The sequence below is a fragment of the Thermobia domestica genome, chromosome 1, assembly GCF_964235325.1.
Source record: "Thermobia domestica chromosome 1, izTheDome1.hap1.1, whole genome shotgun sequence".
NCBI lineage: Eukaryota > Metazoa > Arthropoda > Insecta > Zygentoma > Lepismatidae > Thermobia > Thermobia domestica.
The window spans coordinates 252,521,990-252,666,168 of record NC_137454.1 but is presented as its reverse complement, the minus strand read 5'-3'; the positions used below and the strand labels follow the sequence as shown (position 1 = coordinate 252,666,168).

Below are 144,179 nucleotides of genomic sequence, written 5' to 3'. Positions count from 1 at the left end.
ATTGTAATTCATCTTTATGTACACACACACACAGACACACATACACATACACACACACACACACAAGCATACATGAACACATTATTAGTTCAGTACGCAGTCCCTTTAGTCGCCGTACCGCGCTATCGACCAAGTGATGACGTCATTCTATCACTGTGTGCGGATTGCTTTTCCTCCCCTTCTGCACTGTTATCCGCGCTAACACCAACCAATTTTCACAGAAATGGTAGGAAAACAAGAGGTTTCCCTATCTACCGAATCAACTTTCGTTCTCTCTGTATGTGTGTGTGTTTCCCCCGTTATACTGAGAAAATAGGATGACCTTTTCTAGAAGGTTTTCTAAAAGGTCATCTAGTCAATTTTTCGCTTCAAAGTTTCATTCCTCACTACTATGTTCAAGGTCTAATAGCCTGGTTATACAGAGAATAATATGAAGCGCTTCAGACTTTAACAAGAATAAATCGTGTTTTAAAAATATTTGTCATTATTCGAAAGAAAGTGTATGAGTGGAAGCTAAATAATTCATTTCAAATGTACAATGCTCAACTAGTTATAAATAAAGATGTTTCTTTCAAAGAAAATGTCACGAATTCAATCAACTTTTAAGTTTAACTGAATTTTTCTTTCTTTTTTATTGTTGGTAAATGATATCAATATGAATCAAAAGGTTTAGTTGTCATCTGTATTTACATAATTTGTCTGCTATACAAAATTCTGAAGATAATGATCCACTTTTCAAAAAAAAAATCAATAAAATGTGGATCCGTATATTAAAAAATCCTGATATTTAAGCATTGCAACGAAATATTGACTGATAAGACAATTCGAAGAAATTTGACATGATTCATTTACCCGAGTTTCTCCCAACCAATGTATGGCAGACGCAACCTCATGGAATATGTCGCAATATTTTAGAATTGAAAAATAAATTGTATGCTACTCAGAGGGCCTATAACTCTGGACTCAAATAACCTTTAATAATAATAATAAGCTAAACTCATTTTTGAGACAAACTGTACGCCTGCAATGGCAGCAATAATTCCCAATTCTAACCTAAAACTAGTGTGTCGTTGTGTTTTGTATGTTGTGAACGTTCAGTAAAGTGTGTCAGTCAAAAAGAGGTTAGGAAGCATTGCGTTAACCTACTCACAGTAAATACAATGCAAACTACATTTTTCTTTATTTAAATTGACAATAATTATGTAAGAATATGAAAGCAAAGTTCCGTTATTGGCACTTAGTTTATTGATCGTATAGATGTATTCTATACAGGGTGAGAAAATAAACAAATAAATAACTGCCGTAATGTTCGAGGTACTTTGTTATTTTCACAACGGAAAGAATGAATGATTCTGGTTTAATGGAAGCGTCAGCAGCGAGGCGAACAGAACGAAAGGTTGATTTCGTGTGTAATGTCATTCTATAATAATAATATACACTGCAGTACGTCACACTATACCAATACCCAGGTAATATATGCGAATGCTTTTCAATTCAATTTTATCAATTTTTCTATCATGATTATTATTTCACTTATATTAAAGTAGAAATTGTACACAGTAAAATCGAAAGAAAATCCTCAGATTATAAAAATGAATAAGATATATTATTGGTTACTCTTTCAGTAAAGTATAGTGACATACATAATAATCAAGAAAGAAAGAAAGAAAGAAAGAAAGAAAGAATTTTAAAAATCAAATGAGATAGTGAATTTATATAATCTTTCAATTTAATACAAAGAACATTATTCATTCCTTAAAACCTCTTCAAATTTTCAACGTCATGTTTCTGACCTTGTAAATATTTTGTTTTGTATGTATATACAGCTTTGAACGATTCGAGGTATACTGGTAATGAAATTTTTTGTTGTTTTCGTTAAACGTACAGAAGTGATGACACAAATTACACTCTTTGTCAAGATTAGCAAACAATTTGATAATTCAATGACGACCATATATACTTGGAACCTTTTGAATTAGTTAAACGAAAAGAATATTTAGTACTTGATAATCTAAAAATAACATTTCAAAACAATTGTAGTATTGTTGTAAATACTTTTAAATGTTGAAATTCACATAAACTGTTAAAGATATCTATCTATATATCCCAATGTTTATCCAAATTTTGTAAGTTTAACGATGTATTTAATTCCCTTGCCTTTTCTTCTTAGTCTTTCTTAATTAAATGTAATTTTCCTGTTACAAAATGTAACATTATGTATTTAAAACATGTATTAGAGTTCCTATATTTATCGCCTATCATCCTACTCGATATCTCTAATTCTATAGCCCATGGCCATTAAAGTTACCTAGCTAGAAGGTACAGCTTATGGCCGGTCGAGCGGCTTTTAGTTGAATTTCACCACATCGGTTCTTAATACCGGCGATTGATTTTACCGAAATTCCTAAATATCTCTATAGTAAACATGAAAAGTTTTATCTTACTCCTGACAACACAAAGATTTCTTTGTATACCACATCAAATTACTTCTCAAAACCTCATCACAATTCAATAATTTCGGAGAAAATTCTTGGTTCAGCACCTTTGTAAATTATACAATAAAAATTTCTGAAAATATTTAAGGAATCGAAAGTTACTACAATAAACGTTTGTGAATGAAATATAGTGGTACATAACCAGGAAACAAGACAAAATGAACAACCATAGTTTGTAATCCAAGTTTTTGAGTAAAGGAAATTTTCGGTCAAAGCTACGAGTATTATGCACAGTCGGTTACAAAAAAGCAGTTAATTGCACACTCAAGCTTAACATATTTATAGACAGAATAAGATTATGAAACATATGCCCTAGTATCATTCTTTCAACAATGCATGAATAACGTTATTATCTTATTCGTATTTTTTTATTACTGATTGTTTACGTTGTTTCAGTTCTTCCGTCTTCTTCCGAAAACCAAATGGTCTTCAGCTATAGGTGAAGTTCCATAAGCTATTGTGAATTCTAAATTTATTACAGAATCACCACACTTTCTGATAAATTCTTCCTTCTTATAGTGTATATTCAGATGGCCTAAAGAAAGCAAAAGTTTCCAAAAAAAAAAAAAAAAAATCGAGAGAAGACATTGGTAATTATGGACCTGCTTCACAACTCTTAGTTTTCTGAAAAATCATAGAATTAGCAGTGAATAGTCAGTTTACACATATCTTCAAAAGTATAACATTATATCTGATTCACAAAATGGTTTTCGGAAATGAAAAACGGTCGATGTAGTTATTTTTAGTTATTTAAAATATATATGCGAAACATTGGATGAAAAGACTGCATGGAATATTCCTTGATCTAACAAAAATTTAGTTTTACATAAGGAACTTCTACAAAAATGGAAAATGATGGTATTAGAGGGCATGTAAATAATTGGTTTAAATCTTGTTTTTAAAATTGCTCACAAGCAGTTGAGATACGACTTACAAGTTCAAATGGAATAGAAAGAACATATATGTCAAAGGTCTTCTGGAATACTACAAAGGTCGACATTAGGACCAGTTCTTTTTTAAATATTTATTAATGATTTACCTCTAGCGCTACCATCAATAAAAACAACTCTTTTCGCTAACGATACAAGCTTGACTATTACCGCCACTAATGAAGAGGAAATTATCATTAAAATTAAAGACTCAACAAATAATTTAACACTTCAACACAATAAACTCAAAGCAAATATAGACAAAACGGTAGCAGTAAACTTTCATCACGTAAGAAAAAAAAATGAAATCTTTGAGTTTTACGTCCCACGGTTATGCCGGTTAGGCTAAAGGAGACGGTGATAATGAGAGATGAGTGAAATGGTGGAATGAAGAAAGTGGGAGGAAACGGGAGTACCCCGAGAAAACCCACGAGCACGGTGTTTGTCCACCACAAAGTTCACTTGGCGGGGGCTGGGATCGAACCCGGGACCCCAAGCACCAGAGGTGAACGCTCTACCACTGAGCCACCGCGCCCCCCACGTAAGAAGAAAGCCTGTAAAGAGATAGGAAATTAAAATTGGACATAGTATTGCTAATTATCTATATAACGTAAAATTTTTAGATTTTGTCAATAAATGAAAATCTACAATGGGACACTAATGTTCAATTACTAGCCAATAAGCTTCGAAGTACTTTGCTATAAACATAATTAAATCTGTAGCAAATGAAAACACTGCACGAATAGTCTACTCAAATCTATTCGAGCCATATATTAGATATGGAATAATATTCTGGAGGAACAGTACAACTAGTAAAGATATATTTGTGTTACGGAATCGTGTAAAGGAGTATTAAAAAAAAAAAAAAAAACTCAATATTCTACCATTACCATGTATTTATATATTTCACATTTTAATTTTTGCCAAAGAAAACTTCAATTGTATTTCAGAGTTAAACGAAAATAAATACTCATGTAACACCAGAAACAAGAAAGGCCGCCAAATGCTTTCTCACAGTACTTCCTTATATTACCAAGGTCCAAGATATGTGACAATTAGAATATATAATTAATAGGGCAACCAACTTTACGCTTAATACATCTGTATATTATGCTTTAATTTTCCTTACATTATGCTTTATTATGCTTTTTCCTAAATAATGTCTTAATATTCTGTTCCTTCAATTATAATTCATTAAAAAGGTATATGAAACTATTAATTTTCCACTAAAATTACATCAATAAATACATCATTTTGTGTGGTTTTCCTTAAGCGATATTTTCAAGAAGAAACATGTAGCTGCACAGTAGACTTCTCATATTTAATGAATTCAGAACAAAGAGTACAAAGTAGATTACTGCCTTGTACTTTGAAATGGTCAGTTGAGAATTCTCTTACTCTCTGAGATTGCATAATTTTTTTATTTTGGCATCTTGGAATAAACACAACCAGTCTTGCCTGCCTTTTAACACAAAGTAAGAAAACAAAAAATTTCTTCTGAGCGGAAAGTGCGATGAGAGGAGGAATTTGAACTTTCCATTGTTAAGCGTAAAGGCAATTGGTAGTTGATTTCCATTGTTTGCAGCATTGATAACAGCCTTTGTTGATAATCTTTTTCTTTGGCACAAAATATATTAACATATTATTCTTTGATGTACATATATACAGGTTCTGGAATAAAAAGCATTAGGCATTATGTTTTATGCTTTATTTCTGTAAATTATGCTTTATTATGCTTATAAGATTAGCAAATTTGGATATGTAAAGTGGTGAAAATCACAGATATGGTACCAACCATAGGTGAAAAATTCCATTATGCTTTTACTGCTTTTTATGCTTTATGGTTGCCCTAATAATTAATTACCCACCAAAATTAAAGCAGTAAAAAGTACGGGAAAATTTAGAAAACTGATTAAAGAATTTCTGCTTTCCCATTGTTTTTATTTGATAACTGAATATCTCAATTAAAGAATGTATATAGTGTGAAAAAGATTATTAATTTGCGTAGTATATGAAAATATTGTTAATCGTTTGTACTTATAGCAATGTTGTAGATATGATCTACTGAATATACTTACTTCTGTCATATGTCTTATGGTACTGTTGTCATGTTTAATTCTTTATATGTAAGTACATAGTGAGTCTATTGTTTGTAAGTAAATAGAAATAGATCTGAATTTGAGCTTAAATATTTCCTTCTCTAAGTTTCCTGTATTTTACATTTTCTTTGTAGGATCTTCACTAAAATGTTATCAGTGCAACTCCGAGTATGATCCAAGATGTGCAGATCCTTTTGATCCTTACACAATTGGTAATGTTGACTGTGAAAAATGGATGCAACTCTATGATATTAACGCAACTACTACCGTCTGTCGGAAAATCATCCAGAAAGGTGAGTTACCTCTGCGAAAGACAAGCTAGTAACACTTACTCACTCCAATATTTGTTTCTGATTTTTCTGTGCAATATTAAAGGAAATATACGATATAGTATATGATATGTAAGGAAGTTATAAAAAATTTCTACGGAAGATACTATGTATATTCCGTAGAAACCGTGTTTTGATTTAATGTGGACAGTACTGGTCATCCTCCCACCCTGAGAACATTCCAAACGAACAAAAGTATTATATTTTACCTTTGTCATAATGCAAAATGTCATAAGAGATCTCTTATTAATGGTACTTATTCTCTGTAGCCTCTTCCTTCAAAAAGCCAATAGACAATATTTGAACCATTCCAAGGGGTGACTGTTGAGGGAACTCACATCAGTAATAAATAAATAAATAAATAAACTTCTGTTGCTTCAAAGTAAGAGAGAAAAACTTTCTTATGTTCAAATTCTTGTATACAATCATTAGGTGTTTTTTTTTTTTTTTTTCTCTCAAGCACTGCCACGTTTCCGACATTTAGAAATCTAGTTGGTTCGTCATGGATGTCTCTGTACGTAAAAATTGAAGGGGACGATTAGATTAAATAGTGCTTCTAGACCCTAATTAAATTAACATAAATATCGTGAAAGAAGTAGGAAGCTACTTGAATTAAGAGCTAGCGGGATCCGGTTTATACCTCTATCAGAACAATTAATAAAATATTGTTATAAGAATAAGAATAATTTATTGTCGTTAAACAACATGATGTTGTAATAGTACCAGTAGATTACCTGCTGCGTGTTTAGAAGTTTCGATATGCTGTGATCCTTAGAGAACTTCGTCTTGTTATACTATTAATACTATCCATCAAATATATATTTGTCTTCCTAACTTTTTTCTCCAACAATCCTATCATCATTTTAATTATTTCATCATTATTTCTAATGCCCGTTATTCGTTTATTGTTTCAATCAGCTGTTTCCATTTTCTTCAACATTTAAATTGCCGAGAACTTACGTATTTTTTTTTTTTTTTTTTGTGTGTGTGTGTGTGTGTGTGTTATCTTTTCGTAATGTTTACATTTCTGCCCTGTATAATGCAAGATTTTACATCTGAGTCATTTTTGTAACATTTCATTTAGTGACTCACATAACTTGTTTCTTATCATTATTACCACAATCATCTTAAATATATTTTACAATTTCTTACATTGCTTTATGTTTATCGTTTAGCACATTTCATATCTTCGTTAATAACACCACGTAAATATTAAAAAAATAGTCACCTTTTCTAGTTTCTTTGTTCATACTTCGATAATCGACACAGCTTGAATCATCTCAGACACCGCGATTTTATAGTTCTCATTATTTTCATCTCAAATTATGTTTAAGCTCTTTTGTATCTTTTCTGATATCATGATAATTTTCTTTTCAGATTCTGAAAAAAAAAAAAAAAATTGAAAGCAAATATGTTAGTACTTTTAGTTCGTATCAAAGCAACCTGTATCCTAACTAAAGTTTTCCTCGCTTCTCTTTTAGATAGCGAAAGGTAAAATTTTTGTCGAACATCTCTTCCATCCTCGCTACCCTATATTACGTTTTGCATTTCTACTTTTAATGGTTTCTTCATGTGTAACTTTCTTCCGAGTCTCATCTTTCATTTCAACCCAAGCATCTTTCAGATTATCTACTTCAAGTTGTTAAATAGCACATAGTATAGGCATGTATTTTCTGTCTTTTTCTTGTAAATGAAAAATGAAATCTTTCAATTTTACATCCCACAGTTATGCTGGCTAGACTAAAGGAGATGGTGCTGATGAGAAATGAGTGAAATCAATAAAGTGGGAAAAAAGGGAGTACCCGAGAAAACCCACACACTCATGGTGCTTGTTCAGCACAAGTCCATTTGGCGCGGGCTGGAATCGAACCAGGGACCCTACGCATCAGAGGTGAACGCTCTACCATTGAGCCACCGTGGCCCTAGTCTTTTTCTTGTGTTTTTATATGAATGTATGGTCTTTTATATTTATTTTCACTATCCTCAGGCATACCCTTTTTGTACTTTTATCTACAGTCTAGTAATCTACTGGAGAAATCAGTTCTCTACGTGTCTCTGTGTTCTATATAAAAAGCATATATACACTATAGATCCACCCAGAGAAGTTCTAAAAAAGTTTTTACAGATTTTAATTAGGTCTCTAGTATCGTAACTTTTATTTTTCGTTTTTGCTGTTATGTACACGCCCAAACCATCACGAACAATAAGCATGCATCATGCGATAGCAGGCTTTTAATGAACATGTGGTGTATTTCGTTAGTCTGTGAAAATTATCATTCAAAAATTTTTATGTACATGGCCATATAATCAAATACATATCCTCTTTACAAACTTACTCAAAGAGAATATTTCAATACTTTTACACACCAAATTGATTTTCTAATTTGAAAGAAAAAGAAAACTGGAAAACGGATAAAATGAAATATTAAAAGAATATAAATGTCTATTTTTCACCTTGAGACTTGTAATAAAATGTTTGAGATAAGATTTAATCGTACTTTGACAGAAATTGACAACATCAGAACGGTCAGTATCAATCTTTCCTTTGTTGTGATAGAGAAACATCAGGAAAATTTTCAAATTGTATTATTAGACACGAAGTTATTAATGAGTGGTATTACGAGGAGATAGGAGACTCTGAACCTCCAAATACAATATAGATACTTTATAGTTAACGCTACACGAGATTGGATTTAAATATCAAAGAATTTCAAAGTTTAAATATTGTTCGTATATATAGTTCTTCGAATCTTAAGTGTCTTCCAAATTCGGAATTGCAGTAAAGAGTGTATCTTGGGTTCTCCTTTCACAGTGCTGCGGTATTTATTTGCAGTGGCATGACAAAGCGGAAAAAGGACTGGATCCAGATCTTGTCAAAGCAGTTTAAAAGGAGAATAATATACAAAAATCAAATTTTAAAAAAACGTTTGTTTGTACAGTTGTTCGAAGTTTAAGCAAAGTTCATCCTTTTATTAAAAAAAAAAAAATCGCAAATACGTATTTGTAACGGTGAGGCATAATTCACGGCTTCAGAGGCCCCGTTTTAAAGTTATATGCTAAGACGCAAACAGAGGCACATACTGAGGAGTCTTTTTACATGAACTGTTAATGAGTATATTTATACTTAAAAAATAAAGAAATAAAGAAGTTGCTCAATCACCGAATATCATGCGGATATTTAGCTCGAAGTATATAAGGTAGTGGGACACGTCATTCGCATGAGAAGTATGTGCTGACGATATAAAGTTCTAGTTGGAAATCTTGGGAGAGAGGACTTAGTATAGCAGACTAAGGAAAAACAGAAGCGATATCATTAGGAGGTTGATAACATAAATCCTGATTGCATCCAATGGCTTTTGAATTTTGTTTCTGTGCTTTTTTTTTAATTTTAATTTTTATTTTTTTTTTAACGTCGTTACTTAATTAACAAATATCTATACTGTTAATGCGTTTAATGCATAGGTTGATTCATGTAAGAATCAGCCTCCCGAACTTGGAAGAATTAACTGAAATAGCATAGTATAAAAAGAAGGCAACGTACGGTGTAAAATACTGTAATACATTATACTACACTAAAACATATATTTGTATGAGAAAACTTTAACTACACAATTAGAGTGAAAGAAGTGAGAAGTGTGACATACAAAGAGGAAAAAAATGGTGCGCACCATTCGGTTGCCATAGAAACACCACTAAAACATGCAAGTCACCTAGTCGCCACTCTTAGCTAGATTGATTCACCATGGTTACCAGCTTCTAGTTATTCAACATGGTTGCCAAAAGTGTGCTTTTAACTTAGGGTTTTCTACCATTTGTCTGAAGAACGAAAGTGTCAAATAACTCCTCCTCAGCTGAAACTAATTAAAAATAGATGTATCTCCGTACCATATTTGTTTAGTTAATGGACAGCTGTAGCGCTGGTTGGACATTACTAACATTAATACCAACAGGAAAATTATAAGAAAGGTAATTTTTTTTATATATATATGGTTAGCAATTTCTAAATTCGTTTTACAGTCCAATATTATGGTTAATTATTTTTTTCTTTGTATTGCAGGTAGAGTTGCAAACAAGGCATGTTTATTTTTTTAAAAAATGTTTTTTTACAAAAGCTTCACAGGTCATGTTTTTTCTAAAATGTTTTTTTTAAACAAATTAAAAAATGCCGGTAAAAACAAATAGAAAATAAAATAATGCTTAGAATGTGCTGAGATTAGCTTTTTATATATAAAAATCTAATTGTTTAAATAGTATTTTCATTTCAGTTATATTAACAATTTGGAATTCTTAAAATTATAATAAAACAATATTGAAAACACAAGCACATTATTATTTCTGCATACTTAAATTTTTATGATGATTCAGAAATTATGTACAGCACTACAGTGAAGAAAACAATAATCCATTTTAGTATCAAGGTACGTTTTTAAAGTTTCTAAAAATTTAATTGAAAAATGAAAACACAATAATTCATAATCATCTCTGGATTGGTTTACTAGAAATTATATAACTGAAATGAAAATATACTGAAATAAAAAAGGAACTTATCGTTCTGGGGACTAGCAAGAAATTGACAATAAATAACGATCAGATGCATGTTGTGAAATATTAAAAAGAAAGAAAAAAAAGGTATCAGGTTATTTGTTTCTTTGTTTGGCTGCTTACTGGTTTACAAACGTTAACAGCTCTTTCCAAATGTACTAGGTCAGGCGCTACTAAGAGGAGTAAGACAATATGGGTGTTTTGAGTATTTCATGAAACTAACGACCTTATCTAGATCTACTGTTATAGGTGGAAGTGGGAAAAGAATAAAGAATGTGACTATCGTTTTGTAGCTAATTACCATGCCGAAGAAACAATTTAAAATATAGTGTGCGAATGACAAACCAATATTCATATTTGTTACATGCGGTGTTGTTCTGTTGTTCTTATATTGTATAAATGATTTAAACACACATACACATAGCCGTAAAATTGACAACAAAGAGATCATGTACACTTCAACGTTTTATAGCATATGGAAATGAAGAACCTCAATAAGCTTTCGAAATGGAAGTTTACAGCTTACTTTTCGGAAATTAACCAACTAGTAACAATACAGGACTTTAGCAGCACTCCCTTTTCTGTCCTGTTGTTTCAAGCTCTGGGGTAGCATTCTTTAGTTACATCTTCTTTTTCATTGAAATGGGAAAGAGAGGTCGTGTTTGATTTAATTTTTCTTAAATATATAAAAAAAAAAAATGATCCCGGCATCATCTGGCTGCAATATGAGTTAGAAAATTAGCATTTGTATGGAACTAGTTTATGACGTTTTATTCTAAAAATATAGCTTCATTTCGTGGGCTAGTAATGACGAATTCCCGTTTCTTAACAGCATTATGGATTCAGCACTTCAAAAAGTTCCATATGGACACATTTAAAACCAGTATATGTTAAGCAATCTATGGAATAACAAAGTTAGTACTTAATAATAATAATAATAATAATAATAATAATAATAATAATAATAATAATAATAATAATAATAATAATAATAATAATAATAATAATAATAATAATAATAATAATAATAATAATAATAATAATAATAATAATAATAAAATACATTCATTACTTTTCCTGTGTTTTCCATTTTATTTTCATACGCGTTTGTTAATACAAAAATTGTTTATAATACTGCAGATCTACGTGAACCTGTAAAATAAATTAATAATTATTTCCATTTACATTTTCTTGGAAACACTATACAAAATTTATAAACTATGATGCAAATTTAAACTTGTTACACAAATTGCTATACAAAAACAAAAAATGTGCATTGTTAACTAATTACTAACTCTATGGTCTATGGAATTCAGAGGTTCAATGTCGTGTTCACAAAAGTTCTCCATTTACTTCTGTCCTTAACCATCTGGATACAATTTCTACTTTGTATTCCTATTTCTGCGAGATCCATCTTAATATTGTCCTCCCATCTGCGCCTAGTGGTCCTAATGGTCGTCGTTTTACGATTGGATTTCTAGTTAAAACTTTGAAAGCCTTCCTACTTTCTTCCACTCTAGCTACATGACCTGCCCACCTCAGCCTCCCACACTTGATGACTCTAACAATGTTAGGTAAACGATACAAATTATCCAGTTCCTCACTAGGAAGTTTTTGCCATTCCCCACGCCCATTCCTCTTGGGTCCGCATATTTGCCTCAGTATTTTAATGTTAACAATGTATATTTTTCATATACAATACTTAAATAAACAAATAATATATACCAGCAGAATGAAAACTTTCAACTGCATCAGATTGACAATAAATTACGTACCTTTTAACGCCACATAAAAATTCGCTTTTCGTGGCATTTTCAAAAACTACGCATAAGAATTTACCATCAAATATTATTTTGTTCAGCTCGATGTGATTTATCGATTAATGTATATCTCATTTTTAACAATATTACAATTAAAGGAGAAAATTATATTTAAAAGTTAATCATTATTTGGGACATACGTTATTAACAATACTATATACTATCATCTTGGTAATGTCACAACAACAAGCTTGATTAGAGATTACTTCAATTCAGTTTTATCTTAATAGTTGGCGCCATAATCATACGGCATCAATTTTTAGGTATAGAAAAAAGTTTGTCTTCTCGGAAACTGCGCATGAAGATTTGTGCTCACCCATGTCATTTTGTTCAGCTGAGTCAGATATATCAATTAGCTATTTGTCTCATTTTTGGACATTTCTTCCCGTTAAACTATTAATATTGTAGTTTTTTTTTTTTTTTTTTTTTTTTTATGTGTTAGGTTTTCAAGACATCACTGAAGAAGACGTCGCTAGAGGAAAAATTCGTACAAGAGCCTGTTGCTCAAACTTTATCAAACTTTCTCCGCCTATGTTATGCATCAAAAATAGTTCAAATTTCAAAAATAAATGAATAAATAAATAAATAAATAAAATAAACAAATAAAAGATAAAAAAACCTGGAACCAAATAATTTCCTATGTTATAAATTTTGATGTCAGAATCGAATTATAAATCTTCCTATAAGAATTTAATAGTATGTCTTTTTCATATACAATATAAGTAAATAAATAATCTACTCCAGGCAAATGAAATGTATCAGTTAAATCACATTGGCAACAAATGACATGCCATCAATAAGGAACTATTGAAATAATTTAATTAATTTTGCGTCAATAATTTAATCTAACGTAAAGAGAAATAAAAGGGATGCGCCACCGAACTAAATTTCCTCACTCTTGATTCCTTAAATGAACTCATGCCATAGAATAAGAGTTTTTATTTATATTGTGTATATTTGTGAAGTACAAATAAAATAATATTGGCGTTTTAGATAATCTTCATCCGAAGGAAACTTATCCTATTAGTACACCACACTTTCTGGGTCGTAGAGAAACAGATGAATTATGCCATATTGTAGGGCTAATTAGGAGACATTTATTCATAACATACCAAGAAACTAGAGATATTTTTAAGACAATTGTCGGAACAAAACACAGCACACTAGTAAGATATTATTTTTGGAATTTATACGAAAAATGAGTTATGCTATAGTTAAGGTTGTTAATGAAATACTTGATTATGAAATATAAGTATAATAGAAGTATTTTTACTGTATATATATATATATATATATATATATAATTACTGTTGTCGAGTTTCATTTTACAGTAAAATATTCCTATATTTGAGTGTACGAGAAAAATTTGAAACATTTTCTTATTGAAATTATAAGTTTTAAAACTTGGTCTTGATACTTTGGAATTTGCATAGGTCCGAGCAGGCAACGAAAAAAAAATATAAAGTTTCTAGGCTCGTAGGATCATAAAATACATAAATCTGTTAAAATCTCGAGCTTATTGATTCATTTATTTTTTCATCATCACAAGACTCTACTATTTTGAGAGCTCGAAAGTAGAAAACTCATCCCATTTGTCAGCTAACCCTTTTGGCTCCTTCCAAGATGAATGGCTTATGTGGTAGTGTGGGATTATTCGTGGAATATTTATTTTTGAAGGTGGACAAAATCGAATTAGTCGTTTTCTTTTACTGAAAATTATCCGAAAAATACTCATGTCTACGAGTAAATACCTCTTGTGAATTTTCCCCAGAGAAATGATTTATTCCATACTGTAGGATTGATTATTTTATGAAATATTTATTTGGGAAATTAAAAACGAAATCAATAGACATTTTTGAGAAAAACGCAATTTCCAATTGTCACTCTTGAGTAAATTACCTTTACTCCTAGAGAAATTCGCGAAATTTTCCTGGAGAATATTTTTAAAATTTGGTCCGGATACATTTGAACGGTGTGACCTATAAGCATATGTATATACACATCGGAAAGAACCGACAGACATCCAAAATTCAGTCCATAAAACACATAAGTCACTGAAATCTAGGATTTAATTTCTCTTACTTGGTTTGAATTTGAGTTTAGCAACCCGTTCAGCAGCAAGGCTATAAAAGATGTGGTTTCCGAACCACATGTGCTCCTTCCAGGAACTCGAACCCGAGCTTCCCACGCCGAAGGCACAGACGCTAACCGCTTAGCCATGAGGAAGTTCATAAATTTTATATAACTGAAACCCTATGTTCTTCAATTCTTTGGAATTGTTACAAACGATATTCGCTGGGTCTCTTCCCGATTTCTCATTTTTTTCAAATACAATATGTGAAAAACCGAAAGAAAAGATTACGGTTTTTCCACTTCACTTCAAAATTGCAAGTGAAATAGTACTAGCTGTAAAATCATTTTCAAGATACCATTGTTCAGTAGTTTATTGCTGACTAAATCTTTTAAGTTAAGGGAGTATTTAGCAACTCTAGTGACAGTGAACTCCTGTTATTTAGAAATGCCTGTGAACTACAAGTATATACTTGAAATTTTATGCTACACAGTGATGATATTTCATTGTGAAATAAATCACTTTTCTACATATTAGAGTGTAGAATGAAAACTCAGTTATACCTTGGATTTAGTTCAATAAATAAATAAGACAGATGACTATCTTAAAGAAACTATAATTTCACAAATTTTGTATGAAAGTTGGAAGAAAGACAAAAAGATTACAAAAGGACCTTAAGTTAATGTCAATCCTTCTGTTAACTGATAGTCGTTGGATCCAGTTAATAGAATAAACTACAACATTTCATATAACAGAACGTTAACTTTTATATATGTATATATATATTAAATAATGAATAATATTCGTAATTACATTTCTCTGTATTTCCTTTGCAGTGAACGGTGTTATGAGATACATACGCAGATGTGGATACATTGAAGGAGCGCCCGCGTGTTACGCCAGATCAGGAACCTACGAAGTCCACGTTTCTGTCTGCTCATGTTCAGAGGATAATTGTAATACAGCTCCTAAACCACAGCAAATCAGTGATTTACTTTTGTTTCTTGTAACCATGATATCCTTGAAAAAACTAACAACAGCCATTTTATAACAACAGTTGGTAGAGTAAGCTAAAATATTTAATATAACGGGATTTGTTTTCCCATAATCACAGATGAAAAACAAAAAAAAAAAAATAAAATGGTTGATAGGAAAATTTTAAAACAAGCAGTAACTTGTAGCTGTTTTGCGTAGAAGGATTTTTTAAAAAAAATGTTTCAACACCAGAATAGAACATGCAAATTAAATGGTGTCAGATTTCGAGAAAGAAAATTTATTTGCTGCCTCAATGTGTTACCACTGCAATGCTGTTCCAAATGAATTAGACGATGTATACCTTGAATTATTTTCCTTCATTATTGTCATTAATGTCATTATTGACATTAATCAAAAATATATTCAGTTTCGCAGCGATAGTGAAAAACAACATGCATTTCTAAAATAAAAAGCGTTGGAAATGTGTTGGAAAGGAACGAGAATTTATGCATAAAAATATTTTGTTTAAATTTAACTTAAATAAAAAGAAAGAAGTTGAATAATATATTTTGGTTAACCTTAAAGAATATTGAATATGTTGATAATTTGTTAATTTAGAAAAAAAAATTCTTGAATCAGATGTGTGTATTCGCATTGTAAAAAAAAAAAAATTAAAAAAAAACTATCTGTGATTTTTCTGTACACCACTGATTCCGAAATGGCATGCAGGAGAAAAGAATCTGTAAATACAGAATATCTTTTAAAAATTAAGAAAGGAAATCCCATGTAAATAAATATGCAGGTATTATCTTATTAACTGATTACAAATTCTAAAAGAAATGGATGAGAAAAATAAATATTGACAGTAAAGAAAAAAATGCTTTCGGCCATTGCAGCGTTGTAGTGTGTGTACAATGCAGTTGCACAGCATTTGACAAAAGAAGAAAAAACATACATTACGTATTAACATAAAAGGAAAATATTATGTATTTATAGAGTTTTAAATCAAGTCCATAATTCTTGTAGACAGAACTTGTTACTGAATGTCAGTGTGTTTGAGTATCAAATGCTTTTTCTAAGGATAGCTGTTCATAATTGTTGCATTCGTTTTTTAGATTGTTCGGCTAGATAAATGTACAGTATCCCTCCTCCTCCCCCACTTTGCAGCTCCATCTCTGGAAATTAAGCGTTATATACATATACATATATATATTGATAGGTTAGATCTTCAATTTCTCCTTGTTCCTAAGCTGTATTTGGTTAGAACGCATTGTTGGTTTAGATGTTTACTGCATCATAGTTGACAATGAAGAAAATGTTCCCCTCTTTTGCCTTTCTTATATTCTAAGTCACATGATAGATTAAAAACATATTTTTAAATTAGTATTCTTAAACTTGGTAGGACAAACTGATCTCACTAATAGAGTTTTTAAAAGATATTTTTATTATTTTTTGTTGGAATCTACGATAAATTATTAAAACATTTTAATAGTCATCATTATTGACTATTATATGATGGTTACATTTATGTTATATTTACTTATTGATTATGATAGTAAGTGATTCATAAAAATATAAACAGGAACAAATATCAATGTTTAAATATGACAGCTTTTAAAGCAATAAAAGATATGTTCAAGGACAACAAATCTATGTCGTTCCTCCCTCAAAATGAACATATACAATGAAAAGAAAATGTTTTAAGGATATTATAAATGTAATTTTTTTCTTTTCAAATTTATGTATAATGTTAACTATTGAGTTGCTCATTTTGTAATGTATGAATAAAATAATCGGCAAGCAGAAATACAAGATTAAATTCTAACTTAAGTTTATTAAGTATCCATGACTTATCACATATGCTGCGATATATGCGTGGGTATTGTTGAATAACTTATTAAATTTTATCTTTTCTTCCTATAAATATGAAAATCTCTCATAATTTCAGAACAGAGGGAGAAATATCGTACAGTAAAAGTTGTCTTTTATCTTTCTAATGGTGTAAACCATGTATTAAGTAATGATCTTATACTACGGCCATCAACACTGTCATGAAATATACATTGAATCATATTTATCATTATTATAAACATTATAGATAATAATCAAGGTATTACTGCAAATAATTTTTATTTATATATATTAAGAATACCTATGGTTCACTGCAGACATAATTTGAACTCAATTATAAGAAAGAAAATAAAAAGGAAAAACTCAAAGAATGTTTCACAAAATAACGTAAATTATTATTGTATATGAATTGATACGTAAAATTGTGCATGTTGTTGTTGTTACTATTAATATAACTTGTTTTCACGTAAATTTTTCATACAAGCTTTTAAGAGATAAGTTAATTATACCTTTTCCTTTCTAATGTCTGATACCGACATGAGTATCGGATTACGTATATATATATACATAAGTAAGTGTAGTCTTCATTTTCGAAGACAATGTATTTGTGTTGGCATTTAAAAATGCAGTTTTTTTCTTGTGTGTAATTTTTAACTGTATATCCAATCGGTAGTATTTCTGTGCATTTCTAAAAGGAAAGAAATCCTAACAATATTCCACTAATTAGTTTTGTATCATTATAAATATAATGATATTCTGTTTGTTAAAATAATTACTTTCGCTTTTGTTTTTGGGATACTTGCTATAAAAAAAATCATGAGAAAAAGAACAGGACCAGAATTTTAAAGTTTTACTTGTAACCAATAGAAATGATCGAATGAAACGTATAGGAAGTTTGATTCATGTAAAATAATGTTTAAGTCAGAAGCCGTTATATAGATAAGCAAAACATGCATTTTAGTTGTAGCTTTAGAACATTTGTGCTTTGCAAAATACAATTAAGGCCTAATTTTTAAAGCAGGATTTTTTTTTCGTCTATTTTAATTTTTGAAGGAGAAAATATGATGGATTGTACTTGAGGCCTAGATTAAAATGTAACCGCCAGTTTTCAACAGATTACTGCCATTGGTTAATTAACTACTAAAGCAAGCACCGTGTGTATGCTAATGATTTAAAATATGTATAAACCCAGAAACATCTCAACAATGACGGTTAGATATAAATAGTAATATATATATGTTGAGTAAATAAAAAAATACGATCATGGAGAAGTTATATTTAAAATTACTTCCCTAAAAAGCATCAAGATTGTCCGAAGTCTAAAAAGCGATGTTAATTTCTTTCCTTGTAGCTCGCTTTTGTAGCTCTACGTGAAAAAAATGACTTTAAAATTATATGCATCCGTATAGAGAAAAAGTTACTTTTTCTTTTTCTTAAGTATATATTTCGCTAGTTCGACCTTGGACAACTTTTGAGGTATAATATAAGAAAGAAATACATAAATTTATTAAATGAGATCAAAATTATTAGCACTATATAACAACACATTTTCATCAAGACGCGCCCAAGTAAAAAAGGAATATATATGAAAGTTCAGAAAGCGGAAATAATAAAGGTCTCTTGCTAAAGTGTGTCTGAGGAAAGAATCTACCCAAAGTATAGAGTATATATTGTATATAAAGGAGATGGATTTTTGTCTCCTTTGTAAATATTATTGTTGAGCATAAGATAGTTCAGTTAATAGTACTAATCCTATTCGAGAACAGACAAAGAAGTAAAATAATATATTAATAGAATATAATAAACCAATTTCAAGTACACGATGTACAGTTACACACATATACATATATATGTAAGAGCTGTATTTTACTTAATAATCTTGTATCTTTGTTACTGTTAAAATATGAAAACAACATTTTTTTTTGCATATTTCTCTCATTTCACTCATATCATGCGATACGAATAGTGAAGTGGATATTTAAAATGAAAAATACTTCCTCAACCTAATTGGTGTTTTACCTTTTTTTCTCACTAGGATAAAATCCATGGAAAACATATTTCTCTCCTCCTTTCCTTTTCTTTCAAAAAGAGGGAATTGAGAAAAAATGACCAAAAAATCAATCTTGATTTTTTTTAAAAAAGTGTAAAATCAGAGGAAAAAATATTTTAAAGTTTGGGACCTTCGTGCCCAAGATTAAAAATGAAGGAAATGAAAAAGAAAAAAAGAAAATAAATAAAAGAATAAACACGTTTTGATTAAGAATAATTAGGATTATGTTTTAAAAGGAAGAACTATTTTGCTGGCTATTTTATGCAGTTGGCATTTTAGATACATAATCAAGTAAATTCTGACAGTCAAAGGGACATTATACCTCTTTTGACACTAAGTTGCAGTGCCTTTTTGATCAAAATAGCAGAACAAAATAAAGACTACACCAGCTGACCATTGTTTCAAGCAATATTATTTAAGCGTTAAGGAAAATACAAATATATTAAAATAAGTTTCAAAGAATAAGGTTTTGTTGACAATGTAACGCATAATTATATTGCAATAATGCTGATAATATGTATACCAATTCTGTGTTTTGTTTTCCTGAGTTTGTATTAGAATATTTGTTTTATAAACTTACTGCAAATTATTTTGTATCTGTATTTTGTGATTGCATGTTGGAAGATATTTTACAACCAGTGTTCTTTATTTTAATACATTATTTGTAATTCGAATTCTCTTTTGACTCATCAGTCTTATAACCAGGCTCAATTATGAAACCAAAGAACTACTAGATAGATATACAAATATAAAACTCAATGTGTCAGCGTCAATAAATATTTCTTTACTGCCATTAATGAATCTTCTGCTAGAAGGTCCCAACAATTGGGGTGCCATGTTGTTGTTATTGTTGTTGTTTTGGGTTGTATCTCACGCAGGCACGTGCGTCCTCTCATCATGTGTCTAGTCTAATGTACAGAAGAAATTTCTAGAAAATAAAGGTTGTGAACACAACAAAATATAACTTATTAAGTTATGGTGAACCTCTTCTTTTGTGTGTGTGTGTGTGTGTTTCTATATTCCATGCTAAGTTTAGTTATCATTTTGAAGCAAATATATTGTGTTATTTATAAGAGAACTTTTGCCAATGCTACGTTATTATTTAGAAGCTTGTTGTACAGTGAGTTCTCACTGAATTGCTACCCAGTAGCGTACGCAGTAATTTATTTCGAGAGGGGTCCAAACTCTATATGAGGGTATTTTATTAAAATTCCTAAAATTAGGCTAAATTTACACAAAAGTCGAAATTTCGTGGGAGTCCGGATCCCCCAGGACTCATCCCCTGTGTACGTCTCTGTTGCGACCACCCCTCCACAGAAGAACTAATAACAAGACCACTCCGACTGGGGGTATTGCAAAGAAAGAACACACTCGAGACTACATGCTGGCAGGCAACACACTATTACAATGGGAGGTGGGCAGGATTTATCCGCATTCCAAAAGGGTATGATGGTGGGTGCACGAGCAATAGGAGCGTCTATACTCCAGATAGCAATTTGTTGAATGCACCCATTCGAATAAAGTGAAAGTGTACAAGGAGTGGCAAGAAAATGGGGTAACAGCCTCCAAGAAACGGAACTGCAGTTGCGTACTGAAGGTCACACCGCGGGGCGAGCATCGCGTCAAACGGCTTGTGACAGCCAAGCGAACCATCAGTTTCCGGGAACCACGTTAAATAGTGGATGCACAACACTCATATACCATGCAACTATATGGTGTACACTAGCACGCATGAAGTTCCACAGCAGACAACCCACGCGTCGTCCACTTCTCACGACTAGTTACCGCCAACTTCGTCGCGCTAATTGGATCGTGGATGATTGGAAAAGGGTTTGTTTGTCCGATGAATCACGGTTCGTTGTACACCACTCGGATGGGCGCGTGCGTGTGTGGTGCCAATAGCACGAAGGGGATCCCTCGTGCATGGTGCGTACTGTACAGGCAGGTGGGGGTGGCTGTATGGTTTGGAGATGCTTTTGTTGGCATGGACTGGGATCATTGGTGTGCATGGAACACAGCGTAACTTCCGTAGTGTATCTGCAGATGTCAGAGGATCACGTACACCCTACAATGCAACACTTCTACCTACGCGGAGATGGCATTTTCCTGACAACGCACGGTGTCATTGAGTCAGAACTGTACTTGTTTAGCTTGAGGAACATTCCACAGAGCTGCAGCATGTGGATTGCTTCCAAACTGGGATGTTGTGGAATGAGCTCCTCGCGTCGCACCGACATCTTTGGGTTCATTGTAGGATGCCATCAGAGATATATGGTTTCAGATTCTCGTGGAAGCACATCAGCAACTTGCAGACTTCATGCCACGCCATGTCTAGCCGTCCAAGCAAAAGGCGAATCAACAAAGTATTAAATAGGTGCTCGCAATTCTGTGAGTATTTAGTGTATAATCATAATCATTGTGAACATTCTGCCATCACTGCTGCAAATTAAGAAATTTCATGTACTCCGATGTACCGTTAGTTCCTCTATCATGACACTAGAATTAGCCTCATTAGTATTGTTCATTGAATTGTATTCTTTTCTCTCCTGTCTCTTATTTCTTCCGAACGTCCTCTACCACGTTATACAAATCAGTGATGTGCCGTAAACTATAATTTTACGTCTATGCGATTGTCTACTGCAATCTATACATTATCTACATTACACCTTTTCCCGTGTAGACTATGTAGACAACCACTATCAAATGTAAGGAACAATTTCGTTGCTCGTTTGTTCATATTTCCTCATTCAGTTGTTTCGCTTCGGTGCAGCGAGCATTTTTGCCGATCCCAAACGTTTCAGCATTCTTGCCAATTTGATGTCGAGAACAGAACCCAAACAACCCCTGCGGGGCTTCTAACCCGTTCCTACTACTACTACAACTACTACTACATTAGCTGTGGATCTATATAGTACAAGGGCAACGTACTACTACTACATTTGCTGTGGATCTATATAGTACAAGGGCAAACTTATTTTAATGAAAGAAGTTTAATGAAAATTTTTAAAAAATGATCGTTAAATCACTTTTTGAATATTATTTTTGATCTTATCTTAACGAAAGAAGTGTTATAAAATTTTTTAAAAGTAGTAACAAAAACTGTCCGTAGGCAGGATTTGAACCCACGCCAAAAACATTTTCTCCATTAACATGTTGCGCTAGCCCACTCGGCTACCAGAGCCGACACAATTTACTGTTTACTTTGTGTTATATGTAGATCATGTCTTGTGATATCGTATCTGTATCGACCAATCAGATCAGAGGATATCTGAAACGTTTGGGATCCGCAAATATGCGTGCAGCGAAAGATTAGGGAAACGAGTAACATATAAGAAGTAGAGGGAATTATCTAATCTGTATGTTTACTCTGCTCTGCACATACCACTGCCTTAGATTTTCCACTTCGAGCACTGCTTTTATAATGAAATTTACAAAACTAATTCTCATCTGTGAGCTTTCAGTCTTGAATATGCTATATTTGCCAATTTTTTCTTGCATATTTTACAAAATGCATAATATTTTTCATTTTCTTTCATCAAGACGAAACTAAGTATTCGAAAGTTATATTCGCTAGTCTAGGCATTTTATTTTGTACACAATTTCGCAAGGTAACGACAAAATAAAGCTCCTTTACTGTCCACGATGCCATATTAAATTACGTGTTTTGACATATTCTACATAGTCTACGTTGTTTACATTGTCTACGCATAGTTGACACGTAAACGTAAACTATCGTTTTTTACGCGTAGACGCACATCTCTGATACAAATACAGCTTATTTCTCACACAATGTTCTAAGCAGCTTATTTTCCTCTTCCCAATCACTTTCAATTTTGTTCTTTTTGGCTTTCACTTGGTTCTCTCCTCAAAAGGACACTATGTATTGTAGAGTTCAACTGGACTCATCCTATCTGCTTCAAACCTGATATGGTGGTAGATCTTGATCTGCTATTCGAGCTTCTGAAATATGGCGTGCAGAAATTTGGTTTCTAAGTTATTCACAGTTAAAATTCTAACTCGAAAATTCGGTGAAGATCCAACTGATGTCCAGACTTATTGTGTAGAAGTTAACTTTCAGTTCCTTATGAATTCAACTTCACAATTCTATTGCAGGTGAATGGTTTACTTTCTTGCCAATGAAATCATGTACAGTCAAGGAATTTATGATAACCGAAAAATACAAATTAAATAAAGAACATACTTTTATGACTATGCGTAATTTACTTGTCTTCCTCACTATTAAAAGAACTTACTTTGTTTTTCGTTCGATCCAACTGATTTTCTCCATTCTTTTTCACACCCAAATCTGAAAAGTTGAAACGTACCACTCACCATCCTTCCAGTTGTAGAAAAATGGCGTTTCATGTTCTCTAGATTGATTATTTTCAGGTTCGGGTACTGACATAGATACTCCTACAGTTAAAACATTACCTTCCATCAGATGTACATAAACTTAACCAGTACCGACGGCGTGATGCAATCAATTATTCAAGAACATATGCATATTCATATAATACTTTAATTCAGAAATATTCAATATCTTCTTAACAGCCTTTTGTTTCCAATTACATATTATAACTATCGTATATCCATCATATATCATCATCTTATTTACTTATATTTATCTTCAATTATACTATTTCTTTATATCAATATTATCATTATAATGTATAATTCGTCGAGGCTGCTACATTAAACTCCAAATTAACTTTTAAATATATATATACAAATACCTTCCATAAAATTGCACATTGCTATATCTGACTACTGGTTTTATATTAAGATCACAAAACAAAATATAAATATTAATACAACTGGTTTAGCTTCGACGTTCGACCCGGGGTTTATATATTTTACAGATTCATATTATGTATTTGTACTTTACCAAATTAAATTACAACACTATCTTCATTGTATGTGGTTAACATTCCATTTTGATTTTCTAATCTATAGTTTGTTTATTGATTTCGATTCGAAAGTTCGCACATTTTACAATTTAGATCTTACGGTGTGGACCAAAATCCATATTACATATAGTGCAATGCGCTATAGTACAGGTCTATAATAGCGGCGCATTACAAAGTATCGTTTTACATTGCTTTTCTGTAATGTGCAAGTGTCTTCCATGTAGGTAACACTACTCAATAAGAAACATTCGGTGAGTCTTTTTTCGAAGACAAAGCATACTTATCTTCTTTCTAAATAATTCTTTCGCCATTCCCATACTTAGCTTTTGTCCTCCTTTCATATTTCAGACTTCACTCATAACTAGACATCGGATTTTTAGGTAAAAACCTATTTTTTCCTTAGCTCAGAATGAAAAATAAAGTCGTATATGAAGGTTCTATGACAAATTAAAGCACTATCACAAAGTTTTATTTTGCCTAAAGATGCCTAATTGAACGTTAGATCCTATTTTTGCCTATTTTGCGCAAACTAAACGTGAAAATTTTCGAAAGGTTAAACACGAGAAAACTGTTCTGTTCCCAGATGTCGCGTCACCACAGAGTGGCAAAGATGCGGAGATATTTTTAGACCAGGTCAAATGAATGATTCTTCTATCCCTACTGATTTGACATAAATTCGATTTCTTGTTCGGGCACTACACATTTCTTGTTCGGGTTATGGCAGAATTAGAGGGCTCGGAAATACCTTTCTAAGAATATTGAGCTTATTCAGGAAGTGAAGCAAAAAATCGTGGAAGTGCCCGGAAAGTGAAGGTGAAAGTTAAAAGTGTATTGGGAAAAGAACTTGGGACTCAAGAGTTTGTGCGCAGTAGCAGATATTTTGGCTGAGAAACAAACTGAATACAAATGCGAAATACCAATCGAACATGTACCCAACTTGAATTTTGCCTCCATCACGTCAGTTGATGTGAAACGTTCATTTTCTGAATACAAGCTCATCTTCACCAACAAACGGCACCGTTTCACCATTAAAAAAAAAAAAAAAAAAAAAAAAAAACTGGAAAAAGTGCTTGTTATTTACTGTTAGGCCAATACCAGCTTATGTGGTACAGAAATGTGAAGGTGTGCTTTGTACTGAAGATTTACCTACAAATATCTAGTTTTATTTCAAATTCTTAATTTAAGCAATACAAGTATTTCAATATTGAGCAGGTTAAAATGTAACATGACGTGTGTGCGTGCATTTCTGTATCTTAAAGTTTGTACTCAGATTGTAATGCATCATTCCATTCAAAAATGAGTATATTTTATAAGAACCTATTTTTTCATTTTTATTGCCTAATTTAGACACCTGAAACATACTTTTTTAGAACCTAAAAATCCGATGTTATGAGTCATGCTCTCTCTTGCTCTACTTTCTCCCACTCACCTCTACAGTGTCATAGTCTTCTTCGTTCCCACTGTCATTCCTTTCGACATTCCAGTATTTTTTATCCAATTTTCTTGAGAGTTTCCTCTCAAATTTTATAACTTCATAATTCATTATGTCGTTAATGATAGCTAGTTCCCACCAGAGCCATACGTAAACCCAGGTCTGTATTTATCCCGTAAACAGGGCCGTATGTAACATTTTAGCACTCCGGGCCATGATAATAATGCCACTCCCTGAAAATCAATAAATACCAATGTTGAAATTTGAGACATTGAAGCGCATGATCAATATTTAAGTGGAAGTGGAAGAAAGTATATACAATAAATAAAATCATACATAACTTTGAATTTCAAGTTAATGAAATTATGTTTAATTTCATTCCTCGCTAATATATTTTTCAAATCCTTCTGTGCACGATGCTCAACTTCGCTCATTGGTATAGCAACTGGAAGCGGTTGGAGAAGTAGTAGTTTTGAATGTTCCTCACTTCCCTCGCCACGGTCATCTTGATGGCTTCCACATCCGTAAACATGTTGCCCTTGAGGTGGAGTTTCAACTTCAGGACAGGAAGTAATGTGCTGGAACCCAATTTGGTAAGTACGGTGTATGGTTGATGGTAGTAGCCTTTTTGCCCGGTGAAAAACCGCCAAATAATGTTACAAATGTGTGAAAAGGCATTGTCATGGAGAATACTCCAATTGCGGAGCTGACTAATTATAGTCTGACGGGTTATTCGCTTGATGAACTCTGCAGAGAAGCTGTCATTCATTTTCTTACTTTCTGGAATAACTTCATGTTGAATGAAATCCTTGGAATCAAAAAAGAAGCAATAAAGAAACTTGGCTCATGAGTTTTACATGTGAATCTTGGTTCCATCTCCTGAGGACTACGACAGAACAGGACGTTCAAGCACTTGAAGATACAACAAAACGTGAACTCTGTGAAGAACCTTGCGGACGACCATCTCTGAACCCTGGAATATCAGCAGTATCCTCGGCATCCATCCATGAATATTTTGGGCAAAAGGAAGCTCTGCGCTCGTTTTATACTACATACTCAGAATGTGGACAGAAAAGGCAACGAGTGTCAAGCTACAAAGACTTAATGACAGTGGATAATTCACCACAATATTTCTTAAACTATTGTCACCGGATATGAAATATGGTATTTCCAGTACGATCCTTTTACCAAAAGACAGTCGTTAGTGTGGCTCGGCCCACTCTCTGCTTTTGCATTTGTATCACTTCAGTGTAATTGTTCTAGATAATGTTTCGTGTCCGTGTATTCTGTTAACAAGACACGGGTTTCTGCGGCTGATTTTCCTTTTACGCAAAACTTGGTTGCCAATGCTGAAAGAAAACAATAAAAAATAAAAAATAGTAATAAACGAAGAAAAGCACAATGTAGAGGAGTCGCTAAAAATTAACTTTCTTTGAACGAGAACGATTTACGAAACATCATCTACTAATCGAAATCATGATTATTCTTCAATAAAGTAAATTTCAATAACCTTTCTTGTTATTGTTAATTATTCCATATCGGACTCCAGAAAAAAACTCATCGAAACAACTTATTGACCGTGCAAATAGCGACTACTCTGTCATGACTCCGTTTTCTTTCATTCAGAAATAGGAAAGAAAGAGAAGAAAGTAGAAGGGTAAAAGAAGGAGGTAGGAAAAGAAGAAAGAAAAGAAATAGGGTATTTTAATGAGAAACAGATTACTGGATAATTCCGGAAATATAGTAAGAGGTCGGGAAAGTCGTTGAAAGATGAATCATTCTAAATGTTATTAATGACTACTCAATTTTGGAATGCTTCGGAATAGACACATGTTCCCTCATACCACCCAGACCTAGCTCCAGGCACCACGATCATGGGGTTGCCCAGACCTAGACCTGGAAATGAGAAAAGTGAAATTTAATTCTTTGTACTGTTATTCCAACCGGTGATTGATAACCATCCAGCATCTGAACTCTGTTCTCTAGGATCGACCACACATATGAATTAGCCAAGAGAAAAAAAAATCAAACTTATAAACTCAATATAAATTTACGTATCGTATCAATAAGAATTTCAACTTCCTGGAAGAAAGATGTCGTATTTAGGCTCATCCTGCTATTTTTGCTTCACTCCTCGAGCCGATTTAAACCGTTAGTGACGGTCCTTCATGACCTAAGTTATTTACCTTAACACATATGTTAAAACATGACACATATATTATAGATGTTAATACAACAGATGATATCACTAAAATTACTTATATTAAATCTATCATGCATTCACTCGCTCACTCACTCAGGACAGTGTATATATGTTTAAAGGAAACCAACTAACTACAAAGGTACAAGTAGTTTATTACATTCATAGTGGAAAAAAAAGGACAAAACAAATAATTATAAGAAAATATTAAAAGCACAAGTTCTTGGTTATATATTAATAGAGTACATGAAGTTATACTTTAGTAAATCTTTATATATTCAATCATATTGACAAATGGAAAGGAAAAAAATTATTTACATGTATCATATCTTAGGCATGCTAAAGCAAATTATGATTTGCGACATACGCAAAGAAGACACTTATTTCACAAAAAAAAAAAAAAAAAAAAAAATGGACAAAGAGGAAAGAAAAGAAAAAAAAACTTTTAAGTGTATCAGAACTTATATGAGTCTGTACCTCACATTGGGTAATAAAATATTAATGATTTTGAGCGTTCAAATCACAAATCACGCACTACTCGTAGTGTCCAGAACATTTCGCTCCATTTAACTTCGTTCGTGTTTATATATATCTCTCTCTCTATATATATATCTATTGGTTTACAAAACCATTCGTCGTCTATACTTGGTTTATAACTTTTAACAGTTTATATCTGCAATCGTACACTGCGACGATTTATACCCATCCAGGGATTTCGAAAAATCACTATCGCTAGAGGATGTTTCTCCTCTTAGACGGTCCATTTCCAAACTTATTAATTGAATAGTTTTAAGTTATTTATGCAACACTGGGACACGTCATGAGGCATTTCCTTAGGATCACTTTCGTATATATTTATACATGGTTCGGATTTAAAATGATCTTCCACAGGTGTACGGAGTATGAAGGTTTAAATTGAGGATAAAAAAAAACTGGTCAAGTCACAGGATACATATGAAGGTGAGAAGGATTCAAGGTGCACTTTCCACAATGGTTTTTGGTTAGTAGTTCAGGGATAATATTCGTTATGATGTGAGTTACGTTTAGACCTGCCGTTACTTTCCAATACATGCTATTACATAATTACAAAGGTTATCATTTACATTGATTCAGAAGAAAAGGAAAATTACTTAAGTGCACGGCGGTATTCTTGACAAAATCTACATTCTTATATTCGTCGGAGGACTCACTGGTAAACTATAGCAACCAACACACGTTTAGGGGGACAGACACGAGCGCTCTTACATATATTCGTATAATACTTTTAATATCATACTTTTACTATAAAATCATATTCGTATACTAAGTACATATACATTTCAACGTATTCATTTCTCTCTATATATATATATATTTATATTCAATAAATGCACACACATTTAAATTAATCACCCCAATAATAAAATTTTTTACAAGGTTGCAAACATTGTCCAAAAACAAATGACTTCCGACATTACATATGAAAAAGAAAATCGCTTTTCTACCTGATACCGCGCATCTATAAATTTTTCACTTTTATATAATCAATTCGTGTTTAAATCATGAAGAAAAAAAACTTTGTGAGGCAGGCACGTAACACAGAGCATTTCTAAAGATATAACTAGATAAACCAAAGTACAATTTTTGGGCCCAAGTTAACTACAAAGTAATCGAAAACCAACACAGAAAAGAAAGTGACCAATGGATAAAAAAAAACTTAAAGGGACGACGGTGAAAGAACGCAATCGAAGTGTCGTCAAATATGAAGTCGTTATTCATTTCGGCGATAGGTCAAAATGTGATGGAGGACCCAATCATTATCTACTCCATTCATGAATCGTGTCTTGCAACGTCTCAGCTGGTAATTTCAGATCAGAGTTGTACGTTAAATAAATCGTAAGCAACAAGTTCAAAATCTTGGGGGGGGGGGAAGGTTGAAAAATTTAAAAAAAAATCTCGAAGTAAGAAGGAAGAGACAAGAGAGAGAAAGCGGCGCCAACGAAAGGAGAAAGATTAAAGTACTACTCACTACACAGAAGAGTGATCGAATTTAAATATATAACAACTCATAGCCAAAATATTCACATATGCCGAAAGAGGGTGGTTTACTTAAATACGTAGACTCAAGGGGCGCCCTGCTGCCAAGGATGCAAGTTCTGTGTCCATCAGATCCCAATCCCACAAGAATTTGCTTGTAAGATTGAAATCCGATCCCCGTATCCGGCCCAGACCAGCAGGATAAAAGGAGAGGGGGAAGGGACCAGGTAACTGCGTCCCCAATTTTGAAATCTCTAAGTAAAAAAAAATATACTCGACCCCTCAGAAGAACTAAGAAGGTTCTAGGACAGTAATGAAACTAGAGTAAAAGTATTAGCTAAGATATCCCTAACTAATGATTTGCCAAAATAAAAAAAAAATTAAATAAACTGGATTTTGGATCGGTGATTTCTATTGCCAAACTTCACCGATAGCTCCCCTTCGCAGAATGCGCTAAATTCTGAAGCATCGATTAATTTCCATCACTATCTAGATTAAAAACTAATAAAAGAAAACGAAAATATTCAACGGGGAGGTGTCGATGCCCGGGTACGGTATAATAAATTTCAATAATTAATTGTTTTGCTTCTGTACCCCTGTCCGAACCGTCGCCTCCATGAACATTATAAGCTAGCATGAGTAGGTAACGTGAAGAAAAAAAAATATCACGGAGTGGTACATTCTATTTTTAAAACCGACCAGAAGATATGATTCACTACAGCCCTGTTGTATAACTACTATTGTCCTTTCATAATTTATCATTCAATATGTCTAGTCTGCGATTATATGATGCTACCCATTCTATCAGATGGTATTACTATGGTTGATTATTATTATAACACATTAAACTACAAAGTATTACCATAGTCCGACTATATATCGCCCTCCGGTCCGCGTGATATCATGGTGCAGGGGTCAGAACTTGAGATGTTTGTAGCTACACGTATCTATTCAATATCTATATATCAACACGCGGCGAAATATTCACTGGGCTACTATATATATTTAACTATATGGGTGTCCTATATTCTATATTCATTTATTACAATATTCATATACTTTATATTTATATTCACATTAATATTCATATTATATTCATATCATCATTCTTTTCATTTGCTACGACGCTATATTTTACAAACACCCTGTTTCCTCTATTTACGCCCAGCCTATATACACATTTCATCATAACACTTTAAACTCTATAATCACTACAAACATTTCCCATTCCGATCACCGCACGACAACCTCACTCGAACTCAAGACTCTTTCACCACACACACAATACTACGTAATACCTGGTAGCTTTATTAAGAACGAAAGAAAAAAAAATCCTACGTATGTTCACTGAAAATAGAATTATCTGCGATAATGTTTAATGTTTATGAAATTCTGCAGCAACAATGAACTTCTGCAGCCACGAAGAAAAAATGAACATGTAATATAATTTCAAAGCGAAGAACTAGCATCATATCGCCCGACTTCTGTTAAAAATTTACGTATTGTTTATTTATTTAAATATTTAGATTTCTAGACTAGGCAGAATGTTGAAATTTTCAGAATATATTAATTTTGGGTCACTTGACCTAACTGTACATTCATATGGGCTGTGAATTATACCTTCTAGGTTTTATTTCGGAAAGAAAGGTCAATTTCATGAAAACTAAATCACTAAGCATCTCGACAGAAGAATGGCGGTTAGTACTGACTTTTGACACTAGGGCTAGCGACGATATAATCAACCCTTGAACAACTGAATGTGACCTTGTACACGGAATTATTATACTATATTACGTTCACTTTTAAATATTGTGTATGAGTTCACTTAATGACGGAATAATAAAAAATTTATCGTATAGTAAATACTACACTGTCCATATTTAATTATATCACACACTCTTTCATTACTTAACTACCACAATTACTACTACTAGAAAATGTTTACTACATTACGAACACATACATGCCACATTCATACTACACACTACATTAATACATGTTATACTAATAAATATACACAGAAAACATTCATATTTTACCATGTTAAATCGGCTCTATGAAAAGTAACGAAAGGAAAGAAATGAACAGGGCCAACTGGCCCTTATATTTACTAAATCACATTCTTTACTTAACCTGTTTAATCAATGCCCTGAGGGGACATATCGGAGTATTAGCTAACAATAGGACCCCTGCCCTGAAGGGGCAGGAACCCGGAAACAAACTAAATGTTCAACTCATCCCGCTGGAAGCCGTACTCCCAATTTGGGAGTCAGATAGGAGCCCTTACTGTAAATTTACACGTGCATTATTCTACCTATCTTAACTACAAAGAAATTAAATACCGCCATGTTACTAATGAATAAATACAAAAAGAAATCACATCCACTATATACACGAACACAAACGGTAGTGGGGCAGGTCTTACGTAACTAGAAAAGGAATGATTTTGAGGATAAAGTATTTTAAGGGGAAAACACCACTTTCCGAAACTATTTGTGGATCCCTAAGAATAACTCGCGAACTGATGCACTTCACAAACCTGTCCACTATTAACTATAGCTGCTCAACATGGCGTTACTAAATTATGCTTCCTAATTTTGCTTTTTAGTCCAGTTTTTTACTCTGAAATTTAGTAGTTTATGGCTCCCAAGACTTCCAGTGATTTTTAGATGTTAATAATGTCACAATATTACCTTTATTTGTAGTTTCTCTCACCCCTTTCGACTTTTTAAGCTAGACGATCAAAATCCAGTGTCTTCAGTAACACTTCCCGGCGTGGAATGGAATAATTGCGCCCTAATATCATAGCGTGGGTTTATCAGCCAATCAAAACTAAGCATTTTGGCGGTGGGGCTTTAAAACGAATAAAATTTGGTAAAATCTGGATCAAACTAGATTTTAGAAGGACCTAGGTATCTAAAAGAGAGGTGAAGGGTGGTCCTGAAAATTCTGTCGAATTTTAGATTGGTTATTTGATCTGGAAAGTTCCGTCCAATAGTGGACCTATGTTTTCAGATAGCACTGACACCGTAAGAATTGTAATAATCCATTTACACATCCATATACAAGAATTATAACTAATTTAATATATAAATAAAGATATTGATTCCCAAAACTATAATTCCTAATAAATTTTTTACAGTTTTCCATGTTAATTTGAAATAGAGTAACAAATAAAATTACGAATTATATGAACAGCCAGAAATTTTTTGTTAAACGTCAAGTACAGTCGGTGCAAAAAATTTCGGGCACCCTCCTATTAAGAACATAATATCATTTGACTGTAATGGCATATTACAGTTCCCCGGCGTTGTTAAAAAAAATTTTGTTTGAATAACAAAATTTTGTTGAATAGAATTAACATGTATTAATACTAATAAACTAACTACTCACTCATACTCTCATACACTCAAATGAGACAGTGTAACATTCACTTTGGGTATTGAGATAGAAGTTCCCGTTTTTTGTCCTCAGTACAGTTGAAAAGCTTAAGATTCTGGAAATTGTGAGTTCACCTTTTAGGTAGCAGGAAAACACGAGGTAACCAGTTAGCAATGTTCCCATCAAAAGTGGGAAAATGTTCAATATCCCGGAGGGAAACTTTAGAGTTCATACTAACATAAGTAGGGGAATTGTTAGTGGGAATTAACATATTATCCTGCACAATCGGAGTCGTCACCGGATTTACCACCGACGACGTCGTAGCGGTGTTATAATTACCCATGTAAGTGAAAGGGATTCTATTGGTCGTATTGAATATGTTGGGCTCCATCCCCGGACCAATCGCACCCGTGAACAACGACTCAGAATGGTACCCATCTCCTCTTCCCGGCAACACGCTATGTGATTGTATACCTCCATGTAAGGAGGGAGCACTCACGCTAGTGACCGTAGTCGTCACAACACTCGACTGATTCGGCACACTATTGGAATTGAACCACGACTTTGGTTCTGACCGATGCATGGGGTAGTGCGTCGCAATATCCCGTGCATCAACTGACGTTAAATTTTCTTTTCCTGCGCCACGGGTAGTTGTTATAGCGGGTAATATTTCTGAGGAATCGCTACCGGGGAAAGGATAGGTTACCTCTGATTTTTCGCGACTAGATTTCGTCATTTCTTTTTGAATATTTACTATCTCGTTTTGAATTTTCGAAATTTTCTGGTCAGTTACTTCCAGTTTGGTTTCCAATGATAAGTCTGACAAGGTTGACTTTAAACTATCAATTTCGGCCTGCTGTGTTTCTAATTTATTGTTGATTTTATACAATTTGGTATCCATTTGTTCAATTTCAGAATTTACATGATCTAATTTACCCTCAGTCTCCTGCTGAAATTGCTTTAGGGACTGCCGAGCCTCGCATCTGACCAAATCAATTTCAGTAGACGTTTGCTCCCTCAATGTGGTTATTGAGGAAGCAAAGTCCGAACATATGTTGTCAATTTTCTGGGTTAATGCCTCGAATCGAGATTCGGTTTCTCGTTTCGAGGTGTCAAATTTTTCATTTATTTCACGTCTTATCTCCCGGCTATTTTCATTCATTTCGCGTCTCATTTCCAGGCTATTCTCATTCATTTTTTTGTAGCATTTGTTGCAATGAAAGGAGGAGAGCGTCATTATTAGATGACCCAGTCTTCCTTTGCTTTTCTTTGGGTTTATCACCAATTGGATCCCCATCTCTTTCATCATCATCGAGGTCAGATATCTCCACTGGAGATATTTGGCCTCGGTTCTTCGGGGTACTATACCCTCGCTCACCGTCCGAATCGGGATGTTCAGTTTCTCTCTCAGAGGATAAACTCATGGGTTCACGCGACTGGTGGAGCTTCCCCTCACATTCTTTGCAGTATTTAACTATCTCACCAGCCCGGACCTTTTCTGCATTTTCAGCAGTATCCTCTAAATTAATACAACTGAAATGAATCCATTTCAGCCCACATTCGTGACACCTCACTAGCCTACGAGAGACGCGAGCTCTTTTCTCACTACTTTCTAAAGTACATTGTGTACATGAGACTTCCGCGTTCTCATGTGACACTACTTCCCTATTGGTTGCCATAGTTTCCATATAAAAAGACACAATATAAACACATGCAATTATATACTTATAGACTAACAATACTTATTAATCAGGTACTATTCATAAATTAAGGACTCCCATCTAATTCCCTCCTTGGGTCAACTTCCAGCATTTTCAAATTTTAGAAGTCACTTTAGCAAATTCCTTCATTTCCCCTTTTCTACAGAGAGAGACAAAGATAGCAGAATAGCCAATGACTATGATTATTTAATCTCACTGTAACTTTTTAATTATGCACCTTTTGTGGCCAAGTCAATATGTGCTCGATCCTAAACAGTGTTTAATAAATAATTTCAGATCCGTTACCAGGGAAAACAATTGTTTCCATGGTAACTGTCCTGTGTCAACGGTGCCAAAATTGAAAGAAAACAATAAAAAATAAAAAATAGTAATAAACGAAGAAAAGCACAATGTAGAGGAGTCGCTAAAAATTAACTTTCTTTGAACGAGAACGATTTACGAAACATCATCTACTAATCGAAATCATGATTATTCTTCAATAAAGTAAATTTCAATAACCTTTCTTGTTATTGTTAATTATTCCATATCGGACTCCCGAAGAAAACTCATCGAAACAACTTATTGACCGTGCAAATAGCGACTACTCTGTCATGACTCCGTTTTCTTTCATTCAGAAATAGGAAAGAAAGAGAAGAAAGTAGAAGGGTAAAAGAAGGAGGTAGGAAAAGAAGAAAGAAAAGAAATAGGGTATTTTAATGAGAAACAGATTACTGGATAATTCCGGAAATATAGTAAGAGGTCGGGAAAGTCGTTGAAAGATGAATCATTCTAAATGTTATTAATGACTACTCAATTTTGGAATGCTTCGGAATAGACACATGTTCCCTCATACCACCCAGACCTAGCTCCAGGCACCACGATCATGGGGTTGCCCAGACCTAGACCTGGAAATGAGAAAAGTGAAATTTAATTCTTTGTACTGTTATTCCAACCGGTGATTGATAACCATCCAGCATCTGAACTCTGTTCTCTAGGATCGACCACACATATGAATTAGCCAAGAGAAAAAAAATCAAACTTATAAACTCAATATAAATTTACGTATCGTATCAATAAGAATTTCAACTTCCTGGAAGAAAGATGTCGTATTTAGGCTCATCCTGCTATTTTTGCTTCACTCCTCGAGCCGATTTAAACCGTTAGTGACGGTCCTTCATGACCTAAGTTATTTACCTTAACACATATGTTAAAACATGACACATATATTATAGATGTTAATACAACAGATGATATCACTAAAATTACTTATATTAAATCTATCATGCATTCACTCGCTCACTCACTCAGGACAGTGTATATATGTTTAAAGGAAACCAACCAACTACAAAGGTACAAGTAATTTATTACATTCATAGTGGAAAAAAAAGGACAAAACAAATAATTATAAGAAAATATTAAAAGCACAAGTTCTTGGTTATATATTAATAGAGTACATGAAGTTATACTTTAGTAAATCTTTATATATTCAATCATATTGACAAATGGAAAGGAAAAAAATTATTTACATGTATCATATCTTAGGCATGCTAAAGCAAATTATGATTTGCGACATACGCAAAGAAGACACTTATTTCACAAAAAAAAAATGGACAAAGAGGAAAGAAAAGAAAAAAAAACTTTTAAGTGTATCAGAACTTATATGAGTCTGTACCTCACATTGGGTAATAAAATATTAATGATTTTGAGCGTTCAAATCACAAATCACGCACTACTCGTAGTGTCCAGAACATTTCGCTCCATTTAACTTCGTTCGTGTTTATATATCTCTCTCTCTATATATATATCTATTGGTTTACAAAACTATTCGTCGTCTATACTTGCTTTTTAACTTTTAACAGTTTATATCTGCAATCGCACACTGCGACGCTTTATACCCATCCAGGGATTTCGAAAAATCACTATCGCTAGAGGATGTTTCTCCTCTTAGACGGTCCATTTCCAAACTTATTAATTGAATAGTTTTAAGTTATTTATGCAACACTGGGACACGTCATGAGGCATTTCCTTAGGATCACTTTCGTATATATTTATACATGGTTCGGATTTAAAATGATCTTCCACAGGTGTACGGAGTATGAAGGTTTAAATTGAGGATAAAAAAAAACTGGTCAAGTCACAGGATACATATGAAGGTGAGAAGGATTCAAGGTGCACTTTCCACAATGGTTTTTGGTTAGTAGTTCAGGGATAATATTCGTTATGATGTGAGTTACGTTTAGACCTGCCGTTACTTTCCAATACATGCCATTACATAATTACAAAGGTTATCATTTACATTAATTCAGAAGAAAAGGAAAATTACTTAAGTGCACGGCGGTATTCTTGACAAAATCTACATTCTTATATTCGTCGGAGGACTCACTGGTAAACTATAGCAACCAACACACGTTTAGGGGGACAGACACGAGCGCTCTTACATATATTCGTATAATACTTTTAATATCATACTTTTACTATAAAATCATATTCGTATACTAAGTACATATACATTTCGACGTATTCATTTCTCTCTCTATATATATATATATTTATATTCAATAAATGCACACACATTTAAATTAATCACCCCAATAATAAAATTTTTTACAAGGTTGCAAACATTGTCCAAAAACAAATGACTTCCGACATTACATATGAAAAAGAAAATCGCTTTTCTACCTGATACCGCGCATCTATAAATTTTTCACTTTTATATAATCAATTCGTGTTTAAATCATGAAGAAAAAAAACTTTGTGAGGCAGGCACGTAACACAGAGCATTTCTAAAGATATAACTAGATAAACCAAAGTACAATTTTTGGGCCCAAGTTAACTACAAAGTAATCGAAAACCAACACAGAAAAGAAAGTGACCAATGGATAAAAAAAAAACTTAAAGGGACGACGGTGAAAGAACGCAATCGAAGTGTCGTCAAATATGAAGTCGTTATTCATTTCGGCGATAGGTCAAAATGTGATGGAGGACCCAATCATTATCTACTCCATTCATGAATCGTGTCTTGCAACGTCTCAGCTGGTAATTTCAGATCAGAGTTGTACGTTAAATAAATCGTAAGCAACAAGTTCAAAATCTTGGGGGGGGGGGGAAGGTTGAAAAATTTAAAAAAAAATCTCGAAGTAAGAAGGAAGAGACAAGAGAGAGAAAGCGGCGCCAACGAAAGGAGAAAGATTAAAGTACTACTCACTACACAGAAGAGTGATCGAATTTAAATATATAACAACTCATAGCCAAAATATTCACATATGCCGAAAGAGGGTGGTTTACTTAAATACGTAGACTCAAGGGGCGCCCTGCTGCCAAGGATGCAAGTTCTGTGTCCATCAGATCCCAATCCCACAAGAATTTGCTTGTAAGATTGAAATCCGATCCCCGTATCCGGCCCAGACCAGCAGGATAAAAGGAGAGGGGGAAGGGACCAGGTAACTGCGTCCCCAATTTTGAAATCTCTAAGTAAAAAAAAATATACTCGACCCCTCAGAAGAACTAAGAAGGTTCTAGGACAGTAATGAAACTAGAGTAAAAGTATTAGCTAAGATATCCCTAACTAATGATTTGCCAAAATAAAAAAAATTAAATAAACTGGATTTTGGATCGGTGATTTCTATTGCCAAACTTCACCGATAGCTCCCCTTCGCAGAATGCGCTAAATTCTGAGGCATCGATTAATTTCCATCACTATCTAGTTTAAAAACTAATTATAGAAAACGAAAATATTCAACGGGAAGGTGTCGATGCCCGGGTACGGTATAATAAATTTCAATAATTAATTGTTTTGCTTCTGTACCCCTGTCCGAACCGTCGCCTCCATGAACATTATAAGCTAGCATGAGTAGGTAACGTGAAGAAAAAAAACTCACGGAGTGGTACATTCTGTTTTTAAAACCGACCAGAAGATATGATTCACTACAGCCCTGTTGTATAACTACTATTGTCCTTTCATAATTTATCATTCAATATGTCTAGTCTGCGATTATATGATGCTACCCATTCTATCAGATGGTATTACTATGGTTGATTATTATTATAACACATTAAACTACAAAGTATTACCATAGTCCGACTATATATCGCCCTCCGGTCCGCGTGATATCATGGTGCAGGGGTCAGAACTTGAGATGTTTGTAGCTACACGTATCTATTCAATATCTATATATCAACACGCGGCGAAATATTCACTGGGCTACTATATATATTTAACTATACGGGTGTCCTATATTCTATATTCATTTATTACAATATTCATATACTTTATATTCATATTCACATTAATATTCATATTATATTCATATCATCATTCTTTTCATTTGCTACGACGCTATATTTTACAAACACCCTGTTTCCTCTATTTACGCCCAGCCTATATACACATTTCATCATAACACTTTAAACTCTATAATCACTACAAACATTTCCCATTCCGATCACCGCACGACAACCTCACTCGAACTCAAGACTCTTTCACCACACACACAATACTACGTAATACCTGGTAGCTTTATTAAGAACGAAAGAAAAAAAATCCTACGTATGTTCACTGAAAATAGAATTATCTGCGATAATGTTTAATGTTTATGAAATTCTGCAGCAACAATGAACTTCTGCAGCCACGAAGAAAAAATGAACATGTAATATAATTTCAAAGCGAAGAACTAGCATCATATCGCCCGACTTCTGTTAAAAATTTACGTATTGTTTATTTATTTAAATATTTAGATTTCTAGACTAGGCAGAATGTTGAAATTTTCAGAATATATTAATTTTGGGTCACTTGACCTAACTGTACATTCATATGGGCTGTGAATTATACCTTCTAGGTTTTATTTCGGAAAGAAAGGTCAATTTCATGAAAACTAAATCACTAAGCATCTCGACAGAAGAATGGCGGTTAGTACTGACTTTTGACACTAGGGCTAGCGACGATATAATCAACCCTTGAACAACTGAATGTGACCTTGTACACGGAATTATTATACTATATTACGTTCACTTTTAAATATTGTGTATGAGTTCACTTAATGACGGAATAATAAAAAATTTATCGTATAGTAAATACTACACTGTCCATATTTAATTATATCACACACTCTTTCATCACTTAACTACCACAATTACTACTACTAGAAAATGTTTACTACATTACGAACACATACATGCCACATTCATACTACACACTACATTAATACATGTTATACTAATAAATATACACAGAAAACATTCATATTTTACCATGTTAAATCGGCTCTATGAAAAGTAACGAAAGGAAAGAAATGAACAGGGCCAACTGGCCCTTATATTTACTAAATCACATTCTTTACTTAACCTGTTTAATCAATGCCCTGAGGGGACATATCGGAGTATTAGCTAACAATAGGACCCCTGCCCTGAAGGGGCAGGAACCCGGAAACAAACTAAATGTTCAACTCATCCCGCTGGAAGCCGTACTCCCAATTTGGGAGTCAGATAGGAGCCCTTACTGTAAATTTACACGTGCATTATTCTACCTATCTTAACTACAAAGAAATTAAATACCGCCATGTTACTAATGAATAAATACAAAAAGAAATCACATCCACTATATACACGAACACAAACGGTAGTGGGGCAGGTCTTACGTAACTAGAAAAGGAATGATTTTGAGGATAAATATTTTAAGGGGAAAACACCACTTTCTGAAACTATTTGTGGATCCCTAAGAATAACTCGCGAACTGATGCACTTCACAAACCTGTCCACTATTAACTATAGCTGCTCAACATGGCGTTACTAAATTATGCTTCCTAATTTTGCTTTTTAGTCCAGTTTTTTACTCTGAAATTTAGTAGTTTATGGCTCCCAAGACTTCCAGTGATTTTTAGATGTTAATAACGTCACAATATTACCTTTATTTGTAGTTTCTCTCACTCCTTTCGACTTTTTAAGCTAGACGATCAAAATCCAGTGTCTTCAGTAACACTTCCCGGCGTGGAATGGAATAATTGCGCCCTAATATCATAGCGTGGGTTTATCAGCCAATCAAAACTAAACATTTTGGCGGTGGGGCTTTAAAACGAATAAAATTTGGTAAAATCTGGATCAAACTAGATTTTAGAAGGACCTAGGTATCTAAAAGAGAGGTGAAGGGTGGTCCTGAAAATTCTGTCGAATTTTAGATTGGTTATTTGATCTGGAAAGTTCCGTCCAATAGTGGACCTATGTTTTCAGATAGCACTGACACCGTAAGAATTGTAATAATCCATTTACACATCCATATACAAGAATTATAACTAATTTAATATATAAATAAAGATATTGATTCCCAAAACTATAATTCCTAATAAATTTTTTACAGTTTTCCATGTTAATTTGAAATAGAGTAACAAATAAAATTACGAATTATATGAACAGCCAGAAATTTTTTGTTAAACGTCAAGTACAGTCGGTGCAAAAAATTTCGGGCACCCTCCTATTAACCCTCGGATGCATGTGTGGGGTCATTTTGACCCCAACATGCTTTTATTTCCTAGTATTACAAGGAAATCTCACTGAAAAATCCTGATGTTCTGTGACATCTAAGCAGGATGCTTCAACTACAAAAGAATGTAAACACATTTGTTTTGCAAGTTATTATTATTTATTTTTTTTACCATTTTTTATCATTACCCATCTATTACATATGTGGGGTCAATTTGACCCCAGTTTCAAAATAGTTTAGAAACGTTCAAAATAAAAAGTTTGGCCTGGATATAATGTTCAGCTATACCCAAAGTAGAGAAAATCTTTTAAAATCAGTATTCCCCGGTGGATAAGTGGTTACTCTCACCGCCTTGTAATCAAGGGGTCCCGGGTTCGATTCCCGGTGGGGACACATGTGATTCGGATCCCACGTTAAACTGTAGGTCCCGTCCTTAGGACGTCATCATCATCCCATGGAAGGCAATGAAAAACCACCATGGGCTCATCTTGCCCAGGGACCTTCGGGTCAAAGACCTGCCTTAGGGCAGAACAACAATCATCATCATTCGAATTATCGAGGGATGATGATGAATCTTTTTGTAAAACTGGATATTTTTTATAAGTTTTGATTTCGAGATCTTATTTTCTCTGGGAATAAACTTATGCTCTTGTAAAATTTCCATAAATTCGCATATTGCTGCAAGTATAGTAAAAATTTGTCGCGAATAAAAGGTTGTTTTATCTTATTTGAAAATATTTTTTTCCACTGTAACCTGACAACACTGCAATCAGTTGTTGTTGACAGACCGCGTGTATAGTCGGACGACATTTCTACAGTGCTCCGCTCTCATGTTTGTTTGTGTTGCAGAAACAATTGCACACCGTGTGTGAAAGAACGCCGCATTTTAGGTTTGAACAAGTGCATGCTTATTGCTTTTACGTGATTTTATAAAATCCTGTTTATTAGACTGAAAGTGCCATAGACAGTAATGACAAAAAGAGGATTGTCTCTAAATGAAATAAACGAACTGCTTACGGAGGAGGATGATAATGGTGTTGCCAGCAACTTGGACAGTTTTGACGAAGATGATGGAGTTTCAGAGGAGGAAAACATTCCGAGGGAAGACAGTGATTTTGAAATGGATAATGGTGGTGATGATGATGAAGAAGAAGAAGAAGATGCAAGGGATGAGCAAGCGTCTTTCGGTATGATTTCGAAGAATGGAATTGAGTGGAAAAGCAAACCACCCGGTGTTCACCAGACTGCTAGGCACAACATCGTAAGGAATGTACAAGGTCTCCCGCGGGGCTTTGTCTTGACGTCACCCAAAGATGCCTTTGATTTGTTCATTTCCCGTAACATTTTGGAGGAAATTGTGCAGTGCACGAATTTAGAAGGAAGAAGAGTGGCAGTGAAATCAGTGAAAAAGTGGACTGACCTAACATTAGAAGAGCTTCAGGCTTTTATTGGCATCCTTCTTATCGCAGGTACTGAGAGAAGTTGGGATGTTCCTATTCGCGAACTTTTTCTCAGCAAATTCGCTAATCCGAAATACAAAGCAACTTTTGGCGTGAATCGTTTCGAAGATATCAGAAGACTGCTCCGGTTCGATGACAAGCGAACCCGCGCTTTGCGTCTGGAAACTGATCACATGGCTGCATTTCGATATATCTGGACACTTTTCATAGAAAATTGTCGAAAAGTTATGGTTCCCGGAGTTTTCCTCACGATTGATGAACAGTTAGTGCCTTTCCGTGGGAGATGCAAGTTTGTGCAGTATATGCCAAGTAAACCAGGTAAATACGGCATTAAGATCTTCTGGTTGTGTGATGCTGAGAACTTTTACGCAAAAGACGGTTTAGTGTACTTGGGACGACAGCCAGGGGAACCAGTTCAAACTAACCTCGCCAGCAACGTCGTGAAGACATTGTGCTACACGCTGCGGAACTCCGGCAGTAATATCACAACTGATCAGTTTTTCACAAGTTATGATTTAGCTAAGGAACTGTTGGTACAAAATGTAACTATTGTTGGTACAATAAAGAAAAACAGACGTGAAATTCCACCTGCGCTGGTCAATGTTAAGTCAAGACAGCCTAGCACATCACAATTCGTCTTCAATAAAGATGTTACCCTAGTAAGCTACGTACCGAAAAAGAATAAGAACGTCATTCTACTCAGCACCATGCATCATGACACAGGCGTGGATGAGGAAGATTCCAAGAAGAAGCCAGAAATCATAAAATTTTACAACCAAACAAAGAGTGGAGTTGACGCCATGGACAAATTGGTTCAAACATACACCTGTAGGAGACAGACGCGTCGCTGGCCAATGGCCCTCTTTTATAATGTAATCAACGTAGGCGCTCTCAATGCATACACATGCTACTTATCACAACATCCGGATTATCATTCAGGGATCAGTCACAAGCGCCGTGTCTTTCTAGCTGAGTTGGCGAACGAACTGATTCTTCCTCACATCAGGCTGAGGTGCCACAGTTTGAACCTAAAGAAACCAGTGATTGATGCGATGAAACTCTGCGGTGTAGAGAGGGAAACAAAGGCATTGGCTCCTACATCTTCGAACAAGAGAGTAAGATGTCAGATCTGTACAAGGGAAGAGGACAGGAAGACATCACAGCGTTGCAGCAGATGTGAGAAGTATGTGTGCAAATTTCACAGTAGTGTGTTAGTAGTGTGTTCTGAATGTCAGTGATGTGTATTGATGTGACAAAGCCAAAACATGGGTACTTTCTTCATATTTAGTGTTGTTTTCCTTGCTCAAGAAATCTTTTGTTTCAAGTAAGATTATGGTGCTGAATTGCAGCTCGGATAAGTGTAAGTGAACTGTTACTCATATTAATATGAAGAAGAGTGAACTATTTTTAACTATTCGGAAAGCGAGGAAGAGGAAAACAGTTAAAATATCTGAACAATATTTGTAATTGGTTTATTCCTTATATTAATGAATAAAACGCGATAACCTGAACTATATACCTTGCCTAATGTAACCTAATCTAAACAAACTTAACATACCTCCGCATTACCTAACTTAACCAAACCTAACGTAATCTAATTAACCTAACATGCATACTATGTTATATTATTATCAACCAAATATTGCGTGGGGTCAAATTGACCCCACATATGTAAAAGTGTAGAAAAAAAGCGACATGCATCCGAGGGTTAAGAACATAATATCATTAGACTGTAATGGCATATTACAATGCTAAAAGCACGACCGAGTTACTGCGTAGCGTGTAGCATTATTTTAAATTCCATTATTAACTGCTGGCCGGAGGGTATTGAATTTTGTTCCAGTTACTGTAATGGGCCGCTTCCTCTGGTTGCAAAAAAAATCAATCCGGCATATTTATTGTCGCACTGTATAGGCCTACACCTAACTTTTCTACTTCCTATCGAAATACATATTTCTAGTCAAACATTCTTGTGATATTTATTCGTAATAAATACTAGATAATGTTCATAAAACACTCTTGTTGAAAAACCTTCCAACTACACTTTCTTCTGCAATATCTCCTATCAAATATTCTAATATTTGTATGGTTCGTATACTAATTTTTTATGAGCCTGATTCATTTCATTCCAAATTTTACAATTCCATAAAAATCCCCTAGTTCAATTAGCGAATAGTAACATAATACGTACATCTTTTATTTTCCCCTCAAGTTATCCCATCCCTCCCACGGCAGAACAGTAATATATATTTAAATTACAGACTGGTTTTAATGTTTCTAATTCAATTATGTACTTTGGATTATGACTTCCTCTTGTAGGTACTCTTGCTTACCCTAATGACCTTTCATTGATTATTCAAAGTATCCTTTCTCTTTCTACACCAAAAATTGTTTCTCTTCAACTTCTTAACATGTTGGGCATACAAAGTTCTGTCCAGTATTCACAAAATTTTTTTTCATGCAATATGATATTAATGGATCTATAATCCTCATATCTTTTTGCATTCGATTAGCCACGGGAACCATTATTGTATCGCAATGAATTGTTTTGCTTAGTCTTCCATTTCATACATGTGATTACAGGTGCGGAATATTTCTTCCTTTTCTGTCTATTGTCATAAATTAATTTAGATTGAATGTGTGTTATCTATCCAAATTTCCTTTCCATTTTTCGTTTCGCTAGAAGTTATCTTGAACTCATTCTTCGCCATGTTCGCTTACTTCGTTTCCCTCTTCAATACCTAGACTATGCTATTGATGTTTACTCTCATTCAACTTCTCAATCAAAAATTGCATATCTTATTTTTTCATCTTTAGATTTTGTCATAATGTTTTTTTTTTCTTTTTCTTTCTTCTTATTTTAGTCTCACCTTCTTGTCACATTCTTCTGCTCTTTGTAATTTCTCTTAAATCATTTCTGGCGTTGAAGTTTTTCTTTTCAATTCGCCGTCACAAAATTCAGCTTTGATTTTACTTTTTCCTTCTCAGTATTTATTCTGCAATCCATGGCATTTTAGTCGTATTCTCTTTGGTACCATACTATACTCTCCGCAACTTAAAGCATGCGAACTTTTAAGTGTTCCTATCTACAGTTTCTGTGTCTATTTCTCTCAAACTTTAGTACTTTTGTTCGATGTTTTAGACAAATCTATTAGTTTTCATTTCTCTATTCAACTTTTAAGTATCCATTTTGTTTTGTACCTTTTCCCGCTTACATTTCGAAGTTGGATGTCCCCCACATAGCGTAAGATTGTGATCTGAAAAAATATCAGCCATAAAAAGAACCTTCGCATTCTTTAATCGATTTTGAAACTTACTCTTCAATGTATTATATAATCTATTTGGTATCTACTCATCAGAGACTTCCAGATGTTCTTCTGTTATACCAGTTCAACTACGTATCTCCTATCACAAGCTAATTCTATCGGAAAAAGTCGATTGACCTCTTTTCTTTCTCTTAAACCACATCCACCATCTATTATGTTACTTTCGTGACCTTTTCCAACAACTGCATTTAGAACACCTTACAACTGCGCATGCTCCTGCTCCCTCTTCTATTTTTTCATAATCTTCTTTGACTTATATCGTAGGCACAGTTGGTGTGTACATCTATATAGATACCAGATACTTCTTCATCCTCATTAGTCTCAAATAGTATTAGCTTATCGCCTACAATTTCTACTTTCATTGCCTCCTTTTTTTAAAAAAAAAATAATAATAATAACTTGTTTCGAGTAATTCACTACGTCTGCTTTTCTTCTATTGCCAGCATAAAACATTCCAAAAGAATAACGTATCTGATACACCTTGAAATGCAAGTCTCGTAAACACTAACTCAACTAAAGTATTTTCAACCATTCTTTTGTAGACATCTTCGATATTAAGAAGTTATTTTAGGGGCCGCTATCGCCAAATCCCTGGTCACAGCAGTAAATGCGAAGAGGTGTATCCAGTGGTGCAAGGATCACAAGGCGTGGACTCATGAACAGTGGAAACACGTAATGTGGTCCGATGAATCAACCTTCACCTTGTTTCCAACAACCAGTCGTGTTTACGTATGAAGAATACCGTCGCAGGCCTATGATACAGACTGTCTGTTCCCAACTGTAAAGCATGGGGGGTGGTTCTGTTACAGTATGGGCAGTGATATCATGGATTGGACAAAAAATCTAAAATCTATATATACAAGGGCTGGACAAAAAATCTAAAACATTTGCAAAAGTGTGAAAATCATACCTAGTATGGTGTGGTGCCTCCTTTTGCGTCCAAAACAACTTGTATCCGACGTGGAATAGACGTATACAACTCCTGAATCATGGTGTGTGGAACTTTGTGCCATTGTACCTCCAAAACATGCTCCACGTCCTTAAAGGGATTCTAGTGGAGGGTAATGAGACCGAACACGCCTTTCTAGCTCAGACCACAATGGCTCAATGATGTTCAGATCTGGTAATTGTGGGACCCAGGGGAGTTGCGATAGCTCCTGGTCATGCTCCTCAAACCACGATTTCACCGTTTTGCAGCGTGACAGGGTGCCAAAACATCTTGGTAAATGTCTTCACCATCATGGAACAATATTTGGACCATGGGTAGAACCTGGTCCCCCAAAATGGCCTCATATGCCTTAGCATTCATAATTCCATGCAGGTCTATGATGGGACCTGCAGAAAACCACGATATCACTGCCCATACTGTAACAGAACCACCTCATGCTTTACAGTTGGGAGCAGACAGTCTGTATCATAGGCCTGCGATGGTGTTCTCCATACGTAAACAAGACCGGTTGTTGGAAACAAGGTGAAGGTCGATTCATCGGACCACATTATGTGTTTCCACTGCTCATGAGTCCACGCCTTGTGGTTCTTGCACCACTGGATACGCCTCTTCGCATTTACTGCTGTGACCAGGGGTTTGGCGATAGCGGCCCTGCCATGAATTTTCATTTTATGAAGTTTCCGTCGCACTGTTTTCGATGAAACCGGGTTCTGTAGGCCGGAATTGAGTTCAGACGTAATTTTCATTTCAGTGGTCTTCTTTTTAGCTGCTACAATCCATTTTAATGCCCTCCGGTCCCTATCTGACAGGATTGTCTTTCGACCACTGTTGTGCTTTGCAGACGTCGTTTGTCCATGAATTGTGTATGCCCTCATGACATTGGACACAGTGTCTTTCGATACCCCCACAATGTTCGCCACTCTTGCCACTGAAGCTCCAAAAAGACGGGCACCAACGATCATGCCTCTTTGGAAGTCTGTCAGGTCGCCCATTTTACCGCACCACTTTCACATCACTTTCGCACCACTTTCACTCACAGGTGAACTGGTTACTGCTGACGGAAGAGGGAGGTCCACATGACACATTGAAAACAAAACAAACAAACAAAAAAAATTGAATGTATCTAGGTATAGCTTCTGCCAATTTGATGGCTATCATCATAACAGTCATTGTTTAGCATACAGCAAGCGTTCCTAAATTGATCATCGGATCACTCCTTTTAGCTAATGAAAGTATCGAGACTAATACCACAATGCTCCCTTGTAATTCAGTTTATCTCTTGATATCTTCCTAGAGTGCGACTACATCGTTACATTGTGGTTTTCAGGACTATAGTAACTATTTTAGCAAGTGATTATTCTTAGTTAATTTAGAAGTTCATATCAATAGTATCACCCTCTTTGATCGGGACAATTTTAATTTGGGACTCCTGTGCCCGTAGAAAACAGAATTGTTAGGAAGTAAACTATATCATATTCGAGTAATCAAGAAAAGCGATTTTAAGAATCTGAGAAAAATTTTACATTGTCATAATCAGTATTTTATCCAGGCAGTTAAAGAAACCTTCCGCCCAAATTCTTGAAGATACAGGTCTAGCATATAGTTGATAAATACGATACCTCCACTAGAGCTTCAGATTCTTACCAAAGTGAGAAGTCTAAATAAAACCCTGATCATAAGCGTGAGTAAAACTTAATGGGGAAGGAAAATGAATAATAAATAAATAAATAAATATGAAAATTAAAAGTGATATTCGTGCAATGAAGTGATTGATAGGCTATATATTTATATCCTTTTTCAGTAGGAAAATTACTAGGACGAGACTACACCCTAAAGTGGGATCTCACTACTATTCTACTGGGACCTCGGGTACCAAAGCTACGTGTGCTAGCCACTAGAAGAGTTTCTTCTTAAAACAAATAAACGTAATATGTCATACTTACTAAACACGAGTACCTAATAACGTAGCACTACCGTCTAAAGCAGAAGATGATGCGCTTGTTGATGCTGATAACTTCACGTTCTTGAAAGCACTCAGCTGTTGCCACATCGCGCCAACAAACAGAAGTCGTACAGCTGGAGAAGTTCAGAGGTGTCCGCTAAATTGCAACATAGCATTAACTCCACGTGCTTTCAGGTCAGCGCAGATAAACGAGTGGGTTGGGCCAAGTGGGGAGTAACAGCAACGGAAGTGTAAGTTATGCTGTATCAATTAATACCTGCGAAGTTGGGATACTCCTGGAAGATTTGAAGGTAACAGGATTTTTTAAAGTAGTAATATCACTTGTTACATTCCACACACTCGTAGTCAATTAAAAAGATTCTGTTCAGAAACTTTAAAATTCCAAGTATGAGTCTCAATGTTTAAAAGCCCCTTTATATATATATATGAGAATCCCTCATAGTGACGTATCTTGAATTTTTCTTACCGAAATAATAATAATAAAAAATCACATACACGAAGAAGTACGTTCTATCAGGTTTTAGGTCAACAAGTGACTGAAAGTTACTGTGGATTTTATCTTTAAACTCATTTTAGTATGATTATTATTTCTTTCATGAAGTCCCGAGATCGTAATACAATTCTTGTTTCGTCTCTTATAAAGATAGAGAATATGCTCTGAGTATTAAAACCAATCAATTTAAACCACTCTATTACACGAAACGCATTTTTCCCTGTTCCTTGCCCACTAAAGTTCTACTCAACTTATGACAATGTAAAATTATATTACAGTGAAATCTGTCTATGTTGGCCACCATCGGTTTCATTGAAAAGTGGCCAACTTACAGAAAAAAGTCATATTTTTAGAATAGGATTTCTAGTATTACTTGATTGTGAAATTTTAATAAGCAATTGCACAAGTTACTTTTAAATAAAGTATATAGAGTAATCATAACAATATATAGTACTAGAAAAAATTACTCAGATTGAAAACACAATAACACAAACAACCATAAAATACAAACCATGTACACAGTTCATTGAAATGAGCTACAAGTGACTCTCGGAGCAAAAGATGTTTTGAGAAAACTTTAAAGGAATTCATATCTCAAAACCTCTGCTACCTTTCGACAAGCTGTCAGATGTCAATAGTTGACAAGTGAGATGGTTAGCTTTAACCTTGAGGGTTTTCCGGAATTACTGCAGCTCCCCCCTGATGAAAGGAGCCGATATAGCTAATGGTTTTACCAAAACAAACAGGGTAAACAAATACGTATAGCCATTTTCTGGATTCCTGTACGTGCTTTTTCTTATTCACAACTTCCTTCACCACCCCTTTATCAGGATAGTGTTCTGCCCATTAACCTCCAAGAACAAATCGTGGGATTCTGTGCTTCTTTGTCTCCAGTCACAAATACAGAACAACTCCCTCTCATATAGGAATACGAACGAGTTAAGAAAAATAATAAAACGGTGTTTTCAGTGGCTAAGATATCGCCCCCGGAAAGCAGAAAGGTGCTAAGCGCGATTCATTCTCCTTAATTTCCAACTAAATGCATATCCTGACTTCCCGTTTCATATTTAATGTTGGCAGAAATTAGACAAGTGGCAGAAAACAATATGAAAAGTCTGCAGTGAAAACTGAATTCTATAGAAGAATGAAAGAATCGGTGGAATTAATTAGTATTTTATTCGTTTTTATGCTCTTCTGAGAAATTTGCAGTTTGGCGCTTAGCACCTTTCTGCTTTCTGGTGACGATATGTAGGTAAATTTATAATTACCATCATCGGGTAAACATTGCTTGAATGCGGCCAACTTCAAAGATAGACAGGTGGCCAATTTACAAAGTAATAAATAACGAATGTCTTACGGAAAAATGCAGGTTCAAGATGAATCAGGCCAAGATGAGTAGGTGGCCAAGTTGACAGGTTTTACAGTATTATTAATAATAACAATGTTACTCATTTTGGTTTTATCTTTATAGGAGTCTTCTCAACGAACAGTGACACTCATTGCTGGAATTTCAAAGCTTCTGAGCCAGTGGCGTAACTAAAGGTTTGGGGGCCTCCCCGCAGGCAACGTCCAACTTTACGATTTAGGGGGCCCTGATAGCTTGAGGCCCCTCCGCAATGCGGGGTCTGCGGGGCCCTTATTTACGCCCCTGTTCTGAGCAGAGTTTTATATGTGTAATTTGGATACAATTCGAACTATCTCTTGGATGATATTGTTTTCTTCAAATCTTCCATGAATATCCCCAACGAGAATGAAATCTTAAGGAAAGAAGTGCAACCTGGAAAAGTGTTACTAAGGAGAGTTACAGTAAGAACCGAAATTTTATCATTAGCCTCTATATCCATATAGCCTCTATATCTATATCCATATATATATAGGGTGTATCAAAAGTCTCCTGACATAGGGTAACTGTTATTACCAGAGTTACAACAAAATGTAGGAGGGGAAAAGTATCCAAATATAGTGTTTTCAAACTAAAGTGAAAAAAAATTTAATCGAATGAGCCGTTTGGGCTGTACATTCTTTATGCGATCAATGTTAAATGAAAATGCAACGTTGCCATTTAGCTGGACCCACAACATAAGTGAATGAAGTTACTATCTTTTACACTAACGTGTCGATGGCCAGCCTCCATTTCAAACAGTAACTTCATTCCCTTACGTTGTGGGTCCAGGTAAATGGCAACGTTGCATTTTCATTTAACATTGGGCGAATAAAGAGTGTACAGCCCAAACAGATCATGCGATTAATTTTCTTTTCCACTTTAGATTGAAAGCATCATATTTGGAGACGGTTTCCCCTCTTACATTTTGTTGTAACTCTGATGATAACAAAGTTACCCTATGTCAGGGGACTTTTGAGACACCCTGTATATATATACGTATAGAATACTACATTTTTATTTGGATATAGAAACAAGTGATACTATTTATCTTGAAAATTGAGTTTATTTTTCAACTGACATTAATAAAGTAGGTCCAACGCTATTCTAAGCATTTATGTCATCACAGAAAATACATTTCTCTAGGCTGGAAGATACTCTTTCACTGATGCTTAAAACTCATCGTCTCAAAAAAAAAAAAAAAAAAAAAAAAAAAAAAAAATACCAAGGCATTTTTCAACTTTGGGAAGAGTTGAAACTGATGGGGCCAAATCTGGTAAATAAGGAAGACTTGCGAGCAAATCATACCCTAACATCTTGATTTTGGCTATTGCAACGACACCCGTACTGGAGGTGAGGATTAACGTGTTGCGTTTTTGATAAACCCATTTTTTCTTCTTTCTTCATTATTCTACCTGCAGTTGGTCCAAAAAGCTTTCCTTAGTATTCAGTATTCTCGGTGGTCTTTTACCAGTTGGAAGATAATCAATGAGAAGCATAACTTTTGCATCCCAGAACACTGAAACCATCTTTCTGGGAGACTCCATACATTTCTCCTTTGGAGGTGAAGAATCAAGATATTTCCATAATTTTGACTGCTGTCTCGTTTCTGAAGTGTAGTAGCATAACCAATGTTCCATCGATGGTTACGATTCGACTCACAAAATCAGTTTCGTTTTTCCCAAATCTTTATTTCTTCTTAGAATATTGTACTCTGATTCTTTTTTGGTTACCAGCAGTTGACGCACATATCGCGAAGACAATTTCTTTATGGGCCATTCCACGCGAAAGTGAGCCTGAACCCAAATTTTCGAAAACTGTCAAAACCAATGCATTTTTACATATATATGAAGTAAATAGAACGAAATTTACTTTTTCACAAATAAAAACTTATTTATACTTAGAATTCATGTAAAATTTTAAATCTAAATTGTGAATTTGTAACATGACAGCTGCGAGGAAATTTTTATTCTTGTTATCGGCAAGATTTTACGGAAATTTGTGCATGTTTGGCTGAAGTAACTTCTAGCTATTCAAGATGCTTCTTTTTGCTACAAGCTGCAGTTGAAAAGGTGTTTACAGGATAAAAATTGTTTATAATATCATTAAAGATATAAACGTCAACTTGCGTGTCCTGCCCGTGACAGAAAACTACCAAAAGTTATTGTACTGAATTATTAAATTTGAGAATGTGGTTCGTACTTAGTAGAAGTAACAATTTGCATGCGTACTTCACATTTACCAAATTTTGGACTAATGCTAATAATATATTTCGATTTATTTCAATTTGAAAACTTGTCCTGCCCGTGACAGTGGGCATGCCATTGGTGGGAAAGTTTGTGTACATTGGTTATTCACGATAGGAATTGATTCCATGTGTACTAAAATAAAGTTTTCTAAGCATGAACATTATTTACTTAAATAGAGGATTACCTATTACTGTCAGTATGATGTTTTAACTTAAAATAAGTGCCATATAAATATTATCATTAGCGTCACCTTTCTGTTCGTTTCAAGGGAGCAGTAGTTGGGATTGGAGTACGTACAAAACGGCCAGTATGGAACTTTGTGAAACAAAAGAAAGTAATTTTAGAATGTGCTGCTGATTTCGTAGCAGTTCTAAGCTCTTCGTTTCAAAATATATCTGTTTTACTACTATCATCAGCAGAAATTGAAAAAAAAAAAAAGACGCTTTGAATAAAAGACGGGAAAATGCTCTTGTCAATTGAATGTCCCCAATCAAAACAGTTTTTCCTGCAATTTGACAGCGAAAATTTGGTAGTTCGTCGAACTTTTAAATCAGAGCTTCATCCCGTGTAAAATCTTTAACTCCTAACAGACTTTTATTCAGATTCTGAAAATGATGATTCCGAAAGACATGATGCTATCCTGAGCGACGACTTAGGTTTGCATGTTAACAAGGCTTGTGTTAGGCCAGCTGTTGAAGATATAACACAAGGAACATTTTTGTTGATGGAATTTTTCTCTAGTGGACAGAAAAAGAAAGCATAGACATGCAACCAAAGATGTTATAAAATATTAGATATATTTTATAAGATCTTTGCATGCAACTATCTCACATAGCCCAGTGGAAGAGGACGAAGAAGTCAAGGAAATTCGTATGAAGACCGTAAGCGATTGCGGTAAAATTTTCAAGACTGTTGAAGTGTCTTACATGCATTTCAATCAAACCTATGATACCAGCAGTGCCGTGGCGTTGGGGGGAAGGGACGAGCGGGGCGACGGCCCTGGGCGTCAAAGTATGGGGGCGCAAAATTCAGGAGGAAAAAATAAAAGATATATAAAAAATGGAAGGAAAAAGTATTAAATAGTGCTCAAAATCAACGAAAAGCAGGGTTTACTTTTGAAAATTTTCTTAGGCATGGCGCCAACCATCGTGACGCTTTGCGGCTGGTCTGTCGACCTCACTCATATTTACGGGGGCGCCGTCGTATACTCTCGCCCCGGGCGCTGATTTTCCACGGCACGGGCACTGGATACAGCACTTATTTTATATACTGTTAGATAGCGTGTTGTACGAAGTTCCCTACAAGGTGCGTGTAAATGGGCAAATAAAACAATTTCCTAAAGTGTAGGTGGTGAGAAATAAGTGTACTACATATTTTTATATTATGTGATAAAAGCGAGTCCCAAGTAAAGTAAATAGAACTATTTGAATACAATGATATAACAGAACAGCAGAAATTGACCTATTTTCGATTTTATTTCAGTTTTCAAATCATTCTTATTGAGATTTTGTGTGTTGATTCACACGGTGTCCTGCCCGTGACAACCATGTGTCCCGCCCGTGACACAGTAAAGTTGAGTTTTTTCATTAATATAAATATTTGGCAAATTTCTCTTAAGTAAAGTTTGGTAAAAAATTTCATCATTTATACTTTTCCGTTTAAATAAAAACATTTTGAGCTAAGAATTCACAGAGTTTTGTAACATTCACTTGGTGTGTCGAAAGCCACTTCTCTTTTTTGTCCCCACCCGTGACAGACGTTTAGGAATTAATATTTTCTACTCTAAACAGAAAAAAATACTGAAAACATCAGCTACATATACTCCTAAATCTGTACTGCTCATGTATCATACAATTAGCAGGATTTGTGTTGTATTTTTAGAAATATACAACATTAAAGCATCAAAAATGTAGTGTAAATGTCCTGCCCGTGACGATGGAATGGCCCTTATGTACAATTTTTCGATCAAACTGTGAAATATTCATTCACCTGAAATGTCTAAAGCTTCTGCAATACGTACCACTAGTGATGTGAGGTGGAAAATTTTCAGTTTGAAACAAAAATACACGATCAACAACTAATTCCACATAAAGCTATAGGAAAAATTGAACGCACGCATATATATATGCAACATACAGCATATATATATATATATATATATATATATATATATATATATATATAGGGTGGCCCAAAATTAGGTATACATTCCTGCATTGATCAAGTATAACATTCTGGTTTATGGGTTTATTTGCTTCGGCTGTTCGGGGCTTAATGTATAAGTAAAAAGGCTTTAAGAACAAATAATAAAGAAACTAAGTGTAGCTGATGGATAAGAATAAGAAATGATAGAAAATATAGTGAACTGATCAGTACGGGATTGTATACCTATTTTTGGTCCATTCTGTGTATATATAATGCAATGCATATAGTGCAACAAATTACGATTTTCCACTACCTTTTCATAATTTAAAAAAAAAAAAATCATTATTTCGTACTTGGCAATGAAAAATTTACAAATAAAAATTAGTGTTTCTGAGTATCTGAAGTACCGGGATAAATGTAGGAACTAGTCTTTATTTAATGAAAAAAAAATGACAAAACTTTTCTTATAAAGATTATTTAATATATGAATATACAAACAGGGGCTCGTAACAAAGGTCTGGATTCTTCCGGAACATAGTAGTTCCCTTCTTTCTTTACCCCTCTCTCTCACTCATATTATATATACACCGTAAGACGGGGTTACTTTGCACAAAATATGAAAAGAGTTTCACAGTCCTCTGTCGGTAAATCTACGAACTGTAAAGAGAAAGTTTCAATTGCCACCGTAAAATAGAACATCTAACTGTATTTTGGCTATAATTTTGGCGGTTAACATTAATTCTAATTACCCTGAGGGTTTGTTGTTGTAGAGGTAGGGAAAACAGACACTGTAAAGGCTGCCAAAATTTGAAAGATATCACGTACAAGAATTTCCGTCAAAGTTAAGTAAGTTTCATAGAATACTACTGTGTATAATAGGACTTTGACGCAATAGTTGAAATTGAATTGTAAAACGTTTTAAAGTCATGAAAGAAAAGTAAAACCGGGAGAAGGCGGTTTCAGCCTCTACTCGGGGTTATTTTGCACCGGTCGAAAATAAGGCTCACAAGGGAACATCTTATATTGATAGTAGCATTGCCCAATCAAACAATGTGCAATCGATAGAGGAGTAAAGAAAATTGAGAAATCCAGTGTTTTACGGACCGACACACAGAAACACAGGAGATACAGAGGAAAGAATTTAGAATCATGTGAAGATAGCAATGCAAAAGATACACTGACACAGAAAGAACTTCAAAATGATTAAAGTAATCAAAATGGTATTTACACAACAGTATAGTAAACAAACATTGTACCCACAGACATGCTCAATAACATATGTAATGCAGTGTTGCCAACTGAGAACAAAATGAAGTTTTGTTAAATGGCACGGAACACAAATTATAGCATGTAGAAAATCTAATTATGATTAGAACTATACCTGTGAAGTCATGATGTACCGTGTTGACTACATTTGAAGATAGACCTATATGAATTCCTACATGAATTTCGGATGTAGAAGAGTGTATACATTACCAATACACTGCGAAGCGCTTTATCAACAACAACACTGAAAAAATGACTACCAATAATGTGTGAGATGATACAATATTAAGTGCATCAGAAATGTGAGCCTGCTAATCAATTGTCAATCCCAGAGCATGCATCATTTCAGTTTTGTGTGTTGTGTTTGATACTATTCTGATTTTCCACTTGGGCAAACCTGCTTCGACACTGTGCTTTGTCCCTTATTTTCGTTCTTCAGTGATTATATTATTGTTTGTGGTCTCATATTTGGTTTTAACTAGTTAGAATCGTGTACTGTATGTTCTCTTCTACATCCGATATTCATATAGAAAGTCATATAGGCCTATCTTCAAACGTTGGCAACACTGTACATCACCACTTCACAGGTATGGTTCTACCCCTAATTAGATTTTCTAGATGTTATAATTTGTGTTCCGTGCCATTTAACAAAACTTCATTTTGTGCTCAGTTGGCAACATTGCATTATATATGATGTTATTGAGCATGTCTGTGAATACAATGTTTGTTTACTACACTCTTGTGTAAATATCATTTTATTACTTTAATCATTTTGAAGTTCCGGGTCAGTGTATCTTTTGCACTGCTATCTTCACATGATTCTAGATTAGGGTGACCAACCGTCCCGTAAGAACGGGATTGTCCCGTTTTTTCACTCCCATTCCTGGTGTCCCGAAAAAATCTCCCGGGACGCAACAATGTCCCGTATTTACATTGGGTACAAAGACACTTTCCAATCGCTAAAATTTCCTAATTTATATTATTTTCTAAGCTGTGTGATTATATTGGAACATATCTAATTACTGAGCAACATCACTACATTTGTGATGGTAAATGGGGTGGCTGCACTGGCTCCCCTCCCAGGTCTCCTCACTCCAAGACTTCCATTCCGCAGATGACAGTGCAAAGGACTGAAAGCCTTATGAACAACAAATGTAACCTGTTTTTGCTCTCGAGCTCTCGTGATTAAACTGTTAGCGTACGCGCCTTTGGCGTGGGAGACCCGGATTCTATTCCTGGCTGGAGCTAATGTGGTTCGGATTCCACGTTAGGTAGTAAGTCTCGTCTCATATAGCCTCGCTGCTGAAAGGGACGTTAAACTCAATAACAACTCAACTCAACTCATTTTCTCTCTATTTTGGGCCGTGGAAAATTGAGGCGCTGTCATCAGTACAGTACAGTGTCTCCGTGATTTGACTAGACAATAGTCCTTTAAGTGAAGCATAAATACAGTTTATCTATAACCAGCTTAGTATCTTCCACCACGGAATTAAGAAAATTGAAAGGAAGTACAAAAACAAATGTTATGGATGTCGGTAATGGAAATCATGCTTAAAGCTATGTGTAAAAGAAAAGAGAAATAGTTTTTATCATTTAATGTAAAATCCCTTCTCAAAAGGAATGAAAATACGCAACAAAACAAAATCAACTTAAAAAATGAAGTTAATGAGTTTTATGAAACTTCCATTGAATATCTAAGGAAATGGAGTGTATTGTTCCCTACTTTTTCAATATTCAAATGGATGCTGTTGAACATCCTCAGTTGGGTGCAGGTTGAAAATAGTGTTGCTTATTTAAAGAGAAAAGTATTGAAATAAATGATTCTTTCCTTTTCTATCACGTGGCTTTGTTGAAGGATTTTGTTAATAATACGAGATAAAGAAGTGAAGAAAGGAAAATTAAAAAAAAAAAATCCTCCAGTGCCACGAGAAGTGGGTTTGTTTTTTAAAACCCATACTAGGTCTGAACAGCACTCTGAAACTTTAAAGATATACCAGAATGTGTTTGCGATCCCTGCTTATAATGGCAATATTGAAAGAATATTTTCGCTCATGAACATCAAATGGACAAACGAAAGAAACAGGATGGTAGTGGAGACCCTTTCTGCAATTCTTCAAATGCTATATAATTTCAAAATCGATTGTTGTGACTTTTATAACTTTGTAAACTTGTTACGCTAGGTATTCTCAACTTATGAAATGAACTCATGTTTTGCATTACATTATTGTGATGAACATACCCCATGTTTTTTTTTTTTTAAATTTTAATAATTGATAAAATGTTTCATATATTTTTAGTAATGTTTTCAAATGTTTCATTATTTTATATTTTCATTTTTTGTTAGCTGCTGATAGTTACTTGTTATTTAACTGGTTCTGCAACCTTTTCAATAGGTTTTAAAAGGAAAAAGTGTAAATTTGCCCCTTTTATGAGAGATACAAAAAGAGAGAGAACGGAGAGGCTAAAAAATATATTTAGGGGGGCAACCTATCCAAAAATAGAAGGTGTTCCGTTTTTTCTAGTTGACAATTTGGTCACCCTATTCTAGATTCTTCTTTCCTCTGTATCTCCTGTGTTTCTGCGCGTCGGCCCGTAAAACTTTGGATTTCTCAATTTTCCTTACTCCTCTATCGATTCCACATTGTTTGATTTGGTAACGCTATCTGAATGTGGTTCCTGTGCCGGGATACTATAGCACAGGGAATTTTTACCCCTAGAAACTTTTACCCCCTGGAAAGTTTTACCCCCTCGAAATCTTTACCCCCCTAGTTGGTTTCTGGTAACTGCAAAGGAAAAGTCAGAAGTCACACTAAAAATTCATATCATTGAATGTGATCTCTCAGGATATACACTCATTTTGGGCAAAATGGATTTAAATCCGAAGATTTGGTACGGAGGTAATAACTCCTAGAAAATTATTAACCCCTGTTGGGTATTGGTTACTTCAAAGAAAATGTCAAATGTTACATTATAAATCGATACCACTCCGTAGTATCTCTTAACAAACACAGTCACTTTGGGGAAGATGGCTTTAAATCCGAAGATTTGGTAAGGGGGTAATAATTTTCTAGGAAATTTTTACCCCTGTCAGTTATTGGTTACTGCGAAAACAAATGTTACATTATACATTTATAAAACTCCGTAATATCCCTTAACAGACACAGTCACTTTGGCCAACATAGCTATAAATCCGAAGATTTGATAGGGGTAGTAATTTGCTATGAAATTTTTACTCCCTGTCAGTTACTGGTTACTGCAAAAGCATGACTGAATAGTTCAACAACGTCAAACTGTGTTATAGCCTGTCCTGCATTGGTCACCACGATGTTCTTGCATCCTTTGTAGTATGCATTTTTAAGAAGGGCAAATAAACAATGTCAAGTCCAATGGTTGCAATTTGTGAGAAGTATGCGAAGGAATTGATAGCAAAGTAATATGATTTTGTCGACAGAATTCCCACACCTCTATGCTGATATGACTCTCATGATTATCTAACAATAAAGGTGCAGGTGTTTCCTTTGAGGGTTTAGCAAATTTTGTGAAGTGTTGCAACCAGTATAAAGTTTATAGTGTAGATCTAATTACATGGAGTCGTGAAGTCGCAACACTGAACTTTGCTACAACTGCTTCGAAGAAAGAATAACGAACAAAATGTACTAAAATAATTGTACAACAATAGTCTAAAGCAAACAATACAACTTTTAGCTGCAATATGCTCTTGTGAACTAGGAGTGATTGAGAATTGTCTTTCTTCCCGTCATAATTCTCCCCCTTTCCCGCTGCAAACCGACAGCCCTCTGTTTACAAAAAATTAGACCTCTAACTGACTCTCAACATCCCAGCTTAAGTTATTGCGTAATTTTATTTTTGAAATACGAACTCAATATCGATATTTTGAAGTGGAGGAAATCCGAACTGCTTGCAAGCCTTCTGTTCGCCTTTACCCAACTCTGTACTTGAGTGGAATATTCCACTTCCCGCCTAAACAAAGCAGAGTAATATGATGTGATGCTTAACATTAATAACTCTATCTTCAGCAATGACAATCATAAAATATTGCCAACACCTTAATGATATTTGTGTTATATGGTTACAACTATTTAACACGAAGGTGTCAAATTGTTTTTTATGAATTTTTCTTACACATAAATAGCGTTCTTACACGTAACCATTTCTCGTACAAATCTGTCACGTGAAGACACAAATGAGCACTTCAGTCCACTTCACAGTGTTGTCAGTTCCTGCAAATTGCAGTGATAGAAATTACCCGCCGTTTGGTTTTACCCCTCGCTCCCTTATAACGTCTTATGTATTAACAGACGCAGGGAAGGGTGATTATATATTCGAAAAGTTCATAGGGAGATCATATTTTTAAAAATGCTAAAACTTACCTTTATTTTAAATGAGATGTTGAAATACTAAATTTGATGACTCGAATTTAATAGATTCCAAAAATGTACACATTTTTATAAGACAATTTTCACCCGTATTCTTCACTTCCACGTCTAAATTCCAAAAACTGTTTCTTTGTGGTATCTTACGTGGCAAATCCTATATACTGACTAAGCTTTAAGTTTCCAACTTAAGCGATTGTGCATACACCTTGAGAATCTTCTTTTTAGAAACCTTGCACGTTGTTGTAGTGGCTAGCTAGCTAAACCATTTTCAATAGTATTCACAACTTTATCAATGTTTATTATATCTCTGGAACGGTTTGAGATATCGAAGTGCTGTAAACGGTAAAATAATTTGTACGTTCATTCCAAATCATACATGTAACTAGATATGATATTTACCTAAGATTTTTTCAAAATTAAAACTTAAAAATTCAAAATTTTCAATCCCTGTAACTTCGTTCCTATTCATTCGAAAAACATCAACATGACCGTGGTATCTAAGCTAAAGTACTTTCGATGTGCATTATCCTCTGCATCTCTGTTGTGCTGTGTCTGTGTTAGAGGCTTCCAAACTTCGGATGTTTGTGATAACACAACATCCTTAGCTTGTAACACTGAATAATAGAAGGGGTATTTTAAGTTTACATTTGACATGTTCGTTTGAAATATGTAATAACCTGACGTAGTGCCATTTGAAAAAAAAAATATATATATATATATAAACTTATATTGGGCTGGCAACACTGTTTGTTGTGAATTTCGGCCTAAACCCGTTATAGCGGATGATCATGATAAATTGTCCACTATGTGCATATAGGGAGAGAGAGAGAGAGAGAGAGAGAGAGAGATAAATTGCAATAAAGTTGTTTTTAATTGAAAGATGTTTTATGTTTTCAATCTTTTTGTTATAAACTGTGTAATAAGAGTTATCAAGATTATAAGGCAACTAATATCTAATATTTTACACTATAAACTAGGTAATATTTTAGAATGAAATTCTGCTTTCTCAGTTGCAAACAAGAAAATTTAAAGATATATTTACTTACCTTTGTTTCAAAAGGTTGTTCATTCTCAATACAATTTCCTTCTCACGGATTCCATATTGTCAAAAGAGTCAAGTCGAGTTTCAAAATTAATATTTTCCTTTCGACGGTACTGAATCCTTAAATCTCGTGTACTGGTAGAACAAATCAAGAACTGCGATCACGAACGAAACTATGAAATATTTTTTAACAGTGCAGTGTTTCGGAGGAAAGTTTCTTCCTCCTTTTTATGCCAGGCTGCTAAGATGTAAGATTTGAATAGTTCTTCTTGAAGAGTAACTTATAAAAAAATTTTTCGATATAATAAGAAAATAATTAACAGAAAATACACTCTTTGATACTGCAACAATCTTAAGACACACTCGTCAAACAGCAAATCACGTACAAAACTGGAAGAGCAATTATTTCCTAGGGAAATATTAAGTCCCTATCAAATTTACGAATATAAAGTCATCTTGGCCAGAGTAAGTGGGTCTGTTAAGAAATAATACGGAGTAGCATCAATTTATAATATAACGTTTGATGTTGTCTTTGAAGAAACCAAAAACCGACAGGGGGATACTACAAAATCTTCGGATTTAAAGCCATCTTGCCCAAAGTGACCGTGTTCGTTAAGAGATACTACAGATTAGTATTAATTTAAAATGTAACATTTGACATTGTCTTTGAAGTAACCAATAACCGACAAGGGGGGTAATAATTTCCTAGGGGGATAATAATTACCCAGAGTGACTGTCTGTTAAGAGATACTAGGAAGTTTTATCAGTTTATAATGTCACATTTGAATTTGTTTCTGAAGCAGCCAATAACCGACAGAGGGTTAAAATTTCCTAGGAAATTATTACCGCCTACCAAATCTTCGCATTTATAGCTATGTTGGTCAAAGCGACTGTCTCTCTTAAGGGATACTACGGAGTTTTATCAATTTATAATGTAACATTTAAGTTTGTTTTTGCAGTAACCAATAACAGACAAGGGGGGAGGGGGTAATAATTGCCCAAACTGACTCTGTCTGTTAAGAGATATTAGGAAGTTTTATCAATTTATAATGTAATATTTGAGTTTGTTTTTGAAGCAGTCAATAACCCACAGGGGGGTAAAAATTTCTAGGAAATTATTACCCCCTACCAAATCTTCGAATTTAAAGCCATCTTGCCCAAAGTGACTGTTTGTTAAGAGATACTACGGAGTGGTATCAATTAAAAATGTAACATTTGACATTGTCTTTGAAGTAACCAATAACCGACACAGGGGTAATAATTTAATAGGAAATTATTACATCCCCCCTACCAAATCTTCGGATTTATAGCTATGTTGGCCAAAGTGACTGTGTCTCTTAAGGGATGCTACGGAGTTTTATCAATTTATAATGTAACACTTAAGTTTGTTTTTGCAGTAACCAATAACAGATAAGGGAGGGCGTAATAATTGCCCAAACTGACTCTGTTAAGAGATATTAGGAAGTTTTATCAATTTATAATGTAATATTTGAGTTTCTTTTTGAAGCAGTCAATAACCCATAGGGGTAAAAATTCCTAGGAAATTATTACCCCCTACCAAATCTTCGGATTTAAAACCATCTTGCCCAAAGTGACTGTGTTTGTTAAGAGATACTACGGACTGGTATCCATTTAAAATTTAACATTTGACATTGTCTTTGAACTAACCAATAACCGACAAGGGGGTGATAATTGCCCAGAGTGACTGTGTCTGTTAAGATACTAGGAAGTTTTATCAATTTATAATGTAACATTGAGATTGTTTCTGAAGCAGCTAATAACCGACAGGGAGGTAAAGATTTCCTAGTGTCACGTGCCCACCAGGAAGGACAAACGATTTTTTTTAAATCTTTAAGTGTTAAAAAAATTTAAGATAGGAAATGACTGAAAACGATGGAAACCAGTATGCAACTGAATAAAACCTGACCCCGCATGCTAACATCCAACCTTTAGATAAATGACTATGAAAGTGGGTTTTAATAACTAAAGAAAAGGAAAATAACAAATATAAACTTCCAAATAAAAAAGCTGGGTGGGAGCAGCGGGGTCATCACTCTCTCTCTCTCATCGCCGCTCTTCTCATCTGGTCACTCCACTGCGAAGCAATCGAGGATCAGACCTTTTTCTGGAGCATGGAACAGGAGACAATAGTGTAAATCATTCTCCCTTTTCTGCGTTCTATGAGCTGTGGATTTGGTAGCGAAATCGGTATCTCGTGAGGGGATAATACATTCACTGGTATCCACTATACTACTTGTTCCTTTTGTAACTGCAACCGCCAATAAATCATACATATTTTGTTCAAATTGAATTAACTTTTCAATAGCCAAAGTTAACTATTAAGTTGTAAAAATTGTTTCTTTAAAGGATCGAAAGCGATATTTTAAAAGACCAAAATATAGTTTCCCGGCGTAAAGTAGACCCTAATTCACAGCTCAAGCTCACCATAGCAATATTATAATTTTTTTCTATCTATCTATCTATCTATATATATATATAAAGAGTTTGTTTTCATGTTTCTTTTTACGTTGTACTATGCCTAACCATCGCCGTTCAATCTTAACTAACCGTTTAAATCTCACCCTTCCAGCACCTGCTGGCTCTACTCAACCCTCACCACCAATCTGTCCCCACTCCCATTACTTCCTACATTTACTCATCAAACGCTACACCCAAAACTCAAACCCTTTCATGATGCAATCCGTTCCACTTGATCTGCAGCTCCCCATGAAAAAGTAGGCCTGTTCTTAACTAATTTTGAACGCCTAGCTGTCATTAATAATTGGTCTGCTCAGAAGAAAGCCCCAATCTTTGTTCTCTGTTTAGCAGGCCCACCGTTGTACTGGTACGAAACAAACTCAACTTCTCTCTCTTTCCCGTCATGGTCTGACCTCAAAAAACAATTTCTTCAACAATTCAGACTTCAGAGAGTACCTCTTTCTGCTATTGAGAAGGCATCAGGCATTGTAAGAGTTACGTTTGGCAACATCGCACGGAAACAAATGAATGCTGAATTGCATTCTAACCCGTTCCTACTACTACTACTTTTGCTATGGATCTGTATAGTACAAGGGCAAACTTATTTTAATGAAAGTTTAATGAAAATTAAAAAAAAATAATCGTTAAATCACCTTTTGAATATTATTTTTAATCTTATTATAACGAAAGAAGTGTTATACAAATTTTAAAAATAATAAAAATAACTCCCTAGGCAGGGTTTGAACCCAAGCCAAAACCAATTTTCCTTACTAGCATGTTGCGCTAGCTCACTCGGCTACGAGAGACGACATCATCTGGCGTTTACTTTGTGCTATATTTAGGTCATGACTCGTGATGTCACCAACAGGATCACGATATAGACATCATTATTTGTCCAAATTGCAGAGCCCCCGAGATTTGATCATTGTCTACTCGGACTGAAATTGTAATTTGGAACCAACACTTTAATATGAAGCCAAAAATTCCTTTAACCAGTGGCGGCGAATGTTAGTGCTGCAGCGTTGCGCAACGATCAAAGTATTTCAATTAAAAAAATATCATCATCAATAGTAGTAAAGAACAGAAAAAATACTTCTTAATACTCGCATATATACACTTTCAATAACATATTTTTTACTTCTGTAACTGTCCGTTCCGGTCATCCGTTTTAAAAAGCGAAAAATAATCCGTCACAGAGTCTCTAATTTATATTGTGTTGCAGCGAGCATACAACGACCAGATTCCTTCAGCGCGGCAATTGGAGCGAAAGTTAAGTCTCTTTTCCCTTATCTCAGAAGTTAAAGGGACTGGTCGTTGCAGTGCTTCTGCAACACAGCACGGTTTCCATTGAACGAGAAGGTTTTTCGCGCTAAATAAGATTTCTGAATTTTATTTCACTAGCAATTAACAAATGGAATTTGTTTTTATGCATTCATATTTTTAAATTACAGGACCATACTGAAGGAAATCAATATAATGACAATTTAAAAAAGTGATTGCAGAATTACAAAATAAGAAAGAAAATATCTAGTAGAGCAGAAAACAAATGAAAGTAGACCCGCATTTACAAGTTAATTCTTAGCTTATATTGATAGTGAAGGCTTCTTCCACAGTAATTTGTGATTCAAACATTAATAAGTCAGTATGTAGAATCACCCCCTCTCCTCTGTGGATTGATAATTTTAACATAGAATTGCATGATGGAGAACGCCACATTGAATTTGGGACTAGTTGGCAATGCTCAGGGGCGTATCCACGAGGGGGTCCACCGGTTCCGGTCCTCCCAAAAATTTCGAAACTTGATTAACATTTGTAGACTTTTCCTAACGAACTATACTTGTTTAACAGAGAAACGATTGATGCAGGTTAAATATTTTATTTTACGCCTCATTATGTACTCTCTCTTTTCTTAAAAAATAATAGCTTTTTTTTTTTTTTTTTGGCTAATAATATAGGTGACAGTAATTAAGAATTACTTATCGTCTTTTCGGATGCGGAATAAGAAAGGTATATATTGCATAGACGTATCGAACCCCTCCCAACACATTTCTGGGTGTAGAACTGGCAGTGCTGTTTGTTTTGATGTTCTTAGACTTTTACCTTCTGTTAGGTATACATGCTGATCCTACATCTGGCGGGTTTTGAGGTTTCCTTTCCAGAACATTGATAAGCATTGTTTCGACTCATGTGGAAGTATATTGTGTTATCGTGCATTGCGTAACAACCAAGACGGATGATTTGGAATGTAGTTTTTTCTTTTACGCACATGTGTATTGATGTATGAATATGTGACATTCGGAATTCATATACCAGTACCTCTTTTGGTTTTTAATTATTAGATTTGATTTTATTGTGTGTGCTTTAATTCTGTAAATAACCTACAAATTCTGAATGAATTGTATAACGTGACTTCTGTAAATAACTTACAAAAAACATTGACCAGCTTTCAACTGAGGAAAAACTTGCAATTAAGGCTTAGACAAAACAAGCAAAGGACAATTCAGGAGTGTGTTTGAAAAAAAATCCAGTTTAAATTTACAGGATGATTTATGGCAGTAATGTTGTTTGCACTAGATACATTTTCTCAATTTACTTTAAATTTTCCTGGATAAACTGTGAATAAAGCGTGTTCAATGTGCATTTTTTATAACACTAATCTCTGTTACGAACTCTCTTCAGTCAACGCTGAAGAGGAATTCGGATCACTGTCAGGGACTGAGTTTGCTAGAATGAATCGTTCGCAATAATCTAGAAAAAATATTTAATGAATCTACAAAGCTTCTGAAATTAATATTAACTGTATCTATGGCGTCAGCAAAAGACGAAAAGTATTTTTCTACATGAAAAAGAATTGACACTTTCAAGGAATTGAATGTCCCAAGAAAGGTTATCACCATTGGTTATGCTTTCAATCGAAAAAGACCTGACAATAAGAATACCAGAGTTCATCCAGCGTGTATTAGACAGATTTGCTCCAATCAAAGAGAGGAGAATGAACTTACTAATTAATTAGTGATTAATCGGATAAAATGTTCTGCATTTTTTTATTTTTTTAAAAACAGAATTTTATTTAATTTCACATGTCACATAGCATTTGCATCTAAAGTTATGCTGATTAGTCAATGAGTCCACTTTATATCTTCTGTCTCTTATCGTTCGTACTGCAACACCTGAAACCACAATCCACCATCCGCCACTGCCTTTAACCCTTGTATGCATATGCAGGGCCTCTCCGGCCCTGTTTTTTTTGTTGAAAGCTATTACGGATCTATTCAATCAATAAGTTTTATTATTTGTGTATTCTTTTAAAATTCTTTTATGGATTCATCAATAACTTTAGAATATTTTTTGCGTTATCTATAAGTCTGTAAAATTTGATTTAATTTAGTAACCCCTTAAATGCATATGCAGGGCTTGGGAGGCCCTAATGAAATAATAATGGTGTGTTAATTATGTGACTCATTTTTCTAAAATAAAATTGATTCTAAAAGATGATGTTATTTAGTTGTACTGTTTCTTATTATTTTGCTTTATGCCCTGTAGATGGCGATGCAATACATATGCAAGCTCTTATCAATCGCTTTGTAAATACTACAAGATGTTATATAATCTATCAACAAATTATTTAGCTTTTTTCTGCTGACTGACTTCCTTTGTTCGAACAATTAAATCAACAGTTGTCACAATAAAGTTCTAATATATATATATATATATATATATATATATATACAGGCGCAGATCCAAGGGAGGCTATAGGAGCTATAGTCCGACCCCCCTGACGTTCAGGTATACAAAATGGGCTTCAATCCTACTTTACACTGGATAAAGCGGCAAATTATGGTTTAGTCCCTCCCTTGATCATACCCTGCAACCGCCACACTGATATATATCCCTGCTGTTTTGGTGTGCAATTTGTGTTAGCTCTCAATCCCAGCCCAGATCTACCTGTAGTGGAAGATCAACTACGAAGAGTGTTAGTGAAGAACATTATGCCCGCTTTGTAAATGAGTGTTTTGGTGATAGTGTGCTGTCGAACAGTAGTAGTGAGGAATCTGATGATGATGAATTCAATTATACAGTTCAGCTAGGAAGTGTAAGTTACGAGTATTTCGACGCGCCTCAGGCTCTGAGAGAATCAGAGAAAATGAAGCTATCAAGATTCATCTATTAGTGATTCCGATACACTTATTAGTCCAAATGGCACAATTTGGAGCAAAAAAGCTCCTCCTCTACCACTGTTTCCAGCACATAATAAATCGAAGGATTCTTCAGGTGTTTTAAAGGGAGTGAAAACAACACATTCAAATATGCGTTTGGCTGTTTCATTTCAAACGAAATCATGGATGAAATTTTACACTGTACAAACCGCGAGAGAAGGCTAGCCACGTTGAAACGAAAAGAATCGGAAAATGTTTGTCTGGACGAAATGAATACTTTTCTTGGGATTTTGTTACTAGCAGGAGTAGAAGAAAACTAGGATGTGCTAATCAGGGAACTAGTCCTGTCTATGAAGTCAAACCCAATGTTCAAAGTAACTATGTCAACAGGTTTGAAGACATAAAGAAAGTCTTACGATTCGATGACATACGTACAATTCAAACAAGAAAGACAATCGTCGATTATACTTAAAGAAACTGGTAGAAAATTTAATGAAGCCCTAGATGATTCTAAGATCATACATACTCAACTTGCCACTAGCAACAATTAGTGCTTTGAAAATATGCGGAATTGACAGGACAAGTGGCAAAAAGATGTGAAATTTTTCCATACAGTATTCAAAGAAATAGTACATTGGTATGCTTCAAATGTTACAAAAGCATTTGCAAAGAACACAGTAAAATGATTTGCAACTCATTCGTTTTGTACATACAAAAAGTCGTTCTGAAATTACTAATCAATGATGTCATTTACATACAACAATATCAGTAATTGTATAAATATTGCTCTTTTGATTATTGTAGTTCCATTTCACAGAGATGTGTTTAGAATTTCAAAATAAAGTGCGAAATTTAAAGTATATGAGTAAACTTAAAAATAGTATATTTGAAGAAAATATTTTATTGCAGTTTTTTTTTTTTTTTTTTTTTGTATTTTCTACTAATTGTAATAAATATAAAATACTTCTAACCGTTGTTTTAAAATTTATAACCTTATGAAAATGTCCATTGTTATTCTATTGTGTAATAAATTAAGCCATGACAGGGCTGCAAGAAATAATTTGCATAAAATTCCCAACCATTTAAATAACATATAGGGCCTCAGAGGCTCTGCATATGCATTAGCGTATATTTTCTGAACCATGCAGACAAAGGTTCAGAAAATAGACGAAAACTTTGAAAGTTCTAAGAATTTTAATAGTTTTGCCTTTTCCCATACAAGGCTCATAGCCTCTACACCGAAGAGCTCCCCGAAATTTGATCATCGACCACTCGGACTGAAATTCTCACTTATTAACATAAGGTAGAATCCACTAGCGAACTTTAGTCTACGTCATTAACGTTAGGGTTCTACAGTCATCCAGTCATTAATTAGTAATTTCGGACACAAAGTACATATCAAAATCTGGAAGACTTAGCAATCTAATTTTAAAGGAACTGAAATAATAAAGAAATTTCTCTTACTTCATAAACTTTTATTTTTAAAGATCACAGATTCATAGCACTATGGCATATCTTTTGCCATTATAATACAAGGTTTTCTCAAACCACAACTTTTTTTTTTTTTTCAAAAAAAGTGACAACTTGTCACCAGTACTTCTCTATTTGAAAAGTCAATTTGGTTCTTCGTTACCCTGATAAGAGTATGCACAAACTACTACGTTTATTCGTACACATAATGAAATAATACAAAACTTTGTTTTCTCTATGATTGATGAATCTTACAATACTAATGATAAACGTATGAAAAATGATGAGCTAAAATGAGGGGTCATAATGGAAAATAAAGATGTGCATGTAACAACATGCTACAAGTTCATTAATGAATGAAGAAATGCATGCAATATAGCCAACCAAACTGTTGCTATATACAACCTGGATACAGAACTCGAGGAACAATTGATATCACCAATTAAAAACAACTAGAAATCAAACGTCTGCACCAAATATTACTATCACTTTTTTCCAACTTTGGTCTGATTCTTCTTAGGCGGAGTCCATCTCAACGCAGAAGTGTCGACTGTCAGTCGTGGCCTCTTGAACTGAGACGATTTGATGTGTTCTTCAACTAATTTTGGAGTCACACAAATTACATGTTGACCTTTCCAATACTTCACCATATTCATGGACTGAAGAGTGGAAATTATGTCAGTTTGCGTAATACTGGTCATTTGACTGAAACAGAAAAAAAAAAAACACAAAAAGTGATCACTTTTTTCTAATAGTAAATTTTATACATACATATATATATATATATATATATATATATATATGCACTTCCAGTTTTGTTTTATTATAAAAAGTAATACATAAATGACATAAATGAAATTAAAGTTTTGCAAAAATCTAAGATTGAAAAAAAAAGTAATAATAGTAATTAAATTAATATTACTAAAATACAGGGTGGCCCAAAAGTAGGTGGTATACAGTCCCGTACTGATTGAATCATGGCATTTTATATTATTTACTTATTTTTATCCATACAGTTTAACTTAGTTTCTTCATTATTTGTTCTTAATTTATTTTTACTTATACCTTAAGCTCAGAAAAAATCGAAGCAAATAAATCCATTAACTTAATCAATTAAAATGTCATACTTGATCGATGCAGGTCTGTATATCTACTTTTGGGCCACTCTGTATGTGACTAACTTTGGACAAAAGTAAGAACATAGTTCTGGATATGGTCTATTTTGAAGGTGTGAAGGCAATGTAGTTCGTACCTCACACGGCGGTACACGGAGGACAGAAACACCACAATAAGTGGATTGTTATTAGTATTTTTAACTACTGGGGGCAGGGTGTGTTTTTTTTTAACCCTATTATTTCATTTTTTCATTTATTCTTTTCACCAATTGTCACTTATTCTTCACCAATTGAAGGGGTCCAAAGCGTTTCGAAACATCGTAAATGGTAGGTTTCAGTATAATAATCAAAACTAAGCTTGAGCAGGTTCGCAGCTCATTGTGCTCATTTACACGCATACCTGTTGAGAAAACTACAAGGAAGCTCTGGGGACTGTTTGACTACATGCAAGTATGAAACAAGGAAGAAGTTTTTACTATCACCGAGACTAAAAACGCAAGAACGTTCGGAAATTAACTCAGCAGCGAAGAACATCAGAAACTGACCCTACATTTCTTCATTCAAAAAATAAATAAATAAATAAATACATAAATAAATAAAAGGGTTAAGAACCCAAGAGGTCACCTACGATTTTATGAAAACATGTCGAAAATTGAGAAATTGTATTTGAACTTACAATTAATATATGTATAGGAAACTGTTGTTTTTTTGTTGAAGTTTAGCGTCCATTTTCAGCACGGAGGACATATGAAATGTGGATCTACAGTTTAAGTGGATCCAAGTTAAAATGCGTTCAAATATCAATGCTTTCTCACTGGGAATCGAACCCGGGACCCCTTGTGCGTTTAACCACTACACAGCGGGAAAGGCTATATCCACAGGAAATGGTTTTGGAAATACGATATTTTATGTCCGTATAAGAGCATTATCACATAGTCCTTAACCTTTTTATTATAAACAATGTTGCATTAGAATACAGGTTTACGGATATTTGTGGCTTCAATATGTGGTATTACTCACTCCATATTGGTTTTTATATCGGAAATATGTTTTGTATTCTTATTGTTAAAGTACAGAATTATATAAGCAAGTGAAAGATGAATAACCTAAATTGTGGTTAAAACATTACGATGGCTCATTACAGAATCGCCGTACACTTGCCGAATCATGTCAAGGGTCTCTGTTTCGAATTTGCCCAATTGCACACAGAATTTAACGTTCGCGTTCTAACTTGCTGTCCATGAAATCGCAGATGCAGTAACGCATATGGCCGGTCAGAATAGCATGAGCTGCACAGCTCCTGATGTATACAGGAAGATGTGTCTTTTGGCACTGATTTATGAAGGTCGGTGCTCCCTGCGTCTGTACATACAGCCTTGCGCTGCCATCTGTTGATGTGTTACAGAACTAGTCTCCAAACTTTTTAATACCACCTTGTATAATCCTCCAGTAGTTGATGAGGAATTGATTTTTATTTATGTAATACATCTTCCTATTTTTAACTCTCTTTAATTTTCTCATTTTCAGATTTTATTTGTGTTTTATTAATTTCATTTTTCAACCCTTTTTCCCTATATGGCGCCCACATGGACGCTTCTTTGTTCCGTAATTTTTCTTTTCTCTCTACTTTTTCCATTTATTTTCAGATTTTGTTTTAATAATTTAATTTTTCAACCCTTTTTCCCTATATGGCGCCCACACGGACGCTTCTTCTTTGTTCCTTAATTTTTCTCTTTTCTCTACTTTTTCCATTCCCTGTTTGATGAATTTCAGCAAAAGAAATCATAGTGTACCTTTATAATACTGATTATGATTTCACTATTGTCTGGGGAGGAATTAACTTTTCATTTCAATTTCGAGGTTCCTTTGTTCTAACCCATACCTTTTCATTTTAATTTTTGTTGCCTTCATATCCACTACTATACTCTATTGGTCTGACCATACGATAGTGCCATATTTTTAGTACAGAAAAGTTTCGTGAAAAACATACTTATATAATAGTAATAATAATCGACTCACTCCCGCGAATGTGCTGGGCTGCTGCGTGATTCGTTAAGCTCAAACGTATATATATATATATATATATATATATATATAAAGATAGATAATGAGTCACGTTACGGGCCGATTAGATTGGCACCTAAATTTTACTATTAATATATTTTCATTACGCTTCAACGGGTATCCGAATCAATCTGAGTATACTTTCCGTATTCAATACGATCCGCGTTTCCACGTAATTTTCAATTAGGTTTGAGGTGGTGAGATTCATCATTTGGTTACCTTAGTTTTACGTTCGCGAATTGTATAAACAGGGTTATGAATTTCTATATTTTTGTCGCGTTAATGAACAAATTAATGTGATACATACATTTAAAATAAATATTAAAACAATATTAAAAATTTTAGAATAAGATAAAGCAGAAAAATGATCACATGGCGACAGTCTTGAAAAACCACATTTTTAAAGAACAATGCAAACTCAATTTGATCCCACTTTCTAGCAGGATCGTAACTGATTCAATGCTCATTGAATACTGAACGTAGTTTCAAACTACATGTAATATTTCATGCTGTCCGTTATAACCACTCTCACCAATACGTGAAATAAACGAAGTTGAATAGTAGATTTTAATACCATACAAAGAGATTATAAACCAAACTCAAACGCATTCATCAGTTTTCCAACTTAAAAAGTCTAGGCGCTTCAAATCCCCCCTTTCAGACTTCCAAACATGCTACGCATAAGTGTAGAAAGTCTTATAGTCCGTCCGTTTCTCTATTAACAGGAATCAGAGCAAAAAAGATGAGAGATATCGAGATGTGTGTTTTTTTTTTTTTTTTTTTTTTCAATCGATTCCGTATGCCAAGAATAGGCTCGATCTTCTCCGTTCACCCTTTATTTAAACCGAAAGTGGTTCTCCGGTTTCCACATATATCGCCATAGAACGAAAACTGTTAAGAGACAGCAACAAACGGTTTTCTGCATCGATTCAACGTTCCAAAAGAATATATAATTACAACCCGCAACACTCTACCGGAAGTGACTGAAATTTACTACTAATTCCAGTCTCAATATTGATTTCCAGAGAAGAAAAATTTCTACAATCGATTTAACATCCCAAGAATATGTTATAAATACTCCATTAACTCTCTATGGAAAACGGAAGTGGTTCAAATTACTATTTCCGGTTTAAACATTTATCGCCATAGAACAAAAATAGTAATAGATAGTGCCAAGCGGTTTTCTGCAACCAATTCAGGTTATTAAGAGAACATGTCACAACAACTCGCAACATTTCCCCCAAACCAGAAGTGGTTGAAATTTACTACAAGTTTCAATACTGACTTCCATAGAGCAAAAATGGTAAGATATCACGATGTGGGTTGTACCATCACTTGCATTAACCTTTTTTCAAAACGGAAGTGGTTCAAATTAACGATTTTCGGTTTCAACATTTATCGCCATAGAACAAAAATGCTAACATATAGCGGCAATCGGTTTTCTGCAATCGTTGCAGCCCCTCAAGAGAATTATTATCTCAACCCGCGAACTCTACCAAAACCAGAAGTGGTTAAAATTCGGTCGTACTTCTAGTTTCAATACTGACTGCCATAAAGCAAACTCTAAGAGATATCGAAATGCAATTTTTGTAACCGACTCAGTTTTCCGAGAATAAGTTTCATTCCTCCGTTAACCCTTTATAGAAACAATAATAGATAGCGACAAATGCTTCTCTGCAATCGATACAGTGTATTAAAAATGCGTACGATCGTAACCTGCAACACTCTATTGAAACCGAAAATGAATGAAAGTTACTATTACTTCTGGTTTCAAATCTAATTTTCATAGAGTAAATATTGTAAGAGAAATTGAAAAGCGCTTTTTTTTTTTTTTTTTTTTTTTTTTTTTTTTTTTTTTTTTTTTAAACGATTCAGCGCCGCAAGAATAGGTTCTATCGCCTCCCTTAATTCCTTATTCAAGCCACAGATGGTTCAAATTAACGATTTCCAGTTTCAACCTTTTATCATCATACAACAGTTAAGAAATAGCGAACAGGCCTAATGATTTTCTAATATGGATTCAGCATCCGAGGAACAGGTACCATGTGATCTTACTACTCTGTTGCAACATGTAGTGATAGATGAACTACTTCAAGTTTGAGTACTGAATTCGTATAGTTCGGAAGTTTATCGTAGTTTCAACACAGAAACGAAAGTCACTTGTTTTATAAAAATGATTTTGTAAAAATGCCGAAAACCTAACGTACAGCACGCAACTCAAGAGGTGGAAAATATTTGGCCTGGTTCGTCTTGAACCTGCATTCTCCCATAAGAGATTCGTTACTTATTACTCTATAAGTTGGCCACCTATCTATCTTGGAAGTTGGCCGCATGAAGCAATGTTATCCTATGATGATAATGATAAATTTACCTACAAATCTTGGCCTCGCAAAATACCGTTTTGTTATTTTTCTTAACTTTTTCGTACTTACATATGAGAGGCAGATGTTCTGTATTTGTGACTAGTGACAAGAAGCATAGATTCCCACAATTTTTTCTTGGAGGTCAATGGCCAGAACACTACTCCGATAAGGGGGTGATGAAGAAAGATGTGAATAAGAAAAATCACGTACAGGAATTCAGGAATTGGTTGTACCTATTTGTTTACCCTGTCTGTTTTGGTAAAACCATTAGCTATATCGACTCCTTTCAGCAGTGGGCAGCTTTAGTGATTCCGGAAAATTCTCAAGGTTAAAGCTAACCATCTCAATTGTTAACTTTTGGCACTTGACGGCTTGTCGAAAGGTAGCGGAGGTTCTGAATTCCCTTCAGATTTTCTCAAAACATCTTTTGTTCCGAGGGAAACACTTGCAGCTCATTAACAAGAGGTAGACGATACTATACAAGAATTACAAAATTAGAATATGCATATGTGCCAAAAAAAAGAATAAAGGAAATGCGTCTAGAATGAACCACCATAAAATGTTTGTCACTGTTTCATTAGTTCCGACGAAAGTTTCTTATCCTACAAATAGCAAGAAAGAAAGAGAAAAAAAGCGATTTTCGATTTCGGTATGTGTGTGTTCAGTGGAAGGGGGTGTGCTGAGTTCATGAAATCATAATGGATTCAAAACGTAGAAAGTTGAATGAACTGTGCGTAAAGAAGAAAAAGGAAGTGTTAGATCTGATAGATAAAGATGTGAGTCAACGCTCAATATCTGTACAATTTGGGGTATCAAAATCTGCGGTAAGGAACGTTAATAAAAACAGGGACTCAATTAATAAAGCATGGAAAGAAAACTGCAATAATGATAAGAAAAGACAATTACGAAAAACAGATCACGAAGTAGTGAACTCGTTAACCCTTGAATTTTTTCAGAAGTGTCGAGCGACGGATATTTCTGTTACAGGGCCGATGCTGCAGGAAAAGCCAAAGGAAATTTCCCGAAGATTTCAAATTGAAAACTTTTATGCTAGTAATGGATGGTTAGAATCGTTTCGATTCCGTCATAACAGTAATTTTCGTTTCCTTTCCGGTGAATCTGCAGGAATAGACACAAAAGTAGTCGAAGACTGGAAGTCAAAATTGCATGAAGTTATCAGTGGTTACCCATTAGAAAACCTATTTAATGCCGATGAAACGGGATTATTTTACCGCCAACGCCCAAGGAAAAGTTGGGCGCAGAAAGGCGGGAAAAGCAAAAGAGGGAAGCTTACTAAAGAAAGTTCTTTTGTGTTCTAGTGCTACTGGTGAAAAGCTGAAGCCGTTAGTGATCGGTAGTGACGCACGTCCCAGGGTATTCAAAGAAAAGCGAATCGACGTTAAGAAGTTGTACTCGAACTAAAAGGCATGGATGACGTTAGACATTTTTGAAAACTGGCTCGAAAATTTCAACAGTTCAATGAAAAAGCAAAATTGCAAAATTCTGTTGATTATTGACAATGCAACCAGTCACCGCAAAACAAATAACTTTAGCACTATCCAAGTGAAATTTCTCCCTCCAAATGTAACAGCAAAAGTTCAGCCTCTTGACCAGGAAATAATTCAGAACATGAAATCTCGGTATCGTTAGCACATGCTACAATATGTTGTAACTGCAGCTGCAAGTAGCAATAAGGCAGACTGTAAAGTCAGTAACAGTGTTGGACGCTATTCATTGGTTAGTCAGTGCCTGGGATCAAGTTTCAAAGGAAACAATAAAGAAGTGTTTTAGTCGTGCAGGATTTTACAGCGGAGTGCAAACTACCGAATCTGTTGATGCTAAGGTTGTTGAAAGACTAAATGAAGTCATCAGTTCCCTTTAAACACTCAAGCAGATTTAGTGCCAGTGAATTAAATTAATCGTATCTACGATGATTTAGCTGTTCACGAAGAAATCCCAACTACACCAGAAGACATATTAGACACTATAGTAAAGGAAGGGCAGCTTAAGTGTCAGTGTCTGAAGATAGTAAAGATGACGAGAAATTACAAGAGATAAAAGAACAGGTTCCACTAATGAGTTATGCAGAAGCTTTGGAAAGTGCGGCTCAAATTCTTGCGTACACATCCACTTATGAACCTCAGTTTACAGATATGTTTCGTCTGTACAACAGAATTGAATCACACTCATTTTTCTCAAAAATGAAAAGAAAGTAGACAAAAATAGGGGACTATTTTGCAATAAACACGAACAGAAACAACGGAAAAAAGTCGTATAAACTGCATATAAGTTGTTCAGTTTATAAATTTATTTCTGTTGTTTTCAGTCTGAACAACTCAGCGTGCAACAATATTAATTTCAATGAACTGCGTACATGTGTTTCTATTTTATGCTTGTTTGTGTTTTATATTTTCAATCCGAATAATTCAGTGTACCAGACTAGTTTTCAGGAAGGAAAAGGTATATACATATATTAAACATATTATGGTAATTTTTTCTAGTACTGTATATTATTATGATTACTTTATATACACTATTTAGAAGTAGCTGTCGTGCCATTGCTTATTAGAATTTTACAATCAAGTAATACTAGAAATCCTATTCTATAAAATACACCAATCACACTTATTTTCTGTAAGTTGGCCACTTTTCAATGGAATCGATGGTGGCCAACCTACACAGGTTTCACTGTAGGTTGGGATATATATGACCATCCCAATACTGTTATCACTGTTAAGTAAGTATAATCAGACAAAAATGAAGGATTCAAAACTTTTACAAAAAAATCAAACACGTTATGAACAGCTCAGCTGCGATGCAGTTTTCATTGAGAACTATGAATCCCAATGATTAGTGTTGTTCCGGCTGTTTAAAAATGTAATAATTGGATACATTAGCAGTGATTCTGAATTTTTGTAAAGCACATTGAATGATTTTGGTTAGGTTGCCATATAATTTTCTGTGTTAGCCACTAACGTCACCCGTTCATAATCTTTCTTGTACCGACATATATTAGTATACCTAGGTAGTTTGTTCTGTACTTGGTAAATTGAGAAGAGCCCGATAATGAGTTTCTAACGTTCTATGTATATTAAAAACTCATCGAGGTCCGGAATTTGACGTTTACTATATTTTATAGCGATAACAACATTTCCTAGAACTGAATTAAATCAGGATAAACAGGGTGTCTACTAAAATTCCAAACTGAAATTTCGTGACCTTTTCTTTACTAAATCATAAAATTTCCTAACATTTTCAAGAGCAAATTTGGGTGCAAATTAGGCCGAATTTTCATCCATGCGATACAAACGTACTTTGCTTGCGATTTTGTAGCGTCTAAGCCGACCATAGACATTTTTGGTATTGAATTCTGATGTTTCATAGAACAAAATTTTCCAATCTGTACTTACATTTGCACAGTTAAAAAATTCGTGACCCAAAAGCTAAATTTCGTGACTTTCACGACCATTTTCTGATTTCGTGACTTTTTCGTAACATTCGTGACCGATAGACACCCTGATAATGAATATGTTCGAAATCAGGTGAAAAAATGGAAGACCTTTTCATCAAAGTTAAATTCGAATTTCACTATAGCTTATGGCATTAGGGAATGTGAACTTAAAATTTTCTCTCTTGATATTATTACTATGAGCCAACTTTAGCTGTATTTTGTGTATGTCTTACCCTAATCCCCAACGGCAGTTATTATTTCCGAGTTGAATCAGCATTGTTAAGTAAATCTCTCTATAAGCAATACAAAGGATGTGATATCTGAAACTATAAATAAAATAAACACCTTACCTGAGATCCTTAATGGACAGTGTACCACGGAAATCCCTTAATATTTCCAGCAATACCCAAGACCAATACGAACGATAACTAAGCTTTCCTAGATCTGAAAGAGGTTTCTCTGGACTGCCCACAAGATTTTCCAACTTCGAAAGCTCGTAACTAAAAGCAATTAAGAGTTTGCCGTAGCCTTGTCTTTGATATGGCGGTAATGTTAAAATACAGGCTACATTGTTTCCATCTGGAGACTCTTTCTCCTGAAATTGTAAGAAAATTAACAATAAAGTAGCTGATAGTCTACAACATTTTACAGTTTTCTAATACAGAATTACTCTAAAAACAATGCTTTAGATAGGCCAGTAAGGAAGGACAAGGTTATTTTTGGTATATTACGCTATGTCACCCTTGGAAATATTTTGAATAAAACTGTACACCTTTCAGCGAATTCACTGACTAAACAAAGACACAGACTGCAAACAAACATTACTTGATGCTATATATCTGTTTTCTACATCAAAATAAATGCATGCAATTAAGCATTGACAAAGAAAAGTTAAATGAAAACAATGTTTGCTTTGGTCAGATTTTATTTTTATTTAGATTAAAAGTGGTTTAAGACCAGAACAAACAGCATTCCTGACAGAAAAATTTATTTAAAAACTGAACACGCTACTGATCTAGTGTTTTGTCTCTTATATAGGGATATGTTCACTTTGATTGAACTTCTTACTTCGTACATGGTTTCTCAAGATAAAAACAACATATAAAACTGCTACAACGACCAAACGTGTAAGATCATTAAAAAAAGAAAACCAACAACCAGAGCATTGTCTATGAATATGTACACTATGCACTGATTGTCGAATTCGCGTATTTCTCCTTGTTTACTTTAACCTCGGCCTTCATTGTTTGTAGTGTTGCAGTACAACACTAATTTTAAACTGCAACATTTTCACAAAGATGTAGCTTTATTTAAGAACCAACTGACCTCTAAATTGATAGAACTGATTACTAGATACTAGACTTCAGACAAGTATATGAAGTCACTCGAATCTTATACTCCACCGAATCTTATACTGGAGAGCTAGGTATGCATACATTCCAAATCATTCGGCTCCAATTCTTCCTTCTTTATACGTACTAAGAGGGTGAACTTTTCATATGTTGCAAGGATGATTTATTGTCCGCGAAAATTGGGTACATAATAAATAAATAAATAAATAATAATAATAGAATGCTGTAGCTATGTTCAAAAGTTTGACTCCACCGTTCTACACTCGAAAACTTCGAAAAGAAACCTACTTCAAGCGAAGCTACACAAGACATAGACTTACAGCTTAACGTGGAATCTGATCCACATGAGCTCTGGCCGAGAATCCAACCCGCGTCCAAACGCGCGTACGCTAACTACTTAGCCTCGAGGGTGAATAAGCTGAAATTATCGGGTAGATGTGCGGTCATGGGAATGACAATAATGGTAAGATCACATAAAGGAGACCATGAACAGGAGTGGTAATGTAAGACATTACGCTACTCACAGTTACAGCAAACAAGGTCCATTCAAAACACTACTCTGAGGGAACACAATTTACTTGAAGGAAGAGATCAGAAAGCGTAACGTCAACTTGTACTCTCCCTAACATATCGGGTACCTAAAAAATGTTTTAAAGACAAGCCCATATGACCACGCAGTCCCCAAGGATGAATCTATTGCAGGATTCCGGGGCACTATCGTGTTCGAGATCGAAAAAGTAGCTACTAAATGTTTTACATGACGAAAAGCATTGTGAATGACAGTGTCAAGATGAACATGATGATCAGTAGTTTGGAAGTTCGAGAGTAAGGAATCCCGTTCCAAAAACCAAACCAACCGAAGATTAACCAGGTTTTCAAAAACCTTGCAGACGCAGCTAGTAAGAGCAATAGGTCTACAGCTGAAACTATAATTTGAGATCTTACCAGGTTTTAAAGAAAGGAAGAACATGAGCTTCTCGCCAAACTACCGGGAAGTGGCCGTCAAGCCAGTTATGATTAAATAAGGTCGATAGAAAGGCTTTACCATAAGAGCGTAGATGATGTAACATAGCATAATGGATGAAATCAGGACCTGGAGCAATATCCTTAGTGGTTGAGAGGACGCAGTTTAGTTTCTTTAGCAGTAAAAGAGCGATTGGCGATTATAGGGTTCTACAATACTAGAGTTGAAGAATAAATGCGTGCGTTCTACTTACAGTTTATAGCGAAACAAGTCCGGGGAATAACGGGTAGAGCTAGAGATGGTGGCAAAATAGTTACCCAATTAATTTTCTATTTGCTTCTGATCAGTGATTAAAAAATCATTAACGAGGAGAGCTGGGACACACGGCGGTCCATCAGAGCCTTGCAAAAGGCGGATTTTGGACCAAACAGCAGTCATCAAATTAGAGATAGTTAACGTGGAGACATTCATGTCAATACAGACGTTTAGCCTGCTTAATCAGGTCTAGCTCGTGACCGAAACTGACGAAACTGTGCCAAATTACCATCAGTTGGAAAACGTGTGAATCGGTGAAGGGCACGACGCCGGGGAAAAACAGCATGATGAATTTCAAGTGACTACCAAGGAACTCGGTGATGATGTAGTCCGCGAGAAGGAATAGAAGAATCAGCAGCTGCTAGCAAACTTTGCCGAAATAATGCAGTACGCTCTCGACAGAGGTGGGGAACATTCAAAAATAAAAATCTGGGAGAAATGAGGCCAATCCACATGATCAAACTTGTACGTTTTGTAAGTAGACTGGCGAGGCTTAGGTACACCAGGTACATCATGAATTATGGGGAAATGGTCACTATTAACCATAACGTCAATAGTGAATGTTCGTGAACGTCAAATAAACAGGGCCAAGCGTAAATCTCTATATTATTTTAACACTACGAGGACTTTTACATGATAAAAAACTTGGAAGAGGAAACTCTTTCAAATACAGTAGTGACGTTCTTTTAATGTTTTTAACTTAGAACTCACAAAGGTAAACTTTACTACTACTGTGTTAATAATAAATATATAAAACAAGAGGTTCCACCAAAATGGTCCCATACCATAGAAAACAAGTCGTTTAGTATCATAATTGTTTGTGAAAGAATGAAACTTTTAAACTAATATAAACACTTTATAAGGTAAATGGTTTGAATTTTCAAGAAAAAGAACATGATGGACTCCTTTTCTATTTAAAACAAAATAATATCTTAAGTCTTTCACGCATCCTATTTAAACTTCAGCATAGTAAGAGAGTAGATTGCAGGTCGTTTTCCACTGCAAAGTAAAACTAGGCTACACTACGTGAAATTAAAACGCACATTATATACTTACTTTTGAAAAGTATCCTACTAGGTGAGCTCCGTGTTTGTCTACTTCACACAATATATAAAACAAAAATGGTTCTACGTCGAAGTACAGTGTCTTATGGTCTAAGAAAAGTTTCGCTAATAAACAAAGATTTTGACAATATATTTTGTGGTCTTTTCCATCAACTTCCCAGATAGATAAGGTACCCTTCCTGTAGATTTCTTTGCCAGGTGGTTGTCTCCATGTGCATTCACTCTGCAATATAAAGTGAAGAGGTTCTATATAATATACGGATCATGTTCATTATTGACTTTGTTGTGCTACAAAACCTCATACTCTTCTAGCACATTCAATTTAAAGGCATGAAGCATCTTTTTTGTTTACAAATAGTGCATCACTGATTAACTGAAATGATACAATTTAACTTTTGTGTATCTGAGCGTAAACCATGGGGCGCGGTTCGCTGAATCAAGCTTGGAAGAACTTGGTCAAAAAGGAAATTTGTTTCGTCAATATATATAATAATTTGACAAACAGTTCCATTTACCGTAAACTATCTATGTCTTATAGAATAGGGATGAGAAATCAATTTTAATAATTTGAAAACAGTCTTATACCGCAGTCGTAATGAGGATAATAGTATTTCCACTAATGAGACCCAAAAAACCCTCTTATCATGTACTATATTTTAGATTAATTAAATGTATTCGGATGTATGATGTACGTATGGGTTGTTCACACTCAGATGACATACAAAACATACAATGAGTTGTTAGTGTTAGATTACAACTTTGATGGAATTAAGTCTGAAGATATTTCGTTTTGAAAAAAAAGGAAACTTCGTCAAATAACTCAGCTTGTTAAAATAAATATAAACGCAACATGTATTCTGGATGAATAAAATTTATGTCAAGAATTGACATGACAGTTCGGCACGCATGTGAAACTATGTTTAAATTAACTGTATCGAACAATAACGATTACAATGTAATGAAGAAAATCTATATTAATGTCAACCAGCTCTCAATGATTCAATTCACGGCGACCATTAGTCACGACACACAATCCGTTTTACTCATTTTATTTAAAGGTGATTGTTCTGAAGAACAGGATAATTTTTACTTTTGAATCTTGAACATATAGATGGTGATAAGAAAAATGGAAACACCTGAACGAAATTGCAACTTACCAGATTAATATGGTGTCGGGCCACCTTTCGCCTTCAGAACAGCCTTGATGCGACGTGGGATGGAGGCATAGAGGTCGTGAATGGTAGCAAGTGGAATTTTACACCATTCCTCGTGCAGGGCATTGGCCAGTTCTGTGAGAGAGGATGGAGGTGGAAATCGTCGCCGGAGTCGTGTTTCCAAGACGGACCACAGATGTTCAATTATGTTGAGATCTGGGGATTGGGCGGGCCAGGGGAGGTGTTGAACTTCATCCCGATGGTCCTCAAACCACGCTGCAACAACGCCAGTTGTGTGAATGGGTGCATTATCATCCTGGAAGATGGCGTCATTGTCCGGGAACAACATCCGGACCATAGGATGCAAGTGGTCTCCTAAAATTGCGACATAATCGTTGGCAGTGATTCGTCTGCTAAGTGTGACCACAGTACCCAATGAAAACCATGATATGGCGGCCCACAGCATCACCGAGCCGCCGCCATGTTTCACAGTTGGGCGGAGACACTGCAGATCATAAGCTTCTTTGGGCGTTCTCCACACATAAACACGGCCCGTGGTTGGGAATAGGGTGAAGGATGACTCATCCGACCATTATCACACGTTTCCAGTCCTCAACGGTCCAAGTTGCATGGTCGCGGCACCATTTGCGGCGTGCGAAAGCGTTATGGTCCCTGATGAGCGGTTTGGCCCGTGCAACACGACCCCGTAAGTTCATGTCATGTAATTCGCGGCGGACTGTGATTGTCGAAACAGGGTGGGGGAGGTGCTGATCGAATTCCTCCGTCACTTGCTCCGCAGTGACACGACGGTTCTGCGTGACAATGCGCTTTAATACCCGGCGTGACCTGTCACTCATGATTTTCTTCCGCCCACTGTTCCGCTTCCCCGATGTGGTTTTCCCATGTGTTGTATAGGCCGTCATCACCTTCGACACTGTCCCACGCGACACACCTAACACAGTAGCCACTGCCGCCACACTCACTCCACATAACCGCGCACCAACAATTAGCCCTCTTTGAAAATCTGAGAGGTCTCCCATTTTACACTACCTCCGTCTGCTGCAGCCACTGGACACTGCTGTTCCACTGCGCCTGACACCACTGCCAACTCATACATCTGACGTGTTGCCAACTACAGGTGTTTCCATTTTTCTGATCACCATCTGTACTTTATTTGATTCCACTTTTCTTTTACGAAGGACTAAAATCAGCCCAGGTTGTTCAGGTGGGATTTCTGGGAGGCTAACTGAGAAGCTGGCTTGCTGAAATCATTCCCGAACGGGAATCCAATAATGCGTGAGAGTCCACTTCTGTTGGGAAATAAAATCTGCCGAAAATGAAAACACAGTGAAATTTCTAGCTTTACGTCTTATGAAAGAATTAGCAGAATGAGAATCTGGAAGGAAACTGGATAACTCCCCCAAAACTTCTCTGTACAGTTCAGGGCTGAGGTAGTGGAACATTTCCGAGATAGGTTTCTCTCTCATAAACGATCCGAAGAAATACGGCCGAATGATAATATCACTAGTTATACTAGTATATATTTAACAAATAATGGAAAAACAGAAGCGTATTCTGAGTAACGTAGCTTAACTGTAGTATTGGGGTTGACTGACACCTGATTGCGTAACACAGAGGAATTACTACTAAGTAGGTACAGGAACCAACATTCCTCGGAACCTATGAAAACTTTTTAGGTGAATTTCACAAGCGAAAAATAAAGTTATTTCACTGCAAATAATATACCGATCGTACTTTTGGCTCAATTTGTACAGAAACGTTTCTCAACTGAATTGAACGAAAATAATTTGTTTCTGTGAAAAGATCTGTATTTTCTGCTACTGAACGAATTCCAAAATCTGTTCTACTACCCTTATCAAAAAGTTACGTATAGGATAAGAATCCGCTGCAATCCTTGGACGTAGTTTTAGGAATTTAACGGCTATAAACGGATTGCATAAGCCAGAGAGAACCGAACTGATTCAATTTTGAGAACATGTATTTACAACAACATATGGGAGCTCACACAATAACTTAAATACTTACCATGTGATACCTGTATGTCTTCTCTAATCGCATATACTTGAGACAATATTCACATATCCATAACTTCGGCTGTTTTCCATATTCCTCTGGGTATGGACTAAAATACCATGTGTCGATTTCGTACCGACCAATCTGAATCCTATCAATATATTTGACCTTTGTAATAGCTTCGTGTTCCTTCTCCAGTGCTGCAGTCGTTGGGTCCATTTCAGCGTATGTCTACATAATACGTAAGAATATAAGAATACAGTTATTATTAAAAACCTTCTCGAAACTGGATGCGAGTTAGTCAAGAGTATCTGTGTCCCTAACCAATACATCAACAATATCATTTGCTAACATCATAGCAATAATAATAATAATAATAATAATAATAATAATAATAATAATAAAACCATTAACATGGGAAACGTTACGAAGAATGCAGACGTGATACACTAGAGGGTATATTTTAAGATTCTTTTTTTTTTTCAAAATAAGGCGATAAGGAAGAAGATTAAGTAGTACTCACAAAATTACACAACACTTTTTTAGATGTATTATTATTATTATTATTATTATTAATAAAACCATTAATATGGGAAACATTGCGAAGAACGCATATGCGATACATTAGAGGATATTTTTTTAAGAAAATTTTTTTTTTCAAAAATAAGGCGATAAGGAAGAAGATTAAGTAGTACTCACAAAATTACACAACACTTTTTTCAGATGTATTTCGAAAAACATTTAACGTTCTATTTCATATCCTTCATCGTTAATGAAGCATTGAACATACAGTCCTGTCAAATACTAATAAAGAAAGAGGAAAACAGGATGCTGGTGGATGGTAACATCGATGTCTACACATAAAAGAAAATTGAAAAACAATATTTGAGACCACTGTCAATATAGCAGATTAGATTACTTAAAGGTACAAAGGATTAATAAGTCTAACGCTCCTTTCCAGCACCACGATTATGCGAGAGAACATAACTAATAATTCGGATATAAAGCCATCTGATGATTTATCTCCGTAAAACCAGAACCTTTCCCCACAAAATTAACTTCGAGTAATTAATCGACTGACAAGATTAACATTACATAATGATATAACATCAATACAAACAAATTTATACAACAAATACTAGAATTTCTTCACATCTTGGTTAGTCTTTCTTTTCTCCGTTACTAAGACATCATTGTAAAGATTTAATTTAATTAATGTTTGTTGGTTCGCTTCCGCACCGCGGATTTTATTTTGTAACTTTCTCTTTTTAATTTTTAACAATACTAGACACCGCTGCTGAGTCTTGTCAGAGTGTTCTGCCCGAAGGCATACTCTCGAGTTATATAATAAAGAGGAGGGACTATTGGCTATTAACGTGCATCGTTGGGTTACAATTAATTTCCCCTGTGCTTCTAAAGAGTATGGAATATTAGAATTTAAGAGCCAGGGTGAAAACACTGACAATTAGAATTAGGAATGCAGTATTTTTTATTTTTATTTTATTTATCTTTTCTTCTTTATTTAATTACAAATCAATAAAATGAACTAGAATTACAAAAATAGGACATGAATGTATAATAGACTCTTGACTATTCGGTGGCGGAAGAGCAGGCCACATAGGACAGAATTCTATAATTACTCACTTCCTGCCCTACCTATATTATTATTATAGTCCGAGTCACTCGAATTGGCGTATGGCGTCAATCAATAAGCTTGCAGTGCGCTGTTGCCAAACCTTCAGGGAAGTATCTACTCATTCGTAAATGACCATATATATATATATATATATATATATATATGGACAAAATCAATTACGAAAGATTAAATTCCTCACTGAAGGTTTGGAATCAGCAACTGCGAACTTATTGGCTGATGCCATGCGCCAATTTAGGTGACGCGGACTATAGTACATAAGCACACCAGCCCTCGTACTTTGTATGAGGGGGTACCAAAAAACTGAAAGCGTGCGGCCGTTCCTAGGCGTAGTAGAGAGTTTTCCCGATAGGTAGGTCTAGTAGAAACCTCAGATCAGTTGCCCAGGCGGCGTCTGCGTAAGAAGTTGATATTAGATTGCAGCGTTGTTTATCTCAACTGTTCTTGTTTGTCGTCTGCGAAATCGTTATGAGAGAATTAAGGGAACAAAAACTATGTTAGAAAATATGCTGCTTGCTTGCAACGGAAGCTTACCAAATGTTTTAACAGGCTTTCAAGAAGGAAGCTATGAGTGCACACAAGTTTTCGAATGGTTTCAGCGGTTTAAACATGAGATCGATGTTGAAGATCATGCACGTTCTGGGCGCTCTTCATTACTCAAAACGATGAAAACATTGAAAAAACCTACCAAAAAATCAACAAGGATCGTTGTTTGACGATCGACGAAATTTCAGAACAGACAGGAATAAGTTGGAGTTCGTGCCAGCGGATTTGAAAAAGAGACGTTACCGCTTAGTTTGCTCCTCGGCCCCTCACAGTCACGAGTAGGCTATTGTTCTCTATCCTCCATATTTGCCAGGCTTAGCCCCGTGCGACTTTATTTGTATTCCCGAGAATGAAAAAAATCTAAAAGGGAAGCGTTTTGATGATGTGGGGGGTGTAAAAAGAGCTTAGCAGAGGGCACTGGACGATATCAAAGTTGAATTGCAGAAATGCTTCAAACAGTGAGAAAGATGACTGGATAATTATATCGCATCTAATGGAGATTACTTTGAAGGAGACTGAAAGTATTTTGTAAAAAACTTAATAAATTAGTTTTTTTAAGAACCAAAGTCTTTTTTTTTTGGGGGGGGGTCCTTTGTAAATCCTTGCTATGTACTGTACGTTTTAAAAAATTATTAGAGGAAAAAGTAAGTCCAAGAATAAAAATATTGCATGCATTTTAAGAAAAATTTTATAATGTCAAACTTAACTGCAGGAAACATAAAACGATGTATAGTGTACAAACGAAATATTAAAGTAAAACTTACAATATTGAGCCATTTTGAAATCATCCATTGAATTAGTATTATTTTCTAAAGGAAAAGGTATGATGTTCGAAAGCAGATTTCTTCTAATTTTCTTTTGCAATAAGCTCAGAATGGATGATGTTAAGACAATCTCATCCTGCTTTAACTGACCAGTTCATCAGGAATTGTTGATATCGGTAAAGGAAGATTGCCAGAGAGAAATCAATACTAAATACTGTACAGCAGTCAGAAAAAAAAAAGTTAAATACCTCTCACCAATAGAATTGGAATAAAATGATGACTTAAATAGCGTCATATTGGTACCGTATGAATTATCGATTTCACAGTTCCAATGTTATTGACAAACAAAGTAAAGAGCAAGAGGCTTTTCAGATAATAATCTTCTGACTTGCACTTAGATCCACGTTGATTCGCTACACAAAATGGCAAAATTCAGAATATCTGTCGTTGTGGTACAATCCATGTAGTCTAAACATTGAATACCGACTTCGAAGGTAAGAATGTATCCCCGGTCTTAAGATATGGTTAGATACTTCGAAACGATTACGATGAAAAAATAAGTTCAATCCCCTTATCCCATCAAGATTATATACTTTGAATTTCAAGGGGATAACCGAATACATTAGAATAATTGTAAATAAATAAGAACAGATTAAAAAAAAGTAATAGTACAATGAAAACAATGCCTAAAATACCCAATCTTTTCCTTTCGATTTGAACCTGAAGTTACCTCAAGCCGTTGTTAAGGGAAAATTTTCTCTAATTTCGAAATAAGTCTACCATAAATTAACGAATTTTCGGTAGAATTTTGTTCATGGAACTACCTTATCTCCTGTTTTTAGTATAGTAAAACCATTACCTTCTGAATGTGGTTGATTTCATCATGTCTCCGCTTCTGGTTCCGTGTAATCTTCCTTTCGGACTGATCTGACAACAAATCCCCTGGAGTACTTCTTTCGCCATTCTTCCACTGTTGGTCCGACATGTCAAATTGTGAACTCATGATCCTGAAATTTTTAGTGTTAATTCAATATACTCGACACAAGTTAAGCAAGCCTCAGGTGTTGAAAGCAATTTTTTGAATTGCTAAACAACTGCGACTACATTTATGATACAATTTTTGTAAACTGTTTTCCCTGAAAACGGTTTACCTCTTTCCCTGACAAAAGTCTGTTTAGTTTTTATCACGGTTTCGTAACCCGCTTTAGTTAGACACCTAAACTTAAGGTAGGACATTAACTTTCCATAAAATGGGTCAGCCTATGAAGCATGCTTAACCAAGTATATATATATATATATATTAAATCAGCGTACGGGATATGGTATTAAGAGTATCAGCTGTTGAGGAAATTCACGGTCCAATTCCACAAAGCATCATTAGATCCTGACAAAATTTATATGTCAAATTATGCTTGAACGTACATTACATAAACGGTTCGAACTGAATTTTTTTTTTCTTTAAGTCGGTTAAAAGGATGTGTTTATCTCAGTTTAGAAGGTAGACGAGACACTATCTACATTAAAGAATTCAAGATGCTGTAACTGAACTGATTTCAGAGTTAAGAACACTACTTTCAATAATTTCCCTGAAGAAAAAAGAAAAAAAAAAAAAAAAACTTGATTCTCCAAGTCTGCGGGAACCCAGAACAAAATGAGGCCCTTTAATGTGGAAAAAGATACGACTTCAAAGAAATTTAAGGTCAAACGTGATCAATCACCGAAATTTACATCACTTTTATTATCCAGAGGGTATTGTCATTACTAATTCATGCATCTACTCCAGTCTTGGAAATATATTTTTCACGTACTGAAAATACCCAAACCCATTAAGAACTGGCAAAAAAGTTTTGTAGCAAAAACACATCTAAGGAACCTTTACATAATATTTACCTAATTTCATTTCGAAACTAAACTTTAAGGAAATGAATTTTTGTAATTTTAAAGTAATTCCTATTTCGTTTCCTCTACAGTTTTGTGTTTCAATGCATTAACATAGTTTAGGGTGCAAAATCAATGGGAACTATATCTATTCCTGCTTATTTCTTTCGAATTTAAAATATCCCAATTTGCTTATATGAATACTTGCCCTCTCCTTATAATTTTAAAAATGCTTATTTCACGTTTAATATTATTCAACCAGTCTAATAATAATAAATTTTAACGGATTAAAATATTACACTGTAGCCTCATAATTCACATTGATTAAATATTTTTTGTTGTGTTTTTTGCATTAACAGAGTAAATATATATTGTAGCCTAAACATCTTGTACGCTGATCTCTTGGCCTTACACTAAGAATACGAAGTTCAGAAAACCTTTTCCTTGCTTGGATGGGCTAACTTTAGAGAACTTGTCTCAAGGTTCCCGATTCAAAGCTCCACTATGACACGAATATTATATTAATTGCTATCTTGCGAAAGGTTGATAGTATAGACATGTAAAACACTATACATACAATAGCTCATGGAAATTACTAGGACAGGAGAATTTCTGTGCATTTCTCTCACTAAAAATCATTGAGTCAGACTTCCTGTATCTGGAATACAATAAAACACAAGTACCAAACAATAATTATACAGAACGATATCTTTAACATCTCGCATTCTGAATAATTTTATAAAGAAGTAAACACATATTATAATTTGGCTTGTTTCTTTGATTACCTAAAACCAACGAACCTAACTTATTTTTCTTCTGTAGCATTTGAACTATAGATTTGTTTCTCATCTTTCAAAGCTTGAAGATAAGACACTTTTCGGCGCTCCTTAAGCTTCTTTATTCCTGATTATTTAGAAGTCATCTTTCTGAATGTGTCTTGATTCTTTGAGATGTCTTTCGGTATCTTCTGTGGGCAGCTTAAAAAATTTCTCTGCCTCTTCTGTGAAATATACCAGACTTCCCTGACTTTCAAGATCATTGTGAACACTCGAATTTCCTTAAGGTGAGAGAGAGGTTAAAAATTTACACCAAAAATAGAGTATCTTACAAGCCCCTTAAGTTAGATTCATAAAACTAGCTATCTTACTAAAAATAATTTTGACATGTTCTCGAAAAATTCCATTTGGAAAGGGGCAATATATATATATATATATTTTTTTTTTCATTCATCTCATTCAAATTAACGTTGTTTATCACAGGAAAATGGCTGAACAGATTCGAATGATTATTACTTGACTGGAGCCAATTTTTACCACGCAACTTGCATTAAAAAGCGTATCAAAAGTGGGAGCAAAATTTAGCCAAAAATATACACCCAACTGGTGTCACCACTGGATTCTCACCGTTACATTTTGACTGAAATGCGTACTACAATGGGGAAAGGGTGTTTTAATTTTTCACAAAGAATAACGCCCGCATAGTTCGAAATAAATTTTGGTCACAACACTTGGGTAAAGCTAGGCTTTTCGTTTAGTTTCGATTTAAATATGCACTCTAAGGAGTTCAAATACGCCATTCTTCCAATAAAACAGGCTTCCTAAGTATTCAAAATAAAACGTCTCCATTATCCTACAAAAAAAAATAATAATAATAATAATAATAATAATAATAATAATAATAATAATAATAATAATAATAATAATAATAATTACTGAACATGTCTACAATATGGATAAAAAGGAAACGAAAAAAAGAAGAAATTTGCATATTATTTACGTAGCCAACCCATTTTTTTTCTCTCAAACTACATTTAGCCAAATCTAATTAATTTATATCATATAGTATTCTGGAATCTTACTAGGTACCTACTCCTTTTTGGCATTTATCAGTTCTCTATTACACTTACGCCCTCAAATTATAGCCTTATAAAATCTAAAAGTAATTTGTACAACTATGAAGAATATGTAAGATCACACGTCGTTTATTTACATTATTCTATTCTCTATCCTTTTCCTTTCTTTCCACTTTAACCTCAGAACGATCAAAAGAGCCACGTAAGTTATCTCACACTTTTATTAGATAGAAGAACAAAATTTCCTTCCATTACCTGTCTCGTGGAACCCATTCATCCAGCCGCCTGTTGTAGCCTTCGTAGTGAACGTAGTATTCATAATGACTTTCCTGTTCATTGTAGCGTGTCTGAATAATCTCAGCAGGGTCTGTAAGATTAACAAAATTATATAAGATTTCTAATATCTAACGGCTACATATTATTGTGCAACAATAAATATAAAATTGGAAAAAATGAAATGAAATCTTTGAGTTTTACGTCCCACGCTTATGCCGGTTAGGCTAAAGGAGACGGTGATGATGAGTAATGAATGAATTGGTGGAATGAAGAAAGTGGGAGGAAACGGGAGAACCCCGAGAAAACCCACGCACACGGTGTTTGTCCACCACAAAGTTCACTTGGCGGGGGCTGGGATCGAACCCGGGACCCCAAGCACCAGAGGTGAACGCTCTACCACTGAGCCAATATAAAATTGGAAGCTATATAGAAACTACCGTATATTCATCATGACACCAGGAAAGCTTAGTCCCTATATGGGAATCATTCGTTCATAAAAACGGTGATCCGGTATTGACATATAAAAAATTTTGTGATCTATGTCTCGAAAACGGAAATTAAGTTTATATAAAGAAACATTATTTGAAATCTACCTATTATTCTGACATATGGTGAATGCGTACATAAATCATCTTAAGCGTGTTTCCTACATACTCTTTACAACACTTGAAAACTCAGCAACCAATTAAAAATATGAGTGCAACGATTTTGACAGCAAGAAACATTGCAATCAAGCGTATATATTTTTCCATGAAATGCTACTTTCAATGATTTGCTCTGTTATGAGAAACTTTAACTAAAAATACAATAAAATCCCGGTGTCCTAACCTTTTCTAATATTTGCCTTCCATTGCTCTCTCAGACATAATGATCTCTACCGAATCATGAAGTAAATGCCCTCTTACATGCACACTTAATAAGAAGAGAAAGTCACTAGTAAAACTAACGATTTATTTTACATCATAAGGTCTAAAATACACGTTTATACTAACTACATGAGGGTGGCTTTCCTAAAGAACCTATACATATTGTTGACGTTTGACGTAACTGACTGAAACCACTTTCCTACTCACTAAACAGATGTACTATAGGTTTTGTCTTTTAAAATCTCTTTTATCAGTGCAAGTATTATGAAGCTGACCGGATTATTATTTTATTTTCACTGTACATCAGTCATTCTCTTTCGCAACAAGGAATTTGGATGGTAACGCAGTTCACATTATACCTGAAAATATTAGAATAAAAACCGTGAGATCCTACTGATGCCATTCTGTTGTATTCTGTATATAGAAACCTTATGTAAAGTGGAGACCACGGTTATTCCTGGTTCAATTTCAGCTGTTGATATATATATATCAACATTCACAACTTATCTTGTACAACTGTTCTGTTCTCCTTCTTCAGTTTATTTTTTCTCGATATTTTGACTATCGCTGCAGCCATCGACAACACCCGCTTTGAATGCAAACTGAATATTAAATAGTATATACAGTAATGAAAAAAATAATAGCAACTCCATTTTATTTTATGCATTTACAAGGTTTGATAAGAAGTTTCTACACACAAAACTGACAAACCAATCGCGTATTTCACACCACTGATAAAACTAGTAACTCCGAAACTAATAAATTCTCAGTGCTGGAATTTTAACAACTTGTTACTACACAAATATCGTCTATTTTGTGCAAATCTGGGATTTTTCATGTATACCTTCTGATATATTTGATGCTGATAATATCCGATTTTCGAATAATTGGAATGTTTACAAACCGACAAAAAATCAAGGACACAGTCTCAGATCTTAAATTATTGTGGGAAGTTGTATACCATATAACCTCTATCAAAACAAAACATTGATGGTGAGTCCAGTAATTTCATCAAAAAATTTTAATTTAAAAATAAAGATATTTAGGTCTCAAACCTCAGCAACCTTTTAAAATGAAATTGACGTATTTGATATAGATGGACCCTTCTGTCATACACATTCAAAATACTCCATACATATAACATACAGAATGCCATGATTACAACAGTGTTACACTATGAAAACAATATTTCTGCTGGCAAATTCCAACAGGAAGGAAGCCAAGAGGTGTTGACAGAATATTATCTTACAATTCTTCGATGTTGTTCAAAATAAGAATTGTAATTCGAAGAGTGGGAAGGTTCGGCTCATAGCCCTCGTGATCGGAAGAACACTATTTTATTGTGCCCTCCGAATGTAAACGTGCACTGACTAATCACTAATGCAACCTGGCTGTGAAATAGTTTATTGAAATTATTAAGAATAAAACAGTATGCTTCCAAGACACAAGACGAATGTCCGTTTTACATGCTGTACCTATTAAACAAATATGCACATGAAAGACTGTATCAAGTTGCAAAGGAGCTCTGTACACAATCTATTTAATAACTGTCAGTTCCAAAATATCAAATTTCAGCAAACTTCCAAGACAAATGGTTAGAGATTTGACTTTTGGTACTTTATATCAGGGTTCCCAGGCAATCTTTTCTTCAACTGTTAAAAATGTTTGCTCTTCCACGATACTGAAGGCCTACAATTAATCAGTCGAAAAAAATTTTAAGACAGCAAAGTAATGGAGAATCAAATACTATAGTATAAACAACGTATGTTCACGTCTCATATAGCCTTGAAGCTGCAAAGGGACACTGAAGTTTAACAAACAATGAAACTGGTAAATCCATTAACAATCAATAACAATAACGGCAATAGGAAAGAGAACAGAAGGGAGTTCCAAGACGTTACCTAAGACATCATCCTGGCATTTGACTGGTTTCATGAGAGAAAGCTCACTCAAGATGGCCACAAGACCTGTACTCAGCATATTTGGACTGAGACTCATGAACGCTAACTAAAAGTTCACTTCCGATAGTTTGTGCGTTAAATTAGGGGAATTTCCCGAGCACTTGTTGCAAGATGGTTTTTCCCGAAAATTAATTTAAAACATTTTTAAAAAAATCATATTTTATAAAGTAAATGTTTCAAAATGTCTATCTTCCAGCGTAAAATAAATACTTTTATTGTTGAAGTATTCACTTTCGATGCTTTGTGCGTTCAATTATGGGAATTTCCCGAGCACTTCTTCCACGACGGGTTTTTCTCGAAAACGCAGCTTTCTTTACTGTACATCGAACCTTCCATTAGTACGGAAGTTTGAATTTTGACTTCAGCGCTTGAAATAGTAAGCGTTATGTAGTCTTCGGAACTCCAAGCATTAAGCTTCTTAAATTTAACAAGAATTTTTACGCTATTGCTGGTGTTGATTCTACAGAATGCTTATTTGAAGAGTAGCAACAAATGACTGAACAAAATTGTTGTTGTTGGAAAACCAAATTTTACTGACGAATACTTGTGTTACCATCAAAAGTACGAAATAATACTAATAGTTTTACTAATGTATTTACATTTACTGGTAGTACCGGCATCAATGGCCTTAAACCCGTCAACATATGAGGGATAATGTCCGTCGGCGTCGCTGAGTCGGGGAGCACTATTCACGGAAAGTATTTTCTAAAATATAAAATTACATATTTTACTTCAAATAGGCTATAAGCATAATCCATACTTAATTTGTTCTATAAATATCTCAAGCTGAAGTACGTTTCTTTTATTCATTGAGTGCATTCAGAACTTTATAAAAGTCTTACGTTGAATGGTTTTTTATACCTTAACGTGAAAGCATCTAATTCGCCCAAGGAAAGTCCACAATCTGATAAAAATGTAATTTTATCTTGTAGGGATGGTATCGAGACTCGTAAGCGGACCCTGAGGGAGAGCGAAGGGTCGTTTGCCACCTCCAACAGCAAAGGTATAAGCACCAGAAAAAGTATAAAAAATGTTATCATCTTACAGCCTTTTGCGCCGATTTCCTTATAACTTTGGGGAAGCCCATCGCAATGTGCTAATTGACGAGGGGATGCCAGGGATTTCCCCCTCTAGGAAATCTTTATCCCCCTGCAGGAAAAAGATTTCATCCCAGACGGGGATAACTTTTTCCCTCTCTTACATGATGATGCCTGGGGAAAATATTCAATTCGCACAATGGACTGTGCAGTCATCCATTTTTTTTATAACGTAGTGAAGTTATATATATTGCGAAATAAAGTACTGGAAAATCTACTTATACAGTCGTCAACAGCCCCGAAACTAGGGTGGGGGGCTAGGTGGCCTGGCCCTCACATAAAAATTTTTGGTCCCTAAAACCACAATGCATCCGTATGGTATTGATGCAAAGATCTTGATGATATTGTTACAATTGCCTCCCTGGCATATTTATGCCCCCCCCCCCCAAACTTCAGTGGCTGGTTGCGGTCCAGGTCAACAAGGTTTTTACAGGTATTACATAATTTAAACAAATCTGTATAACATAAAATAAATTTACTACTAAATCATGCTCAATTTTAATAAAAGCCATCACCATTTAGTTACAAGAACATAAAATGTTGCGTGAGCCGTTACCCAGGTTTACCAAACATGGTTCTCTTCTGTTCGAACTCTCAATGGAAGTTTGCACAAGATCTTTTACATGAATTTGATCGAGTATGTACTTATGCACATGATACAATCCCACAGTGTTCAGAATTAGGAAATACTAGTATGAACATTACATGGGTCTATATTTTTTCCTTCTGTGCTTCCAGGAAAAGAAGGATGCAGACATTACCCGTGAGTGTACGGTAAGTTATAAAACATTGTATTGTCATCGGACATATGTTGATGCAAAATTAAAAAGTTCTAGATCTAAATAGTGTAGAAGCGGCCATGTGACAGACAACAAAGAACGAAAGTGATTTTAAAAATGCAGGGCTCAGGAATTTTGTCCACATGCCATTTCACTTGATCATATTTTCCTCAAAAATTATTCATCTAAGTATTTTTTTTTTTTAAATTATTTATAAAGAGAGTGTTTTGACCTCGCTTTCAAAGGGTAATTTTGTTCTAGAAGGATTCTAACAATATTTTTTGTATAATCTTTCTCAAAGATCATAAGCTGACATCTGCACTGCTATTTTGCGGAAATGGTAAGCTGACAAGTGACAACTTCTCTTTAAGGAATTCGAAGAATGAAAAGAAAGAAAAAAGAGAGAGGGGGAGAAAAGAAAAGGTTTTAGTTGTACCGCTGTTTATGAGTCACCTGATCGGAATAACTTGAGCGAGACAGAGAACTAAACTTGTTGCTCGACTCGGGCGGGAAGGAAAAACTATACCGTCGGAGGGAATTCAGGTCTTAACTGTTGTCATGTTTTCAAAGTTACAGTCGGACGCTTGCTTACTATGTTTTTTTCAAAATCTAAGAGAGGCAGGGCATATAACAGTAACTCCTCTAGGTTTGTTCAAATTTTATGTTTGTAACTTTAATAATACAGAAAATAATGAAAAACTTTGCTACGCTCTTTAAATTGGCTAACTTTCGAGGTTGCTAGGGGTACCAGATCACCTTAAATCAAATTCCGAAATAAATTAATTTAAAGAGAAAATAAGTAAAATTCCGTTTCTGTTCTGTTATTTCGATTATGAGAGATAATAATCATAATACAATGACACTCAAATGTATGTACAGAGCTCCTTTGTGGCTAATAGCGGTTCGATTTCCAGCGGGGGTTCATGTGGTTCAGATTCCACGTTAATCAGTAGGTCCCGCCTCATGTAGCCTTGCTGTTGAAAGGGACGTTAAACTCGATGCAATTCAACTCAAATGTATGTACAGCATAGTATGAAAACGAGCGTCCTGCAGAGGATGATTAGGGAAAATCCCATTTTGAACGGGTAACGGAGGAATGCTGTTTTCTTCTTTTCGTAACATAGGGTTTGTAAATCACTAGCTATTCCACTGGGGAAATCACCATTCGACATTTAAGACGAAAATTCTTTTGTGTGTGCGTCTGTTTGTTTGTTCCCAGATAACAGTGGCGTATTTAGAGGGGTCCGATCCCCTCTCCAAAACTTAAAAATTCTTTAGATTTTATAACTTCAGGCGAAATTTATGTATTTCGTGCCGCAAGCTAATTCCGATTTCCTAAAAACCCCTGCCAAATATAAGTAACTTTTGTGAAAAAAGTCATGTTAATAAACGTTGCTGTACTTTTCCCTTAATTATTAAGAAACATTGTTTGGGATTGAAATAGTTTAACGATTAGGGATTAATTCAAAATTCAACCCCAATACTTTCACTTAAGGTTATTGTAAACGGACAAGTTTTGCCTATAGATGTAACTAGTCTTCGTATATCTCGTATTTTTTACCTTTTACGAAAATTTCAATTTCTCATACAGACTTCAAATTTTTAGAGAAGGAGCTTCATAACCTATGGAAGACAACAGTCCGTGCCGATTTTTTATTTGGAATTTTCTTCACTGTTGAAAAAGTTCCATTTTTAAAGGTTTGGATATTCATTTGAATAATCAAGCCACTTCAACAATGAAGAAAACTTTAAATAAAAAATCGGCACGGATTGTTACTTTCGATAGGTTATGAAGTTCCTCTCTAAAGATCTGAATTCGCTCGGTTGAAATTTGTAAGAGAAATTGTAGATTTTCTTCAAAGGTAAAAGATACATGAGAGATATACGAAGATTGTAGTGACATCTATCGGCAAAACTGTCCCTTTAAACCAACCTTAAATGGCATAATTAACATTTAATTCACGACTTGTATTATACGAGGACAGAGATGCGATTTAAATTTTAAAAAATCGATTTGACATTTTTTTTTAATCATGATGATTTAACACCCTGACAATTTGATTACTTCTGCCGATAACGGCTCTAGATGATACCAATATGAACTTGTTTACAACGTTATATTACTAATTAATTGAAGTTGTTAATTTCTCCAGTAATTATACCTTTTTTGTTAGTATCACGCTGACATTTCCTCTTATTTTCTTGATTTTTCCGAAAATTCTGATGCGTATTTCGGGGCCGCCATCTGCGGCACTTAACCCAATATTTTATTCATTCAGTAAAATTCCATTATTAATCTTACCATAGTCCAATAGCTATAAAAATCAAAGTTCTTAGTATGTATAGAAGTTGACAGATCCAACAGCATTGATTTCGCCCTTCCTAGCACGTAGGCCTACTCACCCACTTCGCGAACATAACTTTCCTTTACAGAATGATAAATGTGACTATTGGCAGCCGGCAGAATTGCCGCCACCTATGTGTACATGCTCGTGATAGGTAGTTCCAGAACGATTAGTTTTGAAAGAACGAATCCTTCAGTAAAATGAAAGTATCGAATCTCTGAAAGGAAATGGATTGACTTTGGATGAATTAAAAGGATTTGCTCAGCGAAAGAAGATGGATTCACTCAGTCTATTTGACGGATTGAGACAGTGAATTCGGTTGATGGCACCAGAGGATGGAACCAGACAACAGAAGAGTGAATCCAGTTGATAGATTGACATGGATAGAATCGGACGAAAGCAATACTTCAAAATAGATGGACAATGCATGGCAAAGAAGAAAATAACGCACCTATTGCTCATATCTAGAAACAACCAAACCTTCTTTTATGATTTTTGTGCCCCTTCTTTGCAATATTCTGATCGCGGTAATTACTCTACCAACGAAAGTAGGGAGGGTAGCTTCAATAGCTACAATTTCAAAAACTGATGATCGTTATTTTTGTATAATTCGATAAAACAAACACAATATTACAACCTTGACAAATACGCGTCATTTCCACACTGCAGTCCCTCTCGCCTCCACATACAGTGCCATTACATCAAAAATAACCACCTTTTAACTTCAACTATTCCCCTCGCCTGACTTTCTCTTCCTCACAAACAAAACTAAATTTCCCTCTCCCATAGACCCAGTAAATTTCCTAATATTGGTATGGCGATACAGCAAGTTAACTCCCCAAAGCATCACTACAATGGGTTAGGTCAACGTGTGGACTAATAGTCACTGGTACATATAAAACAAGACAAAAAATAACACATTTAGTTTACAAATAAAATTTTGCTATGAAATTTCAGCATCACTGAACATGATGAGTACAGTTAAGGAGTCGGGACTGTACATCGTACGAAAAGAGCAAATTACCGTATTTTCACGTTCAAGGCCATAAATCTAGCAAGCATATAACAAGCAACAGCCAGAATTCAGGAAAAACTGGAACTTTCCGTGCATGTTCCAAAACGGCAATCTCTCCCCGTACAGTTTGACTAGTTTCGCTAGCTAAAAAGAGGGATCACATTGGAAAGTCCTATGGGAACAAGAAATTATTCGATTCACCGGGACGAAAGAATTTGATCCTTCCTCTGGGCCGAATCCTTATTAAGAAGAATAATTAGACTGTAAGCGAAGAGACTCAGAATCATATAACTTCCCGGAACCAAAGGACTGAAGCCAGTGGAGCAAATCCTTGTTTGGAATGGATTGAAAGGGATCGATTCTGGAAAAAGAACCACACTGTCTATCACTAGTGCATGCACATATTCAAAAAACATTGACATGAACTTGCAGGCGGTAGAAAATTGACTGGTGGTTTAACCCGTAGATACACTTATGAAAAATTTATCAATATTACACTTCCAGGGTCATTTTGACCCACATATATTTAATAAGGAAACAGACTGGAAGTAACTATTTTCTATGTTTTTTGTAGTGGTGCTGTACAGTGTAGTAGTCTTGCAATTGATTAGTGCTTATGCATGTTACCATAATCAGTGTTAGGGTCGGTTACGGTAGGTTGCACGTCATCAAGGGTTCAAAATTAGAGTTTCAGTCGGACAAAGTGGTTCGGATGGCACGTAAAGCTAGGTGTCTTATAAATTATTAATCAAATTGAACAAAGCTAATGAAGTAAATATTGCATGAAATATGATGCAAGCAACGTTTAGTTTACCTTTTTAAGAAAAATAACAAACAATTTACATATTATACTAAAGTGAGAATTTTATTGCTTTGAATTTAAACATAAAATTTTGTATATAACAATTGTGCTGGCTAATGCTGTCCATATCTCAATTAGAAATATGTACTAAATTTTGTTCTTTCTTTGATACGTTACACACAGTCTTCACACAAAGAAATGGTATGTGCTGAGCAAATGTACTTGTGGCAATCATAGCAACATGATGTTTTTCTCTCCTTAGATTATGAGCAAACGGGAAATCTTTTTCTCTTTGGCTCTCCAACAGTCGTTCGCTGTTGTTTTTGATACATACTGATCCCACATTTTATGAAAGCATCTGCTACAGTTCTTCTCAAATTCGGAATACAGGCTCGAATTTCCGTAAGAGGATTTATCATTTCCTCTGTAAGTTCTTTCAGAAACAGTCCGCGACGATCCGTGAGATTCGCTTTTAAATCTGGACATGTCGATGTGTCCAAAATGTAAGCATTTACTTGGCTGTGTACGTTCTCATTAGCTCGTCCAGTATAAGTTAACACCACCTTTTGTATCGTTATAAAATGTAATAATTTCAGGTTTTCCCTTGTTGCTTTTCTGGTCTATACTAGCCTCGTGGTGCTGAGTTGACTGAGTTTTACGTCCCGTTCAGCAGCGAGGCTATATGAGACGTGAACCTACTGATTAACGTGGAATCCGAACCACGAGCTCCTGCCGAGAATCGAACCCGGGTCTCCCACGCCAAAGGCGCGTACACTAAGCGCTTAGCCACGAAGGAGCTCTTAACCTCGTAGTGCATTGAAGAAACAAGAACACTTTTTTTATTCTTTGGAACAAAGCTCACCATTGTCACTTCAGGGAGAAACACAAATGTAGACAAATGTTTAGCATAAACTTGTCAGCAATCATATTGGGAGGCATTTCCCTTCCCTGTTTACGTATCGTTCCAACTAATGAAATATTTTTATCCAACAATTGTTTAGCGAGAAGTAAACTTGTAAAATAATTATCGGTTGTTGTATTTCGACTAGGGTGTCCATTCAGAGTAGCACTTAATTCCATGACAATACTTGCGAACAGATTAGTGTTCGTAGGCCCCCCAGGTGCCTTACCAATATACACAATGTCCTTGTACGCATAACCAGATTTTGAGTCACAAATCCAAAATACTTTTATCCCATATTTCTTTGGTTTTTGCTGCATATATTGAATAAAACCACACTACTTTTGCAAGGTATTAATTGTTCATCGACGGTAACAAATAAGCTCGACACCATAGCTTTTGTACAGTCCGCAGCAAAAAACCCTGCAACATGAGCATGTAAGTTTATTGTGAAACGACGAAGTCTTTTGCTCCGAAATAAATGTGCAGGGAAGGACACCGAGGTTTCTCCTAGCGTGATTCGTGCCACTTAGACGTTATGTTGATTCCCTGCGCTGTTAGGTGTAGATTCACATTAAACTTACATGCTAATGTTGCAGGTTTTTTGCTGCGGACTGTACAGTTCTGTACAAATATATTCCATACATAACTAATAGGTGCAAGGCAATCAGTCTTCTCACAACCCTTGTACGTTTGTCATCAAATCGAACCCTACGAAGAATGTTTAGGAAACGGTTTATAGTCATAGTGGCTCTAAAACTGGGGCTTGATCGAGAATCTAAAAATAGTTCTTTCACAGATACATCCCAACTCTTTTGAACGCCAGCAAGTAATAGTACACCTAAGAAAGCGGTCAGTTCGATGGTATAGACTTCCTTCCAAGGCAATGCACTTTTCTTGTGCAACCTATTTACCTTCCAAACTAGTACAAAGGCGAATTTCTTCCAGAAGGTTAGGGCTAAGGAAATATTGAAATGCACTTTTCGGTGTAGTCAGTAACACGATAGCAGGACTGGAATTGTTTCTTACAGCATTCTAAAGCCTGTGACAAACATCTTGGCATTTCAGCTAAACGAATAAAACGCAAGCTCTGACGCAATGTTGCCGAGTGCTAAGGGGTGTGGCTATAGCTAAGAAGACAAACTACAGCGCGATCAGGTGACAGGGGATAGACGTGGATGTGTGCAAAATAAACGGGGCAATACCGCTGGCCTCTCATTTGCTAGTAGCTTTTAAAGGGAACTTGGAGCGCCGCCTTCAAATGCCAAGATGTTTGTAACGCCGTTTAGGCTCGAGTCTTGGAACATTTAGGGGGATACTTGGTCCAAACAGTACCGTCCTTAGAAATATAATGTCCGGTTGAGATGGCTTACGGCAACCGAAGTGGCAAAGGGAATGTCTTCTTTGTTTTCACGTCCGCTATGATATTCACATTCGAGTCTGCCGTCAAAGAATCCGAAGGAGAGACTGTCATGGTTTCAAGATCAGATTCATCATCTCCACTTTCTTCTACAAGTAGCTCATCCAATATTTTTTCTTCTGTCAAAGCACTCATTTTGGATGTATTTATGAAATTCGACCAGTGAACACTTGAAACCAGGGTTGGCAAAAACCATGTTAAAAAACAAAACAAACAAAAAAAAGTTTTTTTTTTTTTGGGGGGGGTTTAAAAAATTTACTCTATGTATTTATATTAAGTATGGACAGAAATTACTTTCTTTCGCCTTGGTGTAATTATGCAACAACGAAGTTATGCTGGAAGGGGTCACATAAGCTTAAAGCGGAATCCAAACCGCTTCTTGGCTTACATCCAAGAGAAATTGTCCATTTGGACATGAAACCGGGACTGATTGGTCACAAATGCGATTGCCGACTCACTCACGAAGGACTTCTGATAAAAATACGTTGTACTGATCTTTACATACACCTACTTGTTAATATAATTGTCAAGAGTCATTTCAGAAGGACAAAAAGATAAATAGTTACACAAGTAAACACATTATACAGAATTATATATGAATCGGAAAACTCCCGCCTTAGCCGTTGGGAAAATCCTGTTACTACTTTAAATGTATTTGTATGTAAAATTTTATGGTCAACATATCATAATCACTACGCTAAAACTGAGGTATTAAATTACAAATTTGGTATGTAGATTATGTAGATATCATTCAATAAAATTAAAACCAAGTCAAATCCAAGCTAATATTGGAAGCTACGTAGGCAGTTGATACATTTTGCCAATTTCTATCAATATATTTAAGCAACCTTGGCTTCTTTATAAAACAACAGGCATTCATTCAAGTAGAAATACATAATTTGGTTTCATTACGTATGTTTAGGCATAACATCTTTATGAAATACCAAGGTTATCACGGAGAAGACTTTCGCTTAGAGGGACACCTCGAATCGCTACTTGGTTTACACTTGAAAGATGGGTTGTGGTTCGACCGAGAATTGAACACGGAACCCCTTGATTAAAAGGTGAAAAGTAGATAAACGTAATGCGGATGGTTTGATATGTGGAAACGTCACCATGAAGTTCACACGATTTAAAACATTTTTCGTTTTTTTGTTAACCAGTTGTTTTTTTTTTTTTTTTTTTTTTTAAACCCAGCTGGTTTAAACCAGCCAACCCTGCTTGAAATATGGAAGAAATCTAACAAGCAATTTAATTTTCTTCTTCTTTCTCTTTTATAAACATTCAATTACTCATTATCACTTCACTGCAACCATGATAAACAATTTCCATGTATAAATGACGTTTTTTGTTTTCCAGAGTAAGGAGAAAGATTTAAAAAGTATAAGGGTTAATCTGACCCACAAAGTGTAAAAATTGGCTGTTCGTTCAATATCACGTACCGTAACATAGAAACATTTGTACACAAAATTATTATTTCACATCAGCAAGCAGGGTTGGCTGGTTTAAACCAGCTGTTAAAAAAACTGGTTTAAACCAAAAAACGAAATATGTTCGTAAAAGTGTGTTTGTAAAATATTGATGAACACACATTTTTGGTTTATCACGTTTCACTCCCGTAAATTATTCGTATTATATTCAGGCCTAAATTCCCCATTCATTACTGAAAAAGATTATACTACAAAAGCAACTTTTTTTATATAAGTTTATAAATATTTGTTTTGTGATTTTTTTGTAGTTGTTATTATTGTTGTGTAATTGCAATCACAGAAAAATTCTAAATATTGTTTCGTTTCAATGTTTACTATTGATAAAATACATCGAAATGCCGTACTTTGTGTGTGTGGGGGTCATAGAGACCCCACGAGAGGCATTTAGTGAAATGAGAAGTATCTTTGGTATCTATTTATGTATAAATGAGTCTGAGCCAAAGTGGACTCAAATAATTCGTATCTTTATTCACTTTTCTTACTGATATGCAAATTAAGTCGTTGTATTTCTTTAATTTGGACCAATAAAAGTCGCTGTTAACTAACTTGAACTAAATTAGTTCTTCTGTACTCTGTAGTACTTTGGAATTGTCCATATGTAATTCTGTATAATGGTTTCACTTGTGCAACTGTTTATTTTTTTTTTGTCCTTCTGAAATGACTCTTGACAGTTATATTAAGAAGCATGTAAAGATCAGTACAACGTATTTTTATCAGGATTCCTTCGTGAGTGAGTCGGCAGACCTATCGCATTTGTGGCCAATTAGTCCTGGTTCCGACTTCAAATGAAGGACAATTTCTCTCGGATGTAACTCGAGAAGCAATTTTTATTCCGCTTTAAGATCATGTGACCCCTTCCAGCATAACCCGGCTGTTCCATAATAATATCAAGGCGAAACAAACTTATTTCTGTCCATATATGATATGAATATATAGAGCAAATTATTTAAACCAAATAAACCTGGTTTAAACCAAAAAAAAAAAAACGTTTTTTTTGTTTTTTTTCAATAAAAACCATGGTTTTTGCCAACCCTGTCAGTAAGTATAAGCACAAATAATGATGTGAGAAATCAGAAAAGAACAGCCGTAGAAAAGGTTTAAAATGCATAGAAAAATTAAATTGATATACTCGTAGGGTCAATTTGACCCTGGAAGTGTTTCTAAGGGTTAAGTGAATAGCTTCAATAAATGGAGGAAACAACCGATTTTTAACACACCAATCCTCTAGAAGTGTGGAAGTCAATGAACTGTGGGCAAGAGTACACTTTGCGCAGAACATACTTTGTCACAGGATGTGCCATTACATGAACAGAATCGGTAATTGTTTAATAATGGGGGGAGGGGGGCAACACTAACGAAGACAGAAAACAACGTGCCCTACGGGACTTTTAACCCGTCTTCACTCGCTCACGCTCACTCGGCAATACTGTCTGAATTAAATCTTATACGACCCGCTCGGGAGAGTAACTCCCGGAAGTACGTTTTTATCCCGCGCTACTCTAGCCAGCTGTTTTACGCGCTATCCTAGTCAGTTGTTTTTAAGTTGGTCACAAAGTATATATCATTTAGTACAAGGGGAACAAAACGAGCCTTATATCATGGAGTACAAGGGCAACAAAACGATCCCTGCGGGGCTTCTGACCCGTTCCTACTACTACTACTACTTATCTGCACAAAAGTAAGTATATCACATTTTTGAGTATTATTTTCGTATTTTTTAATTTAAAAAGTGTTATAAAATGTAAAAAAAAACTTTCCTCGGGCCGGGTTTGAACTCACGCCAAAAGAGATTTTCGTTGCTAGCATATAGCGCTAGTCCACTCGGTCACGAGGACCGACAACAACAATCGTCTGAATTCTGCTATTTGAATGCAACGTGGCAAAACATAGATAACGCCAACCAATCAGAACTGTGTTTTTCGTTCCTACTTCCGGGAGCATTACTCTCCTGAGCTAGTCCTAATCTTATGGGTTAACTGCCGCAGACGGCGGCCCCGAAACACAAAATTTACGGAGAAATGAACAGAATCAGACGAAATGTGATAATGAGATTAACAACCCATTAACGTTAGAAAGGTAATCGCTGTAGAATGGTTAATAAGGAATAAAACGTAAGTTAAATTGTGCATTATGTATGTTCGCGGTTTGATGCGATATGAGGTGAGGAGGCAGCAGAGCATTATCTGACAGTGTTTCAAACCCACTGCGTTATTAACTAATGGTCGTTTTGAAGTATGATTAGAGTCGTACTAGATGCCTGACTACTGCAGGAAACATGTTAGTCGTACTCTTTAGTATGGCATTAATCACGCTTCAGAACGACTCTGTACAAGGCCGTATATGTAATTTTTGAAGTAACACATCGATATATTCAATTTTTCATAAAGTAATTTTGGGAAACAAGAGGAAAATTTTGCGTTTCACTGCGATTGGAAAGTTGGGAAAACACGATATTTAATCGGCTCTATTATTTTAGTCATTAATGAGTAGTGTGGTTTGCAGCACTTAACAGTACCAAGGTAATAATTTTGCGCAATAATACTATATTGATGAACATGGATGTTGGAAAGGGGAAAAGTAGGAATATTTGTGATTAGTAGTTAATAGTGAAGGCCAGAAATGAAACAGGGGTAATTGTAGTTAAGTATGTTAAAGCAAGAACATGTAAGTCGAAATACAACGTTGAAAACAAGTTTATTTGGGTCTTATTTGGGGCGCCATTTGTGGCAGTTTAGCCAATCTTATTAACCGAACGTGAATATCGAAAAAAAAAAAAAAAAAGGATGTTAAAAACCTGGCCCCCAAAGCTAAACAATAACCATCTAAACTTAACCCATAGAATCAATCATTTGTACGTAATAGGTTAAGTATAAGTTCCTATGAATAATCTGCTTAAAGTGCCCTTTTGCCGAATTGTGTATCATCAAATATTAATCAATCATATATTCTTAATTACGGTACTGAATATTCAATTAATGGCGAATACCAAACTTTCTAAAATAAGGTTGCCAACTTTTACTTACCTCCTTTCACTCAACGTTTCTTCAGAAATTTGATTTACAGTTCTTGAAATTTAATCAAGGTGTTTCGAGATTTAAATCGCCTATTACAGTATTAGGTGTTTCGAGATCTAAATCGCCTATTACAGTATTAACTGTCTTGCCTATGACTTCACTAACGCGAGCTTTTGTTTAATAACCTAAAGAAAAGTCGATCATATATACAGAACAAAAATACAATAAAAACAACTTTAGACGCTTAGAAAACGCGGGAAATAACGTTGCTATGGCAACAGGACAATTTGTCTATTTATTTTGTGCATTATTGGACTTTCAATATAGACACACTTATGATATTTGATATTTATGTAATAATAAGCTGTATTTACTGCGGAAGAAATACATAGATCCAAAAATCTGAAACACCTACAAAACTGTAAATCAATACTATCCCGCATCAGGTTCTAGCATGCTCTGACATAGTACGACCCACCCTGAGATACTTACGCCAAGAATCATCCGATCTTCGCACTAGATAGTGCTCTCCTATGTCCAATGGTTGCTCTTCTATAGATTCAGAATCCTCATTGTCTTTCGCTGAGCCTCCACCGTGCAAGGTATCCTTTTTATCATGTTTTTCTTGCTTTTCTGAATTTTGTTCTTCTGCCTTTGTCCCTGGATCAGCCATGTTCCTTTCGCTTGCGTTCGTTCACTTCACTTCCTTACCTTGACCAATTTGCCGCAATCTTGTATAACTGCGCATGCATACACGTCACTCGTATAGGGATGTATTTCTTTTAGCAAGTAGGTATGTAAGTAGACAACTGAAAACGTACAATTTGATTAGCTTCATTATATGAACCATCATTTTCTGAGGTCTAGACGTTCAATCGCTAGTTGTTAAGAGTATAATTGTTTAGCATTTTTCGACTAGAATTGCAACTGTGTTTCTTTATATTAAATAAATGTGTATATAATAGTGTAATAAAGAATAATTTGTGTAATAAGTTCTGTTGAACGTTTTATTTTTAATTTCGTTCATTATATACTAAACAATACTAGTAAGCAGCTGTGTAAGCAGATCAATCCTGATACTCTGAACATCGTAATCCTGAAAATGGCTTCTAAGGAAAAGGAGAGTTACGACAAGAAAGTGCTAAATGTACTGAAGAATTTGGGACTAAAACCAATAACAAAAGATAATTTATTATATTACTATGCTCCCATGAAGGGTGCTGCAAGTTATGCTGCATTGTCAGTAAATATTTTAAATCCAAATCTAGTCAACAGGTAAGCGTTGTGTATGTATAATAATGTAATGAATGTGCATTTGATTTCGAGCAATTAATACAAATATACGTGCTCGGTCGAAAGTATATTGTATTGTTATTATATGACATAGTGTATATTTAGGAGGCAAGTGAGCCGGTATCATGGTGTCTTGAAGGAGATACTAGACCTGGAAAGTGCAGTGCGATTTCTCAGTCAATTTCGTTCAACAATTTCCGAATGCGTTTATTCATGAAGTACAAGGTAAAATTCCCATCAAAGTGCATAACTAGTATGAATCGTTAGAATCACTATGATTCGTTAAAAATCACTGGGGGGGTTAAGTTTAGAGTTACCCCTCCGCTTTTTATAAAAATCAGGAAAATTTACAAGAGAAATGAGGTAAGAAATTATAATTTGAAGTTTTCATTTGACGTTTAGGAATGTAAGTTCGGCAGGATAGTTATGTTTAATACGAGAAAAGATATGTGGAAGGTAGTACTATTTGCTGGATGCTTAAGCATTCGCGGAAGGTTTCAGCACCATGGTGCTTGTAAAATATGACGAATGTGGCGAACAGGTGTAACGGTTGCGCAAGAAAAATGAAGAAAACCTTTTATTTTTTTTGTGAAGCCCACGGAGTACTGAAGTCAAGTGAAATGTAAAATTATTAATACTTTAAGCACTGTTTTTTGTATGTTGCAAAGTCCAAAGGCACCTTCAGCCTGGAGGGGCAACTCTAAACTTAAGCCCACTGGGGGGAGCAGGCTATACTCAATCCTAGTTATTTTGCTTTATTCATGTATATCAGAGTGTTAACCAAAATTCAGCACTCATCTTTGAGATATGCTATTTTGTTCCAGTAGATGATCACCTTTGGAATTTGGCTCCATGGTGTTAAAAAAAAATGGTGCCTTCTGATGGGTAACGCATGTGGTCCCAGGTTAGATTCCTATCGAAGTACTTGCCTCGGATAGGAACATATGCATGGTTCAATACTACTATAAATATTTTGCCGGCTAATTTTCTGCAGATGGTGGCCCCTAATTAGACCTACATGAACCTGTTTTTAAGGTTATATTACCATTTATTTGTTATTTTAATACACCTTACCTATAATTACTCCTCTTTCATTTCCGTCGTTCACTCTTAACTGTTAATCACAAATATTTCTTATTTTCATGCTCTCTTTGCTCTTCATTATGTACATATTCATCTGAATTGTATTATTGCGCAAAATTAGTACTACCCGTTTCAGATAGGATTGCCGTTGTTTACGAGCAACTCGGTGGCAAAACACAGAACTAAGATGTAAACAAAACGCAGCTAAGCCGTGACAGCCCACTCGTGATTCAGTAATCTGTAGTGTTGAAAACTCAGTACGTTTTTGCAGAAAACATGGTACGTTCTTTGTGGAAACAAGTGATTTAAGTTAGCGTAGGAAACGGAAAATTTTTCGGAAAATCGGAAGAAAGGAAACGAAAGACTGAAAAATTTTCCGGAAATGGCCATCCCTAATATACGGGGTTCGTGGGTCCCGGGTAAGGTACGAACTCACGAGAGAGTTGGAGGAATTTCGCCAGGGTTTGAAAAAACCCGTTTTTTTTTTTTTTTTTTTTTTTTGAAAAAGCCCAACCCACCTGGGGCCATGTGGGTTTTTTCGGGTTTAATTGGGTTTTTTCGAAATATTTCAATGTTTTGGGGGTAAAAGTGTTAAAATGTTATATATATTTCAAGATTATCATTGTCTTAACTTGTCACAATTGTCACAACAATTTTCTATTCACTGCAATTTTGAATAAACGGCCGCCATTTTAAAATTTTACGTTGGATCGCTGCCAAAGTATATACAGCTAATTTAGAGTGTCTCGTGCTTCTACTCTGATCATGTCGATTAAAAGACCAAAAATTGCACTTTGTAGCGTGGATATCCGCTATTTTGAAAAAATAATGGCCGCCATTTTGAAATTTTACGTTGGTATGCCGCCAAAATCTATACAGGAAATTTAGTGTGGCTCGTGCTTATACCCTGAAAATGTAAGCTTAAAAGACCGAAAGTGATACCTTGTAGTATGTGTTGTACATGCAGACGAACGAACAAATGTAGATCGAATCATCCCAGGAGCCTCAGTGACGTTCGCCAAATATGAACACCAAATATATTAATTTAAAACAAAGATATATAATTCGTGTTTTATAAAATAAATGTTTCAAAATGTCTTATACGACATAAATATTTTCCAGCGTAAAATAAATAGCTTTATTGTCGGAGTCATGGGTGGCGATTAGGGGGGGAGTAGAAGTCCCCTCCTATAGACGGCCGAGTCAGCAAAAAATTATCTTGTTTTCCTAGAATTCGGTGTCATTTCCTGGAATTGGGAGGCAAGTTTCGACAAGCCTTTGGTTGCTATGTTCATAGCCTTTTATGGGTAGTACAGAAGCGCGTGGGAAAATTTTGGTTTATCTGAACGTGTATGAGAACAGTTTGTTGTTATGGTGATAGTCTTGGATGGCTTCATCGTCTTGGATGGTCATACTCTTGGAGGGATCATAGTCCTATCAGTTATCATGATTGAAGTTTCATGATTGATTGATTGATTTTTGCTTTTCGTTATGTATTGAATAGCTAGATGCTCTTGGCCTTCATAGTCTTGGATGCTCATACTGATGGACGGATCAGAGTCCTATCAGTTATCATGATCGAAGCTTCCCAATGGATTGATTGATTTTTGCTTTTCGTTATGTATTGAATAGCTAAATGCTCTTGGAGGGATGAGAGTTCTATTAGTTATCATGATCAAAGCTTCCGAATTGATTGATTGATTTTTGTCTTTTCATTATGGATTTGAATCTCCCAAACCCCACCACATCACTCCCTCCTGCGAAGAACGTAAGCGAACGTTGTTGCTATGCTTATACTCTTGGCCGGCTATCGAATCTTGATGAGAGTTCTTCCAGTTATCACGTTCGAAGCTTCCCAATTGATAGAATATCAAGTTCGAAGTTTCCCAATTGATTGATTGATTTTCGTCTTTTCGTTATGTATTGAATAGCGAAGAGCATACTTAATGTCTTAAAATATTCAATGCTTTCTCATCGAGAATCGAACCTGTACACTAAACGCAAGATCGGTGCTTCACGATTTAGAGTTGAATTAATTCTTGCATGAAAAAAAAAAAGAATTTCATGTATTGGTTTTAGCGTAGCATATGATATGTACATTGTTCGAAGCTCTTCATTTCGAAGCACTATAACACTTTCAAGTGTTCAATGCCCCCTTTCTCTCTCTTTTTATCATCGAGAATCGAACCCGGACCAAAGTGGTATTAAAACATAAATAACAACCATAAAAATTAATTTAAAAAATAGAGCATCATATTATTATTATTATTATTTTGGGAGTGAAAGTGAAGCAGACAACTAAACTTGATTGTAGCTTCGCTAACTTATGAAATAAAGACTTTACACAAAATTCTACTTTGGTAGGGAGCTGGGATCGAATTTGGTACTTCATGATTTTAAAGTTGAACTAGTCCTTGCATGAAAAAAAAAAGAATTTCACTTCGTTTTCACGACAGAAAGGATAGAATTAATTTCATGTGTTAAAATGTGTAATGTTTTCTCATCGAGGATCGAACCAGCAGGACACGGGAATCAAACGCAAGACCTGAGAATCAAACGCAAGACCTGTACTTCACGACCAATGAGTTGAATTAATCCTTGCATGAAAAAAAAAAAGAATTTCACGTATATAGCACATCGTTTCACGACAGAAAGGAACGAAATAGAAATATTTAATGCTCTTTCACTAAGAATCGATCTAGAGTAAAATAATATATTTGTCTTTATTTTTTAGTCTTTGTCTTTAAAAAAAGAATAAAGTTATAAAGTGTATTTATTCATAGTTGTTTCGTGTGTGATAAAGAAACCAGATTCTACAAACAGACACAGACAGTCATACATATATATATATATATATATATATACAGCAGCGTCAAAGAAATGTGTTTTCCCAGTATCTTTTTTTTTTCTTTGTCTGTTGCTTCGTATTCAAGAGAAGAGAAGATTAGCTTATCGAAAAGCAAAACACAAACCTACCTACCTACCGCTTTATTAATCAAGCGATGATAAGAAAACGTTGCATTGAAGTGACAAAATGTCAGTGAACACCGGCTGACGTTTGTCTGTTTGTCTGTAGCATATGCTAGGAAGATGAATAGACCAATGAGTCATTGTGTCCCCCTAAATTTAGGAAAGGGAGCCGCCATAAGACTGGTAATTAGGATATATGTATATCACTAGTAACGGAACTTCTTGGTTTATTTTTAATAATAATAATAATAATAATAATAATAATAATAATAATAATAATAATAATAATAATAACTTCCAATTTTAAGTTTCATGGATATATTGACTAGTTTGAAGAAGAAGACGGTGATGATGAGAAATGAATGAAATGATAGAATAAAGAAAGTGGGAGGAAACGAAAGTACACCGAAAAAAAACCACGCACGTGTTGTTTGTCCAACACAGAAAGTTCACTTGACGGAGGGAGCTGTGGGGTTTGAAACCAGGGCCCCCTCAAACACCGGAGGTGAACGCTGTACCATCAATCAACGTACACTCAAAAAGTGGAAGGAAACGGAAGAACTCCGAAGGAAATCCACGCATACGGTGTTTGTCTATCATAAAATTCATTTGTTGAAAGCAAAAGTTGAACACGGGGAAGGAGGGCTTCATTTTCAACTCGGAGACCTATGCACAAAAGATGAACGCTCTTGTTCACCAGAAATTTCACTTGTTGTTAGCTAGGATCGAATTAGGGATCCCAATGCACCAGAAATATTCGTTCGAGTCGAATCATAGTTTTACGTCCAATTTTTAATTATGTCTGTTAAACTAGTAATTTTGTCTACCAGAAAGTTCACTTGTCTGGGGCTGGATTACAACCTGGATACACCATACATCAAAGATGAGCACTGTACCATTGATTCACTAGGGCCCCCAACCTGCGATGAGAGAGAGAGAGGCCAAATCATAGTTTGACAAGAGAGTCAAAGAGAAAAGTCTTAGATACAATGTTGTCTAACACCCAAAGTGAGTTTTACGTTCCACGATTATGACTGTTAAACTAATGATTTTGAAAGACGGAACTTTATGATGTGAATGATGTAATAATAATCATAGCTTGTGTGTCTTAAAATTTTGATAATATGTCTACTTGTTTCTCCGTTTGTCTATGTATCTGTAGTACGTGGAGTCCAGACGAAGCGAAGATATGTGTGTTTTAGCAAATGAAAATAGTATAATCTGTGTGGGTGGAACAAGTGAAAAGTGAGTTTTACGTCCTACGGTTACGTCTACTAGGCTAATGAAGGAGAGGTGATAATGAAAAAATGAATGAAATGATGTAATGAAGAAAGTGGAAGGAAACTGGTGAACTCCGAAGGGAAATCGACGCATACGATGTTTGTCCACCACAAAGTTCATAGGGTACGAACTGGGATCGAACGAGGGACCCCCAAGCACTTAAGGTGAACGCTCTATCATTGAGCCACCGTTCCCCATGGAACGAAAAAAATGAAATGAAATCTTTGAGTTTAACGTCCCACGATTATGCCGGTTAGGCTAAGTGTACTATGCTAATGGAAGACGAACGAGGGACCCCCAAGCACTTAAGGTGAACGCTCTACCACTGAGCCACCCTGCCCTCTGGAACGAAAAAATGAAATGAAATCTTTGAGTTTAACGTCCCACGATTATGCCGGTTAGGCTGAGTGTACTATACTAATAGACGGCGATGGGACAAGTGAAAAGTGAGTTTTACGTCCTGCGGTTACGTCTACTAGGCTAATGAAGGAGAGGTGATAATGAAAAAAATGAATGAAATGATGTAATGAAGAAAGTGGAAGGAAACTGATGAACTCCGAAGGGAAATCGACGCATACGATGTTTGTCCACCACAAAGTTCATAGGGCACGAACTGGGATCGAATCAGGGACCCAAGCACTTGAGGTGAACGCTCTACCACTGAGCCACTGTGCCATCTGGAACGTAAAAATGAAATGATAAGGACGGTTTTCCGGGGTCAGTCAATAGCATCTTTTCGTTAAGTTGTAAATGAAGCAGGGAATTTGTGGTCGCTAAAATTAATGACAAGTATATAGAAAAAAAAGACGTGATTTGAACACGGGACCTCATGCACCAGAGGTGAACACTCTACCACTGAGGCACTGAAGTTAATTTCATAATTTTCTAATGTTAATAAGAGTGAAATCTAACGTTAAATACACATACACAAGTCAACGAACTGAGAGAGAGTTTCTGTATCTGCAATGTCTACTTGCAAAGAGCAGAAAAATAAGATAACAGAACATGTTTTGTATTTCAATGTTGTTCTCCAGCTGTCGCGTCAACATTATCTTAGGTCATGGTTTCAGACAACACGAAGCGAAGATATGTATGTGTGTGTGTGTGTTTTAGGTAATATTAAAACAGTGTTTGAGATCTAAAACTTTACAAAACTAGTGTTGCTTATTCATCTCGGATGTCATTACCTATGTCATATGATGTTGATTGATTTTTGAGTTTAACGTTCCGTTCAGCAGCGAGGCTATATGCACCACAAAGTTCACACGGCGAGAGTTAGGATCGAACCAGGGACCCCAATCACCGGAGGTGAACGCTTTACCACTGATCCACAGCACCCCCACGATTTCAACATGGGGCACAAATCTTCAAGTTAAAACAATTGTCTATTCTCAAATAAGAGAACATTTCTCCATTTCTTTAAGTTGATCTAGGAAGTTGAACTTTATACAGTTTTCTCCATATTATAGTCTAAGCTGTATGTGATATTACTTTAAAAGGACGAAAGTAGTTAAAATATTCCCTATTATTATCATCAATTTCTTTTAAAATGCTCAGAATCCCGTCATAGAATTCGTATACTAGCTATGTACACAGGCGTGCATCAAGATTTTTTTTTGTTGGGGAGATGTCCAAGCTTTGGGCGACGGGGCTCAAACACTACAAGCCTCTGTGTAGTATTGAACGCGTATTATTCTGCACTCGAAAAGACAATAAGTACTATCTAAGTGTATATCTTTCTGTTTGTCTATCTGTATGATGAGCGTAATCGTGGTACGTTAAACTGAAATATTTTCTTACGTTTCGAACGTAAGAAATATGTGAAAGTTTGTGTATGTGGTTCAGTGATAAAGCAACGACGTATTCTTTCAGATGAATACTTAGTATAGTAGAGTATTGTTCCGTAACCCCAGTGCATGCGGTCCCTAGTTCGATCTCCGATCAAGTAAGCTTATAATTTTTTATTACTAATTGCCGCCCACTGTGGTCGACTTCCGAACATAGTGTCCGTGAGTTTTCATGGTCTACTTATATATTTTTATTTTACTAAGTATTCATTCATTCATTCATTTGTCTTAATCATTCGTCTTCCTCAACATGATGAGCATAATCGTAGTACGTTAAACTGAAATATCTTCTTACGTTTCGAACGTAAGAAATATGTGAAAGTTTGTGTGTGGTTCAGTGATAAAGCAATGACTTATTCTTTCAGATGAATACTTAGTATAGTAGAGCATTGTTCCGTAACCCAGTGCATGCGGTCCCTAGTTCGATCTCCGATCAAGTAAGCTTATAATTTTTTATTACTAATTGTCGTGCACTGTGGCAAAGTGCATGCAGTCCCTAGTTTCATCTCGAACATCGTGTCCGTGAGGTTTCATGATCTACTCATACATTCTCATTCTACTAAGTATTCATTCATTCATTTGTCTTAATCATCCATCTCCCTCAGCAAAATGGGCATAGTCGTGGTACGTTAAACTGAATTGAACGTACCTCTAACTTGAGTTTTCGTATTTGCTACGAAATAAGAACATCATATTGTGTTAAGTAATAGTTTTCGTAATCATTTAGACATCAGACCCTTCGTAAGAGAGAGAGAGAGAGAGAGAGAGAGAGAGATGAAATATTTTTAGTTTAACGTTCCACCTAACAGAATTTCTTCGTTTTTCCACTCTTCAGTGAAAATCAGCATTGCCATTTTCTTTTAGCATAACATGTTTTTTTTTGAAGGTACATTAGTGACAATACTACGCGTCTCGGATGTTTGTGTTTCATTTCGAATTTGAAAAAATGTACTTGTCGATTTGCGACTTATGTCTTTTCGTACCGAAAAGTTTCTCCATTCGTTGGCAAATAAATCTAAAAGTAATAATTTTTTCTTCACGAACTATGAGAATTGTCTGAAACAAAGAGAGATGTGTTTATGCCCTTATTTATTATTATTATACTGAACACCTAACATTACCATCATCATCATCATCATCATCAGCCTTGAAGAAACATGAATCTAACAAATTCCGAATTCGTTATCTTTCTTTTTTAGAGTAATTAACTGAAGGTATGATGATTGCCAAATCTGAGGCACGCATACCAAGAAGCTTCAGCATTTGAAAAACGAAGTACTGATTTTAAATCCTTTACCACTGAACCACCATACTCCTCAAACCTAAAATGTAATAGGTTTGTACATCATGTAAAGACCCTCGGAGAAATAAAGATACGTCCCCATAAATATACCCTTTCTTGGTAAAAGGACATATGATTAAGACGAAAAAATATTAGTTGATAGAATGACAATGTGAATAAACGTTATATCACTGAGACATCATGCACCCTGAAATCCAATGAATTTATGAGTAGAAGAACAATACACGTACTAGAAAGAAAAGATACATGTTCTTCTAACCTGACATAATTGCTTTAGAAAAATAACAAAGTAGAAGTAAATAGGAGAACTAATGCTCACAGTTTTTTTTGTTTACCACAATTACCTATTAACATGAACTCGGATTGAGACAGGAACCACAAGCACCAGAAGTGTTCACTGTACCCATGCCCTTATCCACAGGGATGACGAGCGGAGCGACGATTATCATGGTAGGCTTGCAAATGAACTAAAATATGATTGAATTGGGTCTTTCCTAACTTCTACTGTACATCTCCCTACATTTGGGGGCTGACTGTTGCCAATCTATCAATGGGACTCAACCATTGATCCATCATGACCATTAAAAAATTAAATTGTGATTACTCATCACTCTTTTACAAAAAGTTACGAATACCGTCAGCGAACTTTCCATTGTGATAATACCGAGGAGACAGGAGGCTAATGAGGTAATGCTTAAAATTACTAATATTTGGTGAACATGTGAGTCATGATTAGCAACCAAAAATTGACATGTCCATGCTCCCTTTTAGAAAATTTTGTTCCAACTGGACCTGATTCAAAACGTTAGTGGTTACATTAGATAGTATTTGCAAAGATGTGATGTGCACAAGAGTAACATGTAATCGTTTCTTAGAAAATTAATTACTTTTCAAAACGAAAGTCTAACATTAAAAATGAATCGAATGACTTCATTAAAAGATTGAAATCTATTGTACACGTTCATCATCATCATCTTTAAACATCGTAAGTTTACTTAAAAAAAAAAAGAATGAACTACATACGTGTGAAGATAAATATTAAACCAAGACATTCATCAACAAAACTGAGAAGTGTTAACGTGATGTTCTGACGTAATGCTGAACAGCAAAAGATAGCATATATCTAAAGAAAGAAACACTGACCTATCCTATATACAGAAGGAGTAGCAATGTAATATTCTGCGAAATAATACATGATGCATTTTTATATAACTCTGCACATGTCGACATCAGATCCGCAATTTGAATTACTAGCGAAAAAAGGTTGCATCACGTAATGGCCAATAAGTTTTGATCTATATTTGTTGGAGATACAGTAGATCATTATTACGTATAGTCATATAATCTACCTGTACACACGAAAAAGAAAGTATTCTTCAGTTGACAAATTTTCTTTTTCGCATTAATTCGTGAACAAATGAATTAATCTGTTTTCACGTTATCTTTGGAATAGTTATAATTTGATAACTTGTCAAGTCAGTACTGTAATAGGAAAAGAAATTTTCTCAACTGGCTGTATGGGCGCTAAATGATTATCCGCGAAGATGTATTGCTTTTTAAGACAAATAAGAAAAGGTAATTCAAATAACAAATTACAATAGTCTTGTGTTACGTTTTTTGAACAAATCTGAGAAAGTGGTTGGATCTAGTAATGTAGTATTCTGTGATATAATACATGATGCATTTTTACATAGCTCTGCACATGTTGACATCAGGTCCACAATTTGAATTACACTATTAAAGATGTACCTAGACTTATATTCTGTTAATCGAATCTGTAACTGTAACTGAACACTTACACTTCGAAAAATTGCACAAATCTGAAATTTTCAGATGAACCCTTATTGCGAAAAAAAGTTGCATCACGTAATGGTCAACAAGTTTTGATAAGTGATGACACTACGGATAAAAAAATATCTATATCCTCCTAACTTTAGCAATTCCCCCAAAGTCACTGTTAACAGGGGTAATATAAATCAAAAATCATCGCTGATAATGGGGCTTGCGTGTACAAATTTCTAATTTCGATATCGTTTTTTCTAAAATATATTGGATCTTGGATCAAGTTATCACAAACTTTTTTGAACGTACCTATGTTTTTGTATCATCTCGAATTTGAAAATGTACTTATTGAATTGAGACTTGCCTCTTTTTGTATCGAGAAGTTTCTCTCGTTTTGTTGGCATTACTCGTTACCCTAGTAATAGTATTTTGAGGTTTCAGCTTTAGATCTTCATAATAAATCTTTCAATCCATCCCTTCATTTGTACATTTTGTTTCTACTTTTATATCTCTGAAGTTATTAGATAAAACATAAAATGTGAACGTGATTTAAAAACAAAGATAGAGTAGGAATGTTGAAAGAAGCATTTAAATAAGAAATAACCTATCTTGTGAATCTTTGAATAAGAAGTTAGAAACATAAACGTTACTCACGCACACACGATGTTTGTACATCACAAAAGTTTACTTCATGGGAACTGTGATTAAACCGAACCCATACACATCATTTGAGGTACAATTCATGCTCATTCCTGTTCTTTGTTTACTGTAATGAAAAGGTATGTTCTAGGTCAGATCACCAACATTCCTTAATATTCCGAATTTTCTGTAAATTTTGTCTAATGTGGGCATCTTCCTCATCACAAAAACTTGGGTGAACTAGTATTGCTCATAAGTCTCGGATGTGTGTGAATTAGTAATGCTCATAAATCTCGGATGTTTCTGTATTGTCTTGAGTTTGAAAATACATCGTGTTCGTGCAATTACTATATCAATTTAAAGCTTTTATATATACCACATGTGACATTAAAACAGTGTCTGAGGACTAAAACTTCAGTGAACTAGTATTGTCTATGAGTCTCGGATGTTTCTGTTTCATTTCGAATTTCAAAAAAATGTACTTGTCGATTTGCGACTTATCTCTTTTTCGTACCGAAAAGTTTCTCGAATCGTGTCTCGAATGCAGGTACGCTACATAGTTTTTTTTCTTTGTGGCATCAAGTCTGTATATAATTGGTTCATATTGAGCCTCAAAGTCTTTCAAAATCCTCAACTTCAGTTCATATAATGGAAATTTAATCCATTTTGAGAAATGTTGGATAATGTTGTGTGTTGTGTGTCATCTTCTTTTTTTGTCCATTGACTTATAGAGGATTTATTTTTCTTTCTTCTTTGAAATGAACTGGAATGTTAATAATTTATTCTACTAATATCTTCTTAAAATATTTCTTACTTAATAAAAACTAAATTTTGGTAGATCTACATCAGTTGTCTGAAAAGCATTGTCCTTTGAAGTTCAAAATTTGAGAATACACTTGTGATTTGAAAATAACGCAATGAAACTTCAAATACAAATGATCTGCCATTTTTCAGGTAACAGAATTAACCTGTAACTGTAGAACAAGTATTTCAAACTTGTGAGCTGCATGTAGCCCTTGAATCATTTCTTTGTGACCCTCGGTTCACCTTCAGAAAACAAGAAAGAAGTACTCGTATATATATATATATATATAATGACCCAAAAGTAGATATACAGCCCCGTACTGATCAGCTCATGGAATTTTCATTTACTTATTACAACCCATACATACAATATATTGACTTAGTTTCTTCATTATTTGCTCTTAATTCCTTTTCACTTATGCCTAAACTCGGAATAGACCGAAGCATATAAATTCATTATCTTAATAAATTAAAATGTCATACTTGATCAATGCAGGTATGTATATCTACTTTGGGTCACTTTGTGATACGTTCAAAGATAGTTCACATAGACAATGTTCATATGGCTTAAACCAGCGACAATTTGCTGTTTTCTTGGAAGGTTTTGCATAAATATTCTAGGTTTCCCTATCGCAGAGAAGTGTGCTCGGTATCCTGTGCTCCACGGGTCTGAAAAGTTCCTAGAACTTGAGAGATGAAATTAGCAATTTTCTTCAAATCAAAGAACAAAGCACAAACTTACTGACAGATTCTTTATGGTTACATTATGTTTCTTTCATGGCAGATGATATTACGAAATATTTGTCACATTTTAATTTGAAACTTTAAGGAAAAAAACATAATTACTGCAAACATTACGTAAATAAAACGTTAGAACACAAGTTGCAGCTCTGGGAGAAACTGTTACAAAACGAAGGCTTCATACATTTACCAATTTGTGTTAAGTATGAAACAAGTACAAGACATTTGCTTTGTACAGGTTGCATACCAAGAAGCTTCAGTATTGGAAAATGAATTCAAAGAAAGATTCCGCGATATCAAAGATTAGCTGTCCCTGTATTCTGCTTCTTTCTGAACTGACATTAAGGAATGAGCAACTCTCAGGCCCTTTCGCGTGGGAGGCGCGGGTTCGATTCCCGTCGGGAGCTCATGTGGTTCGGATTCCACGTTAATCAGTAGGGCTACGTCTCATATAGCCTCACTGCCAAACAGGACGTTACACTCAAAATCAACTGATATATGCCACATGTAACATTAAAACAGTGTCTGAGGGCTAAAACTTGAGTGAACTAGTATTGTCTATGAGACTCGGATGTTTCTGTTTCATTTAGAATTTGAAAAAAAATGTACTTGTCGATTTATATCAAACGAATCTACTCCTCCAAATTAATAATAATAATAATAATAATAATAATAATAATAATAATAATAATAATAATATTCAAACGGTGAATTTGGTACATAACTTTTCACAAATTAAGATTTCCTGCTCTAAGTGATTCTACCTAAGGAACGTCTAAGATGATTTTTCGTTTCTTTTACTTTTATTAAAATGTAAAACTTCCAAACAAATGTACAAGATTAAATCTAAACCTAATAGCTCTCTCTCTCTCTCTCTCTCTCTCTCTCTCTCTTTCTCTCTTCAATTAGTTTTTTATTGGTGAATGAATTCAAATACGATTTTTAATACAACATAAAATATTAGTGAACTAATGAATGATACATAATTGGAAATGTATAAAATATATCACTTTCACTAAAATCACTACACTGAAAAAAATATTTTTTTCTTTTCATAATAATGAATTCAAATACGATTTCTGCATACAACGTAAAATATTACTCACTAATGAATGATACATTTTTCAGAAATGTATAAAATTTATCACTTTAATAAAATCACTAGACTGAAACATATGTTTTCTTTTTTTTTGCGTGTTTCATTTCACTATTGGTATAGTAAACTTGATAATGTATATAATTTTCAGACAGTTAGATATCCTCTTGTCACTCAATTTACGTCATAAAAATATATATCACTTTTCACTAAAACCACTACACTGAAAAATATTTTTTCTTCTTTTTTATCAACACATATCCATCTCATCGATGTCATCCACAGGTTGAGTATCAGTTTCCCCCCACCATGATTGTGTTTGAATTGTGTCAAATAATTCATCCCTGATTGCTTCTATAATTTTTTGTTTACATAATACTTTCATTTCCAATTTTAATCTTTCATCATCAATGTTTATATCATCGTCCTTCTTCAAAGCCGGAGATACATTCGGAAAACTATTGTTCATTTCACTAATAATATTTTGTTCATTTACACACGTATGAATTGCCTCAAGTCCAGTACATGCAAGACATTGCGATTCTACATGATTGCGAATAGTCACTGTACACAAATGAAAATATTCACGTACCACCTCAATGCAAAGTTTACTTTTTTTTTACAGCATGCTCAATACATGGTAATATTTCCAAAAAATGAAACCACTCGCTTGAATTTAAGTATACACTGTTTCGAGGAGCATGAAGTGTACCTTTTTTCTCTATTATAACTATTTTCTCACCCATCAAGTTTCGCAACAGCAGTTCATTATTTCGTCCAAGAGAATTTATAGATGTACTTTCAACTTGCGAATTTAAATAATCCGAAACAAATGGGATCAAATGTACAAGTTTTCCCCACTCCGACAAATTTAACTCGACTCCAAAAATAATTCCTTTACCAATACGGATCACTGGCTCAAATGTATCATTATCCAAACCAATACAAATTAATTTTGTTTTCATTGAACTAAGTCCATATTGGACACTTAACAGCAAACACTCTTTCTTAGTCACCATCGTCGTTGATGCCATCTTTAACTAATGAATAATATGTTCACTCTCGAAGACGTATTCTATATGTATGACCATTAAATCACCTTGTCCTCATTATCTTAAGAATTCGCAGGATACCTTTCTTATCTCTCGATGGAAATAATAATAATAAAGGACTCTCCTGCGTGAGACACAAAACTTAATACATTCACACAGGATTGAAAATTTTCAAGCTCATCGATTTTCCTTAACATTGTGTGAGAACATGATGTCTTAAGAAATCCCACGAACAAAGATCATTTCTTTGATCACATAGGAAGTAAATCGTAAACGAAATAAGCTGAATTGCATAAATAATGAAATTTGCAACTAAGTAAGTTAACGAATAGTGTAATGAGAGAATTTACTTATCATGGGTGCAAAAGATTTATTACACTAATTTTACAACTAAACAAGGGCTAATGCTATATCCATACATATCAATTATTTATTAACTTGAGAAAGGCCTACGACTCGAATATGTGGGAAACAAAATTTGAAATACCGAAAAAAGTTATTTAAACTAATTAACATACATTTAAATGAATCTAAAAGTAATAAATTTTTCTTCACGAACTTTGAGATTGGTCTGAAACAGAGAGAGATGCGTTGACGCCCTTATTATTATACTGAGCATCTAGGCTAGTAACACATGAAGGCAAAATTTGTATGTGATGTCTTGTACTTTCAAGTCGAGTTGCCATATTACTCGATTTAACGGATATCTTCCAATTAAAGCCTTAATTTACAACAGTGAAAACAGAATGAATCCTTTTTCTATGACTTTTATAAGGAGATCTGTCCGACATTGGATCTCATCATAAATTTTTTGTAAAAGTATCGTCGATCTTGCTTCTCGATGTATTCTATCTCGTCTCGAGAATGAACTATATCATGAGGGACGTACCCTTCGCCACAAAATTAAGATTTCTTGTTCAAAGTAATTCTACTTAAGGAACGTCTAAGACGATTTTTCGTTTCTTTTATTTTTTTATTAAAATGTAAATTTTCAAACCTAATCATAAGAACAGAAACACGACTAAAATGTAGAATGTTACACATGTTGATTGGGGGTGTGCAACGATAAAGATGAAATCTTTCAGTTTAACGTCCCACGAATATCTCTTTTAGGCTAAGATGAAAGGATGATTAAGGTAAATGAAATGATATTATGAGATGAAGCGGAAATACCACATGAGAATCAACGAACACGTTGTTGCCCCATCACAAATTTATTTATTTAATGTCCTACGATTATGCCCATTATGCTAAGGCATCATGAGCTAATATATTCGGTAGTCGAGCTAGGGACCATCATATACCAAATGTAAGCGCTTTGCCGCTGTGCCGTCTGCTCATCTTTTCAGCACCTTCAGCTGTTCTAATATCTAACACGGAACGTGATCCTGAGTTTGATTTACGGATGGGAGAGCATTGGAAGTCAAAAATAAAGCAAGTTTATTATGATAACTGTTTTCAAGAAACATATGAGCTTTTCCAAACGAATAAAATCTCCCCACCTCTCCCCTGCTACATTTAATATCCTTATTCAATTTCATTTCCTTATTCACACACATTATTTGATAGATGTATCAAAATATCATCTTTAGTAAATCTTATCTATTAACAGACTTATTTTTTTCATTACACAAACTCAGCGTTTTCGCATTCAGATTACACTATCTTCAGTCGCACGTGAGTATGTTCGTATGTGAAGCCGACAACAAACATACATGTAATCTCAAATGCTGTATACGTTTGAAAATATGATATTCACGATTCATGCAATGCGATATTCCCCTGAGCAACTAAGGTCTATTCGATCAAAGAACAGTCTGCAAACAAATTCTATTCCCATGAACACTTACAAGTGAATTCGTGAGAATCCCAAGACCAAATTAGATAAACAAATAGTTCATAACCTACAGACATTTCGTGGGGCGTAATCTTTTGTGCTATGGGAATGTTATAGCGCAATATCTCATAACCATCATGTGAATATCCATATAATACTTTTCACATGCAATACAATCAACCCTGGTGATTTGAGCATACAAATTTTCTCATCCTACGTTTTTAAAACATTATGATATGCTATGAGAAGTGCTTCCGCTACCAATACGTTTTAAAAACATCCATGAACCACAACAATCGTCTTATCAACTCAATTTCCTGAGAAGGTTCCAGACGAAAATTTTCCAGCCGTATCGTGAGAATAAGATCAGGTCAAACTCCTCAAAACTCTTCGCAGAAAACCTGGGAACTTCTATTCTTAGCATTACAAGATAGGTCTGCGGGGGGTGATGGGGTGGAATCTAGCTACCCAATACAAGACGACTAGAAAAAAAATAAGACGAAAAGTTTTTTTAAATAAAATCTAATCTATATGCGAGGCACTGACATTCAGTGATAGAGTGTTCACCTCACGGTGGATTACTCCGTGCGAGGATTAATTCAACTCTAGATCGTGAAGTCTCGCGTTCGATTCCAATGAGAGAACTTTCAAAATAAAAGCATATTTAGGGTTCTGATTTGATTCTTAGTGAAAAAGCATTAAATATTTCTATTTCGTTCCTTTCCGTGAAGTACTGGTCTCACCTTCGATTCCGATGAGAGAACTTTCAAAATAAAAGCATATATTAGGGTTCTGGTTCGATTCTTAGTGAAAGAGCATTAAATATTTCTATTTCGTTCCTTTCTGTCGTGAAACGATGTGCTATATACGTGAAATTCTTTTTTTTTTCATGCAAGGATTAATTCAACTCATTGGTCGTGAAGTACAGGTCTTGCGTTTGATTCTCAGGTCTTGCGTTTGATTCCCGTGTCCTGCTGGTTCGATCCTCGATGAGAAAACATTACACATTTTAACACATGAAATTAATTCTATCCTTTCTGTCGTGAAAACGAAGTGAAATTCTTTTTTTTTTCATGCAAGGACTAGTTCAACTTTAAAATCATGAAGTACCAAATTCGATCCCAGCTCCCTACCAAAGTAGAATTTTGTGTAAAGTCTTTATTTCATAAGTTAGCGAAGCTACAATCAAGTTTAGTTGTCTGCTTCACTTTCACTCCCAAAATAATAATAATAATAATATGATGCTCTATTTTTTAAATTAATTTTTATGGTTGTTATTTATGTTTTAATACCACTTTGGTCCGGGTTCGATTCTCGATGATAAAAAGAGAGAGAAAGGGGGCATTGAACACTTGAAAGTGTTATAGTGCTTCGAAATGAAGAGCTTCGAACAATGTACATATCATATGCTACGCTAAAACCAATACATGAAATTCTTTTTTTTTTTCATGCAAGAATTAATTCAACTCTAAATCGTGAAGCACCGATCTTGCGTTTAGTGTACAGGTTCGATTCTCGATGAGAAAGCATTGAATATTTTAAGACATTAAGTATGCTCTTCGCTATTCAATACATAACGAAAAGACGAAAATCAATCAATCAATTGGGAAACTTCGAACTTGATATTCTATCAATTGGGAAGCTTCGAACGTGATAACTGGAAGAACTCTCATCAAGATTCGATAGCCGGCCAAGAGTATAAGCATAGCAACAACGTTCGCTTACGTTCTTCGCAGGAGGGAGTGATGTGGTGGGGTTTGGGAGATTCAAATCCATAATGAAAAGACAAAAATCAATCAATCAATTCGGAAGCTTTGATCATGATAACTAATAGAACTCTCATCCCTCCAAGAGCATTTAGCTATTCAATACATAACGAAAAGCAAAAATCAATCAATCCATTGGGAAGCTTCGATCATGATAACTGATAGGACTCTGATCCGTCCATCAGTATGAGCATCCAAGACTATGAAGGCCAAGAGCATCTAGCTATTCAATACATAACGAAAAGCAAAAATCAATCAATCAATCATGAAACTTCAATCATGATAACTGATAGGACTATGATCCCTCCAAGAGTATGACCATCCAAGACGATGAAGCCATCCAAGACTATCACCATAACAACAAACTGTTCTCATACACGTTCAGATAAACCAAAATTTTCCCACGCGCTTCTGTACTACCCATAAAAGGCTATGAACATAGCAACCAAAGGCTTGTCGAAACTTGCCTCCCAATTCCAGGAAATGACACCGAATTCTAGGAAAACAAGATAATTTTTTGCTGACTCGGCCGTCTATAGGAGGGGACTTCTACTGGGGGGCACTTGCCCCCTCCACTTTTTTGAAATTACCCATCAATGTATATAGTTTCATTTGGAAATATAAAGTTTTGTATGTATTATTGGTTCATAGAATAAAAATGGTGCCATAAAATATTTGTCCTTCTATGAGTACGTATTGGTTGTCTTCCTGTCGAATTAAGAAAACTACAGGAATTGCATTTGAACTGCCATTAAAAATGGCCCAAAAATCAACCTATTGGAGCGTCACAATTCGAGGGTACTTTTATTTCTTCTTGCAAGGGCTCGATATGTTAGTCAGAAGCTCTGGAACTGACTAACTAACATTTCGCAAGAGTCCTTCACAAATTATTCTTTTTAATTGCACAAAAATCGACAGTTCCTAAAATGTATTTTCTTCTTTCTAATAATAAGGGATATTTTGATTTGATTTTTTTTTCAGTTTGACATCCTGTTCAGCAGCGAAGTTATATGAGACGTGGACTTAATGATCAACGTGGAGTCCGAACCACATGAGCTCCCCCGGGAATCGAGCCCGGGTCTCTCACATCAAAGGCGTGTACGCTAACCGCTTAGCCACGAAGGAGCTCAGTAAAGAATATTAATTTTGCAGTGTAATATACGAGTTTAGGGGTGTATATATACAGTTTTGTATATACAATTAAATTTTGTGAATTCAGCATAATCCTAGGTTTTAGGATTATTTTGTATAACCGAAATGTGGAGTGACTAAGTATTGCTGAATTTTGATACATTCCAAGAAAGTGAAAACTATACTTAATGGCAGCGAACATGTTTCGGGAAACTGCAAAAGTATTTCTTTAAATGTCATAGCATATGCTTGTAATATTCACTGTCATTCTAGGAGTAATAACACATATAATAGCATTCGTGGAATTAAAAATATAAGTTGTTCATATAATTTCCAGTTTCAATATAACTTTTGCAAACATGCCTCATTATTCATTACTATGATTATTTGATTATCTTTTGTGTTTCTTTGTTTTTCAAAATTGTTATTAAATATGCACCTAATTTGATCACACAATTTTCCAGACAGATATTCGTGAGCAAGGAATCAAATTTCTTCTTACACCTTCGTTGTTTAAGAGTACAAAGGGCTAGTGTCTACTTGCGTTGCTCTTGTCAATTTACTTAATAAAATATGAAACAAGATAAACGGTATAACTGAAAAAGGCAGTATCCTAATAGTTATACAACCTTTCGTCAAACAAAGTGTTACAAGCAACCAGGAAAACTAACATTGATATGAAATATTCAGATCATGTCTTGCCACCCCCCCTTAACTTTTAACGTCCAACTGCCGCCACTGGTTGGAGTTCACTTCCGATACTTTGTGCGTTCAATTACGGGAATTTCCCGAGCACTTGTTGTAACACGGCTCTTTCCAGAAAATTAATTTAAAACAATTAACAGATATAATTCATAATTTATAAAGTAAATGTTTCAAAATGTCTTAAATGAAATTAAATATCTTCTAGCGTAAAATAAATAGTGTTATTGTTAAATTATTCAGTTGCGACGCTTTGTGCGTTGAATTGCGGGAATTTCCCGAGCACTTCTTTTGCGACTTTTTTTTTTTTTTTTTTTTTCCAAAATGCATCTTTTTCCTGGTGTACATCGAAACTTCTCTACTAGTAAGGAAGTTTGAATTGAGCATTTGAAATAGTAAAAGTTACGTAATCTTTGGAACTCCGAGCATTAAGCTTCTTAAATTTGACAAGAAATTTTACGCTATTTGCTGGTGTTGATTCTGCAGAGTGCTTATTTGAAGAGTAGCAAATAATATCTGAACTAAACTGTTGTTGGAAAACCAAATTTTACTGAAGAATACTTGTGTTACCATCAAAGGTAATAAAACAATAATACTAATAGTTTTACTAGTGCACTACATATTTACTGGTAGTACCGGCACCTATGGCCTTAAACCCGATGAGGGATAACGTCCCTCGGCGTCGGCGAGTCAGCGAGCACACTTTTCGCGGAAAGTATTTTCTAAAATATACAATTGCATATCTTCAAACAGGCTATAAGCATAATCTATACATTAATTTGTTCTATAATTACCTCAAGCTAAGATTTTTTAAAATTCATTCAGTGCAATCAGAAGTTTATAAAAGTCTTATATTGTTGTATACCTTAACGTGAAAGCATCTAATTCGCCCAGGAAAGTCCAAAATCTGATAAAAATCACTTTCAATGTAATCGCCTTAGTTGTACCAACAATATACTAACAGAAAGCTCAAAAACCCAGGTGGGTCCAACCCGAAAAAACCCGCGGGTTTTTTCGGGCTGGGCCCACTTGGGCAAACCCTGAATTTCGCCCATTAAAAACTTCATAAAATGTTATTTCTACTTTACTTCCGCTTAAGAAGAAACATTCCCTCACTTCCCCGTCACCTGGGTTGGGACAATTTCGCACTCTAATCCCAGGTCCAGCATACTAACAATAACCACAAAACAGCAATAAATAAAGACTGAAATACGAAATGTGAAGTTCTACATTTCTGTTTTTAGTATAGATGAAAATATTTATCGAACGGTACACAGTTTGTATTGGGTAAAACTTCAATAATCTTTTGCAATTATTCCCATGAGTTTTTTTCGTAACTTTTGATTTTTCTACGTGGGTTTAGGCTTGGATCTATGTGGGGCTTAGCCACCTCTTGAACCTCCTTAGCTACGTTACTAGTAAGGATAACTCCTTTACAATTATACATTTTGTTTTTATGCTGTTCTTACAACAGGATTAAGAAAGGGTTGCATTAGGATGCCTAACTGATTACAGCAGGATTCCTAAATACCATCAAGACAAATTCTTACAACTTTTTTTTTTTATCTTTCATGTTTTTAGGAGTATGTTATAAAATGTAGTACGTTTCATAACATGTTTCGTACCTTGTGTTGGAACGTGACGCTTTGTTCAGTTTGTTTTGGATATTGTGCGTTAGCAACACTCGCCAATACAGACAGGCAGCACATGACTCACTGTTGACTATATCAGGGCCCCCAAATAACCAACGACACTCCTGGATGAAACAGGTAATACCTTCCAATCGTTAAGTGTTGCAAACTGTGCACTATTCAGGAATAACGATAAGAATGAATCTTACATTTTCGTATTTCCAACCAGCACTGTAATATTCTACTATAGTACTATGTAAATTAACTTTTAGAAGGATGATTGGGAACGGGGATGCGTCCGTAGGGAATAGGCGCGTTAGCGACGGTAGGTATATACATAAACGAAGGTAGAAAAAACTTTTATGGCATAGAAACACTTACCTTACGTATGGCACAGTTTTGCTACACGTCTATGATTGCTTTGTAAACTGTCTTCACATATAACTTCACTTCATGTCTTCCTTATGGAGTGTTACGTGGTAAAGAGCATACTTTTGGCAAGATTCTAGAACACAGGACCCCCTTCCCATTTAGCTGTATTAAAGACAGACAACAACGTGCCCCGCAGGACTCTAAACCGCCTTCATTCGCTGACGCTCGCTCGGTAATACTATGTAAATTAAATATTAAACTTTTGCACAGTAAGCAGGGTTTGAAAAAACCCGGGCTTTTTTGAAAAAGCCCAACCCACCTGGGCCCATATGGGTTTTTTCGAAATATTTCAATGTCTTTGGGGTGAAAGTGTTAAAATGTGATTTATATTTCAAGATTGTCATTGTCACAACTTGCAACAATTTTCTACACGGTGCTGTTTTGAAAAAAATGGCCGCCATTTTGAAATTTTACATTCAATCGCCGAGAAAATCTATACAGCAAATTTAGCATATCTCGTGCTTCCACCGTCAAAATTTCAACTTAAAAGACTGAAAATTGCGCTTCGTAGCGTGGATACTCGCTGCTTTCAAAAAATGGCTGCCATTTTGATATTTTACTTTGGTATGCCGCCGAAATGTATACAAGAAATTTACAGTGTCTCGTGCTTGTACTCTGAAAATTTTAACTTAAAAGGCCGAAAGTTGTACCCTGTAGTGTGTGTGGTAGAGGCAGACAAACGAGTTGAGTTGATTTTGTGTTTAACGTCCCTTTCAGCAGCGAGGCTATATGAGACGGGACCTACTGATTAACCTGGAATCCGAACCACATGAGTTCCCTCCGAGAAGCAAACCCGGATCCCACGCCGAAGACGCGTACATTAACCGCATAGCCATGAAGGAGCTCGGCAGACAAACGAACAAGTCATCCAGAAGCCTGACTGACGTTCGCCAAATATGAATACCAAAAGGGGTCTATTAATTTAAAACAAAGATACAATTCATGTTGTATGAAATAAATAAATGTTTTAAAATGTCTTATATGAAATTAACATCTTCCAGCGTAAATAAATCTGCCATATTTTCTCGATGAGAATACGAGACACCTCAAATCCCCCCCCCCCCTCAACTTTCCAACACAATGCAATGAACTAAAGTCTGGTTATGAACAAAAGTATAATAGGCCGCGGTGGCTCAGTGGTAGAGCGTTCACCTCTAGTGCATGGGGTTCTTAGTTCGATCCCAGCTCGCGCCAAGAGAGCTTTGTGGTGGACAAACACCTTGTGTGTGGGTTTTCTTGGGATTCTCACGTTTCCTCCCACTTTCTTCATTCCGTCATTTCATTAATTTCTCATCATCACCGTCACCTCGAGTATAGCAGGCATAACCATGAGACTAAAAGATTTCATTTTATTTAATTTTTTTTCAAGAATATAATAGGCGAAAGTTCACTAAGCAGCAGCTGCTTTTCTCTATTCGTACCCTGCAATTAATTGTATAGATTGAAGATGCCTAAACACTTAAAATGTGATATAAAAATGCTTTACAGGAAAACAAAGAAACTGAAACAACGTAGTGTACCAATTAAGAAAAGGATTATAATACAAATAAATTTTACTCTTTTTTTCTTAAAGGATTAAGCATACTAACTTTAGTGTCTAACTTATATTTTTACATATGTTACCTATAATTATATTTACAAACTATTATTGTAATTATAGTGGCCATTAATTTGTTTCAAAGCATTCAGAATTTGTATTTATTTACTTATTGTTTCCATCTCAAACCAATAACATATGAAGCGTAGTCAGCAATCCTATATGGGAAATTTTTGTGCAAACACAATCTTAATTAATTGTAAATTAAAGAAATTCGAATTTCTAAGGTTTCAGTTTAGTATGAAATGTAGACTTCCGAAATATTCAGATTGGCAAACTTAATTCATACAGGTAGCTAACGAATTTAAGACTAATCATTCACCATGGCTGACTCTCCTATTCGATACGAATGCACTCTAGCGACCAGTTCATCGATGTATCGTAAGCAAACTAACTTGTAGTGACAAGGCCGGGCAAGTTGATGTCTTATATCTTAATCGGATACCCTAGGAATCCTAATCGAATGATCATATCTTGGTATAATTTAGGCAGCCAACTCTGCTGCCATCGATTGCCAAACACTAAATATGGAGCTTCTGATTCACAGATTTTTTTTTTTTCATGTTTTTTAAGTAACACAAAACTCGAGCAATCACTTCTCATCTGTTCGTGATCACCTACTCATAATAACTCAGAACTTCATGGTATCAACTATACTTGAATAAAGACAATCTTGAACGCAATTGTTTATTCACTATAATTATTATTCAAAATATTTCACTTCATCTCAAATCTTTGTGAAGCCGGAGCTGTTCATTTAGAGTCGGGCATTCGGTGGTAGCAGGATTGGCTGCCAAAATCATACTCTACTAGAAAATTAATCATTCGACTGGGATTTTCCGGGCTGGTTGTTATAGATATTTTTCTGTTTCTGTATCAATTGATTATACATGATGTGTTTCTTTTTTCAGGCTGTTTCCGAACAGAGATGTAACTAATGTGCTGCTTATTAATTCCTTGGTTGGTTCTGGACTCTATTTGTATAATAGGCCACACTTGAATCAAGCGTCTTGGAGATTTCGTGTCACTTACAGGTAAATAAAGGATAAACTTAATTGCTTTACGTAACTTCGCCATTTATCAAGCTAAATATAATTGAAATGCGTATGTAGTTTCAGCTAATTGGAAGAGACAGTAATTACTAAATTGATCCAGCATCTTAAGAAATTGAGTTAGTTGTGGCGTATATGTGTATAATTTCTCTCTTTTCAATTTCGAACTATAAATTTATTCACTGACTAGTTTTAGTAACACGCATTTATTCTGGCATAAGTCAGATTTTTAAAATTTTCTCCTTAGTTTAATAACTTATCCGTAATTCTGTACCTGTTAAATTTAACTTAAAAAAATATATGGTATATATATATATATATATATATATATATATATATATATATATATATATATATATATATATATATGAAAGAGAGAGAGAGAGGGAGGGAGAGGGAGATAAGTAGATATGGGGGAGTTACTTTATTTCTCGGTAACTAGTGACCTGATCTGAACCAAATTTGTGGCATGGTCTAGGAATAGTGATCGCTATATTTGGTGGCCTGGCTCAGCCAGGGACAAGCTCAGCTCGACTTGTATGTGGTACTTGATTTCTCTGTAACTACTGGTCAGATTTAAATGGAATTTGGTGGGTAAGTAGCCCATCGTCTGAGGGATAATGGTTGCTATATTTGGTGGCCGAGCTTGGAAAGGGACAGGCCGTGTTCCGCAGCTTTGCACGTCGAGAGCTTCTGAGTGTGGTTCACCTTAACTTAATATGAATTCATTTCCTTTGAGTGGGTTTCTTTGTGATTAATCTAATTTCTGATTGGTCAACTCTGTTCAGACTTTCTATAATTAGTTTGTATTCCACTTCCATACTGCATGTTCTTGGGGAAGATACGGTTTCCCGGTTAGGAATGCTTATTATTATTATTATTTTCGATAGTCTGCTGGTTTTCGCCTTTTCCACTGTTGCCGCTGTCTCACCTAGATGTTTCCCATAAACCGGGCTCCTCACTTGATGAACGTTCAGCAGGCAAGCATTGTTGCCCAAGACTCACCCCTAAGTGGCATGTGCAGTGGCCTAACACACCCGAGCCCCTTAGTCATGGACAAAAATATAACAATTAGATATGCAGACGATATCACGCCGTTGGCAGACAGTGATTTAAAAAAAAAAAAAAAAAAAAAAAAGCGAGAGAGAAAGAGAGAGACAGGTTATACTAAATGCAACAGATGCTTGTCAGCAAGTGTATATGGAGATCAAAAGAAGAGAAACGAAAGTTATGCAATGCGCAAGAGAAGAAACAAGAAAAATGAAGAGGAAAATAAGAGACCATCTGGCTGGAATTCTGTTTCTCATGGAGTCAAATAATAAGTATAAACATAATATAAAATCAAGAATAGCTTGGACCAAGGTTTCTCAACCTGGAGATCACGAAGATAAGCGGAAGAGATACATATAATTAGAATTAATACAAGAAAATATTTTAAATATTATTTTGAGTTTTGTCCTGATAGGCATATTTTTATTTTTATACACACTGCTAAGAAAAACAAAAAAATAGATGATCTAAACATTTTCAACAGGGTCAGAGTTGTTTAAAAATCAATTTAAATGAAAGGGGTACGATATGAAACTAATGAGAACTGCATATTGAAATACAATTAAATTTGAAAACACTAATCCGCAATAGCTGTGTTGCGTTTGTTGATAAATCAACAATGAGCAGATAATTCTGTCGGTAATAAAAGGATTGCTTTTCTTTAAGGATCCTTTGTTGTTGTTTGCAGAATTGTACACGTATGTCTGTGAGCGAATAGTCTGTTTGTTTTCAGCAAGCTGGCCACAATGAAGATATATTTTTGTTGTTGGGTTTTATTTGTTTCCTAAATTTTAAATGTAAACAAGTTGCTTTTAACAGTTTTTGGTGATACTGAACACATACACAACAATATGAGGTAACTCAAAGTGGCGTCCTCTCAAAATTAAAATACTCAACAACATATTACAAACCAGAAATTATAAAGGGGTTGCTGGCAAGAGGATGTGATAAAATGGGGGGTCGTGATAGGAATTAGGTTGAGAACCACTGACAGACGAAATCATCCAAAAAAAAAAAAAAAAACTTCTGATCGGAAACATTGACAAATAGCTGAAAAAAAGATTGGTGAAAGCGTACAATATGTATGGTGTGTGTCATCGTATGGATGCGAGGCATGAATCTGTAGAAGAGGAAAAAAACAGAGAACGGAAGTCTTCAGATAGAATGATGTTGAATATAAGGTGGGTGGATAACGTATGAAATGAAAAATTAGGGAAATTGTAGGACATTGAAGAATTACACTATTAGCTATGGAGACCATGGCAGAAGAAAAAAATACTTAAAGGAAGGCCGCGATTGGAATATACGAACCAAGTTAAACGAGACATAGGGAAGAAGAAGTACACGGAAATAGAGAAGTCTGGCCTAGTATAGGGAAGATTGGAAAGCTGCGTCAAATCAATTGAAGGGTTGCTGGCCTGAGATGATAATACAATTAGTATTAATATTACAAGTGTGTCATAAATCTTACAATAATCTGGTACTCAACATACCTTTATTTATCGTAGTACAATGAAAGCAGGTTAACATTCAAAGTACTGCCTCTCGTGTTAGACTATATGCAGCCTCCTCCCTGCCAGTTCCTCGATTCCACGTCGATACTATGTCTTGTCCTAAGAGGCAAGTGTGTGTCATGAACTGAAAATAATAGTGATCCGAAAGAGCAAAATCAGGATTGTATGCTGATGCTGTCAAGTTTCTGCATTTTTGTTGCATTTTATGAGCCGAGCGTGTTTACCATTATCCTGTTGCACCAGGGTTCACCAATGTAAGATATTTTAAGCATTGTGTACAGCATACACTCCAACTATCCGGAGTAAAGATCGGAATTGATAGTACGACAATCAGGAACGAAGTCGAGAAGTGAATTACGAGAGGCACTATTTATATTTTGAGCCTTGGCAACACTGATTGACGCTATTTTTTGTTTGTATAGAAACGTTTGACATTGTTGACCATAACGTACTTCAAATGTTTTGTCACTAGCTTTATTTGTGTAGTTTACGTTGACTTGAAGATTGCGTGACAACACAAAATGGAATTGACTCGTGAAAATTTTCGTGGAGTGATTTATTACGATTTTCGATGTGGATTATCAAGACAAGAGTGCATCGATCAATTTACTTCCACATTTGGCGATGAAGACCCATCCTTTGCCACTGTGAAACGCTGGTATAACGATTTTACAAGTGGCCCCCATTCGCTCACTGATGAAATTCGCAAAGGTCGTCCAAAATCAGTTGTTATTCAAGAAAACATTGATGTTGTGCAAAACCTAATACTGCAAGATCGTCATGTGACATACTGTGAGATTGAGACAACCCTAGGCTTAGTTCCACCAGCATATATAAAATATTACATGATCATTTAGCTGTGAGAAAGGTTTGTTCTCGTTGGATCCCACTTAATTTGGCAAAAACTCAAAAAGAAGCTCGCTTCGATTGGTGCATATAAATGCTCAATAAATACAATGGCGGTGCTTCAAAAGACGTATATAAGATTGTAACAGGTGATGAATCATGGATATATGCATATGAGCCGGAACGTAGACAGCAGTCGAGTGTATTTGTGTTTCAAGATTAACCAAATCCAACAAAAGTTGTTCGCGCTCAAAGCACATCAAAACAAATGACCATTTTTTTTTTTTTTTTTTTTTTTTTTTTTCGTAAAAACTACTCATGTGGCAGCTGTGCCTTTAAAGGAACGTAGAACGGTCAACTGAATGGTACACAACAATTTGTTTGCCGGAGGTCTTCGGTCAAATAAGGAAAACAAACAAGCGCCGTTGGATCATTCTTCAAGACAATGCGAGCTCTCAGACATCTCGTCTAACAACCGACTATGTGAACACAAAAAATCGAATTGATGGGTCATCCGCCGTCTGATTTGGCACCCAATGACTTCTTGTTTCCGAATGTCAAGAATAAATTGCGTGGACAACGATTTTCGTCGGCGGAAGAAGCCGTTGATGCGTTCAAAAACCATATTATGGAGGTGTCCCAAGAAGATTGGAAAAATGGTTTGACAAATGGTTCGAACGAATGCAAAAGTGTATTGATCATAAAGGAGAATATTTCGAAAAACAATAAATCAATTTTCAAAGACAAATTGCTGTTTTTTCATTGTTAGGCTCGTACCCACTCGTAGTTCCACCTCACACAGAGCGCAAACTTCATGCTTGAAATTCATGGCCCTGTTTGACGACCGGTTGGAAAGGTTTTTTATTTACGCAAGCCCGGCCGTCCAAGATTAAATTTGTACAAGATCTGATAGATGAAGACTGATAAGAGAACGGAACGAATTGATTTTTTTCCTGGCGATGTGATTTCAGCTATTTTTCTCAGGCTATCAGTCAAGTGAAGGTATTGACATCCGACGTTTCGAATGCAGAGATCGCATTCATCTTCATTACAATCTGCACACATCCGGAACTGGTCAGCGTTGTGGCTAAATTAATTTCAACACTTCAGAGTGCATTTATTTAAGAGATATTGTTAAAATTGTTTTAATTTTTGTTATGAAAGTTTAAATCTGGAAAGAGGATTTTGAATCAATGTGGAATGTGAAACATATTATTTTAAAAAATCAAACTTACTATGGCCTTGAGAAACTATCTATAAATAAATTCATTATACATGAAATGACAGAAGCAACAAGTCAACGACGAGAGGAAGAACGTAAGCTGAAGACAATAAACTAAAGATCATTTTAAACGTGCTTGAAGCTAAGAAGACTAAAGTGGAAGATATACGCAATATTGATAAACAAATAAAGCATTTGAAGAAGTGAAATGAAGTACGTATTTTTTTTTTTAAGATGTGTCGTTAATATAGAACAACCAGTTTTATGTACATTATTCCACACTTTTTTGGTGAGTGTCTCACTGTGACTTCTTTGTTTCATGTGTGACGAAACTTTCATCATGTGACTAACGTTTCAGATTAAAGTTTCAGGGAAGTTTTTGCTTTGTGTAGGAATTTCTACTAATTAAGTGTTCTGCAGTTTCATAGTACATTGTATTTCTTTTTTATATTATTCATTTTTCTCGTTGATTAGGGAAAAATATATTACTTATGTATCATCGTTGTCATGTTTTCTTGATCCTTTTTTCCATGTACACGGGAAAGTCTGTGTGACTAATTGCATTCAGGGAAAATTACAAAACAAAATGGTCTGGAAAATCGGGAAAAGTCAGGGAATTCTTTTCCGCAAATTTTGTCACCGCCCATGATAATGTAACTTGACCTGTTGTATAAGCGCATGAAATATTACTTTGAGCCGACTTTGGGGTCCCGAATTGTGAGTGAACAAATTTTAAGTCACATTTTCGGGAGAAAAAGTCATCAACCGAACTATCACCTAGGCCTTAACCTGCTATACAAGCGTGTGAAATATTATTGTTTAATGTTTTTGGTTCCTAAGTTGCGCACAAAGCTCTGAATAAATACTTGAATATAATAATAATAATAATAATAATAAACTAATAAATAGTCTTTAAATAACAATTAAAGATTAGTCTTGAACAGAAAGAAAATTCAAGTGAAGGCATTTTTTTTTTTTTTTTTTTTTTACGACTAATGTGTATTTCACTTGTTATTATTTATGGACTATGAACCAAAGTGGTGTACTCGTTTTCCTAATACATCGTCGAATTATGCCATTTTATAACATTACCAATAAAATATTATAGTCTAAAGAAAATCATTAAAGTCATTTTGGGGAAATCATTCAAACAAAATACACGTGATTTTAAAAATGAAAATTTTAGATTTACGACCGACGTTTATGCCCCAGACGATGAATGAAAGTAAATGATTATGAAGTAATTCGTGGAATGAGAATGTGGCAGGAAACGGGAAAGATCACGGACACGATGTTGTTCACCACAAACTTGCGTGACCGCAGCACGTATCAGAGTTAAGCTCCCTACCACTAAGCCGCCCGTACCCCCCAGTGATTATAGTTTTTTTTTTAATTATGGAAAGTAATGTTTATAATAGAATATGTAGATATTTCCAAGAGAAATGACTTATGTTGTAGTATTATTAATTAGATATCTATGAAACCTGAACAAAATCGTCTGAGCCATTTTCGAGGAAATCGTTAGAAAAGAGATTTTCCTACAAGTAACTGAATTTATCAAAACTAGGAAACCCGCACGTCCTGCGAAGGCGCAGGAAATTGTTGTTGTGTGAATTATTGAATATGATACAAAATTAAAAATATTTACGGCTAGCAAAGTAGTTTTAGTGACACGTTAATAATATTTTTAATTAAAAATTTCACAATAATTACTCGCATTTAGACGTCCTCGAATCTAAGACGCATCCTGATTTCGCTCGGTTAAGTTAAGGAAAAATAGTAATATGTTCCGTTTTTACTATTACTAAAGCGCTCTTTGATATTGATCATTTTCGGTGATTTTTATATATCCCTCTCCCCTCCCCATGTTGCGGGTCACGGCATGATAAAATTGTCCCAGACTCGAATGTCATGCATGTTGAAAATTTGATCGAGATTGGTTCAAGAGTTAACTTTTTTTATTTTTATATATTAATCTCCTTCCCCCTCCCCTAGGTTCTACCGTCAAAGTACCGTCAAAAAAAAATAAATAATAATAAAAAATAAAAGACTCCAGGCTCGAACGTCATGTATGTTGCAAATTTGATCGAGATCGGTCACGTGGTTCAAGACAAGCTTTATATATATATATATATATATATATATATCTGCCCTCCCCTCCTTGTATCGTAAGTTCTACCGTTAAGGGGATATGAAAACCACCCTAGGTCCAAACCTCATCTATGTTGATAATTTGATTAAGATCGGTTCGGTGATTTAAGCGTGATGAAGTTACAAAGACAGTCACTTTTTTATTTTATTTTTTTATATGTATGTCCCCCTTTCCCCTCCCCTACATTGTGCCGTCAGAGTAAAATTATGAAAACATCCCAGGCCCGAACCTTATCTATGTTGAAAGTTTGATCAAGATCAATCGGGTGGTTCAAGAGTTACTAAGTTTTATTATTATTATTATTATTATTTTATATAATTCCCTCTCTCCTCTCCTTCCCTAAGTTCTATCGCCAAAGTGAATAACTAAAAACACTCCCATACCAGAATTGCATCTACGTCAAAAATTTCATCGAGATCAGTCGGGTGGTTGAAGAGATTAAGAGTCACAAACATAGTCACTTTCAATTTAGATCTGAAGTTTTTTGTTCACGGACACCGATATTAATGTATAAATTTCCCAGGAGGAACGAAGGTGCTACAGTGTAGAATTAGTGAAATATTTAAATCAGTAAAATCATTAAAACTATTTAAGAAAAATTAGCAATTTTGATTCGCACCGTCGATTTTGAATGTATTCTTTTATTTTGAATTTAAATTTGGTCTTAATACCTTGAACATTGTGGCCTCTACACAAATCTATGGACATTAAAAAGTCACTTCTTCAGCACGTAAAAGTTATGGAATGTTCGTATCAGGGCTTGAAAAAAGATTAAATCTTCTGACATAGCGAAAATAAGTAAATTAAAAATAATAATAAAAAAAAAAAACACCTGTCAGCGAATCTGTTTTATTGAAAAGCATTGTTATATAATGTATCCAATGGAGAATAATATGATATTATTTTATCTTTTCAGTGCATATGGAGCTGTCATGTTCTGCTTCGGTTCAGTGTTGATATGGGCCATAATGCGTGGAGTGTTGCCTAACAGTGCTGCAGGATGTACGTTATTTGGTCTGGCGTCAAGTGTTGTACTTATACGAACTGGGAAGGGCTATTTGGAATATCTTGATTCGTTGCTTCCGACTAAAGCTAATTGACGTAGGCGTAAGAAAAGACTGCTGAATGTGCGTTTCTCTTTATTCAGCCTGAATGTTTTATAGGATTTTTATCATCTTGTCATTTACTGAGAGAGAGAAAGATATTATGTTTGTTGAGAAAGCAACAATGAGAGAATAAGTGCCCTGTCCTCCCGAGAGATTTTTCAGCTGAACTTTTTGAGTCAATATCATTTCTCTATAGGTACTGGTATCTAATAGTGAATATAATGTAATAGTACATTGGTAGACTGTCTTTAACATGGTCCTAGTCAGTGTAACTAGGGGGCATAAACGTCCTCCTTCAGTTGCTTTCACTTTGTAATTAAGCGATATTTGTTTATCAGCAAAGGAAGGAAGAGTTAGTTGATTCGAGTAAAATATAGCATTGTACAGCCATGTAACATTTTGTATGATTGTTATTTATTGTGGTAACGATAAAAGACAAGGATGACATATATCACTTGGACTGTTTTCATTTTTATCTTCTCACAGTTCTTCACTTTTTTATTCTGTAGAAACACACCGATGTTGTGTGAGTGTGATGAACTTGTATCGCTTCTAAATTAAAAGTTTGCCCAAAATAGTCTTATTTATTTATTTATTAACTTTAGACAATGTAAAAACCATGCTGAGAAATTCTGTCATTCTGCTTAAAGATTTCTGTAATTTCTGAATATTATTTGTACTTCCGAGCTTTCGTCTCTCCCCAGGAGTCGTAGTCACGTAGGATAAAAACAGGAAGAAGAAAAGTAAAACATCAAGGAATGAAATGGACGGATTTACCAAGGGAATAGCTGTGCTGAAAAACACGTAGTCAAGTACACCTGTTAAACATCAAACTGTGAAAAAGAAAGCTGCAGTATGGCGGAGTCGATTTGTGTGCTTTTTGTTCTTTGGTGGAATGAAAGGTTACCTGCTCTATTTTCATTGTTACGGGAATGCTGAGATTTTTTTTTTTTTTTTTCGCTTACCAGTGGTCACTTAACCATCCCTTATCCAAATTAATTTTTTATTTTTTAATGAATGAATAAATTTACAAATATGAGTCTCTACTTCATTTCTGGCTTTTTTTAAAAAATCTTTTACGTTGTGTTGTGTATCTTTTTATTTGTTTCGACAGACCTTGACACTGAACTTTTTTTTTCTCTTGTGAATCCCTAGTGTGCTCCTTGACACGAACCTTTAGATTTCTTTTGGTTTTGCGTATGTAACTGTCATGACAACTGCATTTTATTTCATAAATACCCGATTTTTCATTTAAATCCGCGTAATTTTGGCGCGGGAGATCCGGGTTCGATTCCCGGCGGGAGCTCATGTGGTTCGGATTCCACTTTAATCAGTAGGTCCACGTCTCATATAGCCTCGCTGCTGAACGGGACGTAAAACTCAAAATCAATCAATCAATCAAATCCGCGTAATGACTTATAAATTGCATAATGTTCTTTTCTAAGGTTTTGGGTTTTTTAAAAAATAGATTGAATTGCCTGTTTTACTCAGATATGACAACTGCATTCAATAAGATCAGTACGCAATATGGTTACCGTACAGCGTTAAAAAAAAAAAAAAAAAATCTTAGAAAAGAACATTATCCAATTTAAAAGTTATTACGCGGATCCCAAAGAGAAATCGGGTATTTATGAAATTAAATGCAGCTGCCATGACAATTACATAGAAA

The 144,179-nt window shown here is 34.9% G+C and overlaps 3 protein-coding genes and 1 non-coding gene across 4 annotated transcripts in view; 2 read left to right on the top strand and 2 right to left on the bottom strand.

Moving 5' to 3' along the window:
• LOC145695152 (UPAR/Ly6 domain-containing protein crok-like) overlaps nt 1-20,125 on the top strand; it is a 124,929-nt gene extending 104,804 nt beyond the window's left edge. The window contains exons 2-3 of the mRNA XM_081772096.1: nt 5,658-5,816; nt 15,122-20,125. Coding sequence (XP_081628222.1) covers nt 5,658-5,816; nt 15,122-15,336 — 374 coding nt within the window. The 3' untranslated portion in view covers nt 15,337-20,125. The remainder of the gene's footprint in view (nt 1-5,657; nt 5,817-15,121) is intronic.
• TRNAQ-CUG (transfer RNA glutamine (anticodon CUG)) lies at nt 7,702-7,774 on the bottom strand. The gene has a single exon. It is a non-coding gene; the product is annotated as a tRNA-Gln (tRNA).
• A 49,904-nt stretch (nt 20,126-70,029) lies between the features above and the next one.
• Nucleotides 70,030-109,314, bottom strand: mof (males absent on the first). The gene is made up of 7 exons (XM_081772072.1): nt 109,074-109,314; nt 92,871-92,982; nt 89,745-89,892; nt 85,934-86,152; nt 82,726-82,956; nt 79,389-79,633; nt 70,030-70,750 (listed from the first exon to the last, which is right to left on the bottom strand). Exons 1-7 carry the CDS (start codon nt 109,252-109,254, stop codon nt 70,531-70,533), a joined length of 1,356 nt encoding a protein of 451 aa, XP_081628198.1. The 5' UTR covers nt 109,255-109,314; the 3' UTR covers nt 70,030-70,530.
• Nucleotides 109,315-109,440: 126 nt separating this feature from the next.
• Nucleotides 109,441-143,087, top strand: LOC145695146 (uncharacterized). Its single transcript, XM_081772084.1, has 3 exons — nt 109,441-109,856; nt 134,480-134,602; nt 142,321-143,087. Exons 1-3 carry the CDS (start codon nt 109,684-109,686, stop codon nt 142,502-142,504), a joined length of 480 nt encoding a protein of 159 aa, XP_081628210.1. The 5' UTR covers nt 109,441-109,683; the 3' UTR covers nt 142,505-143,087.
• Nucleotides 143,088-144,179: the final 1,092 nt, after the last annotated feature.

Coding starts and splice junctions, on each gene's coding strand:
- mof (XM_081772072.1), bottom strand. CDS start 109,254: ATGGCTGATCCAGGGACAAAGGCAGAAGAACAAAATTCAGAAAAGCAA. Junction 89,893..92,870: donor GAATGGGTTCCACGAGACAG/GTAATGGAAGGA, acceptor TAAAAATTTCAG/GATCATGAGTTCACAATTTG. Junction 82,957..85,933: donor AGACATACAGGTATCACATG/GTAAGTATTTAA, acceptor TTTATATTGCAG/AGTGAATGCACATGGAGACA.
- LOC145695146 (XM_081772084.1), top strand. CDS start 109,684: ATGGCTTCTAAGGAAAAGGAGAGTTACGACAAGAAAGTGCTAAATGTA. Junction 109,857..134,479: donor AATCCAAATCTAGTCAACAG/GTAAGCGTTGTG, acceptor TTCTTTTTTCAG/GCTGTTTCCGAACAGAGATG. Junction 134,603..142,320: donor AGATTTCGTGTCACTTACAG/GTAAATAAAGGA, acceptor TTATCTTTTCAG/TGCATATGGAGCTGTCATGT.